Source organism: Bidens hawaiensis, unplaced genomic scaffold (genome assembly GCF_021521415.1).
Source record: "Bidens hawaiensis isolate Kalapana, Puna unplaced genomic scaffold, B.hawaiensis_p1.1 tig00000512_1, whole genome shotgun sequence".
Lineage (NCBI taxonomy): Eukaryota > Viridiplantae > Streptophyta > Magnoliopsida > Asterales > Asteraceae > Bidens > Bidens hawaiensis.
The window spans coordinates 5,576,750-5,720,928 of record NW_027491033.1 but is presented as its reverse complement, the minus strand read 5'-3'; the positions used below and the strand labels follow the sequence as shown (position 1 = coordinate 5,720,928).

At 33.9% G+C, this 144,179-nt stretch overlaps 11 protein-coding genes, 2 long non-coding RNA genes and 5 pseudogenes across 15 annotated transcripts; 6 read left to right on the top strand and 12 right to left on the bottom strand.

Moving 5' to 3' along the window:
- The first annotated feature begins 15,940 nt into the window (after positions 1–15,940).
- On the top strand, positions 15,941–16,463 carry LOC143631988 (uncharacterized). The gene is made up of 3 exons (XR_013153467.1): positions 15,941–16,038; positions 16,155–16,214; positions 16,346–16,463. It is a non-coding gene; the product is annotated as an uncharacterized LOC143631988 (long non-coding RNA).
- A 12,467-nt stretch (positions 16,464–28,930) lies between these two features.
- LOC143631977 (uncharacterized) lies at positions 28,931–36,562 on the top strand. Its single transcript, XM_077100587.1, has 9 exons — positions 28,931–29,095; positions 29,159–29,242; positions 29,945–30,054; positions 30,169–30,219; positions 35,360–35,503; positions 35,586–35,675; positions 35,759–35,865; positions 36,296–36,380; positions 36,464–36,562. The coding sequence occupies exons 1-9, from the start codon at positions 28,984–28,986 to the stop codon at positions 36,560–36,562; spliced, it is 882 nt and encodes a 293-aa protein (XP_076956702.1). The 5' UTR covers positions 28,931–28,983.
- A 2,822-nt stretch (positions 36,563–39,384) lies between these two features.
- LOC143631968 (RNA polymerase II transcriptional coactivator KIWI-like) lies at positions 39,385–40,435 on the bottom strand. Its single transcript, XM_077100577.1, has 3 exons — positions 40,198–40,435; positions 39,682–39,704; positions 39,385–39,590 (listed from the first exon to the last, which is right to left on the bottom strand). Exons 1-3 carry the CDS (start codon positions 40,433–40,435, stop codon positions 39,540–39,542), a joined length of 312 nt encoding a protein of 103 aa, XP_076956692.1. The 3' UTR covers positions 39,385–39,539.
- A 2,779-nt stretch (positions 40,436–43,214) lies between these two features.
- Positions 43,215–45,172, bottom strand: LOC143631961 (peroxidase 47-like). Its single transcript, XM_077100574.1, has 4 exons — positions 44,933–45,172; positions 44,501–44,689; positions 44,235–44,397; positions 43,215–43,650 (listed from the first exon to the last, which is right to left on the bottom strand). Exons 1-4 carry the CDS (start codon positions 45,143–45,145, stop codon positions 43,259–43,261), a joined length of 957 nt encoding a protein of 318 aa, XP_076956689.1. The 5' UTR covers positions 45,146–45,172; the 3' UTR covers positions 43,215–43,258.
- Positions 45,173–50,661: 5,489 nt separating this feature from the next.
- On the bottom strand, positions 50,662–51,381 carry LOC143631957 (uncharacterized). The gene is made up of 2 exons (XR_013153463.1): positions 51,153–51,381; positions 50,662–50,925 (listed from the first exon to the last, which is right to left on the bottom strand). It is a non-coding gene; the product is annotated as an uncharacterized LOC143631957 (long non-coding RNA).
- Positions 51,382–51,762: 381 nt separating this feature from the next.
- Positions 51,763–62,270, top strand: LOC143630758 (replication protein A 70 kDa DNA-binding subunit B-like). The gene is made up of 13 exons (XM_077099681.1): positions 51,763–51,829; positions 52,046–52,193; positions 59,470–59,626; positions 59,723–59,990; positions 60,108–60,207; positions 60,286–60,413; positions 60,507–60,597; positions 60,697–60,832; positions 60,910–61,085; positions 61,198–61,318; positions 61,592–61,771; positions 61,875–61,934; positions 62,031–62,270. The coding sequence occupies exons 1-13, from the start codon at positions 51,763–51,765 to the stop codon at positions 62,268–62,270; spliced, it is 1,872 nt and encodes a 623-aa protein (XP_076955796.1).
- A 4,170-nt stretch (positions 62,271–66,440) lies between these two features.
- LOC143634919 (membralin-like protein At1g60995) lies at positions 66,441–75,781 on the bottom strand (annotated as a pseudogene). Its single transcript, XR_013153961.1, has 13 exons — positions 75,550–75,781; positions 74,876–74,938; positions 74,351–74,733; positions 70,062–70,143; positions 69,397–69,458; positions 68,635–68,809; positions 68,464–68,547; positions 68,258–68,374; positions 68,037–68,122; positions 67,845–67,951; positions 67,677–67,768; positions 67,516–67,592; positions 66,441–67,020 (listed from the first exon to the last, which is right to left on the bottom strand). The product of XR_013153961.1 is annotated as a membralin-like protein At1g60995 (transcript).
- Positions 75,782–77,215: 1,434 nt separating this feature from the next.
- Positions 77,216–79,301, bottom strand: LOC143634910 (extradiol ring-cleavage dioxygenase-like). Its single transcript, XM_077102870.1, has 2 exons — positions 78,981–79,301; positions 77,216–77,947 (listed from the first exon to the last, which is right to left on the bottom strand). Exons 1-2 carry the CDS (start codon positions 79,248–79,250, stop codon positions 77,387–77,389), a joined length of 831 nt encoding a protein of 276 aa, XP_076958985.1. The 5' UTR covers positions 79,251–79,301; the 3' UTR covers positions 77,216–77,386.
- Positions 79,302–81,051: 1,750 nt separating this feature from the next.
- On the bottom strand, positions 81,052–82,668 carry LOC143634899 (pentatricopeptide repeat-containing protein At1g05750, chloroplastic pseudogene; annotated as a pseudogene).
- Positions 82,669–86,163: 3,495 nt separating this feature from the next.
- Positions 86,164–92,032, top strand: LOC143630752 (heat shock cognate 70 kDa protein-like; annotated as a pseudogene).
- An 81-nt stretch (positions 92,033–92,113) lies between these two features.
- Positions 92,114–96,849, bottom strand: LOC143634876 (stomatal closure-related actin-binding protein 1-like). Its single transcript, XM_077102846.1, has 12 exons — positions 96,518–96,849; positions 96,312–96,440; positions 96,148–96,240; positions 95,242–95,382; positions 94,575–94,643; positions 94,110–94,193; positions 93,830–94,010; positions 93,644–93,760; positions 93,477–93,535; positions 92,697–92,831; positions 92,460–92,609; positions 92,114–92,374 (listed from the first exon to the last, which is right to left on the bottom strand). The coding sequence occupies exons 1-7, from the start codon at positions 96,785–96,787 to the stop codon at positions 93,873–93,875; spliced, it is 924 nt and encodes a 307-aa protein (XP_076958961.1). The 5' UTR covers positions 96,788–96,849; the 3' UTR covers positions 92,114–92,374; positions 92,460–92,609; positions 92,697–92,831; positions 93,477–93,535; positions 93,644–93,760; positions 93,830–93,872.
- Positions 92,327–93,853, bottom strand: LOC143630746 (stomatal closure-related actin-binding protein 1-like). Its single transcript, XM_077099672.1, has 6 exons — positions 93,830–93,853; positions 93,644–93,776; positions 93,477–93,535; positions 92,697–92,831; positions 92,460–92,609; positions 92,327–92,374 (listed from the first exon to the last, which is right to left on the bottom strand). The coding sequence occupies exons 1-6, from the start codon at positions 93,851–93,853 to the stop codon at positions 92,327–92,329; spliced, it is 549 nt and encodes a 182-aa protein (XP_076955787.1).
- A 4,366-nt stretch (positions 96,850–101,215) lies between the features above and the next one.
- LOC143630738 (defensin-like protein 1) lies at positions 101,216–101,541 on the bottom strand. The gene is made up of 2 exons (XM_077099668.1): positions 101,481–101,541; positions 101,216–101,391 (listed from the first exon to the last, which is right to left on the bottom strand). The coding sequence occupies exons 1-2, from the start codon at positions 101,539–101,541 to the stop codon at positions 101,222–101,224; spliced, it is 231 nt and encodes a 76-aa protein (XP_076955783.1). The 3' UTR covers positions 101,216–101,221.
- A 3,628-nt stretch (positions 101,542–105,169) lies between these two features.
- LOC143630728 (uncharacterized) lies at positions 105,170–105,736 on the bottom strand. The gene is made up of 2 exons (XM_077099658.1): positions 105,660–105,736; positions 105,170–105,557 (listed from the first exon to the last, which is right to left on the bottom strand). The coding sequence occupies exons 1-2, from the start codon at positions 105,734–105,736 to the stop codon at positions 105,170–105,172; spliced, it is 465 nt and encodes a 154-aa protein (XP_076955773.1).
- Positions 105,737–108,579: 2,843 nt separating this feature from the next.
- On the bottom strand, positions 108,580–109,690 carry LOC143631946 (RHOMBOID-like protein 13 pseudogene; annotated as a pseudogene).
- A 2,612-nt stretch (positions 109,691–112,302) lies between these two features.
- Positions 112,303–117,442, bottom strand: LOC143631935 (acetylornithine aminotransferase, chloroplastic/mitochondrial pseudogene; annotated as a pseudogene). Its single transcript, XR_013153460.1, has 3 exons — positions 117,059–117,442; positions 113,522–113,956; positions 112,303–112,977 (listed from the first exon to the last, which is right to left on the bottom strand). The product of XR_013153460.1 is annotated as an acetylornithine aminotransferase, chloroplastic/mitochondrial pseudogene (transcript).
- A 1,175-nt stretch (positions 117,443–118,617) lies between these two features.
- LOC143631925 (kxDL motif-containing protein LO9-177-like) lies at positions 118,618–120,074 on the top strand. Its single transcript, XM_077100543.1, has 4 exons — positions 118,618–118,729; positions 119,115–119,218; positions 119,297–119,449; positions 119,889–120,074. The coding sequence occupies exons 1-4, from the start codon at positions 118,712–118,714 to the stop codon at positions 119,989–119,991; spliced, it is 378 nt and encodes a 125-aa protein (XP_076956658.1). The 5' UTR covers positions 118,618–118,711; the 3' UTR covers positions 119,992–120,074.
- Positions 120,075–125,264: 5,190 nt separating this feature from the next.
- On the top strand, positions 125,265–125,920 carry LOC143631909 (transcriptional regulator SUPERMAN-like). The gene has a single exon (XM_077100540.1). It carries the CDS (start codon positions 125,278–125,280, stop codon positions 125,872–125,874), a length of 597 nt encoding a protein of 198 aa, XP_076956655.1. The 5' UTR covers positions 125,265–125,277; the 3' UTR covers positions 125,875–125,920.
- Positions 125,921–144,179: the final 18,259 nt, after the last annotated feature.

Genomic DNA, 144,179 nt, shown 5'->3' with positions numbered 1-144,179 from the left:
TTTACCTGTTACTATCTCATAGCGGAAATGCGTTTTGATATGCAATTGTTGTATGAGAAAATTGAGTATGATCATGAATAATTCACTGAATGTTCCAGGTGGGCTTTATTGGGTCGGGTGAGATTTCTATCTAGCGTATTATGTAGAGAAGATATAAATTATAAAGACCGGTTTTGCTGTTTGTTTGATTCGGTTTATTCATTCAGTGTTAATAATACAGATACAACCATAATTGAATCAAAAAGTTTATTTATGAAGAGTATCAAAATCAAACCATTAGTTTCTTAATCAGCTATCAATAAATAATGTTATCATACTCGCTCCTAGGCTAGGACCAAGGAACCTGTGATTATCGAAGGTATGATTGAAGAAACGAAAGTAAACCTGCAATTGGAGCATGAAGAGAAGATACACATGCTTTTGTATTTGACAAAGAAACTGGATCGATTTTTGTTTGGGAGGGATGATTGAGAATGCACCTCTTGTTACAATTCCACCGATCAATCACTGATCTTTGGCAGTCTATCAGGATGGAGTCATAACATGTCCATAGTTCATAGTGGTCATAAGATTCTAGTCAGGATATATTCATCCTTTATTATTTGCACATCTTTTATGTTTTATGTGATAAATTGTATAAGGATTGTAAGTAAGACTTAGGTATAAAATTTTTAAGCATCTCAAGCATTTCTTATATTTTTATATATACTTGATTATTCTAGTTGTCTTGAAAGAAGATTTTCTTTTGTTATTATATATATAAGCATTAGTAATGTTTTCTATATATGAACAAATTAATAGTGAGTATTATCTAAACAAATATTTGTTATTGAAGACAACATTTGCACAAGTTTGTAAAACATATTTTAATTTTCACCTTTCTTTATCAATCTAACATTTTGTTAAGAATAGTAAAAATCTAGAAGATAACACGTAAGACTTTAAGAGAAACTATAGATATTGTTATAAAACAACCTTAAAAAGACCAAGGTCGCACCCATGGAACACACTTGAATAGTAATCAACACTAAAACTTAGAATACGGAAATACGCTAATGATGATGCACCCGATAGAAGAAGAAAAAAATGTGCATATGTAATCGAGTTTTTTAAGATAGAAAGAATTTTTAAGCTCGCTACAAAAACTGAAATATATTGAGCCCCCGCATGGAGTTAGTGTTTTCTTTATTTCTTTGGATGTTTTAATTTCTATTTTTAACCACATTTTAAAAAAATTGAATAGTATCAATAATCATTGGTTTTTCTTGTTATTGTAATGTATTAACATATGTTATATTGTATATAGTATTTAATTGTAATATATCATATTGCATCACAACATACTTTATAATATCATATCAAATCCTATTATATCATATCATATTAGTTTTTATCATATCATAACATTTTACAAAATCAATGATATTAGTAACAAAATGTAAACATTTTTATATTCTCATTGAGTTACTCTATTTTTGCTTATTTAAAAAACAAAATTGTTTTGACCTAATGTATGTCGACTCGCCGCAACGCCCATGTCTTTTGCTCTTTTTTTAAATATGTAAATTTTTCGACATTATTGTATGGGTTTAGTGGAGTGTTATGGCGAACCTATAGATACCAACCGAATTTTTGTCTGTAATTTGCAAACCGAATAAACGTCATTTTACTTATATTATTTTTTGTATCATAAGCTATATGTTTACTAATTTATTTTTCTATCAGATACCAATCATATATGGACCGTTTTCATCATAAATTATACGTGTGTTTGACACAATTTTGGGAGTTCACATATATTTTTTTGATTTAGTGTAGATGTCGTGACGAACTTAACCGATACCGACCGAATTTACGTGAAGCCGCCGCCGCAATGCGGCCGGTTTAAAACCTAGTTATTTTAATTTCACTTGAAGATTCGGAAGATCTTTCATGTACGTATCATTCTTGCTATGTTAAGACTTTTTATAAGATATTTTAATAAGTATTGTAGTTTATTAGTTATTGATACGACTTGGCTAGAGTCATTCATTATTACTCTCCAAGATTTGAAATAACCCTAAACTATAATAAAATATAGTATATATGGGGTGAGTTAACGCATAATAATTGTTTTACCTACATTAGGTACGCAAAATACGTTCAATGTTAAGAAGACGTTAAGCGTTCAAGCCAAATTCCCACCGTTAAAACGTTCAAGGTAAACCTTAAAACGTTCGGGCTAAATCTTTAAACGTTCAGGCAAAAAGCTTAAAACGTTCAGGTTTAAATCCTGATACATTCAAGGTTATAAACCATCACTCAAAAGTCAAAATCCGATTGACTGAAGCTTCAAATTATAGATTAATTGAATCAATTTCAAGATTAATTGATCAATTAGTTCAGCAATTTTAATTTCAACTCTTAACAAAAAGCTAAACAAACCTGTGAACAAATGGGAGCGACATTCTGCAGACGCTGATGATGGTGATGGAGAGTGTTGATAGCGCCAACGAGCGGTATGCAGAGATTGTTTTTCCGGTGACGGTTCACATATAGGAAATCGTTATGCAGAGGAGGTGATTTAGGGATCAAGGGTTAAGGTAGTCGCATACCTATTGTACGATAAGGGATTAATGTACCGGATCCTTTATCTAATGTGTATAATACATATTAATTTTTTGCCTTTTATGAAAACAAAATTGTTTTGACCGAAAGTGTATTTGGTGGGGCTAATTTGAAAATATATTCGCTAGGGTTTGGAGAACGGATACAATACAAGCACCCCATGGGTTATAAATAGAGGCGGGGGCTGAGATTGTTATATACATACGAATACGAGCACCCCAATATTGTTTACAAATCTTCTTCGTATTTTCATTTTATGTTCCAATTGCCTATGAAATGAAAATTGTTTGCCTTAACCCACTTGTCTCCTCGATGTAAGCAACTACTTTTATGTCAGTTTATTCCAGTTGTACGTGTATTGCTAATTTGCCTATGAAATTCGTTTTCACTTTTGCTTATTGCATTAACCTTGATAGATCGATCCGTAATCGATTGAAGAATAAGTTTAAAATTGTTTTGCTGTTTTCTGTTTAGAATTTATTGATTACTCACACTCTATAAATTGATCCTATAGTAGTCAATCGGAATCGGGTCCTCATGATAACAATATGTTGATTATTCATAGCACCGGTTTTTACACCCTAAGATAATAAACTCATCCTCTCATGTAACAATTTTTATATTTGGATCATTTTGGCTGTTATATATACTAATATACTCTCTCGGCTCTAGATTCATGTTTTCAATTGAATTTTATTCTCATTCACTTGTTTAATCAAATTAGATCTGTTTGGTTTAATTTGCTTATTTATTTAACTAATTATTTATTTTTTGATAAAGCAGTGTTGTTGGTAAAAGATACCAACAAATAACAGTGCCGTTGGGTGAGGCCTCTACCACACTAGCACGAGGCAAAGGTTACTTTTTTCTTATTTATTTTTCTATAAAATGTTTCTTAAAATTACAGAAATGACACTATTTTAATAATTTATAAACAAAATGATTTATCAGGTCCAGTGCTGAGCGGACCGTTCCAAAGCTGATGGGCTGCAGCCTATGTAACGTAGGCTTGACCCAAATAACGAGGCAGTACCTGATCAAGCGATTGCGGATGCTGCTCCTGTTAACGACTCCTCTAGGGACAAAGCGGCTTTTGGCTCTGAGAACTGGACCCAGATGAGGAAATGCTAGCTATCGTGACAAGAAAGAGGCCAGCAAGTATAGAGGCCGGCCCATAGTACATTAGAATACAGAGGAGAACCTGGTGGCTTGGGGCCCAATGAGGAAGGGCCAGGTAAGGTGACAAGAAAGAGGCCAGCAAGGACAGGGGCCCTGGTATAATATGAAGGTGATCTGACGACTCGAATATGAAACTCAACGGTTTAGAGAGAAATAATTCACGTGGTTCTGCTTTAGGTCAACCGAGCAGCATCGTAGAGTGGTAAATGTGTAATTAGACTCTTGCTGACCGGACAGAGATTAAACGAGCTAGAATTTCCCAATGTTTTAATTTAAATGATGACGACTTTGATAGCTATTCCTCACATGTAAAGTTTAGGGTTAGATATGTCAAAGTATTTTAGTTGGCAGATGCTATTTATGTAGTTAGAAGGGTTAGAATTGTAACACATCACAGGTATTTTGTTGTAACATAACACGAAAGACTATCCGGGAATAAACTAAAAGATATATATTGTCCTAAAACATCCTAAAATAACACCAAAGGCCTTGCATTCATGAGACACGCTTGAATAGTAATAAATGTACACTAAAATATGGACTAAACTAAATACGATGCACCCGAAGAAAAGTTTTGTAATCGTGTTTTGAGATAGAATGCACCTAACTATTAAGCTCGCTACAAGAGCTGAAATATATGGAAAGTGTATAAAGCATGGCGATTCCATACCTTCTTTAGCAATCAATATATCGTGTTTGATCTCTTATTTGTTCCGTAACTAATGGTAATCAAAGCCAATTACTGAACTAGAATATTAAGACGAGAGGGTCAACTAAAAACTTTTTTACATTTATTTGTATATACATCAATTACCTTCTTTAACAATCAATGTATCAACCTCTAATTGTATTTTTTGGATCCTATTATCTTGAAATCATCATAATATATATTTTTAACAAAACACTTTTATATGAGTATAAAATAACATGTTTTTTAGTTATATATTATTTTAAATGGTTAAAAAAACCTTATTAAATAAAGTAAATATAATATATAGTACTGTAGTAGTTTAGTATTATCATACTAAAACTACATAAGCAATAAAATATATTTATTATACAATTTTTAAACTTATCCTAATAATAATAAAATATTAAACATTTGAATAAAGAAATGTTAAGTGTCACTTAATTTATTTAAATAAAAAATAAACTAAAACTCTAAAAAAAGCAATAAAAATGAAATAACAAAGTTACCTTGTAACAAGGGGGCTTGCCCCAACAGCCAGGAGCATGATGGATGACCCGAATGTCTCGGGTTTGAATCCTGATTCCGATCGGATTTTACCAGAGCATTAAAACATTTCGTGCCTTCGGAAGGGGTGAGCTAACTGGGTTTTACTGGAAACGCCAAGCCAAACTCGGATGCCAGCGTGGATCCCGATCATGTCAACTTAGTTGGCCTGAGTGGGGTGGCGGGGCGCGACGTGTTCGCGCAATGAGATAGCTTTACTGTGAAAGTCACCGTTCGAAAAACAAACAAAGTTACCTTGTATATATCAATCAAAAGAATTAAAATTTAATTTAATAATAGAACTAAAGTGGTGGCATTCATTCTTTTACCCATCTCGTTCCCTTCCTCTTCAAACTAATATTATACTGTTGTTGTCGGAAAAAACTCCAGCGATGCTATTTTTTTCCTTCTCTCTACACTTTAAATACTCCCCTAGTTCAACCTTTGACGTGGTGGGCAGTGATTGATTGTTGATGGTGGGCACTAACGCATACACACAACACGACACTATGACTGGCGGACGGTGGGCACAAGCCCTAATCAAACAATAATTTTTCGCGGGTCATGGGTTTCATCAAACCCGGATAACCCTTAAACGGGTTATAATATCTCATTTATTTGTATTGTGAAATAACCACTTAATCATCAAAGAATAATTTCCACGGGTTATGGGTCTTGCCAAACCCTAATAGCTCTAAAATGAGTTATAAGATCTTATTTATTGGTAAATACTTTCATCCTCAAACCCTAATTTAATTTATATTCTTTACATGTTCTCCATTGTTGGTTTATCATCTCCCTCGCCGGTTAACTTCTGATACTACCTGCCATCGTCAACTAAATCAGCATCCCCATTTTCATTAGACAAATATTTGTGCTCATGTTTGTTCATTTAAAAAAATCAGCATGTTCGTGTTCGTGTATTTTTGTTCGTTAAAAAACTAAAAAACCTACACATCTTTATTGAAAATACCCAAACGCAAAAAAATATAATAACAAACCAATATATACGTATTAAATTAAAACAAACTACGTTTAAAAATAATATAAATCATCATAAAATAATAAAACGATTAAAAACAAAAACTTAAATAAACTCTTGTAACATGGGAGGATCAAAGTAGTTTTAATAATATATTGATATTAAATGCCAAGATATCAACATGTTATATTCTGGTGGCTGGCTGATACAACCTTCGACTTAAATAGGGCTAGGAGATACACTACTAGATTGAGCAATTGCCACCAAAATTTGCTACCGAAAAGAACGGTAGCAAACTTAGCGACCGATTTAACAAATTTGCTACCGAAAATGCAAATTAGTTGATATGTTGGAGTTTTTGCAATCGTTGGCTAACGGTCGGAGTTTTGGCAACCGTTGGTTAAGCGATCAGAGTTTTTGCAACCGTTAGGCGGTCGGAGTTTTTACAACCGCTAAGCGGTCGGAGTTTTTGCAACCGTTGGTTATGCGGTAGGATTTTTTGCAACCGCTAAGCGGTCGGAGTTTTTACAACCACTAAGCGGTCGGAGTTTTTGCAACCGTTGGTTAAGCGGTCGGAGTTTTTGCAACCGGTCGGAATTTTGCAACTAAGCGATGGCTAAGCGGGAATTTTTCAGGTTGAGAGTTTTTTTTATTTGCGTAGTCATAATGGTAGTAATAGGTAACCAGTCGTCCAATCGTGCATTAGGTTCGTTATGGACTTCGTTTTAAACGAATCGATTTCCAATTGTACATCAACTTAAACAGTTGATGTCGATAGCTTATTTAAGCCTAAATCGGACTTTGTTCTTCACAGTTTCCATTGAGCCCTAAATCATCCACATATTAGGTTTTAATATCCACAAATTCGTCATAGCGCACAGCCTAAATAATCCACATATTACAAATTTCATATCCACAAATTCGTTCAGGTTGATTCGATCGTCACAGCATTCAGGTTGATTCGTTCAGGTTCGTTGTTCTTCTGATTCATTCTTCGTTTACTTTCAATTTGTGCAGATTAACTGTTCAGATTCGTTCGTCAGCTCCGATATCTCTCCACAAATTGAAAGGTTCGTTAATTCATTCCACCATTTCCTTCAATTTACGCACCGATTTAGGTTTATGAGGCCTGTAATGTTAGTTTATCTTTTCAATTTGTGCTAATTAACTGTTTGATGCTGCTGCTGATTCAGTTAGGTTTTACTAAATTTGATCTCAGCATAATTGGAGTCTAGGTTTTACTAAAATTTGATCTCAACTTAATTTGTAAATGTGTGTTTTAATTCTTTTATCTTTTATACTGATTAGGTTTGAATTTTAGGTCAATTCGTTCCACAAAGATTTCATTGACGTGTTTCTCGCTAGATTTAGGTTTGAGTATTTTTCAATTTGTGCTTTGTGTCAGTTCATCCTTTTAATTTGTTCATGATTTAGGTTTATCCATATGTATGAGTGTATGACAAGCTAATTGCATCATTATCTTGTTGAGATTAGTGTGTAAAGGTGATTGCATATGCTAGTTCATCAATTTGTGCAGGTTTTCAATTAAAACAAATGAAAGAGGATTTAGGCGTGTTTAAGTCGTTAATTGCCTGTTGTCTCAAGGTTAAAATTTAAACGGTTTTTGTTTTGTTATATTTAATTATGATGATAACCTGCAACGATTTAATACTATGTATTTGTGAAGATATGATCAGTTATATGTTATGTGTTGTTAGGTTTGGTTTGTGCAGGTTCGAGCGCCAGGGGTAAAATCGTCATGGTTTTACATTCAGCTATGGATTCCAGGCTCACACTTCCTCTGTTCTATTCCTTCTACAGCTAAAGGTTTAATTTATGATTCCTGATTTTATCAATTTATTAAAAATTTGTATCGTTATGTCAATGTTAATATTTTACATGAATTGTGTAATATAAATAAGAATTGTGCAATAATAATATTCCAGGCTCACACTTCCTCTGTTCTATTCCTCTGTTAATATATAAAATACGAACTTTGTACAGTTCACTAAACTATTTTTGTCATATATATACTACTAGATCTCTGTATATACTCTTATGAAAGTGGTTTGAACATACAAGCATAGTTGGCTTCTTTGGTCATTGAATGGGGTTTTGGTTTGTTGCAGGTGAATTAAATGATGATCGTGTGCACCCGAAGTTTCTTCATTCTAATGCAACATGACACCAATGGGCTTTTTGGAGGTGTGACCTAACATTCTTGTTCTTCTAATCTTTCAAAATCCAAGTTATTATATGACATTTTAATGTTATTTTCCAGAGTTAACACTAACAATGTACTTGTATTTTATTGCAGCAATTGCTGAACTTTTGGATAAAGCTGTTGTTGAGGTAAGTAACTATCAGTCTTTGACATCAAGTGTTTTATAAGTAGTTTTTGTGTGATACACTTTAAATCTTATACTCAGTTCTAGAATATTAGTGGCTGCATTTCTATTATCTTGTGTTTTGATATATGGGTGAAACATTGCGTTGCGTTGCTTCTTCTTCTTCTTTTTTTTTGAAACGGCCATTTGGAACGTTGAACACCTGATCATCTCCATTCCACCCTTAGGAGGAAACCATTGCATTGCTAATTATCTTGTGTTTGACATTATTGTAGTTAACCTCACATAATAGATCAACAATGTGGCAACTTTTGTGAAGGTTGATAGAGTTTACAGCAAAAGAGAAAATTCTCTTGCGTATAATGATAGTTATAACCAATGTTTTGAAAACCGGACCTGACTGGTCGGTCAGGGCGGTTGAACCGGGAACCGGCTTGGACAATGGTCCAGCTCAGTACATTTGAACCAATTCTGATCAAACCATGCGATTTTTTATTGAACCGGGTTGAACCTTGGTTCAGAAGACCGTTTCGAACTCTGGTCTGAATGTAATAACACAAGAAAGTTAACTATCTGATCTGGGGAGCCATATGTTTCTCTTTTCTTTGGGTTTAAACTTAAATGCCTTTGTTATTTTAACTATATTTATTGTATCCATGTGATTTTTTTATTTCCTTTCTTCTTTGTTAAAACAATTTATATTTCTAGTTTTCTGAATAATATTTTTTTGTATTTGATGAAGGAAACCAGATAGTTATATGAGTGAAAGAAACGGCTTATAAATTTGCAGTAAAAGATTGAATCTCATTTCCTATGTACAAAAGTTAAGAAAAGTTAATATAAGTATTAGAGACTTTTTACCCCAAGATTGATTGATTAGTCATCATGACTTGAAGCGGGTTCAAAAGATCAACTTTATGAGGTTTTTACTATCTATTACCATATGTATTACCCGAAAGTAGATTGATAAAAATGAGTGGATAGCTAGGAACACTAAGGTACACAAAGGATTCGTAATAGAGATTATGTAAGTGTATTTCTGTGTATAAAAAGAATTAGGGGCTTAAAATTGGTAGAAATGATCAAGGAGTACTTCCCAGATTCCGATTATATATTATTTATGACATCATTATGTTCTAACATCCGATCCAACCTTTGACTTGGTTCGACCTGTGACCCGGTAAGACGTTCGGGTCGATGTCCAGTCCGGTTCTAAAAACATTGTTCATAACCATTGATCTCAATATGTTAAAAGTACCTGATAAGATGGCCGATATAACTTAAAACTGAAATGAGGTATATTGTTATCTTAGGCTGTAACCACTTATCTCAGTTTGTTAGTGGGAGTTTTATCAGTTTTCATTCATACATTGAATCATTGAATCATTGGGCAACCATTTTTTTTACATACGCATTATATAACTAAAAACAGAAATGAGGTAAAATGAGGATAATGCTTGCATATTGTCATTTAAGAAATCTGTTTCTTAATTAGGAAGACTTGTGAAACGGTGATGACTTAATATGATTGTTGGGAGAACTTAACGGGGTACAAAGAAAAGTGGCACATCTGCATGTGGAACTTTAAGGTCGGAAGGTAAGTTAGTTCATCTTTGTTCTTTAAATTGAATTCTTATAATTTTAATTATACATTTTAGGTTCGAAATGTGTTACTTGTTGTAGAAAATTGTACTAAATAAATTGATTTATTTGTACTTTTTGAAATTTCAGGTAGAAATGAACATCTCTCACTTGACACATGTGAGTGAAATGGAGAAATAGATAGAAACTTTAGCAAGGATCACTACTATATTAAAAGATGTCATGAAGAATAAGGTAATATATTGGTGGTTAAACTTTTGATTTGTTTATGATAAATGGGCTGATTATGGGTCACAGTTTGTCTTTGCGTGTCAACTGTGTTAAAACAAAATAAGTCAAATAAGTAGAAGTCAAGGCCTTTAAACGGGCCGAACAAACACAAACAATGCATGCTTCGCTTATTTCATTTTCAGACCTCATGTATGTGACAGAGTAACATCACAAATACGATTTCAAATTGAAAGCTAATTTAGGCCAAGTTTCAGATGCTATTGCTGTAAATCTGCACACAAATATTATTACTCTTTTTATCATCATTTTTAATGTTCATTCTTTATAACTTGTTATTTTTGTTGTGTTTCTTTATGTTGATCGCAACAAAGAAGCATTTAAGTTATAGAGGGTGGATAACTTAGATGGAAAAGTGGATAAACAAGTGGAGATATGAAAATTAATTAAAACCAAGGTACATTTGTTAGGCAAAAACATGGTCTAAACTAAACAAACTACAAATTTGGTGAAACTATTGTGAATGTGTTTTTATCCCAGAAAAAGATGATAATATACATAATTAACGTGTTTTTCTCGCAGTTTTGGAGTGTAAACGGTCAAGAAAAGACTCTTCTCAAAGTCATACATTGGAGGATGTTATATCTTCTGGTATAATTACCCGAGGGAAGATCAAGGAAGAAAGCCTTATTGAGACATGGTTTGGAAAACAAAGTGTTGAGGTATCACTCACATTATCTGATTTTATTTATATTTTTTTTAAGAATTAGATCTAGATTTAAGAGAATTAGGTCATATCTACATTGAGTTGCAGGACGAACGGAATTCAGCTACCTCACATGTGAAAAATGATGATTTCATCACTCAAATTTATGCTTCTTAGGTTACTTTTAATCATTAATTTAGTTATTTAGTAGTATTTAATAAATGTTTGGACTCATGTATTTGGACTGATAGTTTGGTCTCATGGTTTTCAGTTGCAAAGCTTATGAAGGAAGCACCTATTTTGTTCTATTCTTTGCAATCTTTCAGAGAACTTTTGGTTCTGAAGGTGTGTTTCAACTTTCAACTCATATGCTATATTTTAAACCCCTTATAGAGTTTATAGGTTTGGCCTAATGTGTGATGGTGGTATGTAATAATGTGTTAGTATGTGTTTGGCAGGTATTTGCTTTCCATCTTAACTAATCGGATGACTAGTTGGTCCTAAAAGTTGCTCGTATGTAACTGGATATAGAAGAATGTAATTGGCTGATATGTAGAAGAATGCTAGAATAACAATTTTTTTAAATGTGTTTATACATCTTTAATAACATTTTGTTAATATTGAAGGTCTATGATAGAAATTTTTAGTTTGATTAATTTGTGTATATGATTATGCATGTGTGTGTAAACTTTCGTTATGCTTTTGGGAAAAATAAATAAATTTGAGTGCATGCGACCAAAAAGTGGTCGCAAAAGATGTTGGCGGTCGCAACAGCGGTAGCAAGATTTCCGACTGCTGCAGCGGTAGCAAAGTTTCCGACTGCTGCACCGGTAGCAAAGTTTGTGACAGCAGCAAGTGGTCGCAAGAATTCCGATCGTAGCATTGGTAGCAATATTTGTGATGACAGATTCAGTCGCAAATAAAAAGTTGGTCGCAAGACAGTTGCAAATGACCATTTGCGACGTGTGTTTTTCCGACCGCATTTTTGGTTGCAAAACAGTCGCAACAACCCATTTGCGACCGTTTTGCGACCGGAATGGTGGTCGCAAATGCCTTGTTTTCTAGTAGTGATACATCGCGATCTCATTCCTCTCGAAATTATCAGTTTATCTTAATTTCTCATTTTTCATTGTAACGTTTGAAATAATCAACAAAGGAAAATCCCCGATGTAAGCAAATTTTCTGTGTATTGTTTTTGAAAATCATCTTTTCACTTTGTTCTACCATTTTCTGTGTTAAAAATTATTCATTACTCACTCTATAAACTGATCTTTTTGCAGTCAATCGGAATCGGATCATAACATGTTGATTGTTCATAGCTCCGGATATTGCAGCCTAAGGTAAACAACTCATATATCAATTTTTGTTGCTTCTCATGTATTTATTATATATACTTGATTTTGATTCCGGTTGTCTTAAAACTTTGATTTCTAAAAACTAAATGAATTTATGTTAAAGATTTATTTATATCTTTCTCATTTAGGGTTTCAAGGGGTTCAGAAAGGGAACAATCTGGTTCATCAATGATAGAGAATAACAATCTGGTATACCCTTTATCTTGGTCAATATTACCTACCTTCTGGTTTAAATCCTTTAGTGTTTTCTAACTGATCTGTAATAATCCAGAGTACCGAGAAACGAGGTGTATGTTTTGGCAAGTCTGGTATTCATGGGTGGTGCCTGTTTGCAAGGAGGAAGTTCTTGGAAGGAGAGATGGTACTTGCATCAATCCTTAATTAAAACTACCAATGAAATTTTCAAGAAATAAAGAATGTTCAAATCATTTTGAAATAATTTATATAAATTCTCAATTTTTCATGTAGGTGCTCGAATATCGTGGCGAGCAAGTGAGGCGTCGCGTGGTGGATTTAAGAGAAATAAGATACCGGTCCAAAGGCAAGGATTGTTATGTGAGTCAGCTTTATCTAATCTCAAATAATTTAAATATCTAATGTAACAAAAAGTTATAAATCTATATGATATATATTATGTTTTAATTTTTATGTGACAAGGAGTTTTTGTTGTGAGTTAACACTTTTTTCTGCAGCTTTTTAAGGCCAGTGACAACCTTGTAATCGACCCTACAAATAAGGGAAATATAGTGAGAATAATAAATCATTCGGTATGCTTACAAAATATAAGTCTCACGTCTTGCAAATATTATTTTGGTTACTAATTATAGGCCCTTTTTTCATTGCAGTGCATCCCAAATTATTATGCAAGGATTTTGAGCATGGGTGCAAGTGAGAGCAGAATAGTTCTCATAGCCAATACTGACGTATCAGCTTGCGATGAGTTAACGCATGTCTTTTTCCACTCACGGGTTCATTTGTTTAGCTCATATTCGTTCGGTTAGCTAATATTTTGAACCTTTTTGTGATAGATATGATTACAAGTTTGATCAAGATGAGCAGGATCATCGAACAAAAAGGTACCGTGTTTATGTAGAGCTCCGAACTATCGATATTTCATGAATTAGTTTTGATACCAACAACATGCCATTTTTATACACAAGATCTATACACCGAGAATGTGGCATTAGAAGAACTTACAAGTTACAAGTCTTATTGCTGTAGATCTAATAATCTTTCTCTTGTTTTAAGTGTGAATATGAAATGTTAAAATTTATTCAATAATACTCACTCTATAAACTGATCTTTTTGCAGTCAATCATAATTGGATCATAACATGTTGATAGTTCATAGCGCCAGTTATTGCAGCCTAAGGTAGTAAACTCCAGTTTCTCATATATTTATATATAACTGATTTTGATTCCCATTGTCTTTAAACTTTGATTTCTATAAGTTAAATGAATCTTTCCTTCCACCTTCAGATAAAGACCAGGTTCGGTTTGTATCATGAAAATGGCGCCGATTGAATGCACAATACCAAACAGAATTCTTAATGTAGGCTGGACAGAGATTAAATGAGGTGGAATTTCCCAAGATTGCAAATGATGACTTTGTTAGATATGAATTTCTCACATGTAAAGCTTAGGATTAGATATGCCAAAGAGTCAAAGTTATCTGTGTTATAATTAGAAGGGATAGAATTGTAACACATCACAAGTTGTTAAGTGATGTCGTTTAGAGATTATCGATATGTATAAATAGGATACATCGATCAACTCGTTACTTGGCATTCCAATTATTGTTGTTTGTTCAATTCTTGATTCTTGTTATCATTTTGATTATGTTTATTTGATCAATCCTGGGAAATAAATGGTATCAGATCGAGAAAGGCTTAAATCAATCAAGCATCAATTACTGGGAACCTGATTATGAAATCGATAATCAGCCCACGTGTATCTCTCTTACCTAAAAAATATATTCAGCCCGTATCTTATGATTTTGTTTTTAGATGCTTGATGTGTAATAATTGATTCAGATGTTAGATTCTAAACCTATAGTTTAGATTTTTTGAAGTTGAACTGATTTGGAGTCGGATTAGATTTTAGTTCCGCGAGTAATAGATTGCTAGTATGGAAATTTTCACTTGGAGTTATCATCATTGTTTAACCTTCTTATTTACTATATTTTTGTCAGGAATGTCCTGTCTTGTTTGTTCGAAATGGATCGTGTTTTTTTCTGTGTTACTATCTCATAGCGGAAATGTGTTTTGATATGCAATTGTGGTATGAGAAAATTGAGTATGATCATGAATAATTCATTGAATGTTCCAGGTGGGCTTTATTGGGCCGGGTGAGATTTCTATCTGGCGTATTATGTAGAGAAGATATAAATTATAAAGACCGGTTTTGCTGTTTGTTCGATTCGGTTTATTCATTCAGTTTTATTATATATTTATTAATTATCACTTTGTTTGCCTAACGATTTTCATTTTATATTAGGCCATCAAACTTTTTATCTTCATATTATGCTTCTATAGTTATATCTTACTTTATCTATTACTTTGTTAATGTTAATTTAACTTTTATATTTCATATAATTACAAGTGATAAATTTTTGATTCATTATATTATTTCATATGAATAACTTATCACTTGCAAAAAAATTTAAAATCGATCATTAATGGTTCATTCAACCATTTTAATTAATTATTATAAACACTTTAAACATTTTATAAATTAATCTCAATAATTGTTTAAAATAAATATTTAACTTGCATGTGTTAGTTAATTAATAGTTCAACAAATCATTATAAATTTGTATTTGTTATTTTGTAATGAATAGGTTCAAAACAGAAAAAACTTGTAGAGAGTAATGTTGAAATATCGTATTTCTATTATTGAAATATAATGTCGATTGGTGTAGTAAATTGTGCATTTGAAATTAAATTTAGTTTTTTTGTTTTTATAATGTGATCCGACCCAACTCAAAATTTACTTGCCATTAAGAGGTAAATTAACAACCGAGCCGTACAAACTTCGCCCCCCATAAATAAATTTTTGGGTCCGCCGCCGGTTGTAGCCTAAAGTAAAAAAAAATATTTCAAATCGGGGGTTCTGTGAACCCCTATTATGGTTTGGTTAAATAACAAATGTATATCTTAACCGTTGCAATGGTTGTTCCATTGTAATACCTGCCAAAACTCTAGAAGTAGGGTTTATCCATTGTAATTACAAGACACCAAGTTATAATGCCATTGATTGTTGCATATGTTTATTCAGTTGTATACACATACACAAATTCACAAATCCGTTGCTTTATCGATTGTCAATTCTAGTCGTTTTTTTATTCAACTGTATACACACACAAAATCACAAATTTTGTTGTTTTATCCATTCTAATATGTTGGTTTTCTAAAAAGCTGTCAGGCCGACCGAATAGGAGTGCACGTGTCTGGATGTGAGTGGCAGTATAAACGGCCACCTAGCATTATAATTAGTCGACTGTCAGTTCTAATATTTTGGAACCCATAGTTTAAAAAATGGCTGTTTTGGGAATTATAGAAAAGGGGACCAGTCAAGGAATATACTTGGTCAAAAAGATCATTTTAATAATAATGATATTAAATGCCAAGATATCAACATGTTGTTGATACTCTGGTGGCTGATACAACCTTCGACTTAAATAGTGGCAGAGATACACCGCGATTTCATTCCTCTCGAAATTATCAGTTTATCTTAATTTCTCATTTTTCATTCATCTGCTGTAATGTTTGAAATCATCAACCCAGGAAAATCCTTGAGGTAAGCAAATTTTTCGTGTATCGTTTCTGAAAATCATCTTTCTCTTTCTCTTTGTTATGATGTTTTCTATGTTAAAATTTATTGATTACTCACTCTATAAATTGATCCTTTTGCAGTCAATCTGAATCGGATCATAACATGTTGATCGTTCATAGCTCCGGATATTGCAGCCTAAGGTAAACAGCTCATATATATGGTTTTTGTTGCTTCTCATGTATTTATTATATATACTTGATTTTGATTCCGGTTGTCTTAAAACTTTGATATCTAAAAACTAAATGAATTTATGTATATCTTTCTCATTTAGGGTTTCAAGGGGTTTAGAAAGGGAACAATCTGGTTCATCAATGATAGAGAATAACAATCTGGTAGATCACACTAAAATGTTGTTTTCTTACATTATTATTCTTGGATTTATGGCTACTCATTTTTTTAAAAATCTTCGTTTTCAGACCGCTGTAAAAGATGCAATATTTCATAGGCTAATGGGCCCTATCCAACATAGCATACATGAAATAGATGCCTTATACTCCCAAAGAGTAAGAGTCATTTTGTTTAATTAATGTGAAAAAGGATTTCAAATTTTATTTTATAAGTGTTACTAATTCTAGGATGAAGTATATATTAATGTATTTCAATAGTGTGACAGAAGAACTGAAGAAGCAAATGATTTAGCTTGTTTGTTATTTGCAGGAAATTGAAGATTTGAAAAATTTCTCTTCATTAAAGGAAAATCTTGCACGGGTGCAGGTATACCCTTTATCTTGGTCAATATAACCTTCTGGTCGTTTAGGGTTTTCTAATTGATTTGTCATAATCCAGAGTACCGAGAAACGCCGTGTATGTTTTGCCAAGTCTGGTATTCATGGCTGGGGCATGTTTGCAAGGAGGAAGATCCTGGAAGAGAGATGGTACTTGCATAAATCCTTAATAAAAACTACCCATGAAATTTTCATGAAATAAAAAATGTTTAATCATTTTGGATAATTGATTTATATAAATCTCAATTTTTCATGTAGGTGCTCGAATATCGTGGCGAGCAAGTGAGGCGTCGCTTGGTGGATTTAAGAGAAGTAAGATACCGGTCCAAAGGCAAGGCTTGTTATGTGAGTCAGCTTTATCTGATCTCAAATAATTCAAATATCTAATGTAACAAAAAGTTAAAAATCTATATGATATATATGTTATGTTTTAATTTCTATGTGACAAGGAGTTTTGTCGTGAGTTCACACTTTTTTCTGCAGCTTTTTAAGGCCAGTGACAACCTTGTAATCCACCCTACAAATAAGGGAAATATAGCGAGATCAATAAATCATTCGGTATGGTTACAAAATATAAGTGTCACATCTTGCAAATATTATTTTGGTTATTAATTATAGGCCCTTTTCCATTGCAGTGCATCCCAAATTACTATGCAAGGATTTTGAGCATGGGTGCAAGTGAGAGCAGAATAGTTCTCATAGCCAATACTGGCGTATCAGCTTGTGATGAGTTAACGTATGTCTTTTTCCACTCACGGGTTCATTTGTTTAGCTCATATCCGCTCGGTTAGCTAATATTTTGAACCTTTTTGTGACAGGTATGATTACAAGTTTGATCAAGATGAGCAGGATGATCGAACAAAAGGTACCGTGTTTATGTAGAGCTCCCAACTGTCGATATTTCATGAATTAGTTTTGATACCAACAACATGCCATTTTTATACACAAGATCTATACACCAAGAATGTGGCATTAGAAGAACTTACAAGTTACAAGTCTTATTGCTATAGATCTAATAATCTTTCTCTTGTTTTAAGTGTGAATATGGAATGTTAAAATTTATTCATTAATACTCACTCTATAAACTGATAGTTCATAGCGCCAGTTACTGCAGCCTAAGGTATTAAACTCCAGTTTCTCATATATTTATATATAATTGACTTTGATTCCCGTTGTCTTTAAAGTTTGATTTCTATAAGTTAAATGAATCTTTCCTTCCACCTTCAGATAAAGACTAGGTTCGGTTTATATCATGAAAATGGCGCCGATTGAATGCACAATACCAAACAGAATTCGTAATGTAGGCTGGACAGAGATTAAATGAGGTGGAATTTCCCAAGATTGCAAATGATGACTTTGTTAGATATGAATTTCTCACATGTAAAGCTTAGGATTAGATATGCCAAAGAGTCAAAGTTATCTGTGTTATAATTAGAAGGGATAGAATTGTAACACATCACAAGTTGTTAAGTGATGTCGTTTAGAGATTATCGATATGTATAAATAGGATACATCTATCAACTCATTACTTGGCACTCCAATTATTGTTGTTTGTTCAATTCTTGATTCTTGTTATCATTTTGATTATGTTTATTTGATCAATCCTGGGAAATAAATGGTATCAGATCGTGAAAGGCTTAAATTAATCAAGAATCAATTACTGGGAACCTGATTATGAAATTGATAATCTTGAATCTTCCCTTACAAGAATTTATTCCTGTTGCTGAATTGTTCAATATGTTTTTTTTTTCTTTTTCTAAATCCAAATTTTTTGGGGGATATCAAAGACAAGAAATCGTTTTGTCAGAGAAATTGGCAATTCTGAAATAAAAGAAACAATCAGTCAAGAATCAAAAACACTCACAGTAGGTGTGAGCATTTGATTAGTTTGTGTTAATTAAAAACTCCCACCGTGGGTGTGAACATTAGTTTTGTTAATATTATGTTAGTAAGTCACTTTAATTTGTTTGTGATATTTCTTTATCTTGGTTTTGCAGGAAACTTTAGCACATTTGTAGATGGAATGCTGAATGATGTATGTTTACTTTTTAATTTCATTTTAGGTTCTTACTAATTTGATTATGTGGGATTTGGATCTGCTTCATTCAGGAACCAACAGGCAATAGAAAGATATGGTGGACTCAAAACTTCTTATTATTGTCTCACCCTCCCTTTTAAGATGCTAACATAATTTAATTTTTCTTTGACAGGATGCTCAAAGTGAAATTAATGATATAAACGATGAGGAATTCTAGATTGTTAATATTGTAGGAAAGTGGCTCGGAAGTAGGCAAATTCAATGCAGTTGGGCTGCAAAGGGTGCCAGATCAGATGAAAACAGAGGCCAGACACTAAAAATGTTGTCAAACTGACAAACGGATCATCAGGTTAGCGCATTACGAACTGATATACAATTTTTATAAATAGTTCATGATATCATTGTGACATTCACTATACATTCAGACAATGATAGAGAAAAGGTCAATGAAGATACTCCAGAAAATAATCCTCAATAGAATCCGAGACATCTGTTAGCACCTCAACGCCTCTACCACTGCCAGCTGCTAAAAAAAATATTGAATCTTGTGGCTTATGAAAGACAACTAAAATGGCTGGTCTGATAATGCGTATGTAGGAGTAGGAGTACCACGTGTATCTCTCTTACCTAAAAAATATATTCAACCCGTATCTTATGATTTTGTTTTTAGATGCTTGATGTGTAATAATTGATTCAGATGTTAGATTCTATCTGGCGTATTATGTAGAGAAGATACAAATTATAAAGACCGGTTTTGCTGTTTGTTCGATTCGGTTTATTCATTCAGTTTTAATAATACAGATACAACCATAATTGAATCAGAAAGTTTATTTATCAACAATATCAAAATCAAGCCATTAGTTTCTTAATCAGCTATCAAAAAATAATGTTATCATACTCGCTCTTAGGACCAAGGAACCTGTGATTATCGAAGGTATGATTGAAGAAACGCAATTGGAGCATGAAGAGAAGATTATTGTTAGGGAGGGATGATTGAGAATGCACCTCTTGTCACAATTCCACCACTCAATCACTGATCTTAATTAGGCAGTCTATCAGGATTGAGTCATAACATGTCCATAGTTCATAGTGGTCATAAGATTCTAGTCAGGATATATTAATCCTTTATTATTTGCGCTAAGACATCTTTTATGTTTTATGTGTGAAATTGCATAAGGATTTTAATTAAGACTTAGGTATAAAATTTTTAAATATCTCAAGCATTTCTTATATTTTTATATATACTTGATTTATTCTAGTTGTCTTGAAAGAAGATTTTCTTTTGTTATCATATATATATATAAGCATTAGTGATGTTTTCTATATATGAACAAACTAATAGTGAGTATTATCTAAACAAATATTTGTTATTGAAGACAACATTAGCACAAGTTTGTAAAACATATCTTAATTTTCACCTTTCTTTATCAATCTAACATTTGTTAAGAATAGTAAAAATCTAGAAGATAACACGTAAGACTGTAAGAGAAACTATAGATATTGTTATAAAACAACCTTAAAAAGATCAAGGCCGCACCCATGAAACACACTCGAATAGTAATCAACACTAAAACTTAGAATACGGCAATACGGTAATGATGATGCCCCCGATAAAAGAAGAAAAAATGTGCATCTGTAATCGAGTTTTTTAATATAGAATTTTTAAGCTCGCTACAAGAACTGTAATATATTGAGCCGCCGCATGGAGTTAGTGTTTTCTTTATTTCTTTGGATGTTATAAATTCTATTTTTAACTACATTTTAAAAAAATTGAATGATATCAATAATGATTTGTTTTTCTTGTTGTAATGTATTAACATATGTTATATTGTATATAGTATTTAACTGTAAAGTATCATATTACATCATATCATACTTTATAATATCATATCAAATTCTATTATATTATATTATATCATATCATATTAGTTTTCATCATATCATAACATTTTACAAAATCAATGATATTAATGACAAAATGTAAATATTTTGATATTCTCATTGAGTTACTCCATTTTTGCTTATTTAGAAAACAAAATTGTTTTGACCAAAAGTGTATTTGTTGGGACCAATTTGAAATACCATTCTATTTAAATAGGGTTGTGGTCACAAAATTATTGAGATACGAATTGAACCCTTCTATTACTCATCGTTCTATCATTCATTTCATGTTTCAACATCCGCGGCTGGAATGTATGAATATGTTCACCCTAACCCAGGAATATCTTTGATGCAAGTGCTAGTTTATTCCAACTTTCTATCATCTTTTGTTTTTCACTTTTGCTACTTGCATGTAATCCTAATACAAAATTGTTTCATTCCTAATAGGGATCGGGTCATAACATGTTGATTTTTCATAGCGCATACAGAAGCGTACTCAAGTTTATTAATTGCGAAACTTAAGTGTTTTGCATCTACTCGGGGTTGGTATGGACACCATGATATTCACAAACTGCGACGAACGTTTCCTGAAGAAACACTAGGTGACCCCGGGCAGATTACGGATAATCTGGGGGTTAAATAGATGTTTCCCACGAGGGTTAGTTCCGGCAAAGATGGTTGTTCTTCTGATGACCTGCAAAACAGACACCGTGAGCTCGTCACTGAGAAGGGGGGGTACCTCCTTGTGACCACCCTCCGGCGTGAGAATCAGACTAGATTGCTCTTGAATATAAGTGTATATTAAGAGAAATGACTAGAGCAGATATCAGATAATATATGAAGATATAAGATGATGATACCGTTCCAAGGTGTTGGAGTATTTATAGCCGAAGGTAGGTTTCCAAGCAGGTACAGCCGGCCGAGTAGTATTCCTGTTTTGCCAACTGTGGGCTACGCACGTGCCATGCTGGTGGTTGGTGGGTAGGCAGCGGCTGATAGTGACCAGGCCGGCTGTGTACTATTCCTGTTCCACCAACTGCAGGCTATGCACGTCCTCCGACAGGTTGGTGAGTAGGCAGCGGCTGATAGTGACATACAGTACAAGAGCGTGCTGCTCGTCATACTGTTGTCAGTGAGTTGTCGTATCTTTGGTCAGATCTTTTGTCCATACCTCGTCAGGTATAGTACAAAAGATCCTCCAGTATCGTACGGACTGGCTCATTTGTGCAGGAGTGTTCCCGGCTTGCTCACTCCTTCTTCAGGTGACATTACTGAATTATTTAAGAGTTAAGTGCCTTGTGCGTGTAGCCTTGCTGCGCGGGTAGCCTTCCCTGATGGCTAGTATCCGTTGCTGCGGGAACAGGCGGAATACGTCGACCATTGGGAGGCTTTTCCTGCGGGAACAGCTTGCGTACTGCGCTTAAGGACGTCACGTCTCTGAGCATGGTGGGTCCTGCGGATCCAGTTGGTTTCTGCGCAGACGTCTCTTCAAGGTGAGTCTTGCGAGTTTAGCCTTTGCGCAGACGTCCCTGTTGAAGGTGAGTCTTGCGGGTTCAATTGCGCAGACGTCCCTCTTTGAGGTGAGTCTTGCGGGTCCAACTGGGCTCTGCTGGGACCTACCTCTTCATTTCCGATTCTTGACATCTTGACACTCGCAGGGTGTGATACGAGGGGACGCATTTGCATCTCCAGTAACTCTATCCAGAAGTTATTATTGATAAGATTCAATAACCCGTGGGCCTCAATATATATTAGTACCCCGAACCTAGTTTCTTTTAGTTATGTTTATAGAGTATGTGAAAGTCTAATGTCTAAAGTCTCATTATGTAAACAAAGATATTTTTGATGTGTTGAAAGGTTGTAACCCTAATATCACACCTATTCGTGATCTATATAAACACGTCATATTTAATAATATTCGCGTATGTTTATGTTTTAGTGTTTTGTATATAAGGTTATTTGCATTTTGTATGTTTGAATTTTGAATTATGAGGTTCCAGTTTTTCATATTGTACATTCAAATTTGAAAAGATGGTAATTGTAATGTATATAAAATCAAAGGTGGACAAAAAAAATCCCTGTATGGAATTGAATCCAGATCTTATTTATGTTGGATTGAACTTTTATAAAAACTGGTTAAACTTAAATTGAACCTGTTTAAAACACAGTTTCAAACCATTAAAACCTGATTCTTTCCCCTAAAAAAAACAAATTTAACCGAATTTGGCCATGTTTCAACCCAAACTTGTTTGGGCACCTAACCGAATTTGTGGATTTCTAGATTAATCTACTAATGTAATAAAACAAAAGACTTTTTGGACAGGTGTAATTCTCACAACAGCCTTCCTCTTTGTTTTTACTTTCTATTATTGTGACATCTGGCTTCACCACAGGGAGGAACACAACAGTTTCAAACCAATGAGATTAATTAGAACGTTTTTTTTTTCATAAAAGAAGGAACCCTCTACAAATCAGTTTCTACAGGCATCAACACACCATTTTAATTTGAATATGAAGATGAAAACGTACACAAACTTATCTTGATCACGCACAAGATTAGGGAAGAAATTTTCAATCGAATCACACCTCTTCTATCGGCAAGGTACTTCACGTTAATAAATTTCAATTATCTACTTCTTAATTTCGACCGGTTCACAAGGTTTTGTTTGATCGATTTTGAGCAACTTTCCCAGTGAAATTGAGGCCATGTATGTGCGTCTTCTCAACAACTACCGTCAATCGGATTCGGTAAAAATTGCTCTTCTTCCGTGAGTTCCCCCTGCACTAACCCTCTCAATTTGATTTTAATCGTTACTTTGATCCATGTACCTGTATTAGGTTTTATTTTACAGTTGACGGTGGTTGACTACCGTTTCGTCATGAGAACACTGTTTCCGTCCGGCTGTAGACCCTAACTAGGAATTGGTTCGAAAAGTTGGTCCTGGTGGACTTCATTTTGTTGCACTTGATTCGGTTAGTCAAGTGTTTCTCATGGTAAGTTATTTCATTCTGAACTTTGTGTATTTGATCTCAAAAGAATATATAGTGTATTCTTATTAAAATTGTCAATTTATTCATTGAATATGTGATACATAAAGTTGTAACATGAGTAGATGATACAAATTATGCTTGTAAAATGATTTTAGGTAATTGGTTTTGGGTACATATAAACCTGAAAAATTGAATTTTCTTTTTTCTGCAGATTAAAATTGAAGCCTTTTATATCACCTAATCAGGCCACTGTATGTCAAACATAATTCTCATTTATTGTATGTGTATATTAATTTGTTAGTTTCATCATTGATTTGTAAAAATACAAGAAGTTCTTTTTTGAAAGATTTTAAAGTTATATTCACATGCTATCTTACGTGCCCATATTCATTAGCTACATTTATTCAGAGTCATAGGTTTTTGTCAATTATTATATGATAAATTAAACATTTTGTATTTATATGATAATATTACATCAAAATTTATATATTTTGTATTTTAATAGGATCATGGATATCATTTTAGGCTGACCAAATTCTCAGTTTATTTATCCTTCCTTTCTTTCATTCGATTCAAATATAATGTTTGGACTTTTGAAGTTGGAAAACAATATGGTTCAGAATCCAAACTTTTTATCTGGATGTAGTGAATGCTAGATCCAGTGGTTACATATTTTAATCCAAGCTGATCCGTTTCAACCGCCCTATAAGAAGTTTCCGCCAAAAGTATAACTTTTGATACGTGTAGGGTTCATACGAAAAACTTTCCAATTATTTTTTAGTAATTCACTTGTCAAATTTGGTTTAAAAAATTGGATTATTTCATCACTAATCTAATTCTTTCAATATGGGGTTTTGTTTGTTTCTTATGGTTTATCCATGCTTCTAGCTTTTTGTGAATCAAATTAAATGTGAAACTGATGTGATTGGATTTTATGTATGAATTGATTTAGGAATCGGTGAGTACATTTTTTAAAATGATTTGACTTTTAGCATTTATGTATAAATTACCCTTGGTTAGCTATGATGTTCATGGGGTTCAACCATCTGTTGGTCTAATTTTAACTTTGGGTTGATGTGATCAGTTTCCTATAAAGAACAACAGTGGAGAAAGCTTTGTGGTCACCGGTGCAAATCCACCTTTTTCGTGATGAACATGGTCGATTACAAGGGGCTGTGTGCATCCGGCGATTTAAGTTCCTATCAAGTAACACAATTTAACTTAATTTCAATCTTCATCCAATTTGGTTAGAAAAAAGTTAGGCGCACATAAATTTATAGTTTATAGTTTTGTGTAATTTATAGCTTTAAAGGTGAACATGAAAATGAAACACATGAGCTTATGAAGACCGCATATTTCAAAGCACTCCAATGGGACAACATCATAGTTCATTTTTGTGGGAAAGCTATTTAATGCAGGTTAGTGTAGTTCTATTTATTGTTTGATATCACAGACTTGTGTTTTAGAGATCAAAACTCCTTTTTCAGCATCAATAGAACCAAGTTGGTTTAATGATTATAGTTTATTGATACATTATCTGTATCTTGTCCAACTGAAACTTTGAAAGTAGCAAATAAGCTATTGATTCTTTATTTTCAAAAGAAATTTGGATTATGTTTGGACTATATATTTTTGGTAAAAAAAAGAAAGATTACTTGGTCCAATTGTTAATGTGATGCTATCACTTGAATTTTATTTTATTTTTTTAAATCACAAAGTGGACCAAACTTTTCAGTTTCAAATAACTTTGGTCTTCAATATGACTTTCTCAACAGCTGAAATGACACTTCATAGTTTCACTGGTTTAAAATTTCAAATTTCATGGTATTATATCATACCTTACGCTTTGTATATAGTGTGTGCATATATAATTTGGAGGATGTTGCGTCAATTTAATGCTTATTATTGCTATTATTGACTTCAGTCAATTCTGTTTTCTTAGTTTTTAAGTTTTAAGAAAATATAACTTATTTTTATGACCTTGATTATATTTGTGTTAAAAAAACGTAATATTTATTTTAATGGATCGATTTAAGCAATATTTCTTTTACTTATACATGGGTTGATATGGGTAGTGTTCCTTCCTTTCCTTATAAATGAGTGAATTTGTGTAATGTTAATCTTTTCATATTGAGTATTATTGGGTAAAAGTCTCTCAAACACCATTTGTACTTCTAAAATCATCTTTGAAATCTCAATGAATTTTATGAGTAGTTATTTATATTGGTTTAATTTTGCTTTTATGATAAGGTGGAGATTTGCATGTTTGAAGTAATAACTGAGGTTCAAAAAAAGCACATGGAAGACACATCGAAAGCAAAAGTAATTGCTATTCAATTTTTTATATGGACTTTACATCTTGGAGTTATAAGTGACTACTATTTTTCAGTTTTTGAATGAGTGTTTAGAAGTAGATAATACTTAGATGTCTATTCAAGTGATATTAATATGTTATTGTAAATGAAGCATTGTTAAATACAAATTTGTTTGTGAACGTTACTAAGGGAATTAACAGCATGTGATTAAGTGAACCATTATAATATTTTGGTTCATGTTATCAAACTATTTTTATATACATATTCTCTCTTTTAACTATGTGTTATTCAATCATGTTATTTGATGATGTGCTTTTGTCAATGCATGCTAAACATAATTAATAATGCTAAGTTCATCTTTTATATACCCAACCCGTGTAGTACACGGGTTTATAACCTAGTAAATTATATATAAAAAGACTAAAGAAAAAACAGACATAAGTTATTTGTATTAAATACGTAGTTATTGTATAAGATCTTTTTGATTTAAATTATATATTATGTTACTAGGTTAGATATCTGTGTGCAACACGGGTTGGAACAAATAAAATCATTTGAACCATACAAAGTGAAATACATCAAATGTGTTGAAGGACGAATATAAAGATGTATTATATGGTACAATAAATTAAGACTACGAAAACATGTGATTTTAAATTTTTTTTTGATATATGTTTCTTTGTATACAACATTTGTATTTTAAGAGGAAAAATTAACGTATAAATTAAATTAACGTGCAAATTGTGAGAATCACGCAGATTAATTATATATACAAATAGAGTAATTATGTAATTACATCATAATTAACTCTATGATGTAATTACATAATTATTCTACTTGTATATATAACTACTATACTTAATTCTCACAATTAGCACGTTAATTTCATAATTACTCTACTTGAGTGATCTTTGAGAGTTTTATCGATGAGTGCTTGACCCTCGGTTGTCTCCATGCTTAATCGAATAAGAACCCAGAGGAATTTTGAAGTTATGAAGACTAACTAATAACGGCGAACGAATTGAACTCTAGTTAACTGAACTCAGTGGAAGAATTCTAACTGTTGATGTTATGAAGACAAATAGAGAGATAGAATTAAGATAGAATTAGGTCACAACCAACCAATGATCTCATTAGCTTGTTAATCTTTTGTTAAGTACAATTACATCTAACAGTTAATTAACTTGATTATATCTTGTCACATTTAGTCCTTTAACTTATCTAAAACATACAACTAGGTCCCTCGCTTATAAACACGTGGCATTCCATTTGTTGTTGTCCCAAATCACTAGCAACGATTTCACCATCAACTTCAACAACAATTGTGGTTCTTCGTTTAATTCATAAGAAGGAAACAAAACAAACGAGGATTCTAGAGACTTGAAATATGTGGGAGATACCGAACACTATTTTTTTTGCCCTAATTTATGGAAAATTTTATTTTGATTTTAACTAAGCCAAAAGTATGGAAGAATGGGAGGCTAGGCCCATGGAGGAACGGCGATTGTTGTCGAAGAGCCGGTCAAGAATAAAATAATTAAGTATCCTATTCACCTTAAACTAGTTATGGCAAGTAGGGTGTCAAACCACGAAGAGTAAGTGGTAAGTGTCCCGTGTAACCAAATTTAAACATTATGGAGTTGATTATTTATGTAGTTACCATTTTCAGTGTTGAACATACTAGCAATGATTGGTTTGAAATATGTGAGCACATTAACAAACTTATAAACAATGATTAAAAACAAGTCACACCCAAGGATCAAACATGTAATAAATAAGTCATTTCATGTCGTATAGTAAAATCAATTATCAACTAGCAAATATAATTTAACTAGACAACTCCTAATTAGAAGCATAAACAATCATAAACACACGTAACCAGTAACCAAAGGTTCCTTCATATCATGACTCAATTAAGGACAATTATGTGCTTTTTTAAATCAAAAGTAATCTGTAAACCCTATAGTATCACATTAATTGACAAACAAAACTTCCATATTGAAATAAACCTAAACCAAATGCTTGTTCAATAATACTAAACATCAAATATCATAGATTATCAATCGACAATTTCATAAACTTCAGCAATAAACATGAGAAAAACTGAAATCATGCAATACTCTACACCCCGAGAATGACTCAAAAGGATTAGCCGCTCATGATCTTCGTTAAATCTTCAATTTTGTGTAGAAGGCCATCCGGATTGATCTTGTAGTGATTTGAAGCTTTGGAATTCGTTTATGGTCTCCTGAAAATGGTTGGGGGCTGAGATAACTGGTTAGGGTTCGTAAAACAGAATGTATAGGTAGTTCTAGATTTTTTCACGAAATAAGGGTCCTTCGCGTGGCGCGAAGGACAAAACAAATAGCTTTGGGTCCTTCGCATGCAAAGGATCATTCTTCAACTCTTTGTGTGACGTGAAGGACTCTAGTGAAAAAATTAATCCCTTTTTGCTCCGCTTTGCGTTCCGATCTTCCCGAAACTTAATCTCGTGCTCGTACAAGTACCAATTAAACGTCTTTAATATTCAATGACCTGCAACACATAAAACACGTATGAAGTAGCATTGTTCGCATGATAAACCGATTAAAAATAACTAAATAATTTACAAAAACACCAAACTTATACCTGACCAGTAGGCTATGAGTAAACTATATATTTTTTTATTATGGAGTAACTAAACCAGAATGGGTCATACTATTTATTATATCTATCAAATATATAAACGAAAATAATATAATCGAGTTAACGGGTTTGTGTAACAAACGAATATCAACTAATATCCATAGGTTGGAATTTAAAAAACGTGAGGGACTAAATCGTACTAGTGGCAATAGTTGTGTTAGGCCCATTTCTAAAACCCTAATCGATACTCTGTTATCGTCTCCAGGCTGCTCTTATAAACCCTCTCAACTGCAACAAACAAACAATCAATCACCGTGTGAATCAAATCAAAAGCATGCTTCGAAGGAATGTGAGGCTGAGAAGAGAGTATTTGTACCGGAAGAGTCTGGAAGGCAAAGAGCGCTTGCTTTACGAGAAGAAACGCAAAATCAAACAAGCTCTTGAAGGTTTCTTTTCCTTTTTATTTATTTATTTATTATTATTCTGTTAATAACCGAATTGATTTGCAGAGGGTAAACCGATTCCGACTGAGCTGAGAAACGAGGATGCGGCTCTTCGCCAGGAAATTGACCTCGAAGATGAACGAACTGCAGGTAGTTATTATGTCAGTATTATGATTATTAATGAAAATTGATTTGACTTATATACTTAGTGTTAAAATTGTAGCTTAATGGAGCTCTAGCTCGGCATGCCTTCTGCTTCTTTGTTATTTATAAATTAAGTTATGTGCATATACAGTTATTATTTATATATTTTTAATTATAATTTTTACATAGAACAGTAGAACATTCTATATGTTATTTAGTGATTTTTGTTTTTAATAAGAATTATTTTACAAATTTATATTTAATATATTAAATAAAAGTTATCTAAATAATAGGCTTGTTGATGTTCTCGAGTTAGCTTGCGCTCAGTAAGTGAAGCTCAGGCTCAGGCTTGTTTAATAAACGTGCTTATTTTAGGCGTGAGCTTGACAGCTTGTTTAAGCTCGGCGGGGTTCGAGATTTTGGTGAGCTGATTTTGAGTAGCTCACAAGTGGCTTGTTTACAACCCTAAGCGTAAGATGTATTTGGAGAATGTTAAGGTTGAAGCCGGATGCCATATTTTTGATTGCCGTGATAACTGTTAGATTTTATAAAAGTTATCTGTGTGTTAGTTCTATAGGTAGTGGGTTTAGGGGTTACATTCTATAAGAAAATAGTTTTATGGATAATAAATATTAATTTTATTTTTGGGATTATTTGAAGTGTTTTGGCTATGAAAATAACATTGTTTTCTGTTCTTGTTAAATTTAGTTCTGAGGTCAACCATAGATGATGAATATGCAAATGCATCTGATAGAGATCCAAAGATTCTGCTAACAACATCTCATGATCCAAGTGCTCCTCTTAAACAGTTTGTTAAGGTATGTAATATTTATTATTATCGGTACCTTAAGATGCTTTAGTTTGTTTTCTTTTAGTGTTTCTACTCTTATTGTCTTCAAAAAGCAATTGTTTAACATGACTGTTACTTGCAGGAATTGAAGTTTGTCTTCCCTAATTCCCAAAGAATGAACCGTGGTGGTCAGGTTAGTTTATTGTTTTCTCTAATTCTTAAATTTACAGACTTCTTTTTCTTTTTATTTCTCGGGTGATGTTTAATAAATGCTCAACCTTTTCAATGCTGCTGCTATGTTTAAATCAGCTTTTAAATCAGATATTTTTGTTTAAAGCATAAAATGTCTTAACGTGGTCTTGGGAAAATTTTGAAGACTTGAGTAGTGAGCATTAGAAACTTTGAAAATCAGGATATTGTTACTGTAAGGAAAAGTCATCAGTATCTTAAAAAGTATCTGGCTTGTAAATGCTGAAGTGCTGTTTACAGCTCTGTTTTTTTGTGAGTGTGATTTGGATTTCTTTTTCGTGGCTGTGTGTTTTGTCTGGCACTCTGGTGTATTATTGAGATATGATATAGTACTTGATTCATGTGTGGGTTTGTTAATCTGGGTTCCAATTTTGTATGTTTTTTTGGGTTTCAGATTTAGGTGTCTTAATTTTCATTTGTGAGGCTGTTTGGGTTATTCAATCAAAAATTCATAATATCTTGGTATAAAATTTTCTACCATGTTTCACTTAATACACAACACGAGGCAGTTTGGTTTTTGATGTATACTAGTAAGGTTTTATATATATAAGGTTTGTGATAGGGACTAGTGGTTAATAGCTATGCAGTCGATATCGCCGATATATCTGTCATTGGCGATATATAAATCAGAATATCGGTTCGGAATATCGGTACCGATAATATCAACGATATTGACCGATATTTGACCGATATTGAACTAATATTTGACCGGTATATCACAGATATTCCCGATATCAGTGTTTTAAGTCTTAATTATCAACTTTTAGTGTTCAATGTTAGTGTTTTAAGTCTTAATTAATTCTTACTTGCTACGATTGTTAGGGTTTTGCAATTTGTAAAAGGTTAGATTGTTAATGGTAGGAGACTATTGAATTATTAGTGTTAAATTGCTATATATATGAATTTTACTAGATATTAAAATTACCGATATCCCACCGATATCTCACTGCGATAATCGATATCTCAGATATCGGTTGTTGACCGATATTCGATATTTTTCCGCATTAACTGCTTAGGAATAGTGGGAAGTGGTTCAAAACACTTGAATTCATTCTTGAAAATTCTAATAACATTTGAGACTTTGAGTATACTTAGAAACTATTAGCATGTGAGTATACTTAGAAACTAGTCATGAGTAGGGATGAGATTGGGACCGTACCGGTACCGACCGGTCCCAAAAATCCCGGTCCCGAAAATCGCGAATTCTTGGTACCAGCATTGGTACCGAAATATTCGGATCGGTACGGGACCGGGACGGTATTGGTTTTGAAGGTAAAAATTTGGGAAATACCGGTCCTGTACCGGTACCGAAACTCAAAACTTTGGTACCGATACCAACCGGTACCGGTATCGATCTTGCCATCCCTAGTCATGAGTAAATCTAAAGGTATTTGTCAGTATTTAATGATAAACTGAATTTAGTTATGTGTTTTTCTCTGAGAATATGAAAGTGCTTGATATATACGACTTGCTTAAATTTAAAATGATACATGTTTATAAAAATGTTTTTAATTTATAAATGACATGTTCATAAGCAACTTATCAAGTTAAAACGAAATGCATATGTAACACTTAGTCATTTACATACGCATTTCTTGGTGACTATTTCAGACATATCTACATTATATCATAAGCACCTTATCAAGTTAAAAATAAATGCATGTGTAACACTTAGTTACATATGCATTTCTAGATGATAGTCATTTCAGACAAATATACATTATATCATAAGCCAAGAATAAACTTAGTACCAAGGGTTGGTACTTTTGGACCTAGTCGACCAATTTTGGATTTTGTCAACAATGACCTAATTTCTACACAATCAAACCAAACTGTATGTTACATTATATTGACATGATATTAGTAATTATTAAATACAAGATCTTTACATTGCGACTACTTAGATTGACCACTTGCTTGTTAACGGTAAATTTAAATGTTAAGAATAAAGAAGACATTCTAGGTGCGTATTATATGTATTTCGTTGTAGGACATAGTTAGTTATCTTTGTATACAAAGTTAGGTGGATAAACATATGTGAACATAAACGTGTGTTCTTATGAAATAGATAATATTCTTACTTTTTAGTTCTTTGCATCGAACTAGTTATGTTGTAGATATTTACTTCATGTAGATCCTAAATGTGCTAGCTTTATGATTTCATCATATGTGCAATAATTGTAATTAACTTATTCTAGTCAAAGTTGGATAATTAATTATGGCATTTATGTTTACTATTTATAGACTGAGTGTCTATCATTCATATAGTTGTTAGGCTCTATGCTAATTCTAGATAACTAGCATGATCATATGAAACATTGCTATATTAGACTGACTTTTTAGTCAATGTAGAAAATCTTAAAAAAAAAACTTCTTTTTGAATACAATTCTGACATTTTAGGTTCAAACTTTCAACTAAGAACAAGTAAAACAGGTAGGAATATGCTTATTTACTTGCCTTTCAGCCCCCTCTAGCCTACGCGAACGAGTGCTTATTTAGAATTAAGAAATAATCAGTCAACTATTTACATAAACAGATAGAACATTGTAAGCTTTCATCTATTTTTGATTGATACAAGTATAAATAAAACACTGTAAGCTTTCATCTATTTTTTATTGTACAAGCTGTTATATGTTATTTTTTTACTTGATTTTTATATTTTAGGTAGTTACGTGACTTATTGGCTTTCCCGTTCAAATGAAATTTAGCCTACAATTAATTTTGTCATGGATATTTGAATTTGACTAAATTTAACAAATATCGAAATTAAGATGCATATATATTTGTCAAAACTAAGAGGTGAACAATTAACTCTTAAGCATGTCGCCTAGGAAAAAAACTAAAACTTACTCAGAAGAAATTGGCTTTAACAAGTCGCTATGATAACTAGGATTCGTTAGCATGAAAGATTTATCTTCAAGTTGTCATGTGGATGACAAAAAGCTAGTAACTAAGATCACGTGATTGAATAACAATAATTTTCAGAGACTTATATCACATGTATGGTTGATATGAAGTCGATGAAATTGACGAAAAAAATTTCATGCGAGTTTTATTGAGGTGGGTAACGAAGTTTAAGTGCTTTCTGACCAAACATACTAGGATGGTGGCCGTTGGAAACACGTTTAGAAATGTTTTGTTTTGAAACATAGATGCTGATGAAGATGATAATGGGATCTATGTTTATTAACCTCATACATCACTTGATTTAGGGATTTCAATTCATCCTTGTTTCTTGTCTAGGGTACCTACCTAGGAATAACTGATTGAACATAAATCGATAGGTTTTTAAAATCTCAATATTTGAAGATTTTGGGCTCAGTTTGTGTTCTGGGATTTCTATTCATCCTTATCCTTTGGACAAGGAATAAGGATGAATAGAAATCAAAGAAACAAGTGTTGTATGGGGGTAATAGAGATAGATCCCATTATCATCTTCATCCAAATCTATGTTCCAAAACCCAACATTTCCAAACTTGTTTCCAACAGCCACCATCCTAGTATCTTTGGTCGGGAAGAACTTAACCTCCGTTATCCGCCCCGTCAAAACTCGCACAATGTTCTTTTGTCAACTTTCATCGACTTCACATCAACCATAAATGTGTAATAAGTCTCTGAAGAATAATCGTGGCTCAATCTCATGATCTTAGTTACCAGCTTTTGTAACCCACATGACAACTTGTAGATAAATTTTTCATGCTAATGGACCCTAATTCTTTCGGTGACTTTTTAAAGCCAATTTCTTCTGAGTAAGTTTTTAGTTTTTTTTCTAGGCTCCATGCTTAAGAGTTAATTGTTCTCCATTTAGCTTGACAATTATATATGCATATGAATTTTGATATTTGTTAATTTTTATTCAAGTTTCTTATATCTGACCCAAATTAATTGTAGGTTAAATTTTATTTGAACGGGAAAGGCACGTAACTACCAAAAATATATAAATCAAGTGAAGAAATAACAACAAAGTATTAGTATCAATTAAAAACAGATGAAAACTCAGTGTTTTATTTGTTTATGTAAATACTTGTTAGTTGAACGAAATATTTTCTTAATACAGATTAAGCACTCGTTTACTTGTTCTTAGTTGAAAGATTGAACCCAAAATATTAGAGATATGTTTAGAAACAAGTTGATTTTAAAATGCATTGTAGCCAAAATGTTTTTTTTATGGGATAAAAGTAGCAAAAAATTCTTTATGTAATATGTATAATTAAATGTGTTGTCTTCTTTACATCATAGATGTATTTTGTAATAAAGTTTTATATATAAGTGTAATTAGAAGGGGATGATTATTAGGCATGATATTGTTGTTTATGTGTGGCGTGTGGAGCCTAAATCTCTTATATGGATTTATGATAGTAGCTTCATCTATAATCACCATGCTTTCCAAATAAGGTTATATATTAAAGCTTAATACATAGTAAACATCCATTTGCATCGTAACTTAAGCAAATGAACTTATCGCCTTTAAATAGGATGCATTAATTTGTCACAGGGAAATGAACTTGTTTGAATCAGGTTTTTTTAACATAGGGAAAATGTATGACATATTCGCTATTAGCAGTGTACACAAGCTAATATTCCCCCTTTTGTTTTAGACTTTTAGTTGCACTTAAAGTCAAAATGGTAAAAAAACATGTATTACACACAATTATAAAGTAACAAACTGTATAAAGTGAGTCCATTTGAAGTAGTTTATTACAAGTGGACATTGAGATGAAGGACATTAGGAGTGAGTTCAAGCATCAGAACATTAAAAAACGGACAAAGGGGTCACATTTTACTTAGTAGTCAGTTGCTAGATCTGTTTGATATATTCATATCGTTATCAGTTCGTTGAATGTTGATGTTATTTCTATTTTCTAGTTACTCGCGTTATATGTACTAGTTGACAACGGATACCATTATGAGTTGACCAATATTTCCATCTATGATTCGTGTTTTCTTTTACATGCATCACAAGGGACAATGGACATCACTGTCAACTTCTTAACATTTGTTTTTACAGCTATTATTATACAACTAAGTTGAATAAACATTTTATGAATTGTATTTATGTAAATAACAATGTTGATTGTTTCAGGTTATATCTGAAATAGTCGAGACATGCCGATCACACGACTTCACAGATCTTATATTAGTTTATGAACATCGTGGTATACCTGATAAAATAGTTATCAGTCACTTACCGTATGGTCCAACTGCTTACTTTCAAATCCTCAATGCGGTAAGTGATTTTTCTATTCTTGTACCTTATCAACTATTTATTTAAAGTTGTTTTTAGTATCTAAATGCAAATTGTAATGCAGGTTGCAAGACATGACCTTAAGGACAAGAAGGAAATGGGAACTGTTTCAGAGGCTTATCCACATCTCATTCTCAACAACTTCTCTACTAAGGTAAAAGCTTACTTTTTGTGTCATATTGATTGTCATCGTACGTTTATTTTGATGGTGGCAAGTTTCATTGTATAATTGAGTAGATTGGTGAAAGAACAGCAACAATCTTGAAGCATCTTTTTCCGGTGCCTAAACCCGATTCAAAACGCATCATCACTTTTGCTAATCAGTCAGATTACGTTTCTTTCAGGTATTTTCATTCTGCACGAGTTTCTTTTAAGTTGACTTAATTGATCCTTCTTACAACTCCTGTGGTTGAGATAATGACACTCGACATTATTTTCGTGTCATGGATCTGTATTGATTTTACTTAGGAATGGCAAAAAACTCAAGCCCAACTGAAACTTTATACTCATTTACGTGAACCATAAACCTGTAAAATTTTTATTTCAGTTAATCCTTGTTTACTAATTTTTCATTCAAGTAGCTTGATTATGTTGAAAAATAACTCTTTTCTTGTGATATGTATTTTGATCATATTATTTTATGTTTTTATGCAACCAATTTTGATATTAATATCATCATGAATGTATTTTCAAAGATTTTATGGTGTTGGTTTATTATTTTATGTCAAACAGTATCTTTGAGAGTTGATGGTTTATTATTTTGTAAACGCATAGGCATCACGTTTACAGACAAAGTGGCGGTCCAAAATCAATCGACCTAAAGGAAGTTGGCCCACGGTTTGAGTTACGGTTGTATCAGGTAACGATTTTCGTATATTATAATATTTTAAAATCCCACTATGGTACATTTATTTTATAATGTGGTTTGTTTGATTGTTGTAGATTAAGCTTGGAACGGTTGATCAAGAAGAAGCACAAACAGAATGGGTATTAAGGTCGTTTATGAATACCTCCAAGAAGCAAAAAGTGTTGGGTGAATGAGACAAATTTACTCTCGTTGCCCCTAGTTTTGTTGAATGTAAGAATCATTTATAATGTGTTAGTAGCCTATTTGTTCTTTGTTTAACCTTAAATTCTGTGTATATGAGTAACCTTGTTTGGTTTAAAAGTTGGTGCTTTGACTTGTGCAACATGATTTTAATAATTTTACAAATGGGTAGAATCATAACAAAAATAATCAACGGTTTGATTATATATGTTTATTATAAACTGACTAGCTTTTGAAATCATGTATTATGCGAGATTTGTCAAATAATAAAAATAAATAAGGTTCATTATTTGTCTCGTTCACCCAAATAATGAACGGTTTGAATATATATGTTTATTATTAACACATTTGCTAAAATTATTTTGACGTGTGACCCGTGTATAACTAAGATGAATTAATCAACTCCTCAATCAACGGATTATTGTAACTAATAATAACTAAAATCCTAAAATCAAATATCCTGTTAGAAATAAGAATAAATTTGGTTATGACACATCATCTCTATTATTTTTGTTAACTAGGGGTGTAAATTAGCCGAGCTCTAATTCAACTACGCTTAAGCTTGGCTTGTATCGAGTTCTTTTTATAAAGTTTTAGCTCGTCTCATGTGTTTCCATTTGAAGCTTGGGCTTGATTCGTTTGCTATTTATGAATTAGTTTATACATTTTTAATTAATTTTATTATTTTGAAAAAAAACCCTTAACGAGCCTAAGATTGGCTCGAGCTTGTATAGTACTTGAAAAGAGTCAACTTGGCTCAAGCTTGGCTACATAGAAGTCCAAAAAGGTAAAACTCAAAAATACATAAGGCTTGCTAAGGCTTGATGACTGAACTCGAAAAAGCTCTGCTCGTATGACCTTTTTATCAATCCAAGCTCAAGTAGCTCGCGTGCGGGTCGCCTTGTTTACACCCATATTAATAATTGATTCAACCGAAAATGAATTTTTTTACAATCTCATAATAGAATTGGTTTTTGGTTCAATTAGGCCTCTAAAAAATGAAGCATGCAATTCCTAGTTAGAAAGCAAAAGAACATGCACAGTAATTTATGATCAATTATATGAAGGAGAGCTGCTTGGAATTAAATAAAATATACACCAGGTATCAAAAAGATAAAATTTGTGATGGCAGAATAAAAAGTTACCTTTGAATAGTTGATGATCATGGTAAAGAGACTATGACATCTCCACGTGACATTGCATAATTGATAGTATCAGTTAGTGGAGTTTCATATTTGCTTTAGGTTAATTTGTTATTGCATCTATTTGACTATTGTCAATTTGAAACTTGGATAACCGTAAACATTGAGCTATTTGACTATGTCATGGTGGCGCACTAAAGCCACTTGGCTATGGCATTGTTTGTTAATTGTTGGGGCGGCAATTTTTAACCCAATGCAAAACAAGACACATAATTAACCAGGCTTTGGATTAGCTAATATAACTATTAGGTTTTTATTTTTTCTTTAAAAGTGAAATTAAGTTTCTTTCTTAAATTCTATCACTTTTTAATTTCCAACAACTTTACTCATTACATTACTGACATTAAATTTTCGTATTAAAAAATCCCGACTAGATGCCGGTTAATTGCTAGTTCTCACCCCACTAGCGGACTAGCGATTATGGCAACATTGGTTTTAACTAGCCATGATCCAATCGTAAACCTTTTCTTCATCTAATATCAAGCTAAATATAGAATACCAAGTTTGCTAATTAAAAATGAGAGATTGTTTAAATTGTTATTAAGTTACTACGCATTACTCAACTTCACAAATAGACATCAAATGAGTCGATCCAAACACAACACGATTTTAGTGCCTAAGTTGAGGGAAACCGCTTAAATAGTTACTAACAGAACATGTAATAACTGACACTCAAAAGTTGATACTCATAGTCGTATATGGCACAATTAGCATCTTTCTAGATGTAATAAGATGGATGAAATATATAATTTCTTTTCATGTAATTATACTCAAATGCATATTCCCTTCTATAAAAGTATAAACCATTTACGGAAGATGAAATTTAAACAAAACTTTAAATGGCATCAAAATTGTCATGGAACATAAAAGAGCCATTGATCATATTGGTCTTGTTAGTTATTTACACTTTTTAAAAAGAACTAAATTCACGATTCAAGGTATATAATATATCATCAAACCATGCGTTCTATTTGATAACCTGTTGAAACCAAGTTCCAAATCAGTTAACGCAGCTATATATTCTTAGGCTAGTTGTGTGCTGCAAAAGGGGCTTCAAAGGCTTATTTGGCCGGACTTTAAATGCTAAAGAGTTGGAGCTTTAACGTTGAATCAACACTTTAAATCACAACATGGTGTTGAAGGGGTGAAGCTTTAACTTGGCATGGCTCTTAAATCAGAGGTTTAAAGCCCCTCCACAACACCCAACCTTAAACATACCAACATCTAGTCTAAACTAATCAATAATTTAACTTCTATGAACTTTATATAAAGTAATCAAACCTCACTTTTTCAACACTTTATAAGTAACTCAAGTAATAAACAATGAGATGTAAATTGTTCAAGAAAAAGTGGAAAATGTTGCAGGTCAACTTGACCCGGCCGACTCATTTTAAACCCAAACCGGAGTAGAAACCAAATCCTATTTCAAACCCAATCAAACAGGATTTAGACACCAGATAGTTAAACCAAAACTGAACCGCATGAGTTAAAATTGGTTTGAAACCCTATACTTAGAATCAGTCAAAACCTGATTTAACCATCTTTCACCAACCGAAACCAATTTGAGTACAGAACCCAGCCCGTTTCGTCACTAGTAAAAAACAAGTAGCAAGAAACTGCAAACGCTCCATTCATACGAAAACACCACAAAACTACATAACATTCCATTAAAAACAAACCAACAAAGATCCTACAAACTACACCCTTCATATCATTCGGATAAAAAAACCAAACAACCAATTTAGTCTTTACTTGTTACTAGCATTTACTAAGCAAGAGCCTTGTCAATTTCATCCACATGAGCACGAAGTTCTTTCCACTGCAACCATAATAAAAATTAACATCATAAACCTAACATTATACATAAAAAACATCAGTTTTAACACCCGAAAGATTAACCATTCATTTACCTGATCCATACTCAACGAGATACCTACAAAAACAACAAAAAACCATCATTTAATAGCTAAACAAACTTCAAAATATAAAACTTAAAACTAAAAAGAAAATGAAAATATTAATAAAAAACGCATAAAGTAACCAAGATAAACTGGTTGTGAAAACAGAAACACAAATCAGAAATCAAAAGTTAAATTAACCAAGTTTGAAGTTTTCGTATAAGCAAAAACCTAAATCAAACTTACAAACAACCTTTACATAATCCAAATGAGCAAACAGACCTAGATTCAGTTCAAATATACAAATCTTGATTTTAAAGTTCATGTATTCGGGTCAACATTTGTCAAAATAAAGGTTTATTAAAAACTAATATGTGAAACAGAACTTAATACCCAAAACCCTAATCAGTTTAACCATAAAACCATAATTAAAGACAACTTAAACAATCAAAAACCCTAATTCACAAACTAACCAACATAAACCCTACACAAACATCAAACCCTAATTAAATTAAATAAAAAAGCTACCTTTTTTACCGGGCATTTGCTTGCCGTCTTTCAAGTAGAACTCACGAATGTCGACATAGACCTTTCCTTGCCAGTTGCGAACAGAAACCCTGCGGTTTTTTGAAACCTCGCAGATGAATATGCTGCCGTCTTCTTCTTCTTCATCGTTGACATTCTTCTTTGATGTTTTCTTGGGAGGAGCGTGGTCGGAGATGAAGTCGTCTTCCTTGTCCTTGCCTTTCCCGCGCTTGTAAGACATTTTGGTCGTTGATTTGGTGCACGCTCTGTTTCTTTTAAGGTGTTTGGACTTCGGTTTGGAGTGTCTTTAGAGCTTCAAACCTTTGATATCCGATACAAGAGGCCCAAGTTCGGCCCGGGGTGCGGGAGCTTCGTGTACCGGGTTTGCTCTTTGTACAAGTTACAGGTGTAATACCGGGTATATTCAGGAACTAGAATTGGATATGGCCAACGAAAGTCAATAATTGGGTAGGGTAGGAATTGGTTCCGGGCATGGTTGGGTTTTTGACTTAAGGTTTGTCAGATTTTAATTGGGTTCGGTGGTCGGGTCGGGGTTTTGACTGGGTAGAGGTGGAGCCGGTTTCGACGGGCCCGGGCCAGGTCCGATTCTGTGGAGAAACCCAAAACGTAGTCCGTACCCACGAGTCGGTTACGACTGGATTAGGCCCGGAACCGGGTTTTTAGCCTACCTCTTATACAGGTGATTGTTTCGGGTTAGTTTAAAAATCTAGTGTGGGCGCCGGGATTTTAATGGATATTTTGGAACCGGATTTTAATGATTTGAAAAATATTGTTAAATTTGAGTATTAAGAGGTTAAATATCGGCTATAATTTATATATATGTGTGTGTGCGCGCGCGCGCTAACGAGATTAAGGTTTGCAATTCCTATATGGTGTTTGATTAGCTGCCTAATTGAAGAATTTTATTGAAATTATGTAAAACTTGTTGGTTTTAAGTTGCTTTAGAAGATTCAACATTGTTTATAACATTTTTTATCGTTTAATTTGGGTTTAAACAATGAAAACAATATTGCATATTATAAAACTCTTGCAAGTTGATTGATATTCTATAAGGGGAAAGTGAATAAAGTTTTAAACATACTCGGATTGACTTAAAATTTGAAAAGATTTAAATGATTGCTAATCAATTATGCGATGGTTTTAAATCTATATCAAAAATTGCTTCACACGCTTTACTTCAATTGTCAAAGATTCGTGCCATAATGTTTTGTAAACTAGTAGACTAAAGCAAAACTATGAAAAGAATGTTAAGGGAGGAGAGATGATTATTTCATTATCAAAAATTTCATACGAATGAAATACAATAATAGAATGGTATATGCTCAAATTAGATTAAGATAAATAGAATGATAATTAAAGAGTAACCATAGAATCATATGGACCGAGACCATATTGCATATTCAACTCATAATCATCAACTAATAAAAGAAGGGAAATCAACAAAATTAATAACACGAGACCAAATAAATTATGAAAATAGCACTTTTCTAAATTTGAGCATAAATTATCCCCGTTGGTGGGGCTGAGAGACAGTGGCTTCGTACCGGGACATGCGGTTTTGAGAGCGGAGTCTAGGAAGGTTGCTAAGCATGAGACATTGTGTTTGGAGAATCAGCACGTGTTCATTCCATTTGCCTTCGACACTTTTGGATCCCTAGCTCCCGAGGCGGTTCGCTTCTTGGAGCGGGTGCAGAAGATGGTCCACAGTGACTGGCAGCGCCCGAGGAACCAAGGATTTATATTTAGTAGAATAGGCTTTACGATTCAAAAGGGGATAGCGGCGCAACTTGTTGCTCGCTTACCCATTATCCAGATGTAGTTCGGTTTGTGTTATATATAAAAGAATCAAGCCTTTTCCAAATATTTAACTTTCTTCCTATAAGTTAACCCTTCACCTTCAGCATCATCTTTTAAAATAAATTTCTTTCTTTTGCGCCATGTTGCGTCGTTTTCTCCTACTCCGCGTTATTATAAAGAAACAAACACAAAAAAACCACCGACCAACCAAATCACTAGTTACTCAACTAAACTAACCTATCACATGCATGAAACTGAGTCAAGCAACTAAGTACTAACACACACCATTGCAAGTTGGAGTGAATTGTGAGATAACGGCTGTCACTCCACCTTCGCCACCCACCCCAAACACACACACACCAAATTCCTTTGGGCCCTCTTTCATCATTCCTCTTTCAGTCTAATTTCTCCTTTTCCTTTTCTTATTTCAAAACTACATTTTAACTTTCATATCACCTTTAAATAACAACATTTTTAAAATTATCATACATTAATTCATACATATTGTCTTCTTGTTTAAAACTCATTTCTAATGCTATTAGAAACCAAAAGTCACATCCACATATTATCTTATTAACGTTTTTCGTTAACATATATGTTGGGATAATAAATAATGTCTTATCAAAATATTTAAGTTACTATATAATTATATTGGTAAAAAGTTCACACATCAAGCAAGCGCGTAAAAGCTTTGCACTCATTGATGTATGATGCATCCGTCATGTTAAGATTACACATAAAGCACTTCACATTTATTTATTTTATAAAAATCAACATTTTAATTACACCATTAAAAATATGTAAGTCTTTTGAAAATCTTTGGGATTCCGACCGCGAGGTTTGGTCATGGTTTGGCAGAGTAGCTTTCCAAATTTCTAAAAATTGAAGATACAAAGATACATATCAAGAAATAATCGGATTCAGTGATAATCCTGGTATAGTAGATGCTATCACACCCTTAGGAGGTCTTCCTCCACTAGCCCTTTTTTTTCCTCTTCGGAAAACTCGAAGTAACACAATTTCAAAAATTTGATGAATAAAGTTGTCTTGCGTATTATTAATGGGAATTATATTTTTACATGCATATATTAATTAACCACACAATTACCACCACTTCCACACTATTTATAATTATACACCTAATCCAATCCAATCCAATATTACAGAGCTTATAATAGAAAGTTATAAAGCTAGAAAGGTATATCAACTTGTTTACTCCACTCGATCAAGACCAACTTGAAACCAATTAGTTGAGTTTGCGGCAATTTTGACGAACTTGCCCGTTCTCTTTAACATCAAGCAGCCCCATCTTCACCATGGCTCGTTGAAAATCAAGAAAGAACATGGCCTGGTTCATCGTGTACATGTTGACAATGTTCCTAGTCTTGGGATCAGACATCAAGGTTTGGTCTGAGAACAAGACCCCAGACTGCCTTTGAAGCGCCCAGTAGTAAGCATTATCGAAAGTGTTTCTTGTCGCGTCAAATGGTTGTTCTGCATTATCTCCTGCGGCACATGTCTTTGTGAGCGTTTTCGTGAACTGGGTGTCCAGGCTTGGATCCACATCATGTGTTGAATCGAAGTTTTTTAGACGGTTCTTGAATGATGAGCATCGAGCCACTCCTAGTGTATGTCCACCTACAATCATGATAATTATTAATTAGTTCAATATTTAGCACGAGGTGAGAATCTCAAATATTAAATCTTTAGAATCCGTAGGTGGTTTAGGGTTCAACTAAGTACTTTTAAAGCGGTTTCATTTGAAGTTCTTACAATTATAGAAGGTTCAAGTTGTCACAATTTTCTTGAAGTTTTCTGGTGTGTCAAGCGAACTCCATAGAGTTTTCCGTTCACAAACTCTATAGAAACTTACCATATAAAACGCTAATCTTAAACCACCTACTAACAGGGGTGGCTCGTGGGACAGCGAAAGCCACTGGCCTCCAAATTAAAAAAAAAACATTATATATAGATATATTATAATGGGTATTGTAAACTCAAAGTAATGTATTGGTGTGGTTGTAGACTTAGTTGTTACTAAAGTATAAGTTATGAGTTCAAAACTTCTAATAAACAACTTTTTTCCTTACCAATTGTTATAAAAAGACCCCAAAATCTTGTTTTGATTTAGGCATCCACATTCGTTGAGCCGGCCCTGCCTACTAATTCAAAATTTTAATGAAATTTAGATCGTTGTTTATTTTTATACAAAAGTTTATTACCAGAAAGGGAAACGAGATCTTGAACATTGAAACCCTTTTGCCCAAACATTTTAATCAATTCACTGGTGTTGAAGAATGGTGAAGGCAGGTTTCTTGTATCTTCTATTTTGGATCTTGTTCCATCTTTTCTTCCTTTTTGTATATCATAAACCGGACCACCAGCCTAGTACACCATTAACATATATATAGTGTCACAATTACACAAATTTAAATTATTTATCCATAAATGAGATATCTATATGTATAATGTATATGTGTATCCTTACAAAGATAACGGCTTCACGAGCAGCCATTGCTACAATATCGGCACAAGATACTACACCCGGGCACTGGTTTTCAAGTTTTTCTTTGGCATCGTCGATGACTTCATAGCCTCTCAAGCTCAAATTCGCAGGAGAGTCTTTTTCAGCAGTGTTGTCGTCGGTAGAATCAAGTAAAATGGATGCATCACAACCCTGCACGTAATTAAAACATGCCTTCTTAAGACTTAAAAGATCAAATGATAACAAAGCATGCAGGCCAGGGTCCGCTGACCCTGATCTGTCCACAAGAATTTGTTAAATTTTTATATATAAAATCACGGATTTTTCTAGCTAGCAAAAAAAAATCATTTGGACCCTCTAGCTAGTTGTAACCAATGAAAAAAAATAGTCTTATGATGACGACGATAAAGAAAGTAGAGTTAAGCGAGTACGTACCTGAATGAAGCAATCATGAAAGTGCATCCTGATAAGACCGGCAGCTAGTGTTGGGTCGGCTCTCAAAGCCGAGTTCACTGAGTTCCTGACAATGAACTCGGCCATCGGACAATTCATGATGTAGTATTGCATGCTGAGACCGTTACAATGTCTTAGCATGATCATGAGCATTACCACCAGTGACATCATCATCTTCATTGCATCAAATCTCATGATGCTGGATTATTGGTGTAATATTTTTTTGATGATCAAACTTGAAATTAAATTGGACTATATAAATATGTGAAATGATTGATTGGTGGCAAGAAGCGTAAGAATGAAGAGAGACTATAGAAGCAAGCTGGATATGATACGATGTTTTGAGTTGTGATGAAGAAGCAATATTGCTCTACCATATGCCCATATTTATACAAACAAGAATGTCACATCATCAATAATATTTCAACTTGTTATATTAGTTTATACAAACAAGAATATCACATAATCAATTATATTTTAACTTTATTATTATTATTATTATTTTGACAATTGGTCTTAAAAATGTATTGTATATATCACTAACGCATTTTTGACATAATTAAACATGCTCAAGAGAGAGTAATCTATGGATGAGTATGCGGTGACGGGAAGCTTCACTCGGGCAATAAAAAAAAGGTGTGGCTAGTGACCCCCATAGACAACATTGGTTGGTAGGTAAAGCCGGGTGTTACCATATTGATCACATTACTGGGGTATTTAAGTATTTTAAGTTGCAATTCAAATAAAATCATCTTCTTATTTAAAAGAGAACGAATTATAGTAGACATTTATTTTTGTTTTCGTAGTGCTAATTATGTTCGATTTTTAATTTTTTTCATGAAGTCGTGGTTGTTCAGCTTGGAATAGAAAGTGACGTGTTATGTCTTCTTCCTTCTTTACCTATACTTTTTATTTGAATAATCAAATAATTAAAATTTATAAAAACAAAACAAATATTTGTATTAATTAGTGTGTTAAAAATTTGTGGCATTCTGGAATATTAGACAAAAAGATAAATAGATATACTTTACAGTTTACGTAGTACGTACCCTCCATGATCTTTATTGTACAAGATCGATGTTTGACATGTTTCATTTCTTTTCAATATATAACTAGCAACCTCACACTATTGTCATCGAGGCCGAAGAAAAATCATTTTGAGCGGGAACACCTCCCCGGCCACCATACCTGACGTTGGAGAATGGCCATTTGATCGTTTAGCAGTCATAATTTTTATATATAAAGATATTTTAAATTTTATCTTTAACCTATAAATATTAACAAACCATTTAACGACGACGATAATAACGACCCATTCTCAAAAGATCCAGAAATTAAAAACCGGCATCATCAGTAGGCGAAGAAAATATAGGGAAAAAGCGTCCAAGAAAGACCATAAACGAGCCAAAGATTAACAAATTATTAAGCATGATGTACATCAAAGTAAATCGAGAAAAACAATCCTAAATCAATATGAAGGTGTTAGATCGATGCGGTGACGTAATTTCGTGGTGTGTTAAAAGATTTGGTTGTCAAATAATACTATTTTATTGAACTAATTACATGATTTATATTGAGGAAATTGCATGTTAGTTAGACACGTACCACATGCCACCTAATTATCCTAAATTATTATAATATTAATTACCATCTCCATTCCATGCATTTCATCATTAATTTGTCTTCATGACAAAGATTACTAGTGGCAACGAAATATAAGTGGGTAATTATCGGTTAATTTATGGACAAATTGTGTATGGCTCATGCATAGAAAGTACTCTCCAATTACTATTTCAAAGAGAGAGTAAAAATATTGTTGAAAATATATAGCAATCAAATTAACATAGTGAAATCAACTCAAGGTATGTGTTATGGGATCACTTTTGGATGTGTGGGTTATATATCGCTTCTGCATCGACGCTTTGTTCCTAATAAATCTTATCATGAACAGATTGGTATTCTAAATAAAGTATGTTTGTTTAGTAAACTAGAGATATATTATAATTTTTTTACTGAGTATCAAAATCGTACGGATGATGTATGGTACTATACCAGACCAATAACGACTTATCAACATCGGTCGGTATAGGTATCAGTATACATTATTATGGGTTTCGATTTCGATAAGTTCCAGCGGAATATTTCCACTATCCGACCGACGATTTAATGAATATCAGTTATGTTTAAATTCTTGACATAAATTTGATTGGAAACAGGTTGTATTAACAATTAATAAAGTAATTTTTTGTATAGTAAACCATGGATTAACATATTTATATGGAGTACCAGAACTATACTGATACTGTATCAGTAACATCGATACTGACATTGGTATCCATTTAATGGTTTTCGGTTTCAATAAACCTCGGTGGAATATATGTACATCGACTACCCGACGATGTTTTAGCGAATATTTATTGTTACGTAATTGTTTTAAATTGTTAATATTATTGTATTCAAAATAAAATATTTAGGTTATTGTAAGCTAGGGATAAACATTTTTTTACTAAGTACATGTACCGCATCATTAACATATCAAAATCGACCAAACAACACTGTAACGTTACCATCATTTGTTTTTATGGTTTTTGTACTAACCGATTTGGCATTTTTCTTCCCTACCAATATTTTATCGCCATGATTGATATGGTACTTTGAAAGAAGGTAAATCTCTATTGATTTATATTATGATTTACAATACTATAAATAATAATACAATGGAGAGAATAATGGTAAGTTACAACAAACTTGACTATTCAATATTGACTGGAGTAACTTTAGAAGAGAAAGGTGAAGACTATTGACTTTGTTGAGTTTGTTGATTTGATTGAGTGATACGGTTGTTACCCTCCGGCAAGCAAAACGGCGACGGATGTACACGAAGAAAGCCTCGAAAATGTTCAAAGAGAGGTCTTGGCAAGCTCTTTGTGAATATATCCTCAAGTTGAATTAGTGTGTAACTTTCCTGACATAACTAGCTCCCGAACAAAGTGATAATCCAAATCGATGTGTTTAGCACGCTTGTGAGAAATTGGATTTTGACTCATAAACAAAGCACTTTTGTTGTCGCATAAGAGAGTTGGCCGAGTCTTGGGAAGAGCATGTAGTTCCTGTAGCAAGTGAGTAACCCAAACAATTTCAGCTGCAACATTCGCCATTGCCCGATACTCTGATTCACAGCTTGATCGTGATACCGTTGGTTGTTTCTTTGCACTCCATGAGATCAAGTTTCCGCCTAAGAAAATTGAGTAACCATAAGTTGACCTTCTAGTTTCGATACACCTAGCCCAATCCGCATCCGAATACCCTAAAATTGAAGCAGTAGTTGGTCGCGTGAAAACCAAACCATGAGAGATTGTTCCTTTGACATAACGGATAATACGTTTAACAAGTTGAAAGTGGTGGTCGGTTGGGGAGTGAAGGTATTCGCAGGCTTGATTGACGGCGTATGAGAGGTCAGGACGGGTGATGGTGAGGTATTGAAGAGCTCCAACGAGGGAACGGTAAAGGGTAGGGTCGGAGAAAGGATCACTTTCTTTGGTGAAAGTGTCGGTTGAGGCGAGTGGAATGGGTGCCGGTTTGGCTTCAGTCAGGCCGGCTCGGGTTAGAATGTCATTGGCATATTTGGTTTGGGTGAGAAAAAGACCATTGCTGTCATGAACTACTTCAAGACCAAGGAAGTAACTTAGCAAACCGAGGTCTTTGATGGCAAATTCCTGATGTAGCCTGGCCGTGAAAGAGGTGATCAGGGAGGATTTATTTCCGGTGAGTATTAGATCATCTACATATACAAGAAAATACATGATGGAGTCTCCTTGACAATAGATAAAGAGCGATGGATCGGCGCGGCTACATGCGAAACCAAAAGAAAGAAGGAACGAGCTCAACCGTTGGAACCAAGCTCTAGGAGCTTGTTTCAAACCATAGAGTGCTTTATTTAGTTTGCACACATGATTCGGAAATTTGGGATCGATAAACCCGGGAGGTTGTTCCATGTAAATGGTTTCTGAAAGATGACCGTTTAAGAACGCATTGTTTACATCTAGTTGGCGAAGAGACCAACGATTAATGACGGCTAATGATAGAACAATGCGAATGGTGGATGCCTTCACAACCGGGCTAAACGTGTGATTAAAGTCTAGGCCCGGTATTTGAGTGAAGCATTGTGCAACGAGGCGTGCTTTGTGCCGATCAAGCGATCCATCCGAACGGTATTTGGTTCGGAATACCCATTTGGAGCCTACAATATTTGTAGAAGATGGGCGAGGCACAAGAGACCACGTGCGATTTCGGGTGAGAGCCGAAAGCTCATTTTGCATTGCACTCATCCAATGAGAGTGTTTTGAAGCACTTTTGAAGCCTTTAGGGACACTGTTAGTAAGCAGTGCCGCATGGAAGCAAGAGTGCATTATGGTAGCAAGGTAAGCCGTGTGTTTCGGATTGGGTTTGAAGGTGCCAACTTTAGAACGAGTTGTCATGGGGATGAGATGAAGCAATGGGAGAGGGGGATGGGGTGGGCACGGGTGAGATTAGAGATGGAGGAGGGGTGGTGGACGGGGGTGGTGTTGATGGTGGTGGAGAGTGTTGATGTTGTAAGGATGGGTTATGAGCCGATGATGAATTATCGGTGGAAGGAGGAATGGATTGAGAGTCACAGAGAGAACATGCTTGGGATAGAGTGGTGGAGGTAGTTAGAGTTTGTTGAGTTGTTGGTGATTGAGCCAATGGATTGGAGGAGGTGGTTGAGGATTGAGTGGATAAGTTAGGTGGACTTTGTTGATTGAATGGGGAGTGGGCCGAGGGGTTGGGCTAAGGAGGGGAGGAGTGAGTGGAAGTAGGTGATGGATTATTATTAGTGGTCTGGGCCGTGGGTTTAGGGGGAAGAATGGGCTCATCGGTTGTGGAATGAGCCGAAGGGTGTGGAACAGTTGTGGTTTCATCAAAAGTGGATAGGAATAATGAAGCAATATCCGATTGTGAGGAGTTATCCACATATGGAAATGAGGTTTCATCAAATCGAGCATGCCGGGTGACATACATACGTGAGGGTATAGGATCGAAGCATTTGTAACCTTTGTGTTGAGGAGCGTATCCTAAGAAAATACAAGGTATACTTCGAGGTGCAAGTTTATGGGGAGCATAATCACGTAAGTATGGATAAACACGACATCCAAATGAACGAAAGTTTGAATAATTTGGCGTCGTAGAAAATAAAATTTCAAATGGAGATTTGTCATTTAAAATTTTAGTTGGCAAACGATTGATGATGTAGGTGGCGGAATTAAAGGCATCAATCCAATGAGTGATAGGAACACTCGCATGGAAATGCATAGCGAGGCCGGTTTCTACTATGTGTCGATGCTTTCTTTCGACACGACCGTTTTGAGGAGCGGTATACGGACACGAAAAACGATGAAATGTGCCATTTTCGTCAAATATTTTTCACACGTATTGATTGACAAATTATGTGCCACCGTCACTTTGGAAAACCTTTATTTTGCGTGAAAATTGAGTTTGAACGAAACGCAAAAAGGTTTAAAGAACCGAATAAAAATCGGTTTTGTGCTTAAGAGGATACAACCAAGAGAATCTAGAAAAGTCATCCACAAACACAACATAGTATTTATATCCATCTTTACTGGTTATTGGTGATGGTCCCCATAGATCACAATGAACGAGATCTAGAGGAAAAGAAGCACGTTTTCATTCAATGTAAATGGCAATTTATGTGATTTAGCAAGTTGACATGAAGAACATAAAGTAGGCTTAGGTAAAATAGATGTAAAAGATAAACAACCAAGTCTTTTTAATACAAGAATAATGTCAAAAGCAACATGACCCAAACGATTGTGCCACAATTCAAAAGAGGCATTATTAGACGAAACAGAAGCAACAAAAGCAAAAGACTTGTCCCGGAGCACGTAAAGACCGTTTACACATCGACCTTGAGCGAGAGGTTGGCTTGTTTTCCGGTCCTGGATAATAAAAAAAGAGTTAGAAAAAAGGACATCAACGGGAAAATCATTTGTCAACTTGCTAATAGAAAGAAGGTTACGGGTTAAAGATGGAACAACCAAACCATCATTTAATTTAACATGTTTGGTTAACGAGACACGACCTTTGTGAGTAATGGGCGGAGATTGACCATTACCAAAGGTGACCGAAGACCCTCCTTTGTAAGGAGAAAAGGAAGATAAATTACCGGTGTCATCGGTCATATGACGGTCTGCTCCCGTGTCGGCAGCCCAATCGGGAGCATCCTCATTTTGAACATGACATTGAGCGTGAAAGGCACGAGCAATATCTTCGTTTCCAGAAGCCGAGGCCACGAAGGATGAGAGTTTTGGACACTTATTTGCAAAGTGTCCATTGGTGCGGCACAGTTGGCAATGTGGTGGCCGACGGGTTCCATTGGAGGAGGAGCTAGAGGAGCCGGATGATTGACCACGGGGATAGGAACCGCGTTTCTGGTTGCGGTTTTGGGAAGAGCCAGTGGACCGAGTTTGGTTGTTGTGAGCAATAAAAGCCACGGGTGGGTTGGATGAGGGGTTAATGGCCAAAAGAAATTGCTCTTGGCTCTCAGCTTTTGTGAGTAAGTCACGGAAGGGAAGCGGTTCACGGGTGGTGCAGATTGCGGTGGACCAACTCTCAAAAGTAGGCCCTAGACCACAGAGGAACCAATGAGTTTTGTCTGTGTCTTTAACAGGATGGCCAATAGCAGAGAGTTGATCACAGATGGCCTTGAATCGATGACCGTAATCTGCTACAGTTGAGGACCCTTTCGTCAGGCTACGAAGATTCTCATTGAGAAGATGCATCCGTTCAAGAGAGGTGTTGCTGTTGGCCGCTTCAAGGGCGGTCCAGATTTGGCGAGCAGTGGTTAAGCGAAGAATTTCAGCAACAGCCTCTTCGGTGAGTGAAGAGTTAAGAATGAGGATAGCCTGTTGATCGGAGATCGACCAGGCCGTGAACTCGGGATTAGGCTGCTCAATAGAGGCGAAGGTAATGAATTTTGGGGGTGGAGGGATAGAGCCATCGACATGGCCGAGGAGCTCTTGGTTGGCGAGAAGTGGAAGTAATTGATTTTGCCAATAGAGATAGTTAGTGGAAGAGAGTTTGATTGTGAGCATGTGGAGAATGGTGGCCATGGGAAGCTTAGTTTCGATGGTGGTGAAGGAAGAGGAGGAAGCGTTGGTGGTCATGATGGTGAGGGTGAGGGTGAGGGTGATCAGCCGATTGAGAAGTTTACAGGGAATAGGATCTTGAGGGTGATACCATGAAAGAAGGTAAATCTCTATTGATTTACATTATGATTCACAATACTATAAATAATAATATAATGGAGAGAATAATGGTAAGTTACAACAAACTTGACTATGCAATATTGACTGGAGTAACTTTAGGAGAGAAAGGTGAAGACTATTGACTTTGTTGAGTTTGTTGATTTGATTGAGTGATACGGTTGTTATACTTGGTTTGTGTTTTTAGTCGCTTTAGGTTTTAGTATTTTAACTGGTCACGATCACGCCATGTAAGGCCCCGATCCCGGTAGCCCTACTTTAGCGTCGGACTTACTCATAAACACAGTTCTACAAATCAGAGTTTATTAAAACTTTTCGCGGAATATAAAACATCAATCATTCGTTACAAATTATTTAATCTTTTTTTTAAAAAAACCATAACATAAACATCTTATTTAAAACATCATTTCTTCTATCTTCAGGTGTCTCCGTTCAATCCATGCCATGTGTCCTCCTCATGCTCTCTCAATAAACATGTATACTTGCGTGCATTCTAAAAGTCAGCTACGCTGAGTGAGTTCTAGTTAATCAGGCGACATACAATACATACACATATCTTACATACATACATACATATCTTAACCTTGTATAAATATCCATAAGAGGAACGTCACATAGTATCTATTAAAAGAACTATTACTATCACCCCTACTATTTATATCTTCATAGAAGGACACTCTATATATATATTCTCCATAAAAGGAAAATCCTATATACTTTCATAGAAGGAACACTATGTTTTCCATTAAAGGAACACTATGCTTTCCATCAAAGGAACACTGGGCTTTCCATTAAAGGAACACTAGGCTTTCCATCAAAGGAACACTATGCTTTCCATCAACGGAACACTCTATATATTATCCGTAAAGGGAACTCTATATATAAGTTATCATTTAATATCCATATAAGGAGACGATCATCACTATTCTTGGCAATACGTGCAATATCCGAAGATCGTTCACGTATCAACAAGCAATCATCCTTACATTACATACAATATTCATATCCTTATTATTAACCTGACAGTACGCGCAATATCCGAAGATCGTTCGCGTACCGACAAACAATAATTCATATCTATCACATATCATATATAGCATACACTTGCCACTTAAGGTAAGTATATTAACTAGTCACATCGAGTATGCACACAGCCACGAAAAATAACAAGGAATGGGGCTAGAAACTCACCTGAACTCGGTTACGTTCACTGTTAATGGTTACTCCTTTCTTGAGCTGTGCACGACTAACTGTATAACAATTATACGTATCAATTAACTATCACTATCCATATCATATTTCTAGTTTAATTATTACCCACAACGAACGGGGGTCCGGGGGTAGCGCCCCTGGCGGCGGGGTTCTAGGGGCGGCAACCCCTAGTGGGGTCCAAGGGGCAGAGCCCCTGGCTGGGTTAAGCTGCCAGGTCAGCTTGGAAAAATTTTATTTTCATTAAGTGTCTTAACACATTTTCCATTAGGATTACAAATTATTATCTAATTTGCTAACTCATTCTCTATAACGAATTAAGCCTGATTCGTGGTCTAATTCGCTATTCTGGTTCGTTATCCTCACATAACGAATTAGCAAGTAACGAATCACCTGATTCGTTACTTGACTCGTTATGCTAATTCGTTATCTGAACATCATCTGATTCGTTAGCTTAGCATAGCGAATGAGCATATAACGAATTACCAGATTCGTTATCTTATCTAACGAATGGATAGATAACGAAATAAGAGCTCATTCGTTATCAAGTCTCACGAATTGGGTCCCATTCGTTATGAACGCGTAACGAATTGGTCAATCACCACGAATCATCTATGTTCTTATCCAGACTTTGACTCAGAGGTCAAAGTCAAAATTGATAAGAACATAAATAGTCAATCTATCTCAAATCTTCAATTAAATCTTCGTTTCTTAACAAAATAACATGATTTAGGTACCGTTGGAATCGTCTATGCAAAGCCTAAAAACCCCAAGGGTCCAATCATCCAAATATTCATGTTTGTAGGGTACGATTTAAGCCTCTATAGTACGGGTGTATTTAGGTTAACAATTAACCTATCAAACGTTAATCAATTTCAGTAAGTTTAGATTCGTTGGATTCATTTTTATCATACTAGATCAGATCTGAGATTTCCAAACGAATTCGAGTCTAAATGAATGATTTCTAAACATAAACGTACCTTACACGAGTCGGTTTAACGAACACGGTCTAGTCTTTATGTTGTTTTGGTTCGTCACAACGATCTAGCATCAACGGGTTCGGGTTTTCACCTTTGGATCTTGGCTCGGGTTAAAGGATGGTGTTTGTGTGTGTTTCTCAAGGTGTAGGCTATGGTGTAGTGATAGATAATAATGGAAAGGATTAGGGTTTAAGGGGTTTTTATATTCCCTTAAGCCAATGGACCTAAGGCTCATCTTTTCTTTTTGGTCCATCTTTAATTCTATTAACCAAGTCCGCTACCCCTTAAGCTTTATTATCATATTATTATCATTATCTCACTAACTCAAATAATTCACCCGACAAATATATTACATTAAATATTATTCTAGAATTTTCGGGATGTTACAGCCAATATCGTAAAAGGTTCTTGTTTGTGCTTGGATTGGTAATTTCGGTAGAATATAGTTACACACTTTGACTACCAACGACGAAAAATGCATAAGTTGCTAAAGTTCTGTTAAAGATGAACCATGGAAAAGATCACTCACCATGCAGGCATGCACCACTCCTTAACAATCTTTTTACTTTTTAAATAAATATTATATTAACAACTTTAAAACAATCATCTAAGGAAAACTATAAATGTAAGACAATTGTGTAGATATACATCTTCTAGATAGTAATAAGCTAAGAGACAAAGTTCCCGAACTCGTATAAATCAAAATGGTTCATACTTCATAATGATTTTGATGAAAAAAGTGAGTAATAATTGAATGTGACTCCTTTTTTTTATTTCAAAATATAATACTGGCCAATCTAGAATGGTTGGTCAAAGTATGAAAAAAAAAAAAAAAAAAAAAAAACTTTTATGTTTTGCGGGTCCTATGCTGATTTAACTTTTAAAGCATTAGTGAATTTATAACTAAACTAAAAATAACATTTATATATTCAAAATTTGATCCTTTTTTAAAAATTTCCAACATCTCATTAGTTAATTTCTATTTTTAAAAAATCATTATAGCGTCTCTATAACTTTTATCTATTTTAAAACACTGGCAAACTATGATTTTCTTAATTATATGTATTTAAAATTTAGAGAGAGAACATTTATGAAGACGATTGTATATTGGGCCCTTGTATATTACCAAACAATTTCATTTATAATAGCTAAAGCAACATGTATGGTATATTTATACGATTCTTAAGTTGTTCATTTAAAATTAAAGAGATGTATATTTTTAAGGCCGGCTCAATCATTATAGGTGCCTAAAGTGAAAACAATTGGAGACCTTTAAAAAAAGAAAAGAAAGAAAGAATTACTTCACACAAATTTTCATAAGATGTAAAAATATATAGAAAAATAAAGTTGAGAATTATAAGATTCGAACATGCACCCTTAAAAAGCAAGAGTTGAGTCTTTCTACTATCAATGTAAACTCTTAAAGTGAACCTAATTATATATTAAATACGTACTTACACATTTAATTACAAAAAAGATACTTTATTTAAGTTAGGATTTAAAGTCATAGCTTGTTTATAATAGGTTTTGAGACGCCTTATATGTTTTATTGGTGTAGTTTGATCTTGAAAAATAGTATTGGTGGTGATAGAAAATGAGCATGGGAAAGAAAGAAAGGTCTGACTTTAATATGATGAATAGAATTAAACTGAGTAGCTATCTTTTGGTTAAAATTTCAAAGCATTATATATTACACTACACTTAAAAAAACATTATATTGTTTCAATATGGGTTAAGTACGTGTAACCCACCAATCTGTTGCGGTTTAACCAGATAGTGTTTTTTTATATTTTATTTTGGAAACCTGTTTGATTTAATTTTCCTTGAAGCAAACATATACTTTTTATACGACACCAAATAAATTCAGTACGTATCCTATGACTTGATTTTGGGGTTAATACATCACATTTGCGGTAAGACCATCCGTAGTGGATGGCAATATGTGACGTTTTGGAGCTATAATGCATGGAACATCCCCCCCCCCCCCTCTCCTCCGGTCCAGGCATTATGGTGGTAAGCATTATGTACATAACGCTAGTGTGACACAAGTTTTGAAGGTTTTGTGAGTGAGAGGTAGAGAGAAAGGGAGGAGAGAGAGGCGTTTTGGAGTATTTTTCTCACTACGCGCACTTTTTGCAAAATGCACAAAAGCTGACTAGATGTCACATGGCATAAAATGTTCGGGTGTGCTTAGTTATAACTATGCATGGTCTAACTAAGTTAGAATTTCATGTATTACACAGATTAAATAAAAAAAGAATATTGGATAATTGGCATTAACAGCAACACTTATGACTCAACAAAATTTGCAATTTGATATAAGGCTCATATGCTCATACATACAATTTAATTAAACTTAATAACATGTCGAAATTAGGGTATAGATGAGGTTTAACTGTAAAATAACCAAATAGGTGAACAAACTATGAATGATTTACTTGAAAAATAGGTTGATATATATACTAGATGAGAGAAACGCAACTTTATTTATAATTTATAAATAAAGCTTATTTGGTTGATATTCAAGTTACTCGGTATATTCACTCATGAACACACTGGTTCATGGACATCTACTATAATTGAAGTTCCATTTGTCTTTCTTATTTTTCCCTTTGATTTGTTTTATTCTTCTATTCAGTAAGGTTTAAACATGTGAGGAAGAGAAGTCATCCATCTACCCAATTTTTTTAATTTGTTCTCTTTTAGATTAGTATAGAGGATCGAGAATGTTGTTCCTGACACGTTAAGAAGACTAATATACAATGACTGAAAGTTGTTATCCTGAAGCGTTAGAACAACTTATATCACAACCTTATATATTTTTATTAAGGAGATTTGACAAATGGTTTTTATTTCTTGATGCGGTTGTAAAAAGTTTTGATGCACAAATAAGCAAATTTTGGTTTAAAGGCTTTGTTTACTTTGAACTATATTATGAATATTTGGATAATAAAATTGTATTTATAAACTATATATCAATATAAATGTAGTAGTTTTAAGTAATATATTTATGTTAGTAACTAATTAAAACACTTAAATGAAAAAAAAATAACATAATTTAAATTCCTTTATTAAAGTGGCATACATTTCACTTGATAGGATATATAACTTCAATTGACATGTGTATCAATGATAAATTATTTATAAAGAAAGAATTCATATAATTAGTTATATATATATATATATATATATATATATATATATCGAGTCAATAGAAGAACAAGGTGTTATGCGGGGTCATCCTTTCGCCATGTTGCTATAATAAAAAGACATGAACGAGGCTATATTTTCAAATAATGCCGCTAGTTTATGTAAAATCATGGAGGACACAAAATTGTAAGGGTATTTTTTATCGAGAACCGCTTTTCCTTTAAATAATCATTTTTTGAAAAGACTACTGTAAACTTATGTTGTAATTCTTGTTGTTTGTGTTTTTAGCTTTTAACATCATGCTTGTTGATTTTAATAACATCTGCACTTTCCACAATGAAAATATAGTTATATATATAAAACATGCTACGGCCTCAATTAAATCCTACTATATATTAAAACAATAGAGTTTGGTGCCACATGGCCCCTTCCTATTGGACGTTAGCCTCTCCTTCCAAAAATATCCCTCACTTCTCTAATTTTCTTATCATTAAAATAAATCAAAAACATATTATTTTCCTTATACATTAAAAGCATTTAATTTAATTAAATACTTTAAATGAATTACAATATTACGATTAATTTTTTTTCCTTGGATCCCCTTTCTCTTCATTCTACCATTATCTTCCATCAGTTTAACCAGTATCTTCCATCAGTTTAACCAGTATCTACAGTTCAATCGTATTATGATAATATCCTTCAGTTTAACCGTCCCTCCGACGAAATCAATTTATCCGTCTCTCAGACGAATTTTTTAGTTCGTTTTCTTCAAAATCACGGCTATTAAGACGCTATAATAACGAAATAATCATTGATCTTATCACGGCTATTCAGTAGATCCATGGTTATTTTTGATCAGATGTTCGGATACTTTGCCGTCGCGTCATGGTTATTGTTAATCAGATCTGAAAGACATTGTTGTCATCCCGTCAATTGGATTTTATTTTCCGGTAAGTAATTTCATTGTGAAGATCTGAATAACATGTTATATTTTTTGTAATATTAAGTTTTGATTTTTATTGATTACTATCATTAGTAAGAGCTAACAATTTTTTAAATTTGAAATTTGAATTATTAGTCAACTTAATTTTCAAATTGTGAACTCGTAATCACCTATGAGTTATTACTATTTATTTATTCCTTTTAATTAAATCCGTATTTACTTTCTAAATATTTTGGAAAGTTGTTACAAAGAAAATATTAATTCATAGTATATTAAATGAGTTTTACTAAATTCGAAATTTCTAATTGTTAGTCAACTTATGACAAATTTTGTCAAGTTGTTATGATTTTTATTTGTATTAGAATATTTGTATTAGAATTTATTATTTTATATAAATCCCTGATTTGTTAATGTAAGTAATTATATCAACTTTTGAAATTCGAAATTTCAATTGTTAGTCAACTTATGACAAATTTTGGCAAGTTGTTATGATTTTTATTTGTATTAGAATATTTGTATTAGAATTTTTATTATCAATATATTCAAAAAGTTTACTAAATGTTATTTAGATTTACATTCTACAAATTATTAAAAATTTTGGCAATATGTACATTCTACAAATAATATCAAATTTTGGCAAGTTGTTAGGATTATTTTTTATAAATCCCTGATTGTATTCTCCTTCAATTAACCGCATTTAGAGCTTTCCTATTTTTGTTAATAATTCCAAGTTTGTAACAAATACTCCGTGTCTATATATACTGTAACCATAACGAAGACATTCACACAGTTCTCACTTTCTTTGTCTTCGTTTCATATTTGTTTCATTTTCAAGGTTTTCATTTTCGAATATACATATAAATATTTATTTTCACTCATGTAAATTTTATTTACCGATTCTTTTATCTTTGCATTGATTTTGTTTTTGTTACACAGCAAGATGGAAGCAAAAAACTTTACCATGTTCAACTCTTTGGATGTTTCAAACAACGATTGCTTACTGAAGGTTCATATACTTAGACTGTGGCGTTTGAAGGACAACAATAAACCAGGAGAGGACTGGTCCATCGAAATGATCTTACAAGATGAGACGGTATGAGAAATATGCATACAATAATTGTTTATATTTTTTTCATTTCTTTCTTATTATATGCATACAATAATGTTTGTCTTATTAATACTGTAACAGGGTCATCGAATGCAGGCGTATGTAAGGAAACCTTGCATACCGAAACATGATGTTTGGCTTGCTGAGAATCGCTCATTGATTGTGCGAAAAGCTTCCCTTGGTGCAAATCTGTCAACATACCGTGTAGTTGACAGCCCACATAAGCTCTGTTTCACGTCAGAAACTCGACTTTCGATTTGTGATGAGTTTAAAGGTCACATTTATGGATTGTCGTTTGCTACCTTTGATGATATCAAAGCCAATAACGTAACTCAGAATGGAACGATAGGTATCCTTTTTTGCATCTTTTAATTAAATTTCGTTTTAAATTCAATACATTATATTACGACAGTTAAATACGATCGTTTAATATCTGTTTCATTCCTCATTATAAATTATTTCTCAGATGTAATCGGTCATGTCAGTAAGTTTTTCGACAATAAAAACTCATTCTTCCGAGAGGCACAACACCAGAATCGAAGAACCATGGAATTTGCTGATTTGAGGTTTTGTAAATAATTTATATATTATCATGTATAATTAAATAATTCATTTTTGTTAACTTCTACTTTTCGATGAACCAGTGGCAAAACGATTTATCTCACCTTATGGGATGACTATCTTAAACAACTTATCAAATATGTTTCTGACAACCCGAATAAGGAGTATCTCATTATCGTCCTCAAATTCGCACGAGTCAAGTACTATGGAGGTATCATTATACATTGAGTATTTTATTTCTAATCCTTAAAATTCTTTATAGTTAATAATTCTAACTTTACATACGTTTATATGATTTTGGCAGAAAATGTTTATGTTCAAAACTCTTATGGTAACCAAGTGTCAAGGTTGATGATCAATGATTACTTGTATGAAGTGATTGATTATAAGAAACGGTAATGTATTATAACTATTTAATTATAATTTTATTTTATTACACGTATACATTATTGTTTATTTTAAACACCTTATGACTTATTTTTTTGAAATAATAGGTTGCTTGAAATATCCTCGAAAGTCAATGTCGAAGTACCTAAACCGGTTGGTTCATCTAAGCTGCTAACTGTTAAGGATGAATTTTTGAAGAAGTATCCATTCTATTCAATCAGTGATCTTTGTACCATTTTGGAGGTATGTAACCATTTGTGTTTGTAAATACTCATGTTGAGTTAAATTTTACTAATAAGTTCACCATGTTATTATTATAGGCTAAAAATGTCGTCATAATTGGTACCATTAAGTATATATTGGGTAACAAGGAATGGTACTATAATGGATGTAAACGTTGTAGTCGTAAGATTACTTCTACTTTTGTTAATGGAGTGAAGGTTTATGAATGTAAGAATTCAAGTTGTAATTCTCAAGGTGTAACCACTGGACCGAGGTACTATTTTATAAATTTAAAATATATAATATTATTACTTTTTCATTTAATAATATTAAATTAAACTGGTGTTTTACAATAATTTTTAAAATAAGTCCCCTTTATTTTACAGATTCCGAATTCCAATTCGTGTACAAGATACGACCGGTGTTGTTTCTCTTACGTTGTTTGATAGGGATGCGAGACAGTTGTTCAATAAGCCTGCTGATGAATTTGTTACCACTGATGTTGAGGTATGACATTTGTACCATTCTCCCATACAATACGTTTTTTTGTGTCATTTACACTATTCAGTTCAATCTATTAGTTTTCATATTATTATGTTCTTTTTTTTCATTGTTTTAAAACCGGAATTTTTTAATATCTTATAAACATAAAATAAAAACGCAAACAGCTTTTATCCTATTTAACTTGATTTTCAAATCATTGACTTTTCTTTTTTTACATTTTAGAACTTTATTAAATGATTTTTTATTATGTTCATTTTCTTAATTGTTATTTTGAAGGTTGATCCGATGCACACGTTTCCTAAAGAACTCAACACTATATTAGAAAAGAAATTTGCTTTCATTGTTGAGGTTAGTGACTACAACATCAGGAACTCATATGACGTCTACAGTGTCACCAAGTTAACCGATGATCAGGACGTTCTTAATGATCTTGATAAACAGCTTGCTCATGGTCAGGTATGATTATTGTTTCCGTTTTTAAAAATAATGTTTTAATGTACATTAACAAACTGTGTATTTATTTAATTTTAAATATAATTCAATTTAACTTCATGTGCAGCCTAATGACAATCAGTCTTTAATAGTTGGATCATCCTCTAACCTGAAATCAACCGAAAATGTAACAGTTGGATTATTAATCCGTTTTTTTAATAATCCAAAACTTTATAAATCTAAATGTTTATACTAAAAACATGAATGATAAACTGATTCGTAGGAGTTGTTGACACCTTCGTCCGACCACTTCACTCCTATTTCAAACTCCGAAGACATAATTCCGGATTGTCTTTCATCTCTTGATGGGAAGGCTATTTCTTTACCAGAGGTTGACGTAAAACTCAAGCGGAAGTTGGATGATACTTATGATGGTCAGGATGACACCGGTATGTCTGCAACCAAGACGAAGGTTGATGAACAACCAGTTGTTGATGCTAATGTTGATGACGTGGATATTTAAAATGGACGAAGGCGCAACTTAATAATAAACGCAGCTTATTGCATGCATCGTTTGTCTTTTTTAATGGTTTGACTATGGATGTTTTTGGTTTTTATGTTTGTTTGTTTGACATTGTGATTTGGGTTTTATTTATGTTGGTTGAATTTTATATGGATATCTTTGAACTTATGTTTTCCTTATGTTGAGTGTTATTTTATAGTAGGATTATCTATTATCTTTTTAAGGTTGTTAAAAAATTATATCAATAAGTTATTTTATTTTCTATATTATTTATGTTGGTTGAATTAAATAATTCATTTTTGTTAACTTTTACTTTTCGTGTTTTTGTTAAATAAATTATAGTAACAAACTTAAAATCTTCCTTATTTAACTAATTAGATCATGAGCAAATATAAACTACTTATTTATTTCCAGAGTTACATATAATTATATAGTAACAATCACTCAAATAAGTAATAAATTCATGAATAAATTTAGAATGTTAGATTTTTACTAATGTTGACATATAATTAGTTAACAGTTGACCATATTGATCAATAAATGTATAGAGTTAAACAATCTTCTTAAATTTGAAAATATAATGTATCTATTAAAAGTTTAAAGGAATTAGTTACTTATTACCATAAATCATCAACTATATTTAACAGTCGTCCATTAATTACAATTTTAGAGTTTATTAGGAAACCCGTTAATAATTATATAACAAGCACATATAACTAAAAACACGGTTATTTTTTGATTTATATATTTTTAGAACGTATTAACATTAACGATTTATATTTTTCCACCCGTGTCGTGCACGGGTCAATAACCTAGTAATTTGAATAAAAAAATTAAATAAGACAAATTTGGCTTTGACTTTGGTGTGTTAGTTAATATGATTAAAAGAACACAAAGTGGGGAAGTGCATGTTACCTAATGTATTGCCCCCCAAAGTGTTCTATGAGCTGGTTCCCCACATTCTTTTACCTAATATGTTTATTCTTTTCAATATTTCACTCTTTTTGGTCTCATAATTTTTTTTTCTTTTTAAACGATTATTTGGATCAGGTCACTACCCAATCGATCATCTTCATTCCACCATCGAGAGAAAACCCACCATAGGTGAGAAAACATTCCGGTCAAATTACCTGAAAACCCCTATTTTTATCACATGTGATACTTGAATTCAAAACCTTATTTATTTTTAAATAAAATCTTTAAGAGTATCACCTTAATCACTTGGGCTAAGAATCATTCTCATCTATAATAATAGTTCATTATGAAAATAATTTAAACATAATATTTGAATATTTTTTTAAATTTTGAGATAAAGCTTTACATGACTTTAGCAATTAGCCGCCCATGAGTATTATATATTTATCTTGGTTTAAGTTTGCTTATTTATCTTACTTCGTGCTTTATATATATTCCATGGTTGAAACTATGAGCCACTAATGGTAAAAGAACTTTATTATCACTTAAATGTATATTGCTTGAGATGATATAATAACGTTTATCTTAAATTCTAAGCCTGAGGGGTATGGTTCATTAAGCATCACTAGTGATATCATGGAAACACCACGCCCCTACCACCAAATCACTAGTAGTGGCGCGGGTCCCACTGACCCATCTCACATGGTTCACTGCCCATTCAACTGTTTTTTCTTTTGTTATTAGATAATATTAATAAATAGAATGATGGAGAATCACGAAGAATGAGGTATAACATAGGTTGAATTGTGAGATTAAATTATGGAAGAAAAACTGAGTTGGTGCTGATGTGACGAGTGACTTAGAATAATGGGGAGTGATTCATAACGCATAGCCTAACATAAAAAACTTATATAGAAGAAAATAGTTCAAACTCTTTCTCTCTAATCTAGTAGTTCCTCACAAAATCTGTTTGTCTCTTTTTTAGAATCTGTTTGTAATATTTTTCTGTTTGGTAGCATATATATGGTGATGGTCTAAAGACTAATTATTAATTTTTACTTGTCTTGACAAAATACCAAATCAAAGATGATGTACAAAAAAGAATAGGTTATATCTACATCCCCACCCACCACCATTCATCCATCCATCCCAATTCCCACATGGTTTCTCCATTGTTACACACAAGAGACCTAAAAATCCGAACCATAACCATAACACCACCACATCATAACGAATACACTTCATTTTCACTATTTTTTGTTTGCTACTTGTTATTTTTATGTACTAAAATCTTTAGCGTCATTGACAAGCTGTTGACTCACGGCCTGGAAAGCTATTTGTGTCCCTTTAATTAGAATTATGTTTAGATGTATCATTGGAAAGGGTTGGACACACCATTAACTCACATAGTTCATACATCAGGTCATGTCAAATTGGACGGATTGCTATAAAGTTAGACCCACCTCTTAATTATTAATTTAAGCGCATTGTTATTACTAGCTTAGACACACCATGATAACTTAGACGGTGTGTAGTGGATAATGCCTCTAACGGGGCGTTGTAGGTCATGTGACGCCATGCCACCGTAGGGGCATTATACACAAAAGATATGTAGTGGATAACCCCTTTCAATCATTATTATTATTATTATTATTATTATTATTATTATTATTATATTTTAATTAAAAATGAAACATACAAACACATCCATCAATCATCAACCTTCACCACCAATGTTATGTGGGAAGCGCCCCCAACATCCAAACCCTTCAAGGCGCCAGCACGGGGGTAGGGGGGGGATGGGGAGACGCCCTACTACGCATAGTCTTAATGCACCATTATAATCAACGATACATCAACAATTAAAATCTTTAGTATTTCTATAAATAAATATAAGCAATAATGTACTAAAATTAAAGAGAAATTAATTCTTCACTTTTTGCAATACTTTTCTAAATACATAACTTATCTGACTTATATAAAAATTATGTGACATCAAATCATTTCGATTAAACTTGATTCAAATGAAAATGTTAACAAAAAGAACTAGATTTCCTCTTTTGCATGTTCAACCACGTTTAATCTCACTCTTAGTCAATTAGTATAATCATTGGTCTATATTCCTCCATGCGCATTCTATGAACATTGTTATTTTTACTTTTAAGAGAAAGGAACTTTCGCAATTGGTTTTCTAGTTCAATGACATGAGGTGATGATTAAGGCTTAGAATCTTATAGTCTCATGTTCGAATCCTGATTCAATGGAGTTTTTTTCACAATGAAAAGTTTCCTACTTAATGGTGTTTTTAAGTGAGTCAGACATAAAACGTCAAAATCAGTGTGAAAAGTTGACATCTTATTACATATAGAAATAAATTTAAGAAACGTTTTATACTTGATTTATGTATTTTTTTATTTATTTATTTATTAAAGAACATAGGAAAATGATGTGGTAGTCACACGGATTTATTATTTTTGTGGTGGTGCCATCTTTTTTTGTTGGTTGGTTCCACTAGTTCTACCACTTACACTATTGCTTTATATCCTGTTAGATATATTGTGGTTGACTCCTTATTGTAAAGTATTAATATTGTTGCAAATAATAAACGAGAGAATATCATCCACACACTTAAAAATTGTTTCTTTGTTCAAGCAAAGATACAAATCTCAAACACGACCACTATATGTATTTGGTATGCTTTTATATTTTCTGGACATCACTAGAAAAATCCCAAAACTTATATCCTTTCTAGTTAAATTTTATGCTAATATGCTATATACTAAACGGTAAGGCCAGCTCTAGGGGAGCAAACTAAAGCGAAGCCTTTAGGCCCCCACTTTGACATGGTCTTCAATTTACACCCAAGTTACATCAAAAACATATTAAATGATAAAAATGACCCTTAAATTATTTGAAAATATACACACATATGTGGTTAGTTGTTTTGCTCTGTAACAGTAAAATTCAAAAAAGACCCACAGTTCACGTTTCGTTTTTAGACCCAAAATGGTTGGGCCGGCCCTGTCAAGTGTCAATCAGAATTACCTACCATAAAAAAATTTAAAAAATGGTACATGACTAACATGAAGATCTGTTGATGCTCATTTTTTCAACAATGCAATCGGTCGATAATTGGTCTCGACCATAGAAATAATATGTAGATTTCTCTTAAAATGTTATTATTCATCTTTAGTATGGTCATAAGTTGATGTTCTAAAGGCAGAATGATTGCACATTTGCACGTGGACACAGAAGTTGCTTCGCAATTACACTAGGCACCTACATTGTATTGAACAGTGAATACACAAAGGTTTAAGGTCGAACGATTTTGTTTACATACCCACAAAACTTGCATTGTGACCAAATATTATCACGGTTTATCTACACGAGATGTAATTATCTTGCTAAGAGAATATGAACAATGCTTTATACCGATGCATATATATATATATATATACATATATATATATATATGTATCAAGAACCGGGTTCATTGTGTAGCATGGTTTTCTTGACCTTGGTCTCTGAACATAGAAAGAAATGAGTTTAGACCCTCTGAAGACGCGCCTCCCAAGATCCATAACAATGTGGAACTGAACGAATTCATCGCACCCCCACCTTCATTGTCTGATATCCGATTCAGGTTCATGTTGTCATTCTCGGGTTGTGGTTGTGTTAACCCATGATTGGTCGTATTGTTTATGGTGTTCCTCAAGGGGTTTAATCTGGTGATATGCAGAGTTGAAGCGAGAATGGTTGATGAGGTGATATGATAGTCTGGTTGTTGCTGAAACTGTGATCGTCTGTTTTGCATGAATCTTTGCAAAACAGGAACCTAAGTAACAAATATTAATTTCAAGGAAACATATTCAAATAGCAAAGATTTTTTGTGTCTTACAATTACTACTCATTTGTTAAAACTTAATGATGCATAGCTTACAAGGATTTTAGTTGAATGATTTTTAATGTTAAACTTACCATTTGAACCTAGACTTTTTCAAATGTTTTTGTTTAATATTCTTCTGGCCAATTACAATTTGACAAATGTCGTACTCATAATTTTTTCTTTTCAGTTTTGTTTTTTTTTTTGTAACTTTTAAAATATGATTTTTATAATATACCATTGCGTGTGCTTATTTTTATCCATGTTTCGATGTAAGTTTTGTTTTAGATAGAGTTCCGCGTGATATCGTACAAGTCATCTAAACACCTATGTAAACGTCGTTAAAGCTGTACACATATATGCCACCATTTTCTTTTGCAGTTTTTCGTGTGTGTGGGTTTTATACTAGTTACATCTTATGAATTAACTACAGCAAAATGTTCTGACCTCAAATCGGTTCCAGAAGTAGAGGATGAGGTGTAGCATAAATGCAGCTGTGGTTGAGAGTGCCAAATATGAAAAACCTGAAATTTTCATTTTGCAATGATGCTACAAATAATATAACTGCCAATGTTAACAATTGAGGAGTATAAGTGAGAGTAACAAACCATGTGTGTATGAGAAGAAATAGATATGAAACACCAGAAAGTACAGCAAAAAGAAGCGAGGAAAGAACTTCATTGATATTGGTGTACGCACGCTGAAACCAAACACAAATAAAGGATTATGATACGAGATTTGTGTGTGTGTGTGTGTGAGAGAGAGAGAGAGAGAACCTGATAAGAGTGAAGAGTTCACAAATCCAGACAAGTATTAACACCATGAAAGCTAAAAGTTGGTCGTCATAAAACTCGAAAAGAAAAAACAGGATACCTATCATTATCTGCAAATACAAAATGGATATTATATACGTAGTATGAAATAACTCACAACATGCAAGTACAAGTAATAAGATAGTAATCACTTACTGGTACAAACACAAGAGACTCAATTACATGTACAAAAATCAACTGAAAAGTGGGGAGACGATGTCGTGCATGGTGTTGAAGCTGCACTATAAATAGTGAAAAAGAAAAACGTGTTACATTAACAGGTGTTAGATATTAAGTAGTATTGAGAATCCCAATGGGCCTAGGGTTTATATTCTTTTGTTGCTTATGACAGAAGATAAAAGAAGTACGAAACAAACCTGTGAACTTGAGCATGCGAGTTTGTGTTTCCCTGAGTGTAAATGAAACTGACATTGTTGTGGTGAAGAAAACAAAGAGAGACATCATAAGAACACCGCACTTCGTAGCAAAATAGTCTGTAAATTATAGAACCAAATTGTTAGTGACTTCAATCATCAGTTTAGAGAATATTAACGGAAGCAAATAAATGGAAAAAGCAGCAAACCTCCAAAGTTTGCTGACCGTTCTGGTTTCTCGTGTGCATATGTAAGGTTGTAGAATTCATTTGTCTGGTAATTAAATAGGTAGCCTGCATCAAATAAAGAACAATGATCACACCTAATAAATGTAACATAACACATCAACTTATACCAAGAACATTGTTATATACTTATACCTTGACCTGGAGAATTCAGCAAACTGTTCATCAAGATAGTATCATATCCTACAAGCCTATTGATCAGAAGCTGCTGCCACCTATTCCCAAAGCAGGAGTCACGCGCTGAAATGCTAATGTTGACAGTTTGGATGTTATGTTGAGATTTAGCTCTTTCAGGCAGCAGAAAATAACCCTACAAAAAATAAATAAATAAAAACTTTGAATATATTATATTGAAAATCATCCTTTTTCTTTAATAGAACATTATATTGAAAAGAATAAATTGCACAAATGTTCCTTGTGGTTAGACCATTTTGCAAGTTTGGTCCTCAGATTTTAAAAATTGCAAACTTAGTCCAAACATTAAACATTTGTGAGAGGGTTGCACATTTAATCCCCACCTTTAATCCCAGTTAGTTTTTAATGGAAAAAGTGATGTTATGTGCCATTCATGTGAGGGTAATTGTGTCTCTTCAAATTGGAAACCCTTAAGAATTACCCTCACATGAATGACACATGACATCAATTTCCATTAAAACAGTGGGGACTAGACGTGCAACCCTCTCACAAATTTTTGTACTAAATTCACAATTTTTAAAATCTTGGAACCCGTTGCAAAATAGCAACTACAAGGACCATTTGTGCAATTGTCTCTTGAATATATTATATTAAAAGATAAAACAATCCCTCTTTTTCATAGAACTTTATATTGAAAGGTATAAAGTATTGGATGTATGAATGAGAACAAGAAACTAAAGTAATCAACAAGATCTTTATTACCTTTTCCATTGTATATAGATAAGTTGGTTCAAATGTGTTGCTTCTTGTTTCAAGCCACTGCACTAAATCCTCAGAAGAAGAAAAAAATTCAAATGAGAAAAAGGGTTTTTAAACCGAGGGCCTACGTACCGTATCATAAAATCACTATAATAACATTTAGGCTTGTAAACAAACCGAATGAACACAAACATTGCATATTCTTGTTTGTGCATTTAGCTTTAACAGAACATACGACCAAACACGGACATCTAAATGAACGAGTTTTTTTGTGTTCGTTCGTAATTAAAATGAATTGTGGTCAAGTTAATTTATGTTCATATCGTTAACAATATCAACGAATGGTTCACGAACATAAACTGAACATAGATGAACAAACATAACTAAGCTAAAACCAACTAAAAGTAAATCTGTTGGGCCTAAAAGTTAACAAATTAGAATGGGCCTAATAATTATAAATGAATATATTAATATAGGAACTTAAACAAACGGATATTAGGACATAAACAAATTTAAATGAACAAATGCCAATGAACACCTCACGAACAAAAATGACCAAACAAGACGTATGTTCATGTTCGTCTTGTTTATTAAATAAATGAACTTCCTGCCAAACGGTTCACTTGGTTCGTCTACAGGCCTACTCACATTGTAGAGTCAGAACTTACCCGCCAAAGAATTAAGCTTGTCAAGGTGAAGTACATGAAGACATTTATTGATATCAATGTTTAAATGGATACCTGCAATGTCCTGCATTTGAAGTTTAAACAAAGTAAACAATATACTCAGGTTTCAAGGCAGAGAATTCCATAACAAATAGAAAGAAGATCAACTAAAAAGATTTCAATGTGGAATGGACTGTGCCACATGCATTGATTTGTCAAGAACTTGATTTCATATGAAATATTGGTATCTGGGATTACAATTCAGCCCTGTTAAGTTTTCTTCACAGACCAGTTTATTACTGCTAGTTGTTTTCCCATAGTAGTCAAAGACAAACAAGCACATTCAAAATGCAAAGGGCTCGGAAAAGGAGTTGAAAGAAAAAAGATTAATGCCATTCCAATATTTGAATTGGGGATTTGGTCTTGGGCCATGATAGTAGTCGAGAATAAGAAAGTAAGAAATAGAATAGTGACTTTAGGGTTTAAAAATTGAGATTTACACAAGAACATAGTGATTTTACTCTTATGTTATTGAGATTTACACAAGAACATAGTGATTTTAGATCACGAGGTGTGGAATACACACTTGTATAAGCTAATCAAGTCCTGGACCCAACTAATTGCACTCCTCACTGGGTTCAGTGGTGGTGACGCAAACCTTAAAAAGGAACGGTGCATATCGAAGCAACCATTGGTCGAAATACTACTTTTGGAAAGTATAGTATGATCTAGGACCTTTTTGCAGCATTTTATTTATCACTGATTATTAGCAACCATGAAACTATTTTACCACAAAAAAATATTGAAGTCCAATCAAATGCCATCTTGTTAAAGCTTAAAACAACGCCTGGATTATGAAGGTTTTTCCTTAGAACCTGAGTATGTTCAAACCACATAGGATCATTGATGAAAATAAGGCCTCAATGTAGTTATGATAAAGTTTCTTTTTGGTCATGAGAATATGAAGCACGAGAGATGGGTTAAGGTAAGGGAAAAATCAAGACCTCAAAGAACACCGGTGAAAAAGGTTTGCTCTTCATGCTTATATGCAAAATATTTACATTCAAATGAGCAACTTAAAACATAGAACTAAGAAGGTTATAGGCTGCATAACAGAGTTAAAACAACACAAATTAAGGGTTATTGAAAGACACGCCATTATGAGATGTGAAATGTGAAGTGCTTCATTTATTATTATTACTCTGTTTTGTGAGATCTAAACAGCAGATTCTTTGTTCTTAATTTAAGTCTGTGTTCTTGTCCTTGTTCCAGGTCATACTTTCTCTATCTTGAAGTTCATAATATCATGCACTCTAATTTACATTGTTTATAATGCTAGACGTTGTAATAGTAACCTACATTTTACTTCATGAATTCTTAGTTTCTTACTGAACCACCTTACCTTAACATATCTCCATTGGTACTCATTTTCTGTCTAAAGTACATTGTGTGCACCATCTTATATTGATTTTCAAAATCTACTAATACTAATAGTTAAATAATATATCCCCCATATTGATTTGCAAATACTGTCTAGCATCTATCATTTTCTGAGGTATATATCACATTAGTTTAATCATTACTGGCGGAAAAAAATTGCCATGCGAATCATTGTCCCGTATCTATTGGCTAAATGAGTGATTTGTTTGTACATGGCTACATACACAATTATAACATATACAACTATACAAGACAATGATCATTTTAGAGCATATTACAGATATTATCCTTTACGTATATACCCAGTGTGACATTCGTCAATTTCGGGTCACTTTTGTTATGTAAACCCGACCCGTTTGTAACCCGAACATTTCAAATATATAAAATATTGGATCTTGTCATTTAAAATATATAAAATATTGGTTTTTTTTTTATATTATGCATTGTTTGACCATTTAAACATACCCATTTTTATGCAAACCACAAAAGAATCTTTATACCCAACCCTTCACTCCTTCCCTATATATACACACCCATCTTCTTCATTTACTCTTGCTACATCTCCAAAAACTCTCTCAAAACTCTATAGATTCAAGGTTGTTATTTCTTATGTATTCTTGAAGTTTTGACTTCTCAAGTCAAACTAACTATAGTCTTTCATTCTAACTTGTTCATCTAATATTACTAACTCTTGAATATGGTGGTACAACATATATATAATACACACCCCTTGTTTCCTTTATTTGTTACTTCACCGACTTTGGTTGGTTAAGTTTCGAATGTTATAAGGCAAGGCTTCATGGAGGACTTCGTGTTCTTGATATATATTTACACACACCTAACTTATTATACATATCACCTATGACTAACTTCTAACCCTTTAGTTTGTTCATCTTATTTACAAGTTCCATGGTGTGGATTTATATAAGACTAACCTCGGTTTAACCGAAACTAGTCCAAACCGGAAACCGAACTTTTGTTTACTAGTTTTGTTAAAATAGTTGTTTAAACATGTTTGTTGCTAGATTTGAGTTTCAAAAATCATTTTTACAAGTTCTTTGATATTAAGCATATGGAATCCATCTATGAACTCATTGGGAGATGGAAACCTAACTAAACCGAAACTTTGCTTAAAAGACTTGTAGTTAACTTTTTTTGTTGTAAAATTTAAGTTTTCTTCATTTATAAACCAATATACAAGTTCTATGATATTTGGGCATGTAGAAACCATCTATAAACTATTTGTGAGATGGAGACCGAACCAAACCGAACTATACCGACTTTTACTCGCTTAAGACACACAAGTGTGTTTTAGCTATCAAGACTTGTATATTTCTTTAAAAAATAGTTTACAAACTGATTTTAATTATTTTCTTAAGTACTTGGAATAGTTGGATCCAACTTGATCTCAAAACATAGTTTGGACCGACAAAACCGAACACTCGCTTAACGTGCGTTGTTAGTTCTAAACAATAGATCTACATACTTGGTTAAGTGTTAGTATGTTTTAATGAGTTATCTCATAACAATTAATATTTTGGAAAGTTGACTTTGGATTTGACCATTTGTCAAGACCCGAACCGACAACCCGAACATTCGTTAAAAACCCGTTTTAGTATCTTTAGCCTAATGGAACTTGTATTTTAGCATTTTCCCCACCTTATTACTTAACATTGGTTAAGTAAATATTAAGGTTAGATACTTTAACCCGGTTTTAAGCAAACTTACATTTTTTAAAAGGGTTATTATTATAAATTCTTAAATAGTTACATTTTAAACCTTGAACTTTAATTGATTAGTTTTTGCAACAATTATTTTATTTAAAGATCTTCAAGACAACCTTTCTAAATCCAAGACTTTCTTTTATTTAGGCTTCATACGTTAAACTCGTCGTTCCGGCAAATCTCCAAATAATCAATCTTTCAAGTTTATTACTTGAACGTGAGTAACTTCATACCCGTTTTCTATCTTTTATTTTGGGGGTGACATTTCAACTTATCCAAACTAAATGTTTTATACTTGGGTCTTAAACCACAAACGTTGTTGTATGCCTTACTTGAATAATTGCTCGATTTGGTGTTCTATGCTTATTTGACTATGTGTTTATCGCTTTTGGATGGTGGAACTATAAATCCTAGACCATTTGGCAACCCCTCATGGCAAGGTGTCGTTAACGTAATGCAATTAACGATAACTATAAAATCCTAAACTATTTGGCAACCCCTTATAGTTGGGTGTCGCTAACTTGTTAGCGATAACTATTTATCCAAGTTTATAGCTATTATTTATGGTTTTGTATACTAGTTTTGTGGAATTTCATACTATATATCTATTGTTCAAACTTATGAATTGCTCACCAACCTTTGTGTTGATAAACTTTATTTTATGAAATGTTACAGGTTTGCATCTAGGTTGATTATGGAGTTCGGTGAAGAAAACGTCACAAATACCGTTAGGATATTAGCAAAAATGAACAATATTTGATTTGCTATATTTTGTTATATTTTGTTGCATTTGAGTTATGAATATTTGGTTATGTGACATTTTCGATGTTGTGAAATGAAATGAGTTTGTTAAATATTGTCGCTTTAAATAGTGTCATGCGCTTATGAGCAATCGTTGCACCCCGGCATGTTCCGCCGCCTTTGGTCGGGGTGTGACACCCAATTCCAGGTTGTCTCCTTAATTCTTAATTACTTATTAATCACAATGGACATCCTTAAACTAAAGGGTTAGTAACATTTTTAGTTAAATTCTCGTTAAATATCCAATATGCCCTTACCTATTATACCCTTTCAATTATAAATAAAATAAAAACAATAACACAAACGAACTGGGAAAGTTTTACTCACCCATACACTTGACAAAAATCTAGTTGAATGTCTCCAAAGAAACGAGAATCGTCCGTGCCACTTGCGCAAGATTGCAGCTTTTAGTGATTCTTTTGCTGACCTGACACGTGACTCATCTTTCTTGGTTTTTGTGCAATACACATCATCAACATTATCACTGCTAGAAGTACAACTCTCATGTTGTGATTCAACAACTTCATTATCGGACCTCCACAACTTTAGAGACCTGATTTCCCAATCCTACCACTTGAACTAATCAACCAATTTGACCAAAACTGCGCATCAACTTTCTCATCATTAGCTTCAATATCTTTGTCAATATTATTATTCTTAGCATCATATGAAGGAGCTTCACTTTGTGACCACAAGCCAGCACTAGTAATCTGAACAATTGGAGTAAACATATATAAAAAGGATATGAGTTATGTAATGTTTTCTCATGTAGAAACTTAATATATCATTATAGTGCTAAAGTAACAGACAACATAGACCATACGTAATAGTACTGAGATAGCAATAACAAACCTTAATTTGGATAAGTTGGGCTTCAGTAGTTGCAACTCCAGTAAGTTCACTAGAACAGCCAGGCTACAAAACATGAAATCCAGTTAGAACAAAAAAAAACACCTCAGAAAGTGTACCAAACGAAAAGCCAATAAATGGTATTATACTGATTCTATGTCATCATGCTTCAAATATACACTTGCTGGTGAGCGTTCTGCCTATAACAACTAACTTTAAAGAAATATTTATAGCATCTAAAGAGACGTGACTATTAAAAATACATCTATCTATTGTTCATCTTGATCATCCATAAACCTAAAAGAGGCATACATCACAACAGACTAGCTACAACATAGAAGCAAATAACTGATAATACACGTTTATCATAAATTCCATCTGACCAATGAATATTTCTTTTTAGTCGGATAAACAAGTTGATTTACCACGAACGATATTCATACAAGCATACAAATTCTACAAAATGAATACATGCTTTGATGTGTTAATGAATATAGACCGCTTCGGATCTTCTACTCACGGACATAATATCTCTGCAGTCAGTCTGCATACAACATATACAGTCTATCATATTAACCCTAAATTGAAGAAAATAAGAGTTGATAATAATAATAATTCTATGAGAAAGCAGAAAGAAAGTAATAAGTTGGAAAGTGATAGATAGGTGCGGTAGATACCTGTTGGACGTAATTGGCGTGCATAACAACGAGAATACAGAAGAGAGTGATGGCAATGAGGAGATAGATGTACTCGAGAGAAGCTCGTATTCGAGGTGTCAGGACATGTGAGAATCGTTCCTGAACCCTAATAAAAGTCTGTTCAGGATCCATCCGATTGATTCACTGTTAATATCAATTCTAAACCACCCTCATGAGAACACAAAACTCCATCACGCCAATTTGAAGGATGAAAAGAATAGAATGGGTGATGGATGATGTGTAGTGATGATGAAATAAATAAATAAATAAATATGCTTCTTTTTAGTTGTTTGTGTCTTCAAGATAGACTCAATATTGGGTTTTTTTTAAATATGATATGATAAAAATCATGTATTACATCCGGTTTCATAACATTATCGGGTGCCTATACCTCATCCCTCACAGAGTCATGAGGACATGTGTCTATTTATGTTTTTTGTATTTAATATGTATTTGTGGTAATCTAATACACTTTTTATAATTTTTTTTGCAATGTTTACACGTAATTTTTTTATATTTTTTTTTGCAATGTCTACACATAATTGATAAAAACGGACTACAACCGAACGGAAACCTAAAATAACCGAAAATCGAAAAACCAGAAAAGCCGAAACCAAACGGTTTGTATATTCAAATAAGCAATGACTTCGGTTTCGGTTTTACCTAAAAACTGAACCAAACCGTGCACATCTCTAGTTTGGTATATATATATACGCGTAGGTATCGAGTATATGTGTTTAATATATGTGGTTGAAGAAAAACGAGAATTAATTTTGCGATAAAGGGGACGGAAATATAAGTGTTTTTCACATTATTATGAAAAACAATCAGGCTAAAAAGAACAGTCACTAGTTTGTCAATGATTAGAACTTGTGAATGGATTCCAAGGCGATAAAAGAGGAGTTACAAAGGAATTTCGAAAGAAGTTTGAAGAACTGATTCCTTGTGGTGTTACTTTTTTATACGTTTCCAAGATTAAAAAGTTGTAAATTTAGCTTATATGATTTTCATTATGGTGTTGGGAATTTGCATACCATTTTATGAGATTATTTAGCATCGAAAGACTTGTAGTATGCAACTTCTAAAAACCTTTTGTATAATTAATTAATACCATGGATTCATCTTAAAGAAGACTTGAAACCAAAATAAAACAACCATGGGATATTTAGATGGCTACGGCCCTTGAAGAGAAATAGTTGTCCTTTGATGAAGGGTACAAGCTCCCTAGAATGTATCTCCACCAATCAATGAACTCGAATGAAGGTGTTCACCATACTAAGTGTCAATATCACACCAAAGAGACTTTACCAAATATCATTATCAGTTAAGGTTTTGATAAAGCGCTCAAGCTTATGTGTTTCTCATCTACTATCACCAAAACCGAATGTGTATGTATACATGCATATATTCATGGCTTCACAAACCAAGTCGCTAATGCAATCTCCACATAAACCAATCAGAAAGGAGACTTCAAGCCAACACAACACATTATCCTTTGACCAAACCTTATAGAGGTGGATGGTTTTGATGAAGGAGAAGTACATAAGTAATCAACTTATATTTTGTGTTTTAAATTATGTACTCAAACATACTATGAAGGCTTCTTTGAAGGGCATTGTGATTTGAGATGTTATTAAAATAATAATAAGATAAAAATGCATGACTACATTAAAAGTTCAAATTAATCCATTACAAATGTATATGGGAGTGTGGCCCTCGAACAATGTTCCAACAGGAAGTACAATATCATATTCACATAGACTTACAAACCATGTATTTCACAAAAACAAAACCAACATGAACACTCACTCCATTACTAAGCCGGGACCGTGAACTTGTAAGAAGCATATGAGAGAGAAGACAAACCCCAACTATGGTGCATAAGTTCGGCTTTAGACGTCGGACCACCAGCACCCATCGCAACATGCAGCGGGTAGAAATGGTCGGGCCATGGGTGGGCCACGCTTGCATGTGGGGCCTTCTCCTTATAGCTGTTTACATCTTCATACCTTCCATCAATTAATGCTTCCTTGAGCCACGTGTCAAACTCCTGGGCCCACGGTTGCACCGAGGTGGTGTTGCGCAACATTCTCAGGTTGTGAGTGGTGGCACCCGAACCGACAATGAGCACCCCTTCGTCTTTAAGGGGTGCCAACGCCTTACCAATGTTGTAATGGTAAGCGGCGTCTTTGTCTGTCTGGACAGACAACTGACAAACCGGAATATCTGCCTCTGGGTACATGAGCATTAGTGGGACCCACGCACCATGGTCAAGCCCCCGTTTCTTGTCCTCGTCCACGCGGTCGAACCCGGAAGATGTGAGAAGTTCCTTCACTCGTTTTGCTAGTTTTGGAGCTCCTGGTGCTGGATACTTGAGCTGGTTTTAAAACAAATTTCAAGAAATAAGAAAACAATTAACTTTCTGTAACCATCTTACTGTAACAGATCCTGTTTGCTAAACAAGCCATGTTCGTCGGTTGACGGGTCGAGCCCGAAACGAACCTGAGAATCGTGTTACACACATGATCCCAAACACGACCCGTTATAACCCAACCCGAAAAAGAGTTACTTATTTTACATATTTATACTTGAAGATTCTATGTTTGCATTTTAACTTTTAAGAGCGATTATGTTTATAACGGTGCCACTTTTCTTTTAAAATTTAAGTTATGATATGACAGAATTACAAATTTTGTCCTTTAAATATATGCAATTTATGGATCAGGTCCTTTAAAAAGTTTATTTACGGGAGGTGTCCTTTATATGACAAAATACATTCGCTTTTTGTCCTTTACACTAACTGTCATCCAAAAATTCAGTTAAATCCAAACATGTCAAGACTTAACGAGGTTTTTGTTTAACATATTTTATTTAGTTTCTTTTTCTAATAAAATATTTAATTTGTTTTTTAATTATAAATACTTAAATAGTATGCGTAAAAAGACTTAAATGCCCTCACATGCCAAGACTTTACGGGGTTTTTAGATGTCAGTTATTCGAAATGACGAAAATCAAACAAACATTACATGACATGTAAAGATCACCGCCTGCAAATAAACTTCTTAAAAGACCTGATCCATAAATTGCGTATGTTTAAAAGACAAAATTTGTAATTTTGCCTTAAGGTATAAAACATAGTTTGAAAGCTTGAAAAACAAATAAACGGGTTAAACAGATCAATCCGCGAACCCGTCAGATTGACAAGAAACTGACCCAACCCGTCTAGTCTAAACCTAAACCCAACACATAGTGGCAAGTACAGCCTAAAACTGACGTGTATCCCGTCTAGTCTAAACCTAAACCCAACACGACCCATTTAACTAAACATAAACCCAACAAATCTATAATAACACTAGTTAATAATCCAATCCACCTTAAAGATAAACATTAACCAATAATAAGCAAATTACCTGGTACATGGATTTGGGGAAATTATAGAAATCGTAAATAGTTTCTGAAGTTCCGTCAACGGCGTTGACCGTTGGATAGAAAGTCTCCCAGTGACCAGAGATGACAAGGATTGACGAGGGGCGTGGGGCGTCCTTGGGGTAGACTTTTTGCTGAAAGGATTGGAGGAAATGACGGGCGGGCATGGTTTCATCGATGGATAACGTCGGAGATCCGTGGGATATGTAGAACGTGTCTGGAATCTTCTTCACGCCGTTCATTGCCATCATCATCTTCAATTCAATTCTTTGATTGCTTGTCGGAAGAAATTGATAATTGAAGTCAATATGATTTGAGGATTTATTTATATGGAGACTGGTTTTGTTTCACCTAACTCGTCTCACCGACCCTAACAAGTCATTGCTTACATCATGGAGACGTATATGTTAAGTATCTTAAAACGTGCACGATACCTTTATATTAGACCATCTCTATGGTGGGGGGCTTCGAAGTCCCTCCACCATGCCACGTAAGCATTGAGGGCTTCGAAGCTCCGCCTCAAAAATGCTCCGTTATGATTTAATGCTCAAAGGGCACTCCTATTATATATATATAAGGGTTCAAATAAGAATAACGAGTTTCCTATGAATGGTAAGAACAAACAAAATTTTGACACTTGACATTACAAATGATGGTGAAAGAACAATTCTAGGAAACTATGTCGGTTATAATGATAAAAGAGTAATTCTAGGAAACTATGTCGGTTATTAGTAATTTTAAATCTCAATCATTGATTAACATGATCCAATGACTATGATTTATTCATAGTCTTCCTAGGAAAATACTTATATTTAGGATAACTCTCTCATATATATGCATATGTATGTATGTGTGTGAGAAATATGGAGAGAGCTGCTGAAAGGGGGTCCACCAAAACTCAATCAACCGCGCCGGCCATTGCAACGACCGGATCTTCGTCGCCCCTCCCCCGTCCGCGCCCCACGGCAATGTGGGCGCCCCAAAAATCTCCTCAACGTCGCCCCATAGCGACCGGTCTTATAGTTTTTTTTATTTAATTTAAATAATTTATAGGATAAAAAAAACTATCAACACTTGTTTGTTTTTTTTCTTATGCATTACTCTTTCTAGCTTATTTTTTTAACGAAAAACAAATAAAGTTCGGTTATCTGGGAATCCAATGGTAAAAGGTTACCTTATGCGCTCGTGATCACTAACAACAGCTTTAGGTAGTTCTATCTCACCATCTCCTGTTCCGGGGAAAACCCATCATCGAAGACCGCTGCGGTAAAACTCTGTTGGGATCGGATTCGAACTTGAAACCTTGCAACCTCCCGTCCAAATCTTCACTTCCCCTTCAATGTCGGTTACGCTAAAACTCATTGGTTTACTCTTTCCATGATAAACAAATTTAGAAACTCAGAAATACCATTAAACTATTTCTTTCTTTCGTTTTCTTTTCAATTATTCAGCAGGCCGGCCTCTATTCTATCAAAATAGACCGTTTTATGTCATTCTATTTTATTATTTTTCATTATTAAAAACGCTGACTAGCCATTTGTCAGTGTTATTGCTTTGCAATGAACTTTCGATTGTTTTGGTTTCGCGTATACAAGTGTTGTCTTTTAAGTAATTGATTAAATAATAATACAAACCTATAAAATATATACGTGCTGCAAGCCTGCAATCTTATTTTAATATAACCAAGAACAAAACCATGTACATAACTTTTAAGATGACCAAAATTTGGGTTAATTTGTCAATAGTCAAACACAACTTTAAGAATGGATCGACGTAATATCTGGATCTTCCCGACAACTGGCTCGATGAATGTTATGCTTAGATCAAGTACATGGAGAGGAACCATGCGAGGATCGACTACAACCTATACAGTGTTTCTCGGGTTAAATCGTTGAACACATTTAAATCATATTCAAATATGTCACTTGTGCCAACTCATTATAGGTGTATAGACTTATATGATCACCAACCACATTCACAAGATTCAACATATCTTTTTATCATGTGTTTATCAGCATGTATGTATGAATACTTTATGTACAATCTGAAACTACATCTATTTTACATATCACCCATTTTTATCAAGTAAATCATTCATGATTTCTTCATCTGTTAGTTGTTTCACGTATCAACCTCCTACAGACCCTAACTTTGACCAACTTTGACCGTGATTTACATGAGGAACGCTTTTTAAAACCAAGAAGTTCTCACATTAGTTTCCGAAACATACCCCGAGATCATAAGCTCACTCGAAAGCATTTCTAACATGGCATAAATACGCTCCGACTCGATGTGAGATTTATCTCCCGCCACGAATTGTTCAACTACACCATCAATCTCAATACAACTCACACCCGGATTCTTCTCTATACCCTTTCTTTTCATCCGCCTCCTCACATTACTCGCCTTATACCAATCTCCACCCGCAGCATACATATTTGAAAGAAGAACATAATTAGAGTCACCACTCGGGTCCACTTCACTAATAAATCGCATCAACTTTTCAGCTAACTGTACATCATTAGCCTCTTTGCAGGCTGCTAAAACCGACCCCAGTACAACTTCATTCGGTATCATTGGCATATTTGTTACAACATTCAACGCCTCTTCTAACATGCCAGCGCGACTATAAAGATCCACTAAACATCCATAATGCTCGATTCTAGGCTTTATTTTATAAACTTTTATCATCATGTCAAAAAGGTTTTTGCCCTCGTCCACCAAACCAGCATGACTACACGCGGTTAAAGCCCCAGTGAAAGTCACCCCATCTGGTTTAAAACCATCTTCTTGCATCTGATAAAAATAGTTAAGAGTTCGTTCAATGTTTCCATTAAGCGCAAAACCTACGATAATCGAGTTCCACGAGACAAGATTGTGTTTAGACATGGAGTGAAACACTTGAAGCGCGAGTTCAATGCACCCGCATCTAGAATACATGTCTATTAACGAATTATTCACCCGGATATTATCTTTAACATTCCCGTTTAACACAAGTCGATGAAGCCATAATCCTAATCTCAGCGCACCTAAATTCGCACACGCGGATAACGCAGACACAACCGTGACATGATCCGGTTCCACCCTCGACATCTGCATTCGTCGAAACCACTCCAACGCATGTTCAAACTGTCCTTTCTTAACAAACCCGCCAATTACCGCGGTATACGAAATAACATCTCGTTCAGGCATTTCATCGAACACTTGGAGTGCATGACCAATCTCCCCATTTCTCATCAACCCAGCAACCATAGTGTTCCAAGTCACCTTATTTTTGAAACCCATGTAGTCAAAACACAAACGAGCAAGATCTATCTGATTAGATTTACAATACATGTCGATAACAGCTGTACCCACCTTGACATTGTTCGTATGGTAACCGAGTTTACAGATAATGGCGTGTATTGAAGCTCCGAATGAACGGGCGTGTAAAGGGTGTTCAGCGCAGCCAGAGAGAAGGGTTACGAAGGTGATGTGGTTGGGTTGAACTCCGGCGAGTCGCATGCGGGTGAACTCGGTGGCAGCAAGGTTTAAACGGCCGGTTTGGCAGTGACGGGCTATTGATGAAGTCCATGAATAGACTGTGAAATGATTGTCGTCGTTGTCAGGTGGCGGTGTACGGAATTGTTTGGTGATGGGTGCAGATGTTGAGACGAAGAAGAGGTTCATTTCTTTTGTAGTGTCTTAATGGACCCAAAAGTTAACTTAAAGTTACTAACGCTAACGAACATAAATGAATGTAACAACATAACAAACAGAAACAAATTTAAACGAACAAACATCACGAACATAAAGGAACGAACGAAATGTTTGTTCATGTTCGTTTGTTTAAATGAAATGTACAAAAAATGTTGTTTGTGTTCATTCGTCTATTAAACGAACATAAACCAACTTCCTATTGAACGTTTCACGTACAGTTTATTGAACATTTGGTTTGTTTACACGCCTAAGCATATGTGTGTGGTAAATCACTTGAGCTTCCATTATTAAAACCATTCCGATTGTTTCGAGTTTTGGTGATGAGTTGTAGCAATAATAATTTATAGGCATCAGAAGATGCAAAAAAACTCGTCGATGAAGAACGGGCGTTTGCACGGAGTGAGATCGAGAAGGCTCGGGCTGCAATTGAGAGAGTTGAAGAGGCTCTTGTTTTACACTATATAGGGAGGGTTTAAATCAGAACCAAAAAACACTTAAAAGTGAAAGAAACACATGAACATATTAGTTTAGTGGTGTTTTATGTAAGAATCTATTATCAAACATAGACATTTGTATCTAAGAGGTAATGTTTTTTAATTTAAAATATGAAACTTCTGATAAAAAAAATAAAAAGATTTAGGTTTTTTTTTTTGGTCATCACATTGATTTAGTCGAGCTTAGACTCGTTTAAGGTTATTTTCAAAATATATAAAATAATGGGAATTGTATATAAATTAATTAATAAATAATAAATGACAATGATTTAGGTCATTCACAGCAATGGGTAGGTTTATTAATGTAGGTTTTGACGTTGCATAATAGAAATGACAACGAACCAATCACGTTTTAATATCCTTTTGACCATATTACTATAAAACTTGGAGCAACACCAACTTGAAGGACCCGAACGGTTAATATGAAAAGTATAATGGCAGTATGGAAGATCTAGAAGGACGGTCCGGTAGAGATCTAAAGTTCATGGACCAAGTTAAATAAATTGTTGCCTAAGTTATCTCTAATTTGTTATTGAGTTAATGGCCATTTTCGTCCCGGTAGTTTGCTACTTTCGCCACTTCGGTCCAAAATTTTTAATTTTGTCAATTTAGTCCTCATAGTTTTAAATATTAGCCAATTACGTCCCATCCGTCTAACGGCATCCAGCTATGACGTTAGTTTAAGGGTATTTTTGTCTTTCTCCTTTTAATTTTGAGTTAATGGTCATTTTAGTCCTTGTGGTTTGATATCTTTGCCAATTCAGTCCAAAGTTTGAAAATTTGTCAATTTAATGTTCAGTTTAATTCAGTTTTTTTTATTTTTTATGTTTTTTGATTATAACCCTGAAGAGCATAATTCAAGCCCAAAACCATCGAGCAACCTCAAATACTGGTATGCATTTACTCTGGTGACAACAGTAATCATACCCCCCCTATATTTAGTTTTTAGACATTTCCTAAAATCTTCTCCATGGTGGAATTCAATGGTAAAGTGATCAAGGTTTCCCTGAAACCGAATTATATAGAAAAAACTAAAAATTGTTTTGTTGATTAATGTATAATAGTTGATTACGACCCAGATTTCGTTATGATATGTTAATCTCTAAACCCAAATATTATGCATTCATCAAAGAAACGATTTTTAGTTTTTTCCGTACAATTCGGTTTCACGGAATTGCTTTGCCACTTTACCATTGAATTCCACCATGGGGGAGAGTTTAGGAACCGTCTAGAAACTAAATACGAGAGGAGGGGGTATGATTACTGTTGTCGACAGAGTAAATGCAGACTTGTTTTGGGCTTGGATAACGCTCTCTAGGGTTATAGAAAAAAACTGACTTGAATTGACAAAATTTCAAACTTTGGACTGAATTGGCAAAAATATCAAACCAGGGGGACGAAAATGACCAATAACTCAAAATAAAAGGGAGAAAGACAAAAATACCCTTAAACTAACGGCATATCTGGATGTCGTTAGACGGATAGGACGTAATTGGCTAATATTTAAAACTATGAGGACTAAATTGACAAAAGTACAAATTTTGGACTGAAGTGGCGAAAGTAGCAAACCACAGGGACGAAAATGGCCATTAACTCTTTGTTATTAGATAAAGTAGAAGTCTAATATGATTATGTTTCCTAATTTTTATCAAAAGCTTTATTTTTTGGTTAGTAGTTGGAATTTCGCTCTTGTTTATTATTAATGAAAAGAGTCGCATAAACGTTCTATGCAAAATCGTGTTTGCTGTTCTTGATTCACTTGTCTGAGGTTTAATAATTACGACCATATTTTTATATGTATATTTTTTTTCATTTTTTATAACGATTACATTAAAACGAAACAAAGATTGTAAATGAATACGGAAAATATTAATTAAATTATTGTGCAAATGGTTCGTGGAAAGAAAAGATGGAACCATGGAGTTGTTTCATTTTTCAAAAACCTGTAGAATAATGAAAACTCTGTCGGGTATAATGCATTATTAGGAGCACAATAAAATAAAAGGGATTTTCTTACATATGCCCTAAGGTTACATGTAAGAACCATTTATTTGTGGAATATTCTTATTAAACTATCATTTCACATTAGTTACATTAATCTTGTAATAACTATGGGTGAGCACGGTTTGGTTCGGTTCGGTTATTTTAGATTATCAACCGATCGGTTTCGGTTACTCGGTTATTTTCGGTTTCAGTTTCGGTTATTTTTCGGGTTATTTTATTGTGAGTAGACATTACAAATACAAAGAAAAAGGTTCAAAAAAATAGAGTATCTCGTATATATTGAATTTAAAATACAAAAACAGGCACGTGTTACATGGAACCAAACACATACAAAGTTGTTTGAATAGTAGAGTTAAAATTAAACAAAGTTCTTAATAAAAAAAACACTAAAAGTTTGACTCGAATCTTCATTCATTATATATATATATATATATCTTATTTATCTTCAAAGTTTAGACTCAATCTTCATCATCTTCATAATCTTCATCACCGTCAACGGTATATTCTTTTGATGTTTTATTTCCAGTCATAACATCTTAATAAACAACTATAAAAAATAGGTTCGATTAATCGGTTTGTTTTTTTTCGGTTTTTTTAAAATGGATAACCGAACCTAAACCTAAAAATCAGTATTTCAAAAAACTAAAAAATTAACCGTCGGTTAATGCTTCGGTTCGTTTTTTCTGTTCGATTTTTTCGGTTATTCTGTTTTTGTTCGGTTAATTCAGTTTTCTGCTCACCCGTAGTAATAACTACTATATTTAATATTCTATTATTATCTCCTAAATATGTCATCTATTCATGACTACTAATTAATTTATTATTTTAATTTCCACTAAAATTACTCTTTCATCATTTATAATTTCCTATAGTTCTTTTATAAGTATTTAATATTAAACAAACACTTTCATTACATTTCTATCTGTTTTTTTAAGATTAAATGATATAAAGAATTACTATCATTATGCAAATGGATGAACGTGTTCTTTTGGATCTAAACGATTTTTCTGTTGAAGAAGATGCTATTGAAGAACAAAGTAAAAACAAGAAAGCAATTTGTGATAAACCATTCGTTGATCAATGTTTTTCTTTTGTTACCATATAATAATAAAATTACTTCTTCTTTTGGTTTTTAAATGTTTGTATTTTAATATTAAAAAATCACTATTAGTTCGTGAGTAGAATAAAAAAAATCACTTTCATATTTCAATATTCTTTACATACAGAAAAACTGTGAGAAATGAGAAAGGATGGAAGAGTAATTTTGAAGGAAATAATAAAAATTAATTAATAGTCATGTATAGAAGAAAGATTTAAGAGGAAGTAACATAACATTAAATATAGTAGTTATTACAAAATTAATATGAAGTATTACTTTGTAAAAATCTCCCTATCTTACTAATCTATTAAATCAATGCAATTTCTTCACATGTCCTTCTACTAGGTTGTCCACCTAGGCCCCCAACTAATCATATTTCCATTCTAAGAGTGTCTATTATGCTGCCACGTGTCATATTAACCACAAACCCAAAAAAAACTTATTTAAACCTTAAGATTTTTCCACCATAATTATTTTACACTCCCTCTCTCTCTCTCTATCGGCTTACTAACTCCACCATCCACCATCTTCTATATTCCGGTAATGTAGATCGAGATTAATCATTTTCCGGTAAGGTTATATATTATACTCTAATTACCAACAATGTTATATGATTTTCCGGCAAAGTTATAACTTTTTCCGGTAACATCATATTTTATTCCGGTTATTGTAGATATAACCTTTTTATCCTTATTTTCATTGTTAACTGATTTTTAAAAACGGCGATGAACCTAATAGTTCTACGTTTTTCCGGTAAGTTTTTCCGTTCATGTGTCATACCTATAACAATGGTTGTTTTATATTTATTTGAAGTTTTATATTTTTCGTGTTTTTTATTTTACATGTTGTTCTTCTAGGTTCTAAATAAAAAACGGTTTCATCCATGGACATTATCATTATTCTTTTTCTGGTAAGGCCAATTTAAATTTTTCGGTTATAAATTATAATTCAAATCTTCCATAATATAAATGTTATAACAAAACTTAATTATTTCATGTTATTGTCCCGATTGATGTACGGAATATTTCATTTTACCTTTTAAATAAAAATCGGAGATACCATCGTCATTATCACTATTTCGTTTTTCCGGTAAGACCATTCAAATTTTCCGGTTATAAAATTATAATTAAAATCTTCCATAATATGACTATTAATATTTGACTTTATCATTTCAGGTTATTGTTCCGACTCATATAAGCTAATTGCATGGATTGAAAACATTAGTTAATAAGATGTATTTTTTTAATATTGATGTATATATTTTTTAATATTCATGTATATTCCTTATTTGTAAGATTATAATATTCATTAAATTACCTATATTAATATGATCATTATTCTATTGTTTTTGTCACCTTCCAATTAATTGACAAATATTTCGTCTAATTTAAAATCTCATTATAATTTCCAATCTTATATTAGTTTACATTTTTAGATTTATACACATTAAAGAATCTCATTAGTACAATTATAGAGTTTGACATTTCTTATTTAAAAAAAAAACCGAATGAACAACCCTTTTTTATGTTTTAAATTTTTTTCATTTTTACAAACTCATTCCTTAATTTGTGGTTTGACCGAAATAATAACCTAATTATCCCATTATTACAATTTATATTTTTTGACTTTCCTTATTTGTTAAAAAAACCGAATGAATAAGTTATAACTTAAATAAATTTCCGACCGATTTAAGTATTTGACAATGTATATTAAATCATTTTTGACCATTCATATTAGATTACATTTTTTGATTTATACACATTTAAGAATCCAATTATGGCACTTTATAAAGTTTGTCATTCCTTATTAAAAAAAAAACAAATGAAAAACCCTTTTCTATGTTTTTAATTTTTTCCATTTTTATAAACCAATTCCTTAATTTGTGGTTTGACCGAAATAATAACCTAATTATCTCATTATTACAATTTATATCTTTTGACTTTCCTTATTTGTTAAAAAAAACCGAATGAATAAGTTATAACTTAAATAAATTTCCGAGTCTTATTTGCAACAAGGTTTAAGTATCCCATTAATACAATTTATTGAGTTTGACTATCCTTATTTGTTTAAATAACTAATAAGGATAGTTAAACTCAATAAATTGTATTAATAGTTTTAATATAATTTAATTAACATATTTAAACTCATTTTAAATTCGGAATTTGACCAATCTTTCAACAAAGTTTTAAATGTTTTAATACCCTCCATAATTTTAAACTCATTTCAAAATCTTTCCATAATTTTTTGAAGTTTTCAACTTAACCGATTTGATTTTCATCTTTGTAACTATTTTTAAATTAATTAGTCATATTAGTAAAATTAGAACAGATTTGATTTTAATTTTTGTCATTTGACATTAACTAGAATAAGTTATCATTTTAATATTAAAAAAATTGATTGTCAAACTAAAAATACTTGCCATAATTGTAATGCAATCTTACTTTAAATTACGTGAATATTAATTATTAATTACTACTAAAATAATAACCGCGTTATTTTAGAACACAATATTCAAATTAACATAATTTCTAATAATCAATACTTAATATATCATAAATCAAATAACCGTTTTATCATCATTTATAAATATTATTCGGCACATATGATTTAGTGAATATTATTAAACATGACAACTTTTCATAATTTATTAATATTATTATCATTAATCAAGATATTTCAAATTAATTTTATCTTTATATGGAAGACCAAATTTAAACTTAAAATTACAAAAATTAATTAACATATTTAAACTCCTTTTAAATTCGGAAATTGATCAATCTTTCAACAAAGTTTTAAAGTTTTAATACTCTCCATAATTTTAAACTCATTTCAAAATATTTCCATAATTTTTGAAGTTTTCAAATTAACCGATTTGATTTTCATTTTTGTAATTATTTCTAAATTAATTAGTCATATTTTTTCAGCTTTAATTTTTTTCAAAGTCAACATAAAATTTTTTAATCTTTCCAAATTTATTTGAGAATTCATTTATTGTAACAAAATATTATTTCTAAATTAATTAGTCACATTTATTGTAACCAATATTGCAACAATTTTTTAAGTTTTGTAAATTTAACAAAATATTAATGTCAGTGATTTAAAAGTTTGCTGCAAGATTGGTCAAAAATCAAAAACAATTTCATATTTTTTGAAGTTGACTAATTCCAATTTTTCTATATTTTGTAACTATCTTGAAAATATTTCGAAACGGGTTGTTTTGAAATAGTATCAAATTTGTTAGTTATAAAATGACGGCCAAAAAAAGTTTTTATTGATATATCTTTTTGGTTTAATGGTTTAAGTTAGAAATATGTTTTATGTTGTCATTTTACTTTGTTTGTTGTTATATGTTATTTTGTTTTAATAAAAACAACAATTTAATAAATACAACTTTATTAATGTTCAAATGTTACTCATTATTAAATATGTTATTTATGTTATATTTAATTTGGATGCTGTAGTTTTATTATATGTTCAGGTGGTGAAGCAAAATGAGTTTATTTTGATAGAATGTTTGAAGAAGTTGATGGTGGTTTAATATGAAAGAACATGTTTATGTCTTTTGTTGATGTTTTTTGGTTGTTCGATGTACATTAACTTCTTGTAACTTTTAACTTTTAATATCTAGACAATGTAAATGGTTAACGTTTTAGTCCGAAAGTTTGAAGAAGTTTTGTATTGTTTGAATTTGTTGTTTAAATTTATTATATTTGTTGACATGTTTTTTCAGCCGTATACTTTAATAAAAAGAAGCTAATTTCGGCCACTTGTCATTCACATAGAGCAAATGTACACATGTCGAGGCGGTTTGCTTATGTGGCATAAAATCTCCCGCTCTTTAAAATCTTCCAAAGGAAGTTTTATTAATTTAATATTTGAATTCAACCTCCTGGCCTTCACTACCAGAGCGATCAACCTAATCTTGGAGTCTTGTTGTCAGCTTGATCCACTTGAATACAACTCTCCTCAGGTATCCCTAACCTAATCTTCCACCGATTCTCTTCTTCTAATTAATTTGGGTTATTGATTTGTTGTTCTTTGCTTAGGGCATCAATTCGTGTCCTGTATTATGTTAGGGTTTAGAAATTTTAGTGATTGATTCTTTGTTCTTTGTTTATCATTTGGGGGTACACTATCTCTGTTTTTCGACATAAAGTGGATGAGATCTTGCTTCTCACGGTCAAATGCATGTGGTTGTTTTTTATTTACCAAATAGTGTGCAGATGTTAAACGTTTAATGGGAACCAGATTCAATGATGATGTAGTGCAGAAAGATATTTGTACTAGACCGTTTAAGGTAATTGAAGGATCCGGTGAGAAGTCGATCATTGTATTTGAACACGAGTCCATTGAAAAGAAGTTTTCTCCTGAAGAAATATCTGCCATAATTTTAAGAAACCTGAAAGAAGCTGCTGAAGCATACCTTGGAAGAACATCCGCTGCAATCGCCTATGGTCTAGACAAGAGTGCTGACGTAAACTGTCCTGATGAGAAAAATGTGTTGATATTTGATTTGGGTGGAGGAACCTTTGACGTGTCTCTTCTCAAGGTGAGTAAGGCTGGTAGCATTACCGTTAAAGCTGTGGGCGGTGATACTCATATTGGTGGCGAAACTTTTGACCAGTTAATGGTAAATCATTGCGTTGAAATCTTTAAAAAGAGAGAGAACAAGGACTTAAGTGAGAACGCGAGGGCAAAGATGAGGTTGAAAGTTGCTTGTGAGAAAGCAAAGAGGGATTTGTCATCGACGATACAAATACCGATTGAAATTGATTGCTTGTACGAGGGAATTGATTTCTCATCTAAATTCAGCCGAGCGAAATTCGAGGAGATTAATGCTGGTTTCTTCAACATGTTCATTAAGCACGTGGAGAACTGTTTGAGAGATGGAAATATGGACAAGAAGGATGTTGATGAAGTGGTTATTGTTGGCGGGTCGACGAGGATTCCAAAGCTGCAAAAAATGTTGACTGAGTTTTTTGATGGGAAACCACTTTGCAAGAGCATTAATGCAGATGAAGCAGTCGCTTACGGGGCTGCTGTGCTGGCTGCTAACTTAAGCGGTTATGGGAACAAAATGGTGCAGCATTTGGTGCTAGTAGATGAGACACCTCTTTCTCTTGGCATTGGTATTGAAAAAGATCATGAAAAAATGAGTGTTGTTATCCCTAGGAACACACCGATACCCACCATCAAGGAGCGGGTTTATTACACTCGGAGTGACAACCAAGTACGTGTGAGATTTGATGTATATCAGGGTGAGGGCAATTATGTCAAAAGAAAATATTTTTCTTGACACGTTTACCCTTCATGGTATCCCTCCGGCCCCTGAAGGCGTAGAAAAGCTTAAGGTTTGCTTTAAAGATGGATGCTAATGGTATTCTCAGTGTTTCAGCAGAGGTGGTATCCACCGGAAATAAAAGAAGTATCACGATTGCTAAGAGTGGAGATTTGTCTAACAAGAAGGCGAAAAAGATTGAGGAATGAGTAACAAAATCATATCATCAATGGTGTTTATTTTGCTGTTTATTTCCGGCTGAATATGCATGTTGCCTTCACTAAAAAGTAAAAACTGCAAAGAATCCAGTCTTTTGTAAGATTTTATTTTGCTTTTTTTGTAATCCATATTCAAGCCTTTCTTTATGACATGCTTAGTCTTTTGAAAGGTTTAAGTTGCATCCAATTTGCACTATAAAATCATTTTGCAAATGTTTTTGAACATGTTATGTTGAGTGGTAAGAGAAACCCATATTTAATAATATTTTTTTATTCATTTAGAAAACTTTATCAAACATATACTGATAATGTGACAGTTCATAAATTTCTTTCTTAGAAAAAAACTTGTTACAATCAAATGTATAAAACCATAAAATGGCAAATAAAAGGATGTCTACAAATTGATAATACAACAAACAGCTTAACAATCAAGCAAGCCATACAACTCTCAAATTGACAAACATACACATACACATATCATTATAACACGTTAAAAACTCGAAATAATTACAAATCCTAACATGAGGAAGCGAACCCGTTAAGTTGTTTTCTGTGTTGCTCGATCATCGGGGCCAGCAAGCATGATCTGTACATATAACCAACCATTTACATGTTGATGGAACGTTTTAAGATGAGGGGTATTAATGTCTTTTTAAAAAGACGAAGCTTACATTACAATCAAATGCGAATCTACGCGCTAGCATAATTGCAGCGTTTCTTTCTCTTTCCGACTCGAATGCTAACACGAATGAGAGCCCTATCTTTGGTTGCCAAAATGCTGCTTGAGCTGCAGCATTACCACCACCTCTAACTCCACACAACTTGTTTAGACAAAATCACACATTAACTAATTATAAATTATAAATGTTAAATAAAATAATATAAATCAGAAGTGTTGGCATATATACCTGCATAGACGAGGAATAATATTCTTTGGCGACTGTCGTTTTGTCCTTGCAAAGTTTCATTCTCATCTTTCCCACGTTAAGTACATGAATCGACTCTAAAGGATGGTTTTCGCCATTCATTTGGACAATAACTACCTGCATACATTAACGGCATCATAATGAACATAATTCCAAAATATATATGAGAGTTTACATCATGTTTTATAAAAAAATGTTTATTTGAAAGGACACCAAAAATGCACAAATATACCTTGGTCATGGACACACAAAATATCACAAAATGAATGGTTCATTATAAAAGACTAAATTATTGTGAAAATAAAATGAAGAAACTTAAATCGTTTTTCTATCAATGATTCACATTTTTAAAAACTTTTACTTCTTACATACAAATGTCTATGTTGTGTACACACAAGAAAAGCATTAAGCTAATTTGTTCATATGTTTTTCACTTTTAAACATTTACCTACACACGTGTAGGAAATATATATACACATGTGTAGATTATATAAATGAGTTCTGTTTATACATTCTTTTCGAATGTTAAAACTTAAAAGAAATGAATATACATTGCATTTTAACCATTTTCTTGTATTTTAAAACTGAAAAAACGAATGATTTGTTTCTTTCTTCTATTCTCGCAAAAAATACTGTCTCTAGCGTAAAACCCTCCCCAATGTATGTGTGCGTGCAGGGGAGTGTTAAAATCACAACCAAGAAATATGTTGAGAACTGCGAGAACCGCATAAAAGAGAAACTTAAGGAATCTATCTGACATACATTAAACTCAGTTTCATGCCGGCGCATCAATGCTTCCACATAGTTTCCAAGTCCTGCAGCTGTTTACAAAACTTTTATCAATAAAAAAGTCAACCACCACTCACATGAATTGGCTGCTAATAAATCATTCTTTAATGGTAATTAATATCATAAAAAAAAAACCCAACCTGGATCTATGGGACCGGATGTTGCCAGCGTGACACTAACCCCGTCTGGCATAATATCAACTTGAAGTACTCGGCCAACATCAGATGGTTCAGGAGCATAAATAGGTTTAGTGGCACCTAACAAGTATGATTGCTGCTTAGTATTATAAAGGATTAAAGGATTTTAGAAAGTGTTGCAACATATACCTGATATAAGGCACCTTTTTCCATCTTCAGACGCCAAACGATATCACTGAATAGAACATTCTAGAAGTTCTGGAGCTGTATCAGAACATGGATGGATTTCCAAATAAGAACCTAAAGCCTCGGTACCATCTAATTCAAACAAGTCGGGCGTATTATTCCTTCCACGTTTGCTCATTGCCAACTGAAATAGAAAGGAATAAAATTAATCAAAATGGATATAGGCATAATACGAATTATAGAAATTACATAATTGCCCTAACTAACTAACTAACTAACTAACCTCTTTTTGAAGCTTAAGTGAAGATTTAGACTTTTCTGCTAGTTGAATACGTAACGCTTGGAGTTCATGATCCATGTCCATAACCTGTGGAGATAATATTTGGTTTTAACACTTTTGATTGTATAAGATGTCCTTTTAACAACTTTAATTATTTTAAAATGAAGAATATTTAAGACATGCAACACCAATAACATGAGCATCTATATGATTTCTACAAAAAGTTAGTTTGATTTCTTTACAAGATTGAGGAATTAGAAATTGATACCAAGCACATTAACATTTACATGCTGTTCATGATGTAGACTAGTTTATATAACAAATAAATAGCAGGTAACCAACTACAAGCGTAACAAAAAATATTTCATAATATAAGAATTTAACATTAGAAATTATACAGTAAAATAAATATCAGCGTCCTTAAACTGGCATTAGTTCTAAGCATTTACTGGTTGGGAAGCGTGATACCTTACTAGGCTGATGCAGCATCTTGATCCTTCTAGCTTCCTGAACCTCTTTCATCAGTTCTTCCACGTCCTTAATATCAGAATAATATCACAAAACAGTTAAACAACAACAGATTAAAGTGCATCATCAACTTACGCCAAACACACACACACACACACATATGTGTGTGTGTGTACTGTAAAACAAGATAGGGATTCATGACAATTATGATAATTTAGGGATGACACTCAATACAGAAGACTAAATTAGTGTGATGACAAAAAGAACAAACCTAAATCATTTTATTTTTTTTATCGGTAGTTTCATATTTTAAATTAAAGAACATTACTTCTTACATACAAATGTCTATGTTAGATAATAAATACATAAAACACCACTTAACTAATTTGTTCATGTGTTTCTTTCACTTTTAAGTGTTTCTTGGTTCTGATTTAAACCCTCCCTATATAGTGTAAAACACGACAGACACAATTACTAATTAGATGTTGTAGCTGGCAACCTTTTAAGTTTCTATATGAAAAATCCGTTAGTAACATTATTGTTAGTAACACGATCATTCTTGTCATTTTTTCTTAGTTATTAACAAATGTATGTTCTTGGCAATTTTTAAAAGGTCATATGGACTAAAGTCACTAAACAATGTTCAGAAACATGTAAGCAGGGATACCTGTTTCCCGGCAGCTCGGGACAATCTTTCTTGCTCCTGAAGAGCCTCTTCAACTCTCTCAACTGCAGCCCGAGCCTTCTCGATTTCACTACGTGCAAACGCCCGTTCTTCATCAACGAGTTTTTTTGCATCGTCTGATGCCTATTTATTATTATTACTACAACTCATCACCAAAACTCGAAACAATCGAATGGTTTAAATAACGGAAATTCAAGTGATTTACCACACACACATGCTTAAGCGTGTAAACGAACCAAATGTTCAGTGTACTGTTCACGAAGCATTCAATGGGAAGTTGGTTTATGCTCGTTTAATAGACGAATGAACACGAACAGCATATTTTGTACATTTCGTTCAAACAAACGAACATGAACAAACGTTTCATTCGTTCATTTATGTTCATGATGTTTCTTCGTTAACGTTTGTTTATGTTTGTTCGTTTACATTCATAAGTTCATTTATGTTCGTTAGTTGACATTTGTTTTAGGTTCGTTCATGTATATATTTTAACTTTAAGTTAGATCTTTTGGGTCCAGTAATGTTTAGTCTAATTTTATGAAAATAGAATATCACTCAATAGAATTTAGCGTTTATTATACTCTTAGGCTCAATTACTAGATATTCAAATTTAATATTAATTGGTGTCCGCTCAATTATGTTTATTTATGTAATTATGTTCGGTTATGTTTCATTCATTTACATTCATGAACCATTCGTTTATATTTTTAGCGAATGAACATAAACAAACACAACCCATTCATTCTTTTAACGAACGAACAAGAACAAGAAAAACTTGTCTGTTTAATTGTTTGTGTTAGATCATTTGTTTGGTGAAGGTTAAATCAGCGAACATGATCAACCCCAGTTCATGTTCGTTCGGTTCTTTACAAGCCTACGTATACTAACCTGTTTCAGAAAACTTGCAAGTTTCTTAACCTCAGCTTTCTCTTGAACCAACTCACTTTCCCTCTGAGTCAATTGAAACGTTAAAGACTCAACCTACAATAACAGATAAAAAAAAGCACTAAGAACCGACATTTTTATCAACTAAACTAAAAAGTCAAACTTGCCATAGCAATAGCCTCTTCAACATCATCCTTGTTTTTACCAACCGCACGTCCTCTTAGCGATTCAAGCGCGTCTCTAAGGTTTTCTAGAAGCACGTGTTTCTCTAAAGAAGCAACATCTTGGAGTTTATTCTGTTCCACATATGTTGAATATAGCGTTTAGTATAATAAAATGATTTTAATAAATATATGAGATTTCAAATGTTCACCTCATCTGATAACTTTGCAGCTGCAGCTAAACCCTTTTCAAATTTACTGGCGAGATCACGAACCGAGAGGCGATTTTGCTGATCTAGCAGTTGGGCAGTCTCTTTTCGGGATTGTTCCTTCACGGAAACTAACTTTGAATCCTCCAAAGTGTTATTGGTTCTGTTTTTGTAATTTGGAAATCGAGCAGAGGCGAATACAACGTCTGCTGACACTGGGGAAACTGCATCTGGTTGAGTTGTGTAGCTGAAATCGCGGCCCATTCTCGTCATGGGTCTGGTTGGATATTACTCTGTTCAATTGAAGATCTTAAAACTCTTTTAGTAATAATACAAAACCAACAATCTCTTTCAAGTTTAAATAAGACAGTAGCACAATGGGTCATATGAAGTCATACAAGCTGTATGGCGTCAAACTAACTCTCTACATTAGAGCTTGTTACATCATACAAGCCGTATGATAGGGCGAAAAACGGCCATACAGGCCGTATGACTATATCAATGGCCATACGGGTGGTATGACTTTGAGTCATTTTCTCCATGATTGTCATACAGTCTGTATGGCATGTCATGTCAGTGGTGTCTGGATAGTTTGTCATTAGTATTTGTTTAGCATTGTCCTTTCAAATGCAAAGATTCAACCACTAAATAAACTTTGCACACCAGATTTTGTCACATCATACGGGCCGTACGATTGGACAAAAAATGATCATACAGGTTGTATGACTTTGTCAGCGAACACATCAGTCATTTCTTTGTTAGTTAAAAACATCATACTACTCATACGGGTTGTTTGACTTTGTCAGTGGTCACACCAATCAGTCAGAAACATCATATAGGCCATATATGGCTATTTTTCACATGTCATATTAATTATTTAGCACTGTCATGTCCTTTCAAAATGCAAAGAAACCCATAAAATGTTTTTATACTAAAATGACAAAAATAAAAAAAAAAAATCCAAAATTGGAACTCCAACTGATGTAATTTTGTAAACAGCATAAATAAATATATGTTGAACGAACAACAGCAAACTAAAGGAAACCCAGATTCAAATAGCAGAACAGTGATAAGAAACAAAACCCTAATTGGAAACAGCAAGTGTACTTACAGATCATGTAAAGATATGCAAATTGAACGACTATGATGTCGAATTGAATAGACTATGAATGAATGGTTGGATGATGAAAGTAGGCAGATTTGGAAATTGGAAGTTAATCTAATTGAATTGGTTTGCTTTTTAAAAAGCAGGAAAAAAGCGTAGAAGAAAAAAGTGAAGTTCAAAGTCTCCCTGTTGTTGTTTTGCTTGCTTTGCAAATTGCAATTGCATTTTAGTCATGGCAGGGGGCCTGGTTATTATTATCATTATTATTATTAATATTTTCTTAATTTTGTTTAGGTGGCTTGTCAACTATGAAGGGACGGCTATAATTTGTAATTTAAAAAGTAAGGGTTTTAAGTTGAAATTGTTTTCAAAACATTTAATAATTCTACGCTATTGTTTTAAAAACATTGGGTAATTCTACTACAAATTGTCAACAAGTCGCATCGAGATGTGTAGTAATAGTGCCAAAAATCGTATGAGAAACAAGTAGCAATCTACTTGTTAAACCCCTAGTCGCCATCACATATCGCTTGAAACCCTAGAGGAAAAAATCCTTGTCAACTAGCAGAATCAACCTATTTTTCGAAACCCTAGGCTATATCATAGAATCTCGTCTCACCAAATGTAGCAAAACAACTTATTCTCCTAAAACTTGGTCACTTACAATAGCCATTAGCAAAAACAACTTACTCTCCTAGACCTTGTCACTTTCAATAGCAAAATTTACGTTGTCCCACCTACGTGCCACTACGCATCGCATTTTGTTTTGTTGGGAATTGTTTTACAAGACAAAATTCTTTCTTTTAACACATTTTGTTATCAGCGCATACAACGAGCTTTTAGTCAACACAAAACTGACCAAAACAAAACCAAATAACCGAAGATGCATCACAAAGCAAACATTTGGTATGTAACTTACGAATATTAGACTAGTTATATAATTTCACATCTATAAGGTATTCAAATATAATATCATACTTTATTTATACAATTAATGTATGTATATTTTTCTCATATTAACTAATTACTCAAATTGATATCACTACTAAACAAATGAGCTTCACCAACGACTGATAACTGATGGACACATAATGTCGTTAATTATCGACGAATTTATGATGGAATGCTCGAAATAATTAAAAAATATTTTTAATCAACTCTTATTTCAAAATTTCGTTAGTTTGGTGGGAGAGTATTACATATAGACTATCCATCGGTATTCTTTTCAATAATGTGGGATTAGATTTTCGATAAGATTCTCACATACGCTTTTCAAATAAATGTTGGCGTGGGCCCATGCTTTCATCAATAATCCCTACCTATTTCTTCGGTAATCGATATTTGGATTTCTAACGAGATTCTCACATAGACTTTGCATATATTTATGTTGGTTATTTTAGTGTTATTGGATTAACTTGTTGATCGAGGAGCCATCGTCGGAAATTTGCTAACATTATTGTCTACAAATGGTTTTCTAATCCGCCCCTCAATAACAACCCAACCTTTTTCAAATCATAACCATTAATGTTTGTTTAGACGTTATCTTTTTTATCCCTAGTTAAACCTTCATATTCTATATCCACAGTGATTTTTGAAGATGTTTGTATTTGTGATCTCAAAATTAAAACCGGAAAAACTTGAGCTTCGAGTATATTACTTGTATGAGGTTACATCGTTAATACATGATAATTTTATAAATTAGTTGGGGTGAATTAACAATATGTTTATTATAACAAAGTGGGGGTGTTGGTGTGTCGGTCCAAAAAACAAAGCTCTACATGGTGATCTTGGGATCCTCGTTTTCATGTGGTTTAGGTGTTGTAAATGCGTCACACATACTATATGTTACTTTAACTATATGTTAAGTATGGTTGTTTTCATGTGGTTTAGGTGTTGTAAATGTGTCACACATACTATATGTTACTTTAACTATATGTTAAAGTAAGGCTATGTATTGTGAATGTGTCATCCATGTCACAAAGAGAATGTGTCATCCATGTCACACATAGACTATATGCTATAAACGCGTCATCCAGGGGCGGATCTATGTACATGGGCGTGGGTTCACGGGAACCCACTGAGTTTCGGATATTATATAAAACGCGTATACAAAATATGAGAGTAAACCCATATATAAATTATAAGTGAACCCATAGACAAATTGGATTAATGGTTTGGTTCTATTCTATTGTAAGAACCTTGGTTCGATTCTATACTTAAGCATATTTTTTTTACTGGTTGTGAACTAATACAGGCAGAAGGAAAGAGGATTCTTGAAACCCTTGATTAGTTATCGAAATATTACATAACAAAAGAAAAAGCCACTGTATTGAAAAAAATATATAGAATCTTCCATCATTTTAATCATAATAATAAACTAAAAATTAAAAATCCAATATAACTATTTTATCATACAAAACTAAACTAACGTAAAATCTGAATATTAACGAAATAAGTTTGGGTAAGAAGATCCTGAAAGTGAATTGCTAAATCAGTACACTTAAAATATAGTTAAAAAGATTTTAAATTTTGATCGCCTAACTTTAAAAGGTTATGGTTGTTTTAGTTGTAACTCATGACACCGTCTTTCAATCATGAGTGATAGATACTTGAATGTTTTTTTGCATTTGTTACGTTAAGAGGAAGTTCCTTCAACAAGTTTCGGTCAAAGATGCAATGTTAGGTATTCAAAAGATGAAAACTCGTAGAGGATAGCTATAGAATATTTTTTTTAATTCGAAAAGACCACCATATTCATATTATATGTGTTTTTAGTTTCTAAGGATGATGTTTGTTTTTGTAATTGCATCGTATTTTTATAATGTGATAAATCTTAACCGACCCGAATAGTCGAATCGACCCGAACAGTAAACTTACTGGAAAAAATTTTTGGATCGTCATCCATGTCACACGAACCCACTCAAAATAAACCAGGACGCCATGAAGTTTTTATTTCTCTTCATGTTATTTCAATGGCACCTACAACTCCTTTTGTATTCCAAGGAAATTAACTGTACACACCTGCCCATAAACAAATCCACCTCATCTATATGTCCCTTTATTTTTTCTATTTTTGTTTTAATTATTATTTTTCTATTTTTGTTTTAATTATTATTTTAATGAAATAATGGCTGGTTATCCCTTAAGGCTTAAATTCACAAACGATTATTTTAATTATCCTACAGTCACATGGCTTATGGCTTGATAACTAATAATTTGCCTAGCTAATGTAAGGTAAGTTGGCTGTGGAAAATGAAGATGAGTGTACGTTCCAAGTGCTTTTAGGGGGGTAGTGGCCAACTTAATTATGAAGCTCGTTGGTGACCTTTTTGGATAAAGAAAAAAGTTCCCTCGGAAAACCCAACATCAACGCACCATTAATGTTGACTTGTTACATAATCTTCATGAACTCAAAAAACGCAACACTTTTACCATTAATAAAGTCGAACAACATAACATAACATAACATAGATAGACAGATCCAATGCATGCAACAGAAACCAAAATCACATAAAACCAAAGCACAATAATCATGATCGATCACCAACTGCAGGTAGCTAGCTAGTAAATATAGTAATATAGCTAGCTAGCTAGCTAGGTAATTAGCAAAGCCTGGTGCAAAAACAACGGCGGCGGAAGCCCCTGCACCGTCCTCCTGAGAAACCCTCGTTACGGCAGACGTAAGCACAGTTATGGCTACTCAAACATGTTCCATGAAACTTATGACTCTGTGACTGACACATACGTCCTTCTGCAACCGGAACTCTAGACTCTGCATGCATCAAAATATCACAAGAAATATGAAGTTAATGTAAATTTTAGACATACAGCAAGATACTTAATTATGAGATATATACTAACGAGATGCCAAGAGGATAAGCAGCGTGAAAAGAAGGGTGAAGAAGCTCTTGGTTACAGCCATATTGTCTCGAGTGATATGTGTTGTGATATTATTGCAGTCTGCAGAAGGAGATTGTGTATGTATATATATACATGTGTGTATCAAAGGAGAAAGTGCGTATGATGTGTAATCGCAGGTGGTGTGGATGATGGAGGTCACTCGGTGTTCACTGCTTTATCAGCTTTGTTTATATCATGCCACGAGGTGGACTTGTCAGTCACCATGCATGCGCACATCACTTTGATATCCACATCTTTATATTATATATATATATATATAGATGTTAACGATATAACATTATTATTTATATAAAAAGCTGTTAAATTACATTAAAAAAAACGAAAACAAAGTTTATGGAAGAAACACAGATCCGATCCTTTCAACGGGTCCTGGATCCAATGAGTCCACCAGGTAGGATACAATAACAACTAATACGATATGGGCACAACTTCCCAAAGTCCAGTGACCGGAACCTGCAAAACAGACACCGTGAGCTCATTACAGGAAGGACAAGATCAGGGGGGTCTTCCCGTAACCACCATCCGGTGTGAGAATAAGTACGGTTCTAATAGGGAGAAAGTACTTGATTATTGAGAGTAGATACTTGAGAGTTAATGTGTACCTCATGGAGGTGGAGAGGGTATTTATAGCCGAAGGATGTGGGAATGTGATTGGGTCAGCTGTCCCTTTCTAGAAGATGCTCTCGTAACCACTTGGACACGTGTCCTCATATGATAGGTTGAGCTATACGTTGCATATGCATGGGTATAACAACCTGGACACGTGTCACTCTATGATAGGACGAGCTAACTCTTGGCCATGTGCACGGTTATAACAACCTGGCCAGGTGTTCTTTATCCATTGGTTGAGAGATCACGTATTGCCCAAGAAAGCATATTGGTAAATCTTCTAGAAGGCAGTCAGTTATTTACAGCTATCCTGTTGGCATTGTCTTCTGGTCATCTTAGCAGGTAGATGTGCTATCATGCGGATAACGTTTGAGGGTGCCTGAATGATTCCGCGTAAGATAAGTTGTGCGGGTGATCCATATGCCCAACGGGTGGCGTAAGAGGGGTTTCTTTCTGACCCGCGGGTGATACTTAAGGGTATCTGGGTCTTTTTGGTACCCTACCTCTATAAGTCCCCCAGTCCAGTATTTATTCCACGTGAAGTTTTTATGCGGGTGAAATTTTGGAATTGAGATATATTTTGGGGGGTTTTAAATTTTGGAGTTTGGTATAAATATCTTTTGTTGGTGTGGATAACCATGAAAAAGAACAAGTTGACCAGTTGCAGGCGCGTGAACAGAAGATAGGACGTTTAAGACAAACACCCGTTCATCTTGTCGAGTATAAATATGTTTTGTTTGATTGAAAAGGTTAACGTATAAGGTTTAGTGTATCTTCAATCAAACAAAACATATTTATACTCGACAAGAAGAGCGGGTGTTTGTCTTAACGAGTCAGTCAATGATTTCATGAGATTACATGATCTCTAAAACGTTATAATACAAAGTAGAGAATAAAATCAACTCAGACCGAATATGCACGTGTCTGGATCCAAACATAACTGCTAAGCCCAATCAATCAATCAATCAAAGGCTAGGTAGCCGCAGGCTAAACGGTCATGACTAGTTCTCTGTTAAGGACCTCGTGGCTCGGAGAATTCCGTTATGTGTGTAGGGCAGTGGTACATATACCGGAAGTAGAAATACTTCCGCTGAGATTGTCGAGAAAACTATATTTGTATTGTAATGTTATTCAAATGTTTTATAGAGTCATACGTGTTCACCAACATATAGCTGGCGTATTTCTCCCACGTTTCAGGAAAACAGATTAACACAGGTAGCAAGACATTATAGACATTCATGGAGTTAGATGCTCGCAAGGTAATAATGGCTCAGTTTTTAATTATTAAATTATTGCAAACAGTATTTCAACAAGCTTTATAAATCAAACACCGGGTATTTATTATCCGATAAGTTTTCAAATAAACTAATATTTTATTCAACCAAAGTCTTCCGCTAAAAATAAACTGCAACTCTGATGTATTTAAAAAACACATACCAACTTATGGTCACACGCCTAGGCCCTAAACCGGTGTGTGACAGCGGGCACGACGTTGGCTGTTGGGCCAAGGTCTTAACACGATATGCTATCTCATTCTTCCGTTGTTACCAATATTTTTTGTGTTTAGCAATCGTTACTGAATTTGTGTTTCCTCTATAGGTTATTAAGCATATCAAGGAGGGAACAAAATTGACAGATAGTGGGGCCTTCCTGCTTGCTGCTTCTTCTAACTCCGTCCGCGTGTTGGGCTTTGATGAGGGAATGAGTTATGCCCAAGCCGGTCGTCCTTTTGTAGAACACCCGCTGCATGTAAGAAATGTTGCCCAAGAGTATGAGATGTGCCTTAATGAGTACGACAACTTATCATTTCCCTTGGAGAACATGCTTCCAGGATTTGCAGCGGCCAGTGACGGCGTGGAGCAGTTGAAGGAATACTTGGGGGAAGGAACAGAAGACAATACTGCACCGATCCCTTGATTTGGTTTCTAATTTCAGTTTCTACTACGCGGATGTGATTTTAAAAATGAACGAATGTTGTATGTGTATGCGAGTATGCATTTTGGTAGCATGAGTATATACGGAACACCACCCCAATCAATTCGAGTTTATTTGGATAGTTTTGAGTTGTGTCTCTATTTAATTGGCTAGAAGATTTGGGTAAACTGGGTTTTTTCAGATTGTGCCCCGAGTACCCTTAAGATTTGGTAAACTAAAAAATATATATTCATGATTAGCGATTTTTTTAAAGATAATCAGTCAAGCACATTTTCAATTAAGTTGTAATCGGGAAAATATATTTGGTAACTAAGTGTAGCGAGTTAAGGCTCATACCTTACCAACGTGAGGACATAAATAAAGATCGATATAGTCATATCCGTAGTCAAAGTTCACCACTTCAGGCGTTAATTTTATGTCATGTGATGCCCGGTCAACATTTCAAAATTTTGCAAAAAACAGATGTAGTGGTAAAATGTCCACAACTCTCATGCAATCATTAACTATTCCCCCCTCCCCCCTCTCTCTCACAAAACGCCGGTCCAACCACGTATCCACAAAGTTCACCCCCAAAATGTGACAAAAAACGGCGTTGGGGGGTGGGGGGTGGGGGTGTTTTCACAATTTGCCCACTCTCTACGGATGGTCTAAGTAGTATGATTTCCGTATATGATAAGTTGAATGAATGGATTGCAATATTACATTGATCAGCCGAATGTGTATATATGTAGGGCTGATTTAAGAATAGGAAGTAGATAAATCTTATCTAACCATTATTTAAAACTTAAAACAGTGACTAACTATAGATGATGATAACTAAGTAGCTCAGTGGTATAAAATGATATGCCACCGTGACAAATTAATAGTGTGTATTTAAGATTTAAGAATAAGTTTTCAGATGTGAGTTTTCCGTGTTTTTTTTCTCGAACTATAAGCTTTTATAAACAATCAAAAACCGAACAACACCGCGAACACCCACAAGCTGCCTCCACAACCCGGAGAGCAACCCAAAACAACGAAAAAACGTTACATAAGCTCAAATGTACACCATTTCGATCAATCAAAATTTTGGTTTTTACCCCTATTCAAAAACCAAAAAAAAAACCAAGCGACTTTATGTCTCCAATTAAATCTTCAATATTGACTTCTTTGCCTTCAAACACCTTTTCATTCCTCGCTTTCCAAATTATCCAACACGCTACAATAACCAAGCCATGAAACACTTTCTTCTCCTTCTTACCGAGCTTAACAGTCTTGTGCAACTCTAAAAGATTTGTTACCGAAAAACTGAAAATATGAGGAATTTTACACCATCGGCTAATATGATCCCAAACTATCGCCTCAACCGCACAACCTGTAAACAGATGGTCCGCCGTTTCCACACCCATCTCACAAAACACACACAAATTATCTTCAACTCTTAAGTTTATGCGCTCCAATGCTCCCCGAGTAGGAATTCTATTCATCTCAGCCCTTCAAGCAAGAATATTGCACTTAGCTGGCACCCACTTGCTCCATTTCATTACAAAATTATTCCCCACTACATTACTTTTGAGAAACATACCTTTTACTGACCTCACCGAGAAAACGCCTTCTTTATCACCGAGCCAAACCCAACTATCCGGGCCCTCCTTCCTCCTGGCTGCGATCATTAATTGGATGCAGATTTCCCACTCGGCCCTTTCTTGGGATGTGCTTGGGCTCCTTCTACAATTCCAAGCCCAGCCGATCCTTCATTCAAACCGCAAAAAACGCTCCTTAACTATGCACTTTTTGTTCAGCTCCAACTTGAATAGATTGGGACAAACATCTTTTAAGCTGCGACTCCCCACCCAATTATCATACCAAAAAATCAATCTGTGGTCATCACTAATTGGATGCAGATTTCCCACTCGGCCCTTTCTTGGGATGTGCTTGGGCTCCTTCTACAATTCCAAGCCCAGCCGATCCTTCATTCAAACCGCAAAAAACGCTCCTTAACTATGCACTTTTTGTTCAGCTCCAACTTGAACAGATTGGGACAAACATCTTTTAAGCTGCGACTCCCCACCCAATTATCATACCAAAAAATCAATCTGTGGCCATCACCTAATGAACCTTTTTTTAAGTCCACCAGCCTACTTCCATCCCAAGTAAAACTATTTATCGCCTTAGCTATATTCAGCCAAACACCAGTATTACCTCTCTTACTTGGGACAACCTCCCTGTCTTTAACCTGATAGTGAATGGAGTCGATAACTTTTTTCCATAACTCATCAGCTTCAGTCTTATATCTCCATCCCTACTTAGCTAGCAACGAGTTATTAATATCTTTAAGCCTCGAAATGCCTAATCCACCCTCTTAACATTTCACGTTTAAGCAAAGAAAAAAGAAGATACTTATATATATTATCTCAAGACTCAAATATAATTTTCTCTCTTAACATATCACGCAAGCATTGGCATGGATGTGTAACATGGACCTTATATAAAGTAAACTGAGTCGAACACAATCCCTTTGCAAGTTGATGAGTCGGAATTACATAGCGAATCCAAAGAGAGCTTGCCAAAACCATGCCCAAATAAAATGTAAATATCAATCCCAAGATGTTTGGTATGGTAGGGAAAGAGAGTATTAATATCCAGACAAGTAGCACCGATATGATCATACAAAAAAGTTTTTTTTTTTTTTTTTTGTGTATTTTTTTTTAGTTGTAATAGTGATGTGGGCTGATGATGCATAATTTATAATTAGTGACATTTCATTTAATTTGAACAATTAAAAATTTAAGATAACATGTTTTTTTGTTTTTCTTCTAAATTTTATGATTTTTAAAAGTTGCATTTGTTGTCTTCTTTATAATCCAACTTTCGAGTTCTTTTTCTCTTTCTCTAAATGGTCTCTTTTCCACTTTATCAATGATCATTGTCTTTTTTTTGAGGTAGAGTTTGATATCACTAGTTTTAGGCGAATTTCATGCCTACCATAGGCTTTGCATTTTTAATCCACATTAGGATCATAGCAAGGATACATATCACATTCATAATCCTCATCACTATTACTACCATAATCTTGTTAACTTGCACTTCAATCTTTAACAAAATGACATCATCTTCGGGTGTGTTTGGGATTGCTTATTTTAGTCTAAAAGGTCTTTTTATTAAAATGAAATATTAACTTATGACTTTTCTAAACTGAGTTTAAAAAAAATGTTTGAATTAACTTATGTGGGTGGAGGAAACCAAATAACAAAAAATAGCATTCTTTTAAAAAGAGTGTAATGGGGTTTTGAGAAGTGTTATGGTAATTGTTGCCAATAATAAGTTATAATCTAGGTTCAAAAAGTCATCATCCAACAACCTATCAAAGTCAATTTATTTACACTATTTCATAAGCTAAAATAAAAAAATCCTTATGTGTTTGCCAAACAACTTATCAAATTATTAACTTTTCAGAAAAATAATAAGTTAAAAGGAGGTAAAATAAGCAATCCCAAATACACCCTATACATGTGAAACTCACTAGTGCTATTAGTCGGTTAGGCTCTCGATTTTCATTTCTTCTCTTATTCGGTTCTGGTATTAACCGGGCGGGCCAGCCCACGGAACCCACAAAACTGCTAGTACTTATTGAAACTTGTTATTATACAGACCCGCAAAATACAACAGTACTTGCTGGAATCGGTTATTAGACACTGACCCACAAAATCCATTGCAACCAGGACCAACCTTAATGCTAAAGATTTTGGTTCATAGTTCTCGCTTTTCCCATTTTTCGGTTCCAATTTCGGTCCTGTGCTAATATCAACACTCAATCAAGGGTGCCATGGAGAGATGGAAAAAAAATAGTAATACGGTTTCTCCCGGTTGATCGATTACCAAAATCAGTGACTACTACAAGGTTATGCCCAAGAATTTTGTTGCGGGACTCCCTCTGCTCTTGTTGACAGTTATTGACAGTTATGCCCAAGAATTTTGTTGACAATTATCGAGTGTGAAACTGCAGTTGAGTTTCAATCGAAAGTACAAGGTAACTAGGGGGTGTCAAACGGTATTTTTTTTCTCAGGTTTCGGGGTTGTTCAAGTTTTGTGTGGTGAAAATCTATCCTAACACCAACCCAATAAATGACGGGTTAATCAGATTTCGGGTTTTGGTAATCGAGTTAGAAAGAGGCTCGGTTTTTGGTCGAGAGGAAATTCCAACCAAGCACGGTACCGAGTACATGGTTCGGGTCCAGGTCATATGTTTAACCGGGTTCAAGTTAGTCGGGTCTTGTTTAATGGCGTTTCGTTTGACTTAGGGTCAGGTTCGGTAATTGGGTACTAAAAAATCCCACCCCTGCATCCACAATCCACATCAAACTTAAACTTCTATGATGCAACTCTTAAATTTCTCTTTTCCAACTAGCATGTCTACCATCCTGAACCCGTTCTGACCCGTAACCAGGTATATGTATAATAAGATCAGGCATTTCTACAAGCCCGGCCTATATAGATGAAATGAAACAAACCCCAACATAGATATTCAACACAAAAACAAAAACATATAAACACTGCATAATTCTGTATCACCATTCACCACAAACAACACTATTTGTTAAACCACATAATATAATCATAAATCCAAATACAATAACCAATATTCAAGAATCACATGCCTGCTATACAAGTTCATCGTGAGCATCCAAAAGCGAACCCATTTGCACCATCCGACCCGTACCCGGCAACGTAGGATCCGTCACCGATTCAATCTTAACAAACCCGAAATCACATGCACCCGACTGCTTCAAACTGATCACAAACAGGACCGCAGTCCATCCCACCATACAAACCGCCCAATAATTATTCATCCCATGAATCAACCCCCACGAGATCGCATACCCCACAATAATCCCCGACAAATGCCCCAAGAAACTCGCTTGCGGGACGATAATCGAAGTAAAAATCAGCGACTCGAACGGCGCAAAACTAATCGGAAGCGACAGGAACCCGAAAAGGTTGAGCTTGGACGACGGCTGCTTGAAGGACAAAACCGTCATCCACCCGAACACAACGCACGAGTACCCGACAGCAGTAACCCGACGGAAATACTCGAGCTTAAACCGATTGATCAACACATGGTAACTCCCTAAAACCAACAACCCGGATAATATGATCAAAACAAGCGAGTAATGAAGGTAATAAGCGGTGCCTAAAGCGGGTAATTGTTCGAGGGAACCGAGGCTCCATAAGGCACTCATGTTGAAGACAAGATGGATGACACTAATGTGGGAGAAGGCGGAGGTAATGAGGCGCCAATGGTGGCCATCAACGGCGGTTTCGTAGCTTAATCCGACATGGGAGTATCCGATGTTATGCTTTTGGATGTAGAACCAGATTAAGGAGCATAATCCTATGATGGAACTAGTTGCGGGTTTTTCGATGATTTCGTAGAGTAAGGGTTTACCCATTTTGGGGATTAATTAGTTAATTGATCATGAATTGGGATCTAGGGTTTAATGGTTTATCTTAGAATTTGGTTGCTGATGGATCTTGATTGAGTGTGAGTAAGGATGCCGGTGGTTTGACGCAATATTGGTTGCTTGCTCCGATGTCGGTTGCCAATGGGAGTTAACAGACCTTGAATATTCGGTAGATGATGATATATGTTTAATTTATGGATGAAATGATTTTATTTTGTTATTAAATTTTAAAATGTTCTTTTAGATAAAAACTAGTGACGCCGGTAAAATCTAAGCGATGAGATGAGATGAGATGAGATGATCTGATAAGTTAATGTGAATTCAGTTGGTTTTGATTACGTGCATTATTTTACTGGAACTAAGACAAAATATAAAACAAATAAGTTAAAAAATTTTTGGGTAAACCGATGGCGCGGCGTCGGTCGGTAAAACTCGATCATAGGTAAATACCTGACCGTTATCGATCCCAGGTATTGTCGTATTGATGCGGAAAGTCTACGCGAATTCGGTCGTTTTTCATCATGGTCGTTACGATATCGAAACTAAAAAAATAAGCATCCGGTCATTTTTTTACGGTATCGGAACTAAAACAAAACGTGGAGAGTTTACGCAAAGAGAAATATCAGCGGGAGATGGATTGACCACTGAAAAAGAATTTGCACATTTTGCGCACCTGTGTTTACTGGGCGGGTTTTTTTTGGCTCCTTGCAGTGTTTATTATGATCAGAATGCTCCTTGCAGTGGTTAATAATTGCTTAAACGACTATTACACCCTTCATTTTCATCTTCATCTTCATCATTAACATTCAAACACATCAAGAACATAAAACCAGAAAATCAAGAACATCAAGAACCCTAACACAAACACAAACCCAAAAAATCAAGAACATCATCTCCGTCTAAGAACCCTAACCCACAAATCTTATACAAACACATAAATTAACATCATCATTCAAATACAAACTCATATCTTCATATTCATCATTCATCTTCATCTTCTTCACCCACAACCCATCACCGCCGCCGTCACCACCATTCCTTCGCCACACCATCTTCATCTTCATCTTCATCACCACCACCCATCTTCTTCACCTGCAAACCGTCACCGTCGCCATCGCCGTCATCGCCGCCGAAAATTGTATTCTGGTCATTAAACATTATAGCCGCCATCCTATCATGCCTCTCTGCCGGAAAATCGGATTCCGGCCACCGACTGTCAGAAAATCGGATTCTGGCCCTTTTCACATTTTTAACCTCCATCATCACATCACCACTCACCAAACACCATGCGTTACCATTCTTGCTCACCAAAGTGGCATCACCATATTTATTTTCAAATCTCATCCACACCTTAGATCTAGATCTATGCTTTTTTTGTTCAAATTCTTGTATAAAACTTATGGGTTTGGTGGTGGGAAGTTTTCCGGTGGACGACGACGGCGACGGTGGCGACGGGGGAGGGATGAGAGAGTTGAGAAGATGATGATGATGGTTGAGATGATGTTATAGATGATGATGAGCTGCTCTAGTATTATTCTTATTACTATTATTATTGTTATTATTATTATTATTATATATTCTTATTATTTGTCTAATTACTAAAGTACCCTCAACCAGGGGCTCATATTACAAAATTAACAAATACATTGTTACATAATGTGCAAATTCTTTTTCAGTGGTCAATCCATCACCCGCCGATACATCACAAGGAGGCAAATTGGAATTTTCTCTTACGCAAATTCGGTCGGTTTCCCTCATGGTACCGTAATTAAAACAAAATAGTAATAAAAAAAAACGAAAAACAAAATGGACATTCGGTTGGTTTTCGACGTTCACTGCGAACATAAACTAATACAAAAAAAAATACCACACATACGGTGCCGCAAAGTGGCCGAATGGCGGCTTTGCGGTACCAAATATCTAAATTATTTTATATAATATTGATATATTAGAAAAAATTAAAATGGTGATATTGATGGCGAAGGTGACGATTGTGAGAGAGGGAGAGGTTTTAAACCTTTTTTTACTTGAGAAAGTTCGGGAGAAATAATTTAAAATTTTATATTCTTTCGATTTCTGATGAAAAAATGTTTCAATAAAACAAGTTTCGACCTGATTCGAATCCTGATTCCAACACGTCAGGAACATGATGGATGACACGGATGTCTCGGGTTCGAATCCTGATTCCGACCGGATTTTACTAGAGCATTAAAACCTGTCGTGCCTTCGGGCGGGGTGAGCCAACTGGGTTTTACCAGGAACGCCAAGCCAAACTCGGATGCCAGTGTGGATCCCGATCATGTCAACATAGTCGGCGTGACGTATTCGCGCAGTGAGATAACTTAAATGTGAAAGTTACCGTTCGAAAAAAAATAAAACAAGTTCTATAAGGCTTAAACCAAGAGGATAATGAATAAAAATTATATTCTAATTTCATTTATTCAACAAAAAAAAACGCACGAATTAATCGTGCCAAACCAAGCCAAGCTCATTTAAGTTTGAGTTCGAGCCCAATAGGTCTAACTCGGCTCATGTACAACCCTACTCTTATGACTTGGTGTAACCAATTCTTAAATATACTAAATTGTCGTCAAATTTTGCATTACATCTTTTTGACAATTTGCCATTTCGTATTATATTATTTTCATTTTGCTTTTGCTTTGGAATTAAAACATGGTTTATTTCCATAGCTTTAAACATGAAAGCGCTATCAACTTTCCTGCATCATATCAGCAACAAAACAAATTATAATACAACTTTTTTATTATAATTTAAAATAAAATATAAAACTACAGAAATGATCACAGTTCATAATTGACAAAGTTTAAAGCCCATAAAACCATGAAATCATAAAGCTAAAACAAAGAGGTAATCTGCACACCACCATTTGAAATGACAAAACTACCCCTTCATAACCCATTAAACTCCTAATTAGAGCTATTCTCATCGAGAACATGTAAACATCCACATATAATCTCCACAGCAGATTCAAGTTCCTGTTCTGATATTATCAACGGCGGTACAAGTCTAACAACGTTCCCTTTGCCAGCTGTCAAGACCAAAAGCCCCAATTCCCGACACGCATCCACAAGCGGGCTTGCAGAAACACCCAACTCAATCCCCACAATAAGACCAAAACCTCGTATTTCTTTCACATGTTTGTTTTCTCCTAGTCTTGTCGTCAAAATTTGTTTCAAGTAATCGCCTTTTTTGGTGACACGAGATAAGAAGCTAGGGTTTGATACTTTATCAAAGACTGCGATTGCAGCCGCGCATACGAGGGGCCCGCCTGCAAACGTGCTTCCATGGTCCCCATTGTTGATGGCTGCGTTTACACGTTCGGTTACTAGTGTAGCGCCTATTGGTAGACCACCGGCTAGAGGCTTGGCGAGAGTCATTATGTCAGGGGTTACATCATATGCTTCGTGGGCCCAAAGATAACCGCACTGAACCTGCAGTTGAAAACATTAAAACCTTGTGTAAGTGTGTTTCACTAATATGAATAACAGAGGCACTAAAATTTTTTTTTTACAAAGTTCAACTCGCTGAGTTTTGAGATTCTTAAGCTATATTTACAAAGTTCAAGCTTGTCTCTGCTCGACTCTTTTATTATGTATTATTTCATACAGTTTAAATTAGGAGTGTATGACATACAGTTTAAAATTAAGATTCAGGTCAAGCTTGGCTCTGCTCGACTCTTTTATTATGTATTATTTCATACAGTTTAAATTATGAGTTTATGACATACAGTTTAAAATGAAGATTCAGGTCAAGCTTGGCTCTGCTCGACTCTTTTATTATGTATTATTTCATACAGTTTAAATTATGACATACAGTTTAAATTCTTGAGCCTAATCAGACTTTAAATCTTGAACGACCTAGTTGGATCGGGTTTTTGAGCTTAACCAAACCTACGATCAGGCCCGTTTCAGCCTAGGCGGAGGCCCATTTGCATATTTCAAACACTTACGTGTTCATTAACATCTTAGTACTTACCTCATCAAATACCAGCAAAGCTCCAGCTTTATCACACGCAGCACGCAAAGATTTTAAGAAATCTTTTGTAGCACCATATATTCCACCTTCACCCTGAATCGGTTCCACAAACACTGCAGCAATTTTGCCACTTGATAACAACTCTTGAACCGCATTAATATCCCCATATTGCAGAAAAGTGACACCTGGCATCACCGGCTCAAAAGGTGTTCTGTAATGTTCCTTACTGGTTAAAGCAAGTGACCAGATTGTCCTTCCATGGAAACTGTTGGTGAATGAGATAAACTCAGTAGGTGGGTCCGTGTTATTGGGGTGTGAAAATCTTTGAAACTTTCTAGAAAATTTTATTGCAGCCTCGTTAGCTTCTGTTCCCGAGTTGGAGAAAAAAACACGATCTGCAAATGAATTAGCAACGAGACGTTGTGCAAGATCCACCTGCAACAATTTAACATATATTTTGTTTGCATAACAAGGTTAAAGAAATTCATTTTTGGGTCACAATTATAGCACTTAAATAAAAAGGTGAAAAGTTGCTAGAAAAAAACTTGTATTTATAATTTCAGAAACAAATTACTCCTTTAACCATAAAATATGGTACTAAACCCGGTTTTACGACCCTAAATTTATTGCTGCTAAATGAGGCTGTCCTTATCCTGATTTGGGATTAGACTACTCATTTGTTATGTCGCTTGCGCATAGGCTCTGGCTTTGTGTTATGCGCCACGCGCAGGTGTTGCATGGGCGTGCGCATAGGCTCTGGCTTTGTGCTATGCGCCACGCGCAGATGTTGCATGCGCGTGCGCGTAGACTTTATGTCCCGCGCCACGCGCAGATGTTGCATGCGCGTGCGCGTAGACTTTGTGTCATGCGCCATGCCCGGATGTTGCGTGCGCGTGCGCGTAGACTGTGATATGTGTGAGCATGTGATGCGTAAGCACATGTAATATGCGTGAGCATATGTGATGCGTGAGCATATGTGGTGCATGAGCATGTGATATGCGACTGCGCTCAAGCATCATGGTGGTGTGCATGTTGAACGGAGCGGAGCCGCGTTCGGTCTTGTACTCGGCGCGAAGCCGTATGGGTTTACGAGGATTCCCAAACTTTAAGTATGGCGCGTAGCCATATGGGATATTATGAGGATTCCCAACCTTAAAGTATGGCGTGTAGCCATATGGGATATTATGAGGATTCCCAACCTTTAAGTATGACGCGTAGCCATATGGGATATTATGAGGATTCCCAACCTTTAAGTATGGCGCGTAGCCATATGGGATATTATGAGGATTCCCAACCTTTAAGTTTGGCGTGTAGCCATATGGGATATTATGAGGATTCCCAACCTTTAAGTTTGGCGTGTAGCCATATGGGATATTATGAGGATTCCCAACCTTTAAGTATGGCGCGTAGCCATATGGGATATTATGAGGATTCCCAACCTTTAATTTTGGTGCGTAGCCATATGGGATATTATGAGGATTCCCAACCTTTAAGTTTTGGCGCGTAGCCATATGGGATATTATGAGGATTCCCAACCTTTAAGTTTTGGCGCGTAGCCATATGGGATATTATGAGGATTCCCAACCTTTAAGTATGGCGCATAGCCATATGGGATATTATGAGGATTCCCAACCTTTAAGTTTGGCGCGAGGCCTGATGCGCGCATGCACGGCGATGGAATGGTGACTCGCGAGTGCGCGTGCATGGCGGAGGTCTCTTGCGCAAAACCCACATGGTGGTTTCCGCGGTGGTTTCCACGGGCGCTCACGCATGTCGGCAGAATGGTGACCCGCTGGCGAGAATGCGTGATGGCAGTCTTCTGCGCAAAACCCACATGGTGGAGGTCTTTTGCGCGAAACCCACGTGGTGGTTCCCGTGGCGGCACATGCACGGCTGCGGAGTGAGAATCCGCGGGCGCGCGTTCTTGGCGGCGGAAGTCTGATAATTTTTGGATCTGCAATTTAAGAGTTAGATCTGCAATTTTAAACCTAAAATCCAGGTCAGTAATCTAGATCCAGATCTGTAAATCAGATCTGAAGCTCGGAGCGGATTTAAAACCATCACAGATCCGGAGACCTGATCATTCGAATCAGGCAGTTTCTTTTTGCACAGATCTGGAAGCCTCCTTTAGATCTATGGATCTTTTTGAGCTTTAATAGAACAAGCCTTGAAGCCTTTTTCTGTAAACTTCCAGATCTGGGTTTTTCCTGGGAGAGATCTGACAACCGAGAGGGAGATCGAAGGGTAGTTCGTTGCCCTCCCACGGATGGCGCCAATGTCGAAGCATGAAATGAATCTGACCTGATCCATGACGATGTTTCCACGGATTTTCGAGATGAACGAACCACGTCTTGTTCTTCTTCTCCGGTTGCTTGAGACCTGCAATGGTTTTTTGGGTGTGTGGAGGTGACTGCTAAGAAATCCTGAGGATCTCTTGTTTACAGACACAAAAAAGTGGTGGTGGCTCTTATTGAGCATGACCCTTTAATAAGGAGGTGGAGACCACCTTATATAGAGAGCCTTATGGCCACCATCATGGTACCCTAATGGGCCTAGCCCAGTTAGGGTTACCTCCACAAAACCCTCTCAGCCCAATAACATTGTATTAGTCCATATAATAAAATACGCCAAACATAATAAATTTAGGGTCGTAAAACCGGGTTTAGTACCATACCCCTACAATATGCAACTCTTATCTACGTTTACTTGCATACGGGACTTTGTTTCTGATTAATCATGACTTAAAACAATACGCAATACCATATTGCATATAGATTTGTGTATGCATTGTCATTCTCGTATAGATTCGTATAAGTTTGTTATTTGTGTATAGAATAAAAAGGTTTAGCCGTTTAGGGCTTAGGTTAGTAAAAGTAGACGTGCTAACAAAGATTCGCGTGTCTCGTGGCAAGGGTGTAAACAAGCTGAGCAGGGCCCAAGCTCCTTGTTTAACTTACGAGAGCTCAAGCTCGGCTCGTTTCAAGCTCTATATCTAAAGCTTGTGTCAGTTTTTCAAGCTCGAGCTCAAGTTCTTAACTATTTACTAATTTATCCACAATTAAAATTTTTATATATAGCATAGTATATATATTATTTAAGCATTTTAATCATAAATTTATGTATAATAATAGTTATTATATAGATATATATTTGATATATTAAATAAAAAATACAATAATAACAAGATCGTTCGCGAGCAGGCTTAAACTCGATAAACGAAGCTCATGCTTGTTTCTTGAAAAAGCTTATTTTTAGAAAGCCTGAGCTGACTCAAGCTTTTAGCGAGCCGGTCTCGAGTATCTCATGAGCAGCTTGGCTCGTTTACACCCCTACTCATGGCTATATGCGTAAAATTGTTCTACATGAACATACATATAGTATATATGTACATTAATAATTTACTGTAAAGTCAATTACTTTCTCCATATACAATCACTTGACGATTCAAAAACATATAAAAATGCAATACAAGTAACACACATAAAACTTAAAATCCGAAAACATAACAATCTAAAAACCGAATATACGAAATCGGACCTGTGGAAGGGTGTAATATATGTTGCTAACATGTGCAAGCACACTAGCCTGATGAGTAATAGCTTGAATCCAATCAGGATCAGCATGGGCCAGAGCATTAACAGCAATACCAGAAGTGAGATCAATATACTCTTTACCTTCAACATCATACAGCTTACACCCTTTGCCACTTGCCAGCACAAGTGGTGTTCTTCCATATGTTCCAACAATCACTTGTTTCTCATTGTTAATCACATCCTCTTGGGTAGTAACTGTAAGTTGTGCACGTGGTGGTTTGGTTGCGTGTGAAGTGGGTATGTGAATGGAGTGCCTAGGGGTTTGAGGCTTTGGGTTGTGGTGATTGATTGGTAGGTTTGGATAGATTGAAAACTGATGATGACATTGTTATGTTATGCGATGAAAAAGAGGGTAATTAGAGTGATAAAACTTAGGGTTTGGAAGTAGAAGAATTAAGGATATGGGTTTAGGTTTTGTGAAATGAAAGTGTAATGTAATGTCGGATTGCAACAAAGAGGTCGATATCAGATGATCAAGTGAGGGACAGGACACTTGGTGGATGTGTTTTGGGCGGCTGGTAGGGGATGTTCAATTGGGTGGGCTTTTAAGTTTTCTGGGCTATCAAATCTTGGCCTCGATATTCCTTCCTTTTCATAACAATTGGAAGGTGTAAATATGCCGACTATTAATCTCAGATAATCCTGATTAATCATTAGTTTACAGCTCTACCGACCAACTAGCGATTACTACGACATTCTCTAGGATGATGATCATTCAACGTGTTTAGAATAAATATATCGATTCAACCTAGTAATTGCCTGGTTCAATAGAAAGGGATGTGATCCTCATACACCACCCCCATGTTGACTAGACATGTCTATAAGGCTCGTATAGACAAGTGTACAGAGGGAAAAAAAGCTTTTTGCAAGCTATAATGGCCGTATAGGTATTTAATTGCTCGTATATCACCATGTACACCATAAACCCTATACAAGTCGTATAAGGCTATACGACAGTATAGAAAACTTTTGCAGAAAAAGTCAGCTAGGCTTTGACCATTGTTCATCGCAGCTTGAAAACGACTTTACGAGCCGTATAGTTCTATTATATTATTCAACCTTTCAGCATATATCATAATTCTATGTAATTGAAACAAAACATGAAACGGTCGAAAAGGAAAGCGGCTATATCGCTAACAAAATATGATGCAAATAAGATAATATATATGGATGATGGCTTCATAATTATGAGATGTTAAAGTCATAAATCACATAAGGTCATAAAAAATTTGTCTCCAAAAATTGTCTATACGACCAGTATACGCCTATACGAGGCACTACAAACAACGTCCGACACCAAATGTCACGAATCAGGTGTTATACAGCCCGTATATCCCTATACGAGCCGTATGGGCAAAAATTGGTGTGTGAAGATCTATAATGATGTATGAGGATCCTAAGCCAATCGAAAACGGTTGAAACATGGTAAATCGAACCGGTTCAATTTTAAAAACATTGAAAATTTGCCCACAATCCATGATGAACATTTTTAAAAGTTTTATAAAATAAAAAAACATAAAAAAATGGCTCATAGCCCTAATTTATATTTTCATTTTCTAATTCTAAAATTGAGACTCCCAAAACCAGGATTTCTGCTATGCAGATGATTCAACAGGTAGTGTCTCAATCTTGTTTTTTTTTTTTCTTTTTCATGTTCATGTTCGTAATATGCTGCCTTTATAGTTTATTTCGATTCCTGATTCAAAATATACTTCATATATACTACTTTTCGATTTTGCCTTACCTAATTTGTTTCCCCAAATGTTCTCCTATTGTCAAAATGTTTATGTTTGTTGATAATTATAATACATAATATTGAAACCATTATGTTTCTTGATGATTGTTTTTCACACAATAGAATGATAAAGTATTGCTTGTGACCATTCAAATGGAGATAACATACACTTACATTTTACTAAATTAAAAAAACTTATGATTCAAACTGGTTGAAAATTATTTATTATTGATTATTGTTGTTTTGTTTGATTTGATGCTATAAGGAGAAAGAAGCAATTACAGCAGCATCCGAAGAGGTTTCACGCGAGTTCGAAACTCTAATCGATTCACACGCGTTAGATTCCTTGAAGCAATTACAGCACACTATGTATGATCTATATATATTATGTACTTTTCGTTTAAAAAATATACACGAGTTAATATTTATTTGACATAATAATTGCAGATTAGGGCGTCTGCAAGACAGTAATGCAGTTCTTTCTCAATTTAATGACTACTCAGAGCAATGTTTTGCTGATGTGTCAAGTGATCTTTCTTCAAATACGCGCCGCTTAAAGTCGATGAAGTCAGACCTTGATTATATATTTCTAAAATTGAGGTCGGTTAAACAGTTATTTTTTTTGCAGTCTCTGCTTCAAAGTATTGCTTTGGTCCATAACTACTGTCCTGTGATAATTTTGGTTCAGGTTAAATTAAGGATGTTCAAAACGTTTGTGGCTCGCTAGAAAAAGCTTGTATCTAAACGAGTCGAGCCAGGGTTGGCTGGCTCGTTCCTTGCTCTAAAATTGGCTTGTGGGCCCGCTCGTTGGCTCGTTTAAAAGTACAGAAAAATATTTTAAATATGAACGAGCCAGCATGATGAGCCACGAGTTGGCTCAAACTTTTCACGAGCCAAGCCGGCTCGCTTGGCTCGTGTAAGTTCAAGTTCGAGCCCAAGTTTGTCCTTGCTTGGCTCGTAAATAAACTTAGGTTAATGTGTTACGTGTTTAAAAATAATTGGTATTATGTTTGAGGAAATGAATATGATTTTGTTTCAGGAGTTTAAAAGCAAAGATCAAAGCCACATATCCTGATGCATTTCCTGATGATTCAATGTTAGAAACACTCGATGAACGACCCGATCTAGAAGTACCTAGATAAATCTGTATTAATATCTTCTTTTCCTTCTTTCTGTGACAAAAAGTTTGACTTCTTGTTGACATGATATTTGACTATTGTGAGAAACCATATAACCTGCTTTATTGTGAAAGTGAAGTGTTATCTTTGATTGTTGCACTTAAAAGGGTTAAGTATACTTTTATTATTGTTTATGCATATGTGTATATTTGCATGGGGTTTGAATTGCTCACATGATTTTCCTTGATGGGAACTATTGTCCAATTCCTTAGAATCACACAATTAGAATTAGGCAAGTAAACGAATCAAATGAAGCAAACAGAGAATGTTCTTGTTTTGTTTGTGTTTTAACTTTTAAGTGAACAAATGAGCGAACATTTACAATTAAACAAATAACATTTTCTTGTTTGTGTTCGTTCTTTAACAAAACGAGTGTGTTTATGTTTGTTTATTTTGTTCGCTAATAATATGAACAAAAGGTACATAAATGTAAACGAACGCATGATTGACCAATAAAGTAAACATTAACAACAATCTATAGGGCTAAAAGTTAATACAATTTTTCAAACTATAGTGGCTTAAAATTCAAAATGAATATATAAATGAACCTAAACAAACAAACTTAAACAAGCGTAAACTGATACACATAAGTGAACATAAACGAATCTAAATGAACGAACGTTCACGAACATAATGCATGAACGAGACACGTTTATGTTTGTTTAACTAAACAAGAGAAACCATTGTTCATATTTGTTTATTCAAATAAGCGAACATAAATGAACTTCTCAGCTCCCATTGAACGTTTAGGGCTGTTTGGTAGCATCTTAATGATTCCATTAAGAAGCTACTTTTTGGATGTTTATTTGGTTCAATTAAAAAACACATCTTAATAACTCATATAGCTTTTTAATGGGTAAGTTTTAGAAACATTTCTACTTATTCAGAGGCTACCTCTTAATTAGTTAATCATTTTAATAATTCATCACGAGATTATTAAACAGCCCCTTAGTTTGTCTTAGAATCGACAAATCCCTTAGTTTTTCATTATGATATAAAGATAATGTAACTATGTGGATGGCAACAGACGTTTCGACTTAATTAGTCGGTGCCCCATATATTGAAACTAATTTAGGTCATTGCTTTTGGTAAACGCTCAACAAATTTGGAAAGACATCTTAGCTAAGGTTAGGTGTCATTGTGTTGTGTTATATATGCTAACTAAAATTGATATATAGTAGATTAATAAGACCCATTAAGTAGTCCTAGTAATATTGTTGAATAGTGGTGGCAAACATATATAAGCCAAAAAAAGAAACTGCTACAATGACGATCTAATTCTCGAAATGAGACGTTATCTTACATCTTATCATATTCATGGGCGTAGGTTAGTTGGGGCAGGGGTGGCCCCGGCCCCCTCCGTTTTTTCACTCGATAATGTAAATTTATCCTTTTGCAGTCGAAAATTTTTATACATAGTGTAAATTTACCCGTTTCTGACCGAAATTTTGAGTCCGGCCCCCTTCGTTTTTTTGCTCTGTAGTGTAAATTTGTATACATAGTGTAAATTCACCCGTTTTCGGCCGAATTTTGAGTTCAACCCCTCCGTTTTTTCGCTCGGTAGTGTAAATTTATCCTTTTTCGGACGAAATTTTGATACATGGTGTAAATTTACCCGTTTCCAACCGAAATTTTGAGCCCCCCCTCTAGTTTATGAGTTTTCTTATAAATATTAAGTCCGGCCCCCTCGACGTGTATGTCCAAACTTCGCCACTGATCATATTCATGTTACTTACCATCGTTTAACCGGCGCACTTCAATACTTGACTTTTACACATCCCAACTTAGCCTACACAATGCAACAAAGAGCATGCACATGCACAAACCGCGTACCGATCACCTTAATGATCTCTGGCGGATCCTACGTTACATGAAGGGCACACTTTCCAAAGGTTTATACATGTGTTGTGGTCATTAGCATCTTATATCGACGCTGATTGGGTGGGATGCCCCGACACCCGTTGATCTATGTTTGGCTATTGTGTTTACCTCAGTGATGATTTAATCTCGTGGTCCTCGAAAAGACAGTCCACCGTCTCTTGCTTGCGCGCCGAAGTCGAATACATTGGGGTTGCTGCTAACGTTGTGGGTGAAATATGTTGCGTACGTAATCTTTTACTTCAGTTTGGACGACCTCCTTTTGCTTCTTTGGTTTATTGTGACAATGTTAGTGTCATTTATCTATCGGGCAACCTGGTTCAACGCCAACACACACAGACATATTGAAATTGATATCCATGACTGGCTAAACGGGTTTGGTCGATTATTCATGATTGGGTAAAGTTACCAAATTCCACTCATTTTAATATCGTGAGGGTTCTTTTGGAGTATCGTGATAAGCATAAAAATAATGCGGCCGAACGTGAAACGATCCAAGCAATTTTATTAGTCACATAGTGGATGATTTGGAATGCTCAAAATAATAAGATTTGTAATAATAATTAATTCTTAGCGAGCAATTTGGTGTATAAATCAAGACACCTTTGTTTCTTTGGATCAAGCATAGGAGTAAATATGAAGGCTTGAAGTGAGAGAAATGTTACATGTTTAATTTCGTTAATTTTCCTATTTAATCGGATGTAAAGGTTTATTTGCTTGGTGTTTTTGTCATTTTCATATCGTTATATGTCGTTTTAGGACTCTTGCGATTTGAAAGCCCTTTTCTTTTTATATTATTGAGCCTTAAAATTAAAAACAGAAATAAAGGCACGAACATTATTGTTGAATTATCACCTTCTATGAGTCTATCAATCGACGAGAATCATGAACGATTCGTGTTGTGTGTCTTTCCGTCCTCTTAGTTAGTTTATAATAGATGCTAGTCTTGAACAACCTTACCTAAACGTAAAGAACAACAAATATGATTCCTTTTGTTGTGTCGTTAGAAGTTTGGAAGTATGTGAACACCTTTAAGAACCAAAACAAACCGGCCATCTTGTGATTTAGAAGTGTTTGTGCATGTTCTTTGTGTTCTTCAACCTCAAAAACCAATCTAAAAAGTGTTTTGATTTTTTGCTTACGTACTTATCTCACCCTCGCATGCATTGTTGTTTCACTAAAGGGTAAACAACTACATGACATCATCTCACCTGCAAACATAAAATTAGTTGCAAAAAAAAAAAAAAAAATACATAAAACTCATTAGCTACACGTACACGTATTGGAACATGAATATAAATAAAAAGTTTATATATATGTATTTACTATGTATATTTTATACGTAACTTTTCATTTTATGTTATTATTGTTCTACTTAACAATGATGCATGTGTGTCACATAGACCACATTGCATATGCTTAAATCGAGTCTGTACGTGCAGTTGAAATAAATGCTTAGTGTTTGACTCTTCAGAATCACATGTACATCAATGTCGTCACATGTTATGTCTTGAGCATATAGATACAGTCATACAACACAATATTTCATAATATATCTCTATGCATGTATGTATACACTAACAATTGGTTTGTCAACGCAAGTAAGATCGAATTCGAGTAGCTAGGTCATATCAAACCTTAATATATTTCCATCCCTTAGATCGACTCAGATTTTTGTTGGCTCGCAACTAATTCGACTAGAAAGGCTTGAAATGAACATATATTACATATTTATTTGTTTGTATAGTCTTTGAGTGGTTGAAAGTAAAATATTTAATTGTGAGACTAAACTTTTATAATAAAACATACATAACACAAAATAATGTGTTTGGTAAATTTTATTGATCTTAATAACCACAACGGAACACACAATAAAGATATTTGAAAAAGTTATATATTTAAGTTATACTATGGAAAGAGTTGTAATAATAAAAGTTTAATTGTCACTTTAAAGTTGGTGAGTGAACGGTAAAATAGTGATGAAAAGAAAAAGACTCATCTAAACTCAAACTCCAACAATAATATAAGAGTTTTGCACTTTTGCAACAAATTATGTACGATATTAATTAGTATTAATATTACTTAAAAATTGAACGTGACAAGAGTTACCTAAACATGCATGGAGATTTTAAAGACATTAGTTAAGACCAACAAAAAAGTAAGATTTTATTTAAAAGGTGTAAAACAAATTTATGCATGTAAACATTTTCCTTACACGACATTTTGTAAAATGTGAGAGCATTAGTTAAAGTGGAAGGAGAGCAATGCCAAAATTACTTTTCTAGAGTGGCATGTTTGGACTCTGAACACCGACACATAGCGGTGCCAAAAGGAGCTAGACACAAGGCGGTTTTAATATTTTACACGCCATAACACATGACTCTAGAGTCTAGTAAGTGTGAAATGTGAAAGCCTTTTTTTCAACTACGCGTTTATGTGTCACAAAATGCCCCTTTCACATAGCATTAATATCACTCAAACTACCCCTAACACATATATAGCTTAATTATTAAACACCAGATGTTATATAACTCGTTTTTCAGGGACCACCAAATTATATTAATTATAACAGATAGATATATACATATATATCTAGATACCATCCAGTTAAATTATAGAGCCTACAATCCATCAATTAGCCTGAGGTTTGCACTAAACACAAGTTGAGAGATAAAGATCCCAAAGTTTTACTGTTTTAGTGAGACCTTTAGACCCATCAACTCACACTCCAAAAATCAGCATCATGTCCACGTTTTTGCAGATCATATAAGTTGAAACAACATTAAATATTTGTTGATAAGATTTGAGACAAACATAAAGTCGCTCCAGATGTGACACCGATGATGTCTACGGATGTGTTTTCACTTAAATGTTATAGTGCAAGTACGTAGCTTTTTCCTTTGACCGTTCCATCCAAATTATGAAATATATTGTAACCCTTTTGTTTTCATATGTATCAGATTTCACAGAGATATTAATTAATTTGTAGCATTCATGTTGAATACCAACATCATATTGCCTCTACAAACCATTGGAATAATATGTATCTATAGTAAAACAAATAGTTTTGAACAAAATAATTCAAATATTAGAAAGAAACAGCCATTATATCGGTGCTAGATTTGGCAAAAAGGTGTAGCCCTGTCACAAATAGGTTTCTACTTTTGGTAATTAGTGACCAAACATTCCAAACATTTTCAGATAAATACCCCACAATCTTAATGCCTTTCATTTCCACCTTCTTCTCTCTCTCCATAAACTCCAAATCTGAATCTTGGTTTTTGTATGCAGCACTAGTTCTTGTTGTGTTATAATCTTCAAGAGTTTTGTTGTTTGTTTCATTCATTGTCTTTCAAAAAAAAAAAAAAGATAATGAAGAAAAGAAAATGTGCGTTGAACTATCAAGATCACAACTTTATTGGTTCAAGATCAGCGACATATCATAGGTTTATCAAGGATTCAAGAGATCATGATCAAGATCATAATATTATTGGAGTGCTGTCAGGCGGAGACCATTTGGTTAATGGTTTTGCATGGCCTCCAAGTCCAAGATCTTACACTTGTGCTTTCTGTAAAAGAGAGTTTAGATCTGCTCAAGCTCTTGGTGGTCACATGAATGTTCATAGGAGAGATAGAGCCAGGCTTAAACAAATGTCAAGTTATAGTGCTTTGTTCAAGCTCAGCCTCCATCAAAACCCTAACCCTTGTTTCTCACCTCATTTTTCTTCAAACTTGTCATCAAGCTTAACCTTCTCATCCAACTCATCTTTACAACAAAAATTTGATATAAGCATGATGAAGTCACATATACCAAGTTTTGGGTTTCATAAATTTCATGAAATTCCAAGTGAAAATACGGGTAAGGTTGCAACGAATTCGGAGATTGTTAGATGGAATTCAGGGATCGGTTTGCTTGGTGAATCAAAGTCAGATGATTTGGACTTGGAGCTTCGATTGGGTTGCTCGTAGTTGTTTTAATTACTTTTAAGCGTTCAACATTAAGAAGAATGGAGTCTTGAATTGTTTCATGATCTCGGGTTGAATAATCTTCAATAGGATATTTGATTAGCAAATTTTCTGCTCAAATATTACATCTATAGCTGCCATGGAAGTGAAACAAGCGTAATCGTCACGTATGTATTTGAGGGCAAAAATTTGTTTGATAATGAACTAGTGTCTTTGGAGTGTTGAACCATCATAACTCTTATGTAATTCATATAAAAGATGAAGTAAATAAAAAAAATATTTTATTTTTTTATTTTTGTAAGAAGCTAATTTCCCAACATCATGTTCCTTATTACAAATCAATTATGCTTTTGAAAAGACGACTGTATTTCCCGAATCAGTATTTTCTAATACTGTATAGATTTAGCGGTCATATATATCAATAATATCCTTAATGATAATAACATAATCATATTAAAAAGTTACCACAAGTTATAAATATGTTGAAAACCGTTACAGTTATACAAATACGGAGTTTAATACTTTTAAATCAATTACTTACGGTACTGAAATGAGGATGAAAATGGTAAATTGTTATACTTCTGCAACCAAGGCAAATAAAATATGCAAGAAGAGAAAAGAAACAAAATGGTGGTGGATGAGAACTCGGTTTAACACAGTAAAAAAATGTTGCAAATTTTACAAGAGAACATGTCTATTTCCCTGAATAATTCGAAGCAATTTATATTGTCGTGGAATACTCGAGTACCCGAAATTGTACCTTGAATTAACAGTAGTTTGGAGATCAAAAGATTGATGCAATGCATTTGTTTGTGAATTTTTTTAAGTATAGAAATGTGTCTCAAACTAAAGTAGCACCTTGGTTTTATACTAAAACAAAATATCAAAACAACCCCGGTCATTTAATCAAAATTAAACAAAAACGTATTATGTATCTTCAGTGTAATTTATTCAATTTAACTGATTATGATAATTGGAATTGAAGTGTTTCCGTTTGAAATTTAGTTACTGGATAATACTAACTGATACCTCGAGAGCACCTAATTTTAGATCTAACTCAAACCTTAGTAGTAAAGTTAAGCACTAACTTGCAGCTTAGTGAGGTAGTAACCTAACCCGATCCAAGTAGTAATCCGCAACCAAGCCGTTACTCGGTAGTAAGCTGCATTAGTAGCTCCGTTGTATCTTAGCTGAGCAATAATCATATAGCTAGGCAGCTCAAATGTGCCAAGTGCTCCATCAAAGCGGCTCACGACATGAACATGCGTACTTGGGTGAATGCGAGTGCGAGTTAGGGCGTGAAGTTCCCCACTTATTAGTTATTACTTTGTCTAAGGAAACAATATTTGAAGAAAGCTTCTACATATAAAACACTCCAAGGTTTCACCTTGTTACTATATGGAACAAGGTCCCACTCATTCCATTATTTGTCCTAATTTTTGCAACATTGTCTATTTTAAGTGCATAACTCCAAATATTATTATTTCATTCATCTTATTTTTATTCATTCAGATGAATGAAATATTTCATTCATCTATTTTAAATGCATAACTTCAAACATTAAATTTCATTCATCTTGTCATAACTTAGTTGAAAAACTCTTACATATGGTAGAACACAAACATGTAAACAATAAATATAAACAATAATTACACATAATTATTTGTATACAAAGTTGGTGAAAAATACACCTTCACTTAACCCGTAGTGGACGAGAAATTTGGGGGTTTTGGGGCGACAAGGGGGTTACAACACCGCCCCCTGAGCGAATTTTGGGCGAAATGCCGGGGTGGCGACAATATCTTATCGCCCTTTCTCTTTTGTTATATATATATATATATATGGGCTACAATACCATTACATCCCTAAAACAAAAACTCATCTTTTACTGACTGGGCGCTACATGGCATAAAACACCCCATTTTGTAGTCCATCAACTACACATGGCCTTAGTGAAAAACCTTTTTTTTTCCATAATTTTCAAAGAAAACTCTTAAATTGCTTTCATTACAAAAGAGAAATGTTTGCACGAGTTGCTTTATATCATATGAATAAAACTACTTGTCATCAAGGAATTAATTTTTATACCAGTTTAATTGGGGCTTTGTCTTTCATCTTGACTCTTGCTACATAATCATTTTTTACTAGGAATTATCCACCCCAAACATGATTAACATAAAACAAAGTGAATAGAACACATACACATGTAACACTTTACTAACTAGTTTGGGAGGTAAAGTCCAACGGTGAAGCAGTCACACAATGGCCGCAATACTAACTTTTAAGAAAATAATGTTTTAGACTTTAATTAAATCATTTAGTTATGATAATTATTAATTGCATGTGACATGAACGATTACTACTCAATAAATTATAATTATATATCACATACATGTTCCTAAACACTTGATTAGTCATCTTAAGTCAAATAAACATATGTTATAACAAGACATCAAAGTGTTGCAAGTGCATGTAACACTCACTAAGCTTCAGTCATCTTAATCCTATATCCTAACCTTAGTCACCACACCAACCATCACTCTCCGTCCACACATATCCACCACATCCATCGCCCGCTTCATCACATCCACCGGCAACTTATCACTCGCAACTATATATCCTTCACTCTAACCCTAGCCATCTCCATCAGCTTCTTATCAAATTAATTAACCCTAATTTAGTTTCTACTGCTAATTACACTATGACGCCTTCCAAAACACAAAAACTTATTGCGAAAATTGCTTGTGTGCCCTAAGCGAGAATTAGACGGATTTTGAGTGGAATTTGGGCGTGATTGAGAAGCCGTTGTATATAGAGGTCATTAATTTGATTAATTGGATGATTATTATATAGATTACTAGATTGTTATGATTTCTCCATGGAATTGGGTAACTGAATATTTAAGGTTCGTTTTAGCTTGATTAATTGGACTGATTATGGTGAATTATAAGATTCAACGAGTTTGTAGAGAGGTTGAATGCTTGGCGGAAGTACATAAGTAGTCGAGATGTAATTCAAGTATTAAAATAGATTAACTAGAATCATAAGTTAGAGTACCAAACTTGTTTTTTCCATGTAAAACCTAAGGTTTTCATATTTTATCTATTTACATTCTTCAGCTAACTTTGACAAGTTTTAATTGAAATGATCAAAATACCAGCTAGTTATTTAATTAAATTAAAAGAAATTTTATAAGAAGAAATTAAAAATATATATATAAACTTGGACCACCTTTTAATTTAAAAAAATATAGAAACGGACCAACTGGCGCTCAACTATTGTGCCATTGGGTCCGTATGAAATAATGAAATATTTCTTTATTTGTCGCATGTTCAAAAAAAATTTGTTTCTTATCCTTCTGCGCAAGTTCTATCCCGTTACTCTATATATATAATTTAGAGTTTTTACTTTGTAAGTTTCGTGTGAAGTACAACGTATGCAGTAATGAGTGGTCAAACGTTGGATAGCATCATCTCAAATACTTTGTTTTATTGATGATTCTAACAACTACACAACAACAAATACATGATGATTCCACATATATCGCACCATTCCCTTTTTGTGGATTTTCAACCAAGAAAAAAACCCATTTTGATTTATTAACGTTGTCTGTATAGATTTTATGTGTAAAAAGGTTATTCGTGTATAATGCCTAGAAAATCCTAAAAATATGATGAGAATTGAGATTGACATAAAAGTCCATATATAATTGTATATCACGTTAACATATATGTTTGATAATTACGTATACATATCATGCACCATGTGTAAGAATAAATATTAATCATTTATATAATATTTGATCGCAATATATATATCATACATTATCAGGGTAAGGTTAAAATATAAAGTATAACAAAAATGAGAAGAGTAATATATATATATATATATATATATATATATATATATATATATATATATATATAGGATGGTTCAAGAGAGAAATGATATTATTGTAAGAAATGTAAGAAATGAATATGAACCACTAGTTTTGTTTTAAGTTTTAAATGCTTAAATCTAAATAAAGAAAATATTAATTATTCTCTTTCTTCAATTAATATAACTAATAAACTATAATACTAGTCTATTTAATTAATATAACTAATTAAATTATTATAATTAAAAAATATTAAAAACTCATTTATTTTTATAACTTACCTTTTATTTCTTAAATTTTTATCCTACACAAGTATAATTTATTCATACATTAAAATTTCTTTCAATGCAAAATTAATTTCTTTCAACTCAATATATTAATATCCATCAACACATACTTATATTGTGATGAATAATACCAAAAAAGTATTTTAGCATAAGATATCAACAAAAAACATACAACATACACAAAAACGTATAATCTACACTTGTTCTAAGAATAAGACAACATATAACCTACACACGAAAAACATTTAACCTACACACAAAATTCATCATCAATAAAATACAAACACACACGAAAACATTTAACCTACACACAAAAAACATATAACCTACACACGAAAATTTTAAATTACACAAATACAATTTATTCCTATATTAATTTATTTTCAAAACCAATTTCTTCAAACTCAATATATCAATATCCATCAACACGTAGTTACATTGTGATAAATAATACAAAAAACTATCTTACACATGTTTGCATTAAATGTCAAAAAAAATATACAACCTATACAAAAACATATAACCTACACTTGTTCTAAGAATAAGAAAACATATAGCTTACATACGAAAAACATATGACCTACGCATGTGTAGGGTATGTGTATCTTTGTGTAGTTTATATAATTGTTGATGTCAAATTATATATGTAAGCTATATGCATTTTGTATGTTGTACGTTTTTATTGCTCAAAACAAGTGTATGTTATATAACTTTATGTAGGTTGTATATTAATTGTTTACATTTAATAGACACATTTGTATGATATTTTTTTATTATTATTTATGACAATAATTTTTATAGGCATACCAATTGAAAAAAATATATATATTATGTTTTGATATTTAATGTTAAAAAATACGTTGATATATGCTAATATATTGAGTGGAAATTATTTTTTTAATATAAAAAAATAGTTTTATATGAATAAATTGTATTTATATCGAATAACATGAAGAATGTGTAAATAAAAAATAAAACTAAAGTAGTGTTTTTATCTTTTAATTATTATAGTTAAATTAGTTAGATATATTAATTAGAGAGAAATTTATTATGATTATATTAGTTGTATTAATTGGAGAGAGAGTGTGCATTTATTGTTGCATTTACATCTTTTTTATTTATTTTTAAATATTTAAAACCTAAAATAAAACTAATGGCTTATATTCATTTCTTTCATTTCTTGCAATAATTTGATTTCTTTCTTGAACTTAAACATATATATATATATAATATATATATAAACGAAGACATAAAAATCCTACGTGTCACGATGTGATCGCTCCCCCTTTTTTGGAGTCACCAGATTTGCTTGATTTTTAAATGGAGGCTTCTTATGCATTTGACCCGAATTCATGGGTATGGGTCTTACCAAACCCAGATATTTCTTAAACGGGTTATAACATCTCATTAAATTCAAAATTATTCTCACCAAATTATTGATTTAAAAATCCTATAAAATAGGATATACTAAAAATTAATATCTTATTTATTTTAATATATATATATATATATATATTATTTAAATTAGAAAACCAATTTGATAGTGAAAAAAATAAACGGGTCTTTGGTCCTATCAAACCATAAGTACATTATTAACTTTCAAAAATATTAATTATAATTAAAAAACCAATTTTATAGTAAAAGAAATAAACGAGTCTTGGGTCTCATCAACACATATAGCTTTTAAACCGGGATATAACATCTCATTTATTTGTCAAACAATTTATCATCAAATATATTATTAACTTTCATACAATAAAAAAATATAAATGCAAAAAAAAAAATAAATATTAGAACAAATAATATAAAACAACCACGCAATACAGGGGATAAAAACTAGTGTGTGTGTGTATTATTCATTGATTTTAAATTTGAGTGGTGGAGATTAATTTAAAAATAAAAAATTATAAAAATGGCATGAAGGTAATACCCCACTTATGATCATTTTCTCTCTTTACATGCAATGCACACATGTCAATTATTCAATCATTTTAGAACGTCTATAACTTTTTCATACGATGAATTTAGAAATTTTTTTACTATAATAACAATCGTTTTTTATCTTTAGTATGAATATCATATTGTTATATAAAAATAAAAAAATCGTGGGTTAATTTTATATTGTGTTATTTGGTTGTCCATTGTGTTTTTAATTGGGTTTTTCTATGCATATTGTTATATATTTTGGTCATTTGGTTTTTTAACTGGTACTCTTATTAAAACTAAAAATTAAAACAAAGATTACATTATTTTGTCTTTGTGCTTAACATGTGTCTTTCTACTTATCATTGTGTTTTAGTCATTGTGCTCAACAGTCACTTAATTTGAGAAAAATAGTATTATGTTCATTGTGATTTACGTTCAAGTCATTAATGTGTAATATGTAGTTTGCATTGTGTTTTTACGTTTCAGGTCATTATGTTATATGTATTTTACCATTGTGTCTTATGTTTCATGTCATTGTGTTATATGTATTTATTATTGTGTTTTATGTTTCAGGTTATCGTGTAATATATATTAATCATTGTATTTTATGTATTAGATCATTTGTTGGTATTTTTCATTATATTTACATATTAATATTACACAACGGTGTTATTAGTATTTAACAAAATACAATGATGGGTTGAAAGATACAATGGTGAAAAAAAACAGAATAAAAAACAGAAAGACACAATGACGAAAAAAGACACAATTGTAAACAAAAAAACACAATGGTAAGAAAAAAGACATAGTGACGTATTTTTTTATTTAAATATAACAAAATCATATACTCATTTTAAAGATAAAAACGCTTGTTATCATGGTGAACTTTTTTTAAAAAAAATTATCATATGAAAAGGCTATAGACGTTTTAAAATGATGGGGGAATTAACATTATTTGCATGTGAAGAAAGAAAATGTTTACTATTACTTTTTGGGTCAATTTATTCTACAAAGGGGAACAAAAATGAGAAGAATTTATAGCCATACAAAAAAGCCCCTAAAAAAATTAAAAATAAATAAATCATAACTCAAAATATAATAAAAATCGAAAAAAGTAAAAGCAAAAAAAATGTTTCCACCGTCTTTCTCGTTGTAAAAAAACAATGGTAAGTCAAAAAAATCCGTTATGACTTTTTGTTTATCATAGTGTTTTGTGTTTATTTTCGTAATTGATTGTGTCTTTCCTTGATATTGTGTCTTTTTTTCTTTATATCTATCTATTTTAATAAAAGTCTACCATTTTTGCCACTTGTCAATACCATATCCCTACTCACTTTTTTTTTCAAATTTTCATATATGGTCCTTATCTTTTATCTTCATTTCTATATATGACATTAAAATTATAGGTTTATTCCAACTAAATCCATTACTACATATAATAAGTATTCTCTATATGGATTGAAAATATGGATTGAGAAGAGACTATTAGTGAATTTTGAAGTGTTAATTAAAGTGTTTATTATTGTTTATATTCAAAATAATAAACATTAAACATTCGATTCATAATATGTGGAATGAGAACAATCAACTTGGACTAAATTTTGATAACTTCAGCGGCTAAGGCTTAGTCTTTAATACCTAAAAATACATATGATTTTAAAACTAAAAGTTTTCGGGTTGACCCGAAACCTAGAATTCGGACCCAAGAACAAACCCGAATTACTTCGATTCAAGTTCGGGTTAGTATTTTCTTGGGTTCGAGTTTCTCGGGTCAAGTTAGTTTGGGTTCGAGTTTTCTAGGGTTGGGTTTCATGTTACGGGTAAAAGTGGCAGCCCTACTTTCAGTGATTATGAATAAGATTCACTACATTCATTTTATGCAACTTTAAATCTTCTGATATTTTTTTAACTCAGAATAATCGCTATTATTTGAACATGGTTTTAATGTTAGTATGTATTTTTCATTTTCCTGGCAATTACATTCATATGAAATAAACAAATCATTTTGTTATATTTAAATTTTTGGTTTTTATGTTGCTTGATTATATAATTATTAATTGTAAAATATAAAGTTAATTAAAAATTTGTCATACACAGAATATTACTGACAACAAATTTATCATGATCAATTAATTTCAAATTATAAAGATTATAAGGATAATTATATCATTAAAGTTCAGGTATATGGTTTTTGGGATAATCATGTTTTTTTGGGATAAACATGAGGAGATGTTCTCAAATGACATCATATTAATTAATTAAAAGCTATGATATTTTATGTGATGAATATTTTTTTATTAGTATCATGGATATATATTATCATTTATCTAGAGTTGGTATGTACTTGGAGAACCTTTTTTGTCACACGTACAACTATGTATAGTTATATCAAGAGTTATAAGCAGGCCTATATGTTACTTTATTAAGAGTTACCAGTAGATATGGACTAAAAACTTTGATTTTTGATAAACAATGTATACTTGTTAATATAATCACAAATGTAATGTAAAAGAAAGTTTTTACATATTTATAACATATTTGTGTAATCTTAGTTATGTAATTTTAGTAATTTAATTTTAATTGTAATTGTATTATAACAATATATGATCAATTTGTTGATTGTATTTCACTTAATGTTCAAAGTTTAAATTTTTTAACAATTATGTCACACCCTCAAATTTCGACTAACGGAGTTTTACCGTGAAGCGCGTGACATACCAGGATCCAGCTCATTCGTTATACCAAACAATCATTTAAGCTATATAAAAAACCATTTGAGTTTAATCCAACTAATCGATAAAACAAAAACAAACCAAACAGTTGAAAAGATTTGCGGAAGCGTTAAAGTAAAACAATAACCCATGTGCTCAAACATGCACAACCCATCAAATTTAAACAATGTAAAATAAAAGTTCATGCAACAAGTGTGACTCTAAACATAAGCAATGCAACCCGCTCCTTAACACATCTAGCAACCTGGGCAAGTATAAATACTCAAGGGTCAACACGAGGTTGGTGAGTTCATAAGTTGTAATAAAAAGTAGTATATACAGTATAAATAGTATACTTAGCATAAGTAGTGTACGTATAAGTAGATTTAGCACTTTTCAAATATACCAGGGTAGCTAACCCATTTACAAGCTACTAGACGTTTGAACCAAAGCTGACTGTATGTATGCCTTCTTACCAGGTCTATCACCAACACTGGCGTATAAAAGTTAGGTAAATATAACACCCGTTTTACGACATCACAGCCGTGCTAGCGCGACTAGCCCGGGTGGGGTTTGTCAGACCCAGTAGTACTACTCCATATAACCCCGCGATCCCATCCTATCGATTCAAGGTAACGTAAGGACTTTAAGTGATATAAGGGCATCTAGTAAACTTGTGATATATAAGAAATTACATAAATCCAAAATAAGTTGTTGCGTTTTCCTTCAGAAAACCAGTATGTAAGTGCGTCCGTGTTTTCAATACAGAAAACATGTATAGGCAAATGTTTTGTGTTTTCAATCCAGAAAACAAGTATACGAAAAAGTTTAGTGTTTTCAATCCAGAAAACATGAATAGTTTAGTGTTTTCAATCCAGAAAACAAGTAAGGAAAATGTTTGGTGTTTTCTTTTTAGAAAACAAGTATACGAAAACAGTTTCGTGTTTTCTCTCCAGAAAACAAATAGGAAAAAGCGTGAACTCACCTGGTGTCGCGTGTAATAGACTTTTCTCAAAGCCAAAAAGATGCACTTGACTCGCTAACCGTTACCTAGTACAAGTGTTTAAGTTATGAGAACGTGTTCAACAACACATGACTCTTAAACCCCAGTATGGGCTCACACACAAACAAAAACTTGACATGATGACTCTTTGGTGATAATAAGAAATGTTAACTATACCAAAAAGTCTTAACATGTATTCACACATCATATCATGACAAATAAACCAAATATTTATCATACAACTCAACTTATGATCATTCAGTTCACGAGACAGATTATGGCATGTATAAATAGATTTTATTCACTAAGAAAAACTTAAGGATAAATTATATAAAATTTACCACAGTAGCATATAAGAAGTAGGTTTTTCAAGAAAGTTTTAGTATATTTTCTCATGCACACAAAACTCACAATAATTCAATCATTGAAGATAGGTACAAACAGTTCAGCAGATTGCGCAACAAAAAGTTGTTTCATGGTTCTCTCAACTCATTTATCCAAATTGAGCAAGGCCAATTGGGTTGTCTTTTAGACCCATAATTATAAGTTCCAGAAGTGGAACCAGCTCATTTGGATTTGTTAATCTCAAGTAATGATGTCGGGAAAACAGACCCGAATTTGAATTCCCGCATCAGCTTTGACACATGTTTTTGTAATATAATAAAAACTATTCAAAACTTGTCCAAATATTACAAAATTTACCTTTCTGGAAACTAGACTCAGAATACTATATCCAAGAATCAAGAATAGATCAAGAATCATCGTTTAACATCAAATTACAAACCAATCAATAAACAAAAACGAATCTGTCAGCAAACTGTTATCATCAAAACTCAAACCCTAACATGTTTATGTCATATCTAGGGTTCTAATTAATCAATTAACATCATAATCATCAAAATTACAGAGATTTAACATCTAGGGTTTCATAATAACTCATCAAAAACATGAAATCAATGCATAAAACATACCAACTAGCATTAGGAATAATGAGAATCAGTTAAAGACACCACCAATTGCAAGAATCGAGATTAAATTGAAGGACTGTGTGTGGTGTGTAGTTCGTGAGAGAGGCAGAGGGGAGGAAGCAGGGTCGATATCTGGTGTCACACCCGGCCCTGAGCGGCGGAAACAGCCGGGCGCGCGCGAGTGGGGATTGATAATTAAGCACGGGCCATTGCAAACATTCAAAGATTTTCATTGCGCATGAAGAGTTTAATACAAATACATTACATTGTTTAAAAATTATAAAAACATCCAAGTATACAAATTATTGAAGATTTCCACGCCATATCCCCATGCGCGGCGGGAACAACCACGCGCATCGAAGGGATAGAACTAAAATCTTCCAAAAAGCTAGTTTAGATGTTCAGCGTGAGGTGCTCTAAGTGTGACTCCATGCGCTACCTAGTTATCTCCTGAAAGACACGTAAAAATATTTGAATCAGTATAAACTGAGTGAGTTCACAAGTTTTAGTAACTTGATAAATCGTATTGCATCATAATCTTGATACAAATCATTCTGAAACATAATTCTGATAGCATTATTAAACACATGCTTGGTAAAACATAGATCTATCACATAGTCTGATAAAATCGTTCCGCGAGTTACGCGCGAACATTTCTGGGAACTGTGCTCGTCTGTGTAAGTGGCGCTGCCACTACGAGCTAAAATAATGTAATACCGTCCCGCGGGTTACGCGCGGACATTTCTGGAAAACTGTGCTCGTCTGTGTAAGTGGCGCTGCCACTACGAGCGAATAATACTGTAATACCGTCCCGCGGGTTACGCGCGGACGTTGTGCCGGAAAACAAGGCGCTCGTCTGCGTAAGAGGGGCGACCTCTACGAGCGGGCTCAAACCCATAGTACTGCCCCATGACCATACTAGGCACTCGTCTGTGTAAGAGGTGCGACCCCTACGAGTGGGCGGATCAAACCAGCAGTCCCTACCCTTAGAGTTCCAATGGTAAAGTGATCACTTACTCGTTCTTGCGCACTCATATCGAAAACCATAGATAACTGTTCGCATTGCTCATCATGAAACATAACTTAAACACATAATCGCTTGCATTGTTCGTAAATATACCATGATAAAATGTAATTTAAACACGTGTCCCTCGCCCCGAAAACAGGTTAAAAACAGTGAAAATAGTGAAATGGGGGCTGTGAGACTCACCTGTGGTTCTTGTTAAGGGATTAATAGAGATTCGGGTTTTCTTGGTGTTGGCCTCGGAATCGAAGGTCTAGAATACGATTAAATAACAAGAAATCTATATTAAGATCAAGATATAAGGGTTGGAAAGTAGATCTCAAGGTTATAATCTCGGCTTACCTAGTAACAGGAACGGAATTAAAAATCAAATAGATGCTTGGGAGATGATTCAGAGCAGATTTGCAGTTTTGAGAGAGAAGTTTGAAGTGTGTTGAGTGATAATTTTAGGTTACATATTTATAGGCAAACTCAATGGAACACAATCCCTTGATTTAGGGGATTGTAATCTTTTCATATCTAGGTGTGATGATGATAAAGTATGGAAAGTATTATTATTTATTCAAAAGTGGAGGAGTAGGTAAAAGATTCTGATTTTCGCAGGACATGCAGGTCTGTGGTTGGTGAGAGTAGGGTGGCTGATAGTTGACTGTTCATGCCACAGTGTGCTTTTGCCAGTGCACAGTAAAAAGTAGAAATTTTCTGAAACACGTTACTGTTTTCTTTTGGGCGGGAATAATCCCCTTTATTCTGAAGAATACTGTGTTTTGTGCGTGTAACCTTGCGCGTACAGCCTTATGCGTGTAGGATTCTGCGTATAGAATGTTTCTTTGCTGCGGGTAGGTACGTAACCTTCTCGCAGTCAGGGACATTGAGTTTCATTTGTAGATCCTCCAAGTGGTCTTGGTATTTCAACATAGTGATCAGTTATGTTGAAGTCAATTCCATCTTTGAGCTTCAGACAAACTAGCTCTCAATGTTCCCGCCATGCGGGGAGGTTAGTTCCCTTCCGCACGCGCATAAACGATTTAGGGTGCACCCGCCTTAGCATCATGCGTGACGGTCAACCCATTAGACATCATAACGTTAAGGTACATGAAAACATAAAGCCAAAACATTCGCGCATGGCGCATATAACATATGCCCACGCTGGTTCTTAACATGGTGCGCTCGCGCAGGGCGCACATAACAAATGCACGCGCTGACTAACATGGCGCGCTCGCGCAGGGCGCACATAACAAATGCACGCGCTGACTAACATGGCGCGCTCGCGCAGGGCGCACATAACAAATGCACGCACTTAATATTTACAATCACCTAATTATTAGGTTGATTACTTAGCTTAAGGGTTTGGGAATTTACCGGTTGTCACATCTGGATAGGGGGATTTAGGGTTTACTTATTTTACTTAATGTAATTTAATAAATTTTACAAGTATGGTCCCTGTTGAAACAATTTTGGCTTTAAACGAGCTTTTTAACAACGAACCTTGTTACAACAAATCATTATGACTAAAATACTAACCCATGTTTATAAAATAAAGTCTCATTGATATCTTTGAGAAAACTATTTTATAAAATCCGAAAACGTACAGCTTACGCGCAATCAATCAAAATTTCACATAACAAGCTACGAACTAAACATATAATTATTTAGCATGTAATGTCACACAGAAAATATTATAAACATATGCCTGAGGTATTATTTTCATATAATAACTAATAGCATGTTAAACGAACATAATATACTAAATCGTGTAACACATAAATTCATCTAACACAAAATAATTATATCTGAATTATTTAAACATATATGATTCGACATTAATCACCAATGCGTACTGACTAACTCATGTGTGTGACTCTTTATTGACTCATGTAAATGTCATGCATGACGTGTAAGACAACAGAGTTTGGTTTAACGGTGTTGACGTGAAAGTGCGGGGTGTCACAAATTACCCGTGTAATACACGGGCCTCAAACTAGTTGTGTTATATTACTTAACGTTGTGCTATTTTTTGTTCGACATTATGTAATAGTTTGCGACCTATTGTGTCTTTTTTTAGTTATAATTTTTTGTTAATTTTCGTCATTGTGTCTTTTCGTCAATTTTTTTTTTGTATTTTAAAAAAAAAAAATTGAACGGGAATGATGGCGGAAACATTTTTGTTTTTTTATTTTTTTTTTCGTTTTTTATTTATATTTTGAGTTATGATTTTTTTATTTTTTTTTGAATTTTGTAACATCACGCGAATTTTGGGCAAAAAAAATGACAACTCTCCAAAGTTAAGAGACTAATTCTACCAAATTCAAACTTCAAAGTTAAAAATGAAAAATCTGTTTTCTTGTCCTATCGTGCTACGCGATGGGGACAAGGGACAAGCCATCGCGTATCGCGAAGAGGCTTGGTCAAACCTTCTGGAAGGGTCAACAGCGATACGCGATCGCTGGTTAAACCTGCGTCATTGCGTATCGCGATGACGTGTCCTGACACCTCTGGCACAAGACTGTCACGCGTCCACACGTGGCACACCTCTCGCCACGTGTCCCAACACGTGGCACCGTCTGCCACGTAGCAACACGTGGCAGACCTACGTGGTGACGATGCAAAGCTACATCGCGCTACGCGATGGGTGACAAGGAGCCTATCGCGTATCGTGATAGGATCCAAGATTTTGCCTATAAATAGCAGGTCCGAGGTCTTCACAATTCACACCAAAATCTGCTTACATCTCTCTCTCTAAACATCTCTCTACACCTCGAATTTCGTGCCAACGATCCACCTCGAAAACCCTGCCCCGATTCCTCGATAAACGTGTCATACCTCGATACTCGTACCACTCCCCGACGACGTTCCAAGCAAGAAGGTGGTGTCGTTCTTACAACCCGACGATCACCTCGAAGTGCGTGCCGAGAAGATTGGGTGTCTCGATTTGCGTGCCGAAGTGAAGTAACGATCAAGGCGAGTATTGGAAAGGCTAAGCGGCATAGAAGTGCTGCTCGAGTATCTAGGAAGTATTAAGCCGAGAAAAGGTAAGGCTCACTACCCGACTAAAATAATAATAAAATATTATAAAGGCTTAATGCCCTAAGTCGGAATTATACTCGATGCTTATGAAAAGAAAATATATAACAAAGAAAAGAAAAGAAAGGAAAAGAAATATAAAAGTAGAGGTATGTATGTATGTATGTATGTATGTGATTATATATATATGATTCTTTGTTATGATTATTATATAAGTAATAAAGATGTTCTTATATGATAAAAGAAAAAGAATACGTTTCTTAGAAAAGAAGAAACGTCGGGTTTTTATAATAAACTAAAGGTTTATAAATATTGCTTTTAAAACTAAAGGTTTTAAAGTAAAAGAAATGAACTAAAGGTTCATCAAGATAATAAGACTAAAGGTCTTAAGCCAATAAAAGTTATACTCGTACTATAGGTGCGAGATAGCAAGAAAGATTACGCAAGGACGGTGTTGGAAACCGGTCCCGATCAAAGGTGAATACGCCCCACTTTGACAAACTTGTTTTCAAATAAATAAACGTGTTATGTGTAAAACTTTACATGAGACTAAGTGTCTCTAAAAACATCATTAATAAGAGTAAAAGCTTAGCCCTTAGGCTGTAGTATACGTTTGTCTGGATCCTTACATATGTGGTCAAATGCGGTGGGCACATCGCACCACGCCTGGTCACGACCTCCAACCACGATGGGCCGAACCAAAGTATGTTCGAGTGAGAATGACCTTGTGTATATTTATGGTACCTAAGTACGTCGGGACGCTGCGGTGTCTTGCTGGGGTGACCTAGGTAGAGACTCGAGTTTATAATGATATTGTTTTAACTTTGTTATTCCTAAGCCAAGATGGGCCGAGGCACGCGTAACCCTCGAGGGGTAGCAAAGTAAAAGAAAATATTTTCGTATCAGCATATTCACCAGCATTCGTTGCTGACGTATTTTTATAACATTTTTGCAGGTAACCAAGATTAGAGCTAAGGGACGAAGGCTCAAGAATCCGATGGCTCGGATAATTTTTGTTAAATGTTAATATAACTAAAATGGTGGTTTTGTAAACTTAAAACAAGTAAACACAAATGGAACTTGTTTCCATCTTTTGTAATGTAAATATTTTATAACTTTGATCCTTATATTTTATAAGTCTTCCGCTAATTAACCGTAACTCTGATTTATTTACAAATGTGGTACCAACTATCAAGTCACACGCCTAGGCCTAGTATGGGGGTGTGACAAATTTATTTTTAAGGGTTTTTTTTTGTGTGGTCAAAAATCATTCTCACACTTCTCATTTTTGTCTCCCTTTGTATTCTAACTTTACCTTTAATTTTTACCCTTTTTTCTTGTAGTCATCACTTGACACATGTCAATTAATTATGGCTTCTCACACTTCTCATTTTTATTGATCTTTATACTTTATAGAATAACCAAAATTGTCATATATTAGTTTGGTAATTGTTGATAAACCATATTACCCTTAATTAGATAATAAAGTGTTTCCCCTTGAGTGTATATAAAGAGGGATAACAATTAACATCATAATCTAATTAAAAAAAAAAACACACACACACACACACACATAGTCACACACACACGAACAATTTTTTGTGCATCCGTCTCTTAAACCCGGTTCCTCTCAAGGAACCCAAACGCCATCCATAACTATACATCCAAAAAGGTAACTCGATCAAGATGACAAACAAGTCGACTACATCATATTGTGCTGCGGTTACTACTTTCCTTATTGTTACAGGTTCATATGTATAATATATATCATGTTTTCTATTACTTTCATGAAGAAGTGGTCAACACTATATTACATAATTCCGTATATCCCTAAACAAAACTAACAACAATAATGTACCCAAACTCAATGGCGGATCTACATAGCAAATGGGTGGTTCCGATTTTCGAAACTATAGTGTATGATATATAGAAAATATTATAGGGAACCAACTTATAAACTAGGAAGGAACCACTCTACTAACATTTTGAGCGTTGGTCTAGTTGGTAAGTTATTGGTTTTGTAAATTGAAGGTCACGGGTTCGACTCTGCATACCAGCGGTTTTTTTGAATTTTTTTAATATTTAACTTTATATCAATTATACACTATAATTGTTCGTTTGTAATTGTTGATAAAGGAACTGATATACATAAAAAACAATATAGAATACAATTACATGCTTCAGCTAGACTTACTAAAGTATTGTTAAATGGTTCCTTAGCTTTTCGCGAACATTGTAAAGACTATTGTATTTATATTATGTTTTTTTTTCATTTCTAATGACGGTGTCTTTTTTATTATTTTATCGTATTTTTATTATGTAATAAACTTTTACCGAACCATCGAACCGACCCGGAATTTTTTCTACCCGACTCTATAAAATTGAAGCATCTAAAAGTAGCGCACCACCTGGAAAAAATTAATGAATCCGCCACTGCTCAAACTAACGCTATTTCGTCATCACCCTTTCGGCCTCTACTTTACATAATATAGAACAATTAGTATTTTTGAATAATATTCAAGGTCCTCATAATAAAATAACAAGATCTTGTGAATTTTCTTTATCATGGTGGCCGGCGGCGGAGGCGGCAGTGGGCGGTGGCAATAGTAGAGGCGGTGGTGGTGAGAGGGCAATGAGTAGTGGTGGTGAGAGGGTGATGGAGGTGATATAGTGTAAAAGAGGGATGAAATGGAAAAAAACAAGAGAGTGGATGAAATGAATTTGAGGTGTTTTAGGGGGAATTGAATGAACATGGTAATGGGTGATTTCATTCCATCGACCAGCAAAGCACATATTTTTCATTCCATCATAATGGTCCATTCCATTTCGACTCTCATTTATGCATACCAAACGCTACCTATGTGATAAAGAAAATTCACACGGCATCGTCAAATAAGTTAATAAGTGAAGCATTAAGAGTATAGTACATGCATTTGATGATTATAATATATGTGTTACTAATCATAATTTGTGTACATATTGTTGCATACACATCATGACCAAATCAAACTTACCATTCTCGTATCTTTCGAGCTTCTCTCGATCAACCACTGTGTTTGTCAATCTAAAATTAGCTTTCACTACCCCGAATGACTTCATCATCACATCAAGACAACCAAACAACAACGCGCTAACGCATTTTATGAAATATATCCTTTGTTCGTTCCACCATGTTGCTAACGATCCACCGCTTGACACCACTTCGTACAAATGTTGCACAAGTGAAGACACATAAACCATAGCAAACACTTTAAACCATGGATTGGAAGCCTGAAATTAATAAATGATAATAGTTACCAAATTATTATTCGAAGCAGGACCGAAGTGGAAAGAACAGTTGTTTTTCTAGCATTACAAATGCATCTCTGTTAATCATAAGCTATGTTTATAATGCAAGTGTTAAATTCGGTCAAACCTAAACACCATGTCTCCTCTTAAATTACATGGAAATTGATTCTTTTGGTATTTATATTTATATCATTTTGTTT

Excerpts from the sequence above, each read along its gene's own strand:
- LOC143631977 (XM_077100587.1), top strand. The coding sequence starts at position 28,984 with ATGCTTCGAAGGAATGTGAGGCTGAGAAGAGAGTATTTGTACCGGAAG. Across the intron at positions 29,096-29,158 it reads AATCAAACAAGCTCTTGAAG|AGGGTAAACCGATTCCGACT; the intron begins GTTTCTTTTCCT and ends ATTGATTTGCAG. Across the intron at positions 35,866-36,295 it reads TCAGATTACGTTTCTTTCAG|GCATCACGTTTACAGACAAA; the intron begins GTATTTTCATTC and ends GTAAACGCATAG.
- LOC143631968 (XM_077100577.1), bottom strand. The coding sequence starts at position 40,435 with ATGTCTTACAAGCGCGGGAAAGGCAAGGACAAGGAAGACGACTTCATC. Across the intron at positions 39,705-40,197 it reads GCAAATGCCCGGTAAAAAAG|GTATCTCGTTGAGTATGGAT; the intron begins GTAGCTTTTTTA and ends TTGTTTTTGTAG. Across the intron at positions 39,591-39,681 it reads TCTCGTTGAGTATGGATCAG|TGGAAAGAACTTCGTGCTCA; the intron begins GTAAATGAATGG and ends TTATGGTTGCAG.
- LOC143631961 (XM_077100574.1), bottom strand. The coding sequence starts at position 45,145 with ATGAGATTTGATGCAATGAAGATGATGATGTCACTGGTGGTAATGCTC. Across the intron at positions 44,398-44,500 it reads CTCGTGAAGCCGTTATCTTT|GCTGGTGGTCCGGTTTATGA; the intron begins GTAAGGATACAC and ends ATGGTGTACTAG. Across the intron at positions 43,651-44,234 it reads AGATCTCGTTTCCCTTTCTG|GTGGACATACACTAGGAGTG; the intron begins GTAATAAACTTT and ends TCATGATTGTAG.
- LOC143630758 (XM_077099681.1), top strand. The coding sequence starts at position 51,763 with ATGCATCCGTTCAAGAGAGGTGTTGCTGTTGGCCGCTTCAAGGGCGGT. Across the intron at positions 59,627-59,722 it reads TGATCTTACAAGATGAGACG|GGTCATCGAATGCAGGCGTA; the intron begins GTATGAGAAATA and ends ATACTGTAACAG. Across the intron at positions 60,833-60,909 it reads ATCTTTGTACCATTTTGGAG|GCTAAAAATGTCGTCATAAT; the intron begins GTATGTAACCAT and ends TTATTATTATAG.
- LOC143634910 (XM_077102870.1), bottom strand. The coding sequence starts at position 79,250 with ATGATGATGGCAATGAACGGCGTGAAGAAGATTCCAGACACGTTCTAC. Across the intron at positions 77,948-78,980 it reads TCCCCAAATCCATGTACCAG|CTCAAGTATCCAGCACCAGG; the intron begins GTAATTTGCTTA and ends TTTTAAAACCAG.
- LOC143630746 (XM_077099672.1), bottom strand. The coding sequence starts at position 93,853 with ATGGAAAAAGGTGCCTTATATCAG. Across the intron at positions 93,777-93,829 it reads AAAAAGGTGCCTTATATCAG|CAATCATACTTGTTAGGTGC; the intron begins GTATATGTTGCA and ends AATACTAAGCAG. Across the intron at positions 93,536-93,643 it reads ATCCGGTCCCATAGATCCAG|CTGCAGGACTTGGAAACTAT; the intron begins GTTGGGTTTTTT and ends TTTTGTAAACAG.
- LOC143634876 (XM_077102846.1), bottom strand. The coding sequence starts at position 96,787 with ATGACGAGAATGGGCCGCGATTTCAGCTACACAACTCAACCAGATGCA. Across the intron at positions 96,441-96,517 it reads CTGCAAAGTTATCAGATGAG|AATAAACTCCAAGATGTTGC; the intron begins GTGAACATTTGA and ends TATGTGGAACAG. Across the intron at positions 94,644-95,241 it reads CCCGAGCTGCCGGGAAACAG|GACGTGGAAGAACTGATGAA; the intron begins GTATCCCTGCTT and ends TCTGATATTAAG.
- LOC143630738 (XM_077099668.1), bottom strand. The coding sequence starts at position 101,541 with ATGGCTGTAACCAAGAGCTTCTTCACCCTTCTTTTCACGCTGCTTATC. Across the intron at positions 101,392-101,480 it reads GCTTATCCTCTTGGCATCTC|AGTCTAGAGTTCCGGTTGCA; the intron begins GTTAGTATATAT and ends TGATGCATGCAG.
- LOC143630728 (XM_077099658.1), bottom strand. The coding sequence starts at position 105,736 with ATGATCGCAGCCAGGAGGAAGGAGGGCCCGGATAGTTGGGTTTGGCTC. Across the intron at positions 105,558-105,659 it reads GAAGGCGTTTTCTCGGTGAG|GGCTGAGATGAATAGAATTC; the intron begins GTCAGTAAAAGG and ends TCTTGCTTGAAG.
- LOC143631925 (XM_077100543.1), top strand. Across the intron at positions 119,219-119,296 it reads AAGCAATTACAGCACACTAT|ATTAGGGCGTCTGCAAGACA; the intron begins GTATGATCTATA and ends TAATAATTGCAG. Across the intron at positions 119,450-119,888 it reads TATATATTTCTAAAATTGAG|GAGTTTAAAAGCAAAGATCA; the intron begins GTCGGTTAAACA and ends ATTTTGTTTCAG.
- LOC143631909 (XM_077100540.1), top strand. The coding sequence starts at position 125,278 with ATGAAGAAAAGAAAATGTGCGTTGAACTATCAAGATCACAACTTTATT.